The following is a 144,179-nucleotide window of genomic DNA, read 5'->3' on the forward strand; positions in this document are numbered from 1 at the left end:
TAGAAAATACCAAACTCTGGGATTTCTGGGAAAATCAGGAACTTTTCACTTGTGTTCATAGTCTCAGAAATGTTCTTACCCCAGTTTTTCTCACTACTGTCTCCCATATATTATTCAGTTTTCAGCTTGAATATCTTCTTCTCAGAGATGCTTTCCTTGGCATTTTTTCTGAGTAGTCATTTCCTTTTCTTCATCACTCTATTATTTTACTTTATAATTTTCTTCATAACATATCACAAAAAAATGATTTTAAAAATTTGTATATGTTTGTTTACTATTCTCTGTCTTCTTCCACTAGGAGATAGCTTTCCCAGTGCATAGACCTTTGTCGGGCACATATGAGACACTCAAATATTTGTTGCAGAAATGATTAATTATATAGACTATTTGTTTAAGTTGCAAATTCTGGCCTCACTCCACACTACTGAGTCAGAATTTTTAAGTGGAGAAGTGTCCCTGGAAATCTGCACAGTTAGTAAGAGTCTAAATAATTTTTTGTTCAGATGGAAGTTTGGAAATCACTGCTTTCTTCTTGATGAAGTCAGAACCTGGTCATGAAGAACTTCTAAAATGGACAAGCATATTATCTGTTTCCCCTGGAATTCTAATTTATTTCACTGAAGAGCTAGTATATGTGGTTAAGTGATGGATTTTTCTGGGATTAATTTTTCTGTGAGAGCATTAGAACTGATTTCCCCCGACTGCTGGGGAAGCTGGGCTCAAGCTGGACTCTTATTTGGAGTGACTGCAGCTGGATTTCAGTGTGGCCCTCTGGATTTTTTCATTCCAGTACCAAAGTCTTGGATTGTTGAGGGAAACTGGAGGCTTTCTTAAGCTATGGGAGGGAAGGGCACTTCAGTTGTCAATGCCTCACTTTCCACCTTGTTTTGATGCTGTTAACTGCCTTCAGCTACCGTGATTTGACGGAACTTTGGCAGGAAGTTTCAACTCTGCCTGGGTATTAATAAACTGACATAGAAATCTGGGAAAATACTACCTTTCAGATATCTTAGCTAATTGTATACAAAAATAACGCATCAGGTGATATTTGTTTTCTATATTTGTATAACAGAAATGTTATATACTAAACAAGAATATTACTAAGATATTTATTACCTTTCCTTTTCTTTCTCAGGTCAGAGTTTCTTTTTGTTTTTTTTTAATAACATGTTTATTGGAGTATAATTGCTTTACAATGGTATGTTAGTTTCTGCTTTATAACAAAGTGAATCAGCTATACATATACATATATCCCCATATCTCCTCCCTCTTGCGTCTCCCTCCCATCCTCCCTATCCCACTTAGGTGGTCACAAAGCACCGAGTTGATCTCCCTGTGCTCCGTGGCTGCTTCCCACTAGCTATCTATTTTACATTTGGGAGTACATATAAGTCCATGCCACTCTCTCACTTCGTCCCAGTTGACCTTTCCCCCTCCCCGTGTCCTCAAATCCATTCTCTACGTCTGGGTCTTTTTTCCTGTCCCGCTCCTACGTTCTTCAGAACCACTGTTTTCTTTTTCTTTTTAGATTCCATATATACGTGTTAGCATACGGTATTTGTTTTTCTCTTTGACTTACTTCACTCTGTATGACAAACTCTAGGTCCATCCACCTCACTACAAATAACTCAATTTCGTTTCTTTTTATGGCTGAGTAATATTCCATTGTATATATGTGCCACATCTTCTTTATCCATTCATCTGTCAATGGACACTTAGGTGGCTTCCATGTCCTGGCTTTTGGAAATAGAGCTGCAATGAACATTGTGGTACATGACTCTTTTTGAATTATGCTTCTCTCAGGGTATATGCCCAGTAGTGGGATTGCTGGGTCGTATGGTAGTTCTATTTTTAGTTTTTTAAGGAACCTACATACAGTTCTCCATAGTGGCTGTATCAATTTACATTGCCACCAACAGTGCAAGAGGGTTCCCTTTTCTCCACACCCTCTCCAGCGTTTATTCTTTGTAGTTTTTTTGATGATGGCCATTCTGAATGGTTTGAGATATCTCATTGTAGTTTTGATTTGCATTTCTCTAATGATTAATGATGTTGAGCATTCTTTCATGTGTTTGTTGGCAATCTGTATATCTTCTTTGGAGAAATGTCTATTTAGTTCTTCCGCCCATTTTTGCATTGGGTTGTTTGTTTTTTTGATAATGAGCTGCATGAGCTGCTTGTAAGCTTTGGAGATAAATCCTTTGTCAGTTGCTTCATTTGCAAATATTTTCTCCCATTCTGAGGGTTGTCTTTTCCTCCTGTTTATGCTTTCCTTTGCTGTGCAAAAGCTTTCAACTTTCATTAGGTCCCATTTGTTTATTTTTGTTTTTATTTCCATTTCTCTAGGAGGTGGGTCAAAAAAGATCTTGCTGTGATTTATGTGGAAATGTGTTCTGCCTGTGTTTTCCTCTAAGAGTTTTATATTGTCTGGCCTTACATTTAGGTCTTTAATCCATTTTGAGTTTATTTTTGTGTATAGAGTTAGGAAGTGTTCTAATTTCATTCTTTTACATGTAGCTGTCCAGTTTTCCCAGCACCACTTATTGAAGAGGCTGTCTTTTCTCCATTGTATATTCTTGCCTCCTTTATCAAAGATAAGGTGACCATATGTGCATGGGTTTATTGCTGGGCTTTCTATCCTATTCCATTGATCTGTATTTCTGTTTTTGTGCCAGTACCATACTGTCTTGATTACTGTAGTCTTGTAGTATAGTCTGAAATCAGGGAGCCTGATTTCTACAGCTCTGTTTTTCTTTCTCAATATTGTTTTTACTATTCGGGGTCTTTTGTGTTTCCATACAAATGGTGAATTTTTTTGTTCTAGTTCTGTGAAAAATGCCACTGGTAGTTTGATAGGGAATGCATCGAATCTGTAGATTGCTTTGGGTAGTAGAGTCATTTTCACAATGTTGATTCTTCCAATCCAAGAACATGGTATATCTCTCCATATGTTTGTATCATATTTAATTTCTTTCCTCAGTATCTTATAGTTTTCTGCATACAGGTGTTTTGTCTCCTTAGGTAGGTTTATTCCTAGGTATTTTATTCTTTTTGTTGCAATGGTAAATGGGAGTGTTTCCTTAATTTTTCTTTCAGATATTTCATCATTAGTGTATAGGAATGCAAGAGATTTCTGTGCATTAATTTTGTATCCTGCTACTTTAGCAAATTCATTGATTAGCTCTAGTAGTTTTCTGGTAGCATCTTTAGGATTCTCTATGTATAGTATCATGTTATCTGCAAACAGTGACAGCTTTACTTCTTTTCCAATTTGGATTCCTTTTATTTCTTTTTCTTCTCTGATTGCTGTGGTTAAAACTTCCAAAGCTTTGTTGAATAATAGTGGTGAGAGTGGGCAACCTTGTCTTGTTCCTGATCTTAGTGGAAATGGTTTCAGTTTTTCACCATTGGGGATGATGTTAGCTGTGGGCTTGTCACATATGGCCTTTATTATGTTGAGGTAAGTTCCCTCTATGCCTACTTTCTAGATAGTTTTTATCATAAATGGGTGTTGAATTTTGTCAAAAGCTTTTTCTGCAACTATTGAGATGATCATATGGTTTTTATTCTTCAATTTGTTAATGTTTTGTATCATATTGATTGATTTGCATATATTTAAGAATCCTTGCATTCCTGGGATAAATCCCACTTGATCATGGTGTATGATCATTTTAATGTGCTGTTGTATTCTGTTTGCTAGTATTTTGTTGAGGATTTTTGCACCTATGTTCATCAGTGATATTGGCCTGTAGTTTTCTTTCTTTGTGACATCTTTGTATGATTTTGGTATCAGAGTGATGGTGGCCTCGTAGAATGAGTGTGGGAGTGTTCCTCCCTCTGCTATATTTTGGAAGAGTTTGAGAAGGATAGGTGTGAGCTCTTCTCTAAATGTTTGATAGAATTCGCCTGTGAAGCCATCTGGTCCTGGGTTTTTGTTTGTTGGAAGATTTTAAATCACAGTTTCAATTTCAGTGCTTGTGATTGGTATGTTTATATTTTCTATGTCTTCCTGGTTCAGTCTTGGAAGGTTGTGCATTTCTAAGATTTTGTCCACTTCTTCCAGGTTGTCCATTTTACTGGCATATAGTTGCTTGTAGTAATCTCTCATGATCCTGTGTATTTCTGCAGTGTCAGTTGTTATTACTCCATTTTCATTTCTAATTCTATTGATTTGAGTCTTCTCCCTTTTTTTCTTGATGAGTCTGGCTAATGGTTTATCAATTTTGTTTATCTTCTCAAGGAACTAGCTTTTAGTTTTATTGATCTTTGCTATCGTTTCCTTCATTTCTTTTTCATTTATTTCTGATCTGATCTTTATGATTTCTTTCCTTCTGCTAACTTTGGGGTTTTTTCCCCTTCTTTCTCTAATTGCTGTAGGTGTAAAGTTAAGTTGTTTATTTGAGATGTTTCTTGTTTCTTAAGTTAGGATTGTATTGCTATAAACTTCCCTCTTAGAACTGCTTTTGCTGCATCCCATAGGTTTTTGGTCATCGTGTTTCCTTTGTCATTTTTTTGTAGGTATTTTTTGATTTCCTCTTTGATTTCTTCAGTGATCTCTTGGTTATTAAGTAGTATATTGCTTAGCCTCCATGTGTTTTTATTTTTTACAGATTTTTTCCTGTAATTGATATCTAGTCTCATAGCGTTGAGGTCAGAAAAGATACTTGATACGATTTCAATTAAATTTACCAAGGCTTGATTTGTGACCCAGGATATGATTTATCCTGGAGAATGTTCCATGAGCACTTGAGAAGAAAGTGTATTCTGTTGTTTTTGGATAGAATATTCTATAAATATCAATTAAGTCCAGCTTGTTTAGTGTATCTATTAAAGCTTGTCTTTCCTTACTTATTTTCACTTTGGATGATATGTCCATTGGTGAAAGCGGGGTGTTAAAGTCCCCTACTATGATTGTGTTACTGTCGATTTCCCCTTTTATGGCTGTTAGAATTTGCCTTATGTATTGAGGTACTCCAATTTTGGGTGCATAAATATTTACAATTGTTATGTCTTCTCCTCGGATTGATCCCTTGATCATTATATAGTGTCCTTCTTTGTCTCTTGTAATAGTCTTTGTTTTAAAGTCTATTTTGTCTGATATGAGAATTGCTATTCCAGCTTTCTTTTGATTTCCATTTTCCTGGAATTTGTTTTTTCATCCCCTCACTTTCAGTCTGTATGTGTCCCTAGGTCTGAAGTGGGTCTCTTGTAGACAGCATATATAGAGGTCTTGTTTTTGTATCCATTCAGCCAGTCTATGTCTTTTGTTTGGAGCATTTAATCCATTTATATTTAAGGTAATTATCAATATGTATGTTCCTATTACCATTTTCTTAATTGTTTTGGTTTTGTTATTGTAGGTCTTTTCCTTCTCTTGTGTTTCCTGCCTAGAGAAGTTCCTTTAGCATTTGTTGTAAAGTTGGTTTGGTGGTGCTCAATTTTCTTAGCTTCTGCTTGTCTGTAAAGGTTTTAATTTCTTCGTCGAATCTGAATGAGATCCTTGCTGGGTAGAGTAATCTTGGTTGTAGGTTTTTTCCTGTCATCACTTTAAATATGTCCTGCCACTCCTTTCTGGCTTGCAGAGTTTCTGCTGAAAGATCAGCTGTTAACCTTACGGGGATTCCCTTGTATGTTATTTGTTGTATTTCCCTTGTTGCTTTTAAAATTTTTTCTTCGTATTAAATTCTGATAGTTTGATTAATGTGTGTCTTGGTATGTTTCTCCTAGGATTTATCCTGTATGGGACTCTCTGTGCTTCCTGGACTTGATTAACTATTTCCTTTCCCATTTTAGGGAAATTTTCAACTATAATCTCTTCACATATTTTCTCAGTCCCTTTCTTTTTCTCTTCTTCTTCTGGGACTCCTATAATTCAAATGTTGGTGCATTTAATATTGTCCCAGAGGTCTCTGAGACTGTCCTCAATTCTTTTCATTCTTTTTTCTTTATTCTGCTCTGCAGTAGTTATTTCCACTCTTTTATCTTCCAGGTCACTTATCTGTTCTTCTGCCTCAGTTATACTACTATTGATTCCTTCTAGAGAATTTTTGATTTCATTTATTGTGTTGTTCATCATTTTCTGTTTGCTCTTTAGTTCTTCTAGGGCCTTGTTAAACGTTTTATATATTTTCTGCATTCCATTTCCAAGATTTTGAATCATCTTTACTATCATTACTCTGAATTCTTTTTCAGGTAGACTGCCTATTTCCTCTTCGTTATTTTGGTCTGGTGGGTTTTTGCCTTGCTCCTTCATCTGCTGTGTGTTTCTTTGTCTTCTCATTTTGCTTAACTTACTGTGTTTTGGGGTCTGCTTTTCACAGGCTGTAGGTTTGTAGTTCCTGTTGTTTTTGGTGTCTGCCCCTAGTGGCTAAGATTGGTTTAGAGGGTTGTGTAGGCTTCTTGGTGGAGGGGACTAGTGCCTGTGTTCTGTTGGATGAGGCTGGATCTTGTCTTTCTGGTGGGCAGGTCCGCATCTGGTGGTGTGTTTTGGGGTGTCTGTGACCTTATTATGATTTTAGGCAGCCTCTCTGCTAATGGATGGGGTTGTGTTCCTGTCTTGCTAGTTGTTTGGCAAAGGGTGTTCACCACTGTAACTTGCTGGTCGTTGAATGGAGCTGGGTCTTGGCGTTGAGATGGAGATCTCTGGGAGATTTTCGCCGTTTGATATTACGTGGAGTTGTGAGGTCTCTTGTGGACCAATGTCCTGAACTCAGCTCTCCCTCCTCATAGGCAGAGGCCTGACCCCCAGCCAGAGCACCAAGACCCCGTCATCCACACAGGTCAGAATAAAAGGGAGAAAAAAAGAAAGAAAGAAAGAAAAAAATAAAATAAATTTATTAAAATAAAAAATAATTATTAACAAAAAAAAGTTTGTTTAAAGTAATAAAAAAAAAAGAAAGAAAGAAAGAAGAGAGCAACCAAACCAAAAAACAAATCCACCAATGATAACAAGTGGTAAATACTATACTATACTAAAAAAAAAAAAAAAAAAAAAGGATAGAGAGAACCCAGGACAAATGGTAAAAGCCAAGGTATACAGAAAAAATCACACACAGAAGCATACACATACACTCTCACAAGAAGAGAAAAAGGGAAAAAAATATATATATCATTGCTCCCAAAGTCCACCATCTCAATTTGGGATGATTTGTTGTCTATTCAGTTATTCCACAGATGCAGCGTACATCAAGTTGATTGTGGAGATTTAATCCACTGCTCCTGAGGTTGCTGGGAGAGATTTCCCTTTCTCTTCTTTGTTCGCACAGCTCCTGGGTTTCAGCTTTGGATTTGGCCCCACCTCTGCATGTAGGTCATCTGAGGGCATCTGTTCCTTTTGGGAGGTCTGAGTTCTTCTTCCAGCATTCAGTAGGTGTTCTGTAGGAGTTGTTCCACATGTAGATGTATTTCTGATGTATTTGTGGGGGGGAAGGTGATCTCCATGTCTTACTCTTCCACCATCTTGAAGCCCCTCCAGAGTTTATTTCTAAGATTAAGAGAACGTTATATACTCATTTGTATATTTGTTAGAAATAGCTTCTAAATAATTTTATTTCTAATTTTTCCCTTTTTTACTTTGCTTGTTGAAGCTAAATGTTGTTAAAAATACCAATTTGAGTATTGAATTTGTCCATCTGTTAAGCATCTGTTGAGAATCTGATTTGTGCTTATCTAATTGTCAATAACCTATTTATCCATTAAGGTTCAGCTCAAAGTCACCAGTGGGACCTTTCCTAATTTTTGTAGGCAGAACTAATTTTCCCTTTGCTTAAAACAAGTGAACAAACAAACAAAACTCTATGAATACCTTATTGGAGCACTTATTACATTTATTGAAATTGTGTACATGTTTATTTTCCCCTCACTAGCCTGTAAGATCGTTAAAGGTGAAAAAAAATCCTTTGTACAAATCCCTAGCATTTAGCACAACAATTGATGTAAAAAAAATATTTAGTTTTTTAGTGAATGAATGAAATTTGAAAGATTAGATGGGGGACATGTGAGTCCTCTCCCCAAGGAAGTAACAGGATAGTGGAGTTGAATTTAGCTCTTTGTTTACTTTTGCAGGGAAGCCTCTTTCAATAATTAGTATGTTAACTCTACATGAATGTGGTACCAAGTGTCTCTATAGCTGATTACATTTTAAAATGGCATAGTGTATTCAGGGACACACTGAATTTGCCAACTGTTTTAGATGAGATGAGGATCATTCTATGGTCAATATAGTTTGGAAAATGTAGTTAAGCAAAATGATTGTTTAAACTGGCATTTTCAAGAATGTTACCGTGTGTATGTATACCATAAATTTGCAAGAGATATTTTGAGGATAAATATTTATTTGTGGGGCCATCTAGTGAGATTAATGCTTCAAGAAACACACTTCGGTAAACAGTGCTTTAGTGGATCCTATCTCCGTTAACCAACATTGGATTACAAAAGAAAATGGGGGTTTGATTGACAGGTTTACTGGGAAATTATCCCACCAAGTACAATAATCAAAAATGTCAGGACCAGGAATGATGTTGCCCAAATCCACTGGGAGAATAACTGATTCATTTTAATAGAATATATTTGCATCACAAACCTAGTAGATAAAAGTAGATGACAATGTTTTTTTCCCAGAAGGTTATAGTAATGTAATTTGAGCTGAATAAAGTAAAAATTCTATCCCAAGAGTTAAGGAATATATCAAAGACTTAAAAAAAGGAGGGAAGATAGTGAATTATTTGTAGAGCTGGCCCTCCTAACCTTCAGAGCAGCCAAGGTTTTCCTTTGGCCCCTCTTCAGGGCTCTGAATTCCTACCTTCTTTATGTCCCTCCATCTTTCTTTCCCATGACTGCCTTTCATCAGTCATTCAATGGCATACACTCTGTCAGCTGTAAGGTTTGGAAACAATTCCTATAAAATTAATTTACCCAATTATACTGAGGACTGTTTGGTCCTCTGTCACTCACATAGTTTTAACTGGGATCACTGACTTTAATCCCTGCTCAAGCCATGCCAAGAGGCTCATTAGGCTGACCTTGATCTGTAGCCAGCTTATGGGTCATAGCAGAATTTCTCACACTGATGCTAAGGGTCTCAGTGATGATTTAAACTTGGGGTGGAGAGTTGTAATCTTTGCTCAACGAGAATTCTTCTGATTTCCTGATAATTTACCTGTGGGACAAAGGCTGCCATTGTGACACAATGAAAGGCTTATTGTGCAAGTAGAATCTTGTTGGATGACTTCTGTCTTATACTGAAGGAAAGTTTCTATTTCCTTGCCACCTGCTACCTTTTTTTCCTTCAGGGGTTTGTTTCTAGAGTGTTCATCATGGGATTTATGGGAACTGGTAATTAGGACAAATTGTTCCTCAATAAAGGTCACAAACCTTTGCTATGTGCACTTACTTTGTATGGAAGAGAAAATGTATTTGAAAAACTGAAAGCCTCTGAGCTTGGTTTTCCCATAGTCGATGAAATGTTAAATGCTTTAAGACATTGTTTGTGTGTGTGTGTGTGTGTGTGTGTGTGTGTGTGTGATGCTTACATTTTCTTGCGACAGATATTTTTATTCATGATTTGACATTTTATGGGCCCTAAAAATCTCTATAGCAAAGTATTTGTAGGCACAATGTTACCCAATTTGTTGTGCTAATGTTGTAATTAAGAGAGAACTATTACCATTTAAATATTGATTTTAAGAAGTTTATTTTCCTCTCACAAGAAGGAATCTTTTGCTAACTTAGATGGTGATATAGGTCAGAGATATGAAAAATCTCTTTTTTTGAAAATTAGGAATTTTGAAACTTTTATTAATATATTCCATTTATCAAACATTCACTGAGTACTCTCTACTATGCTAAGTACTGGGGAATAGTTATATTATTGTGATACTCCAGGAATTTACAATCTCTTCAAGAAGGAAAAGAAGTGGAAATGATTTATTTTATTAGAGGGTAAAGTATAAGATTCATAAAAAAGTAGAAAAAATGCAGTGGGAGAGGGGTCAAAATGGTAAGTGATTCATTCTGTTTGGAGAGACAGGAGCAAGTTTTCAGGCAGGTCATAATATTGGATTTGGACCTTGAGAGATAAATTGGGTTTCAACAGTGACACAGAGGAATGGACATTCCATGAAGACAGAGCATAATAAACAAAGTCACAGTTGAGTGTGACATCCACTGGTGGGGAATGGCAGTGGCCTGGTGTGACAGTAGACGATGCAAGGGAGGCTGGGGGGGGGGGTGGCCTGGGAGATTTGTAAAGAAGCTGGAGGTTAGTATGTAGAGGCTTTGAATGCCATGTGGGGGAAGATGGACTTCTTATTGTAGGCAATAAGAAGCCTTACAGGCATTTGAGCAAAACAGAAATATAGGTCATTGTATGTTTTTTAAAGCGAACTCTAGTGGCAGTTTGGCAGCTAGATTAGCACAGGAGGGGCTGGGGTCACTTACCCTTATTAGCATGAATTTAATTTTTCTTCCTGAAACAAAGTGAAAAGAGATGGACTTAACTAGTCTTTGGTACTGTCATTGTGGAGTCCTGGACACAGAATTTATTTTACTAGATATACTGCTGAAACAAAGGCATAAGACTTGGATACTGGGTTTTACTTCTTTTCTGCCACGTACTAGGTCTATGACCACGTAGGACATAGGACTTTCATGATCTTCAATTTCCCCACATATAAAATGTGATTACTGTACGGAGATTATGTGGAGATTTGGTGATAGAATGATTTGAAAAAGAACTCTAACCTATAAGCATGATATAAATGCTTTTTTTAGGATCCCATCCATTATCCATTTTTTTTTTTTGAAGTTAGAGACTGTACTTGGTTGTTTTTGATATCCTTTACCAACACATCAAGCATAATATGCTACAGCATATAAATTTCAGACTCAAATGAGTAATTGAGTAATTCAGACTCAATTACTCAAACATGTTTTTGAATTAAATTAAGTCATCTTCTAGTCTCATTGATACAAGCAGTGGAACTACACAGCATAAGTTACTGAATAGACTTTCAGTCAAGGTAATTCCAGGGCTGGTGGATTTTGGTTACTTCCATTCCAGTACTTACCCTAGAATAGTTAGTCATCAGGAAGTATATATTAAAATCTGTTAAAATTTATATTGTATTCCTACTAGCAATGCAAATTTAGAAAATGGGAAACCCAGATCTTCTCTTTCATGTTTACTAAAGAGGATGGCGAAAGATATTAACCAGAAAACACTGAATGCTACTTCAATCACATTTATTTTTCTTTGCTTAACAGGAATATTGATTCTTCAAAGAAGTGGCTCACATTCAATTTTACAGTGACCTGAAATAAATCACAGGCATAAAGTTATTAATCTCAATGGGTCATTTGCTTGTGAACATGTAAGCTTTTTGTTTTTAATTATAAATATTGCCTGAAAAGTATATCTAGTTCAAAGACTGGGAAACTCTCTGCTCTAGAAGACTGAGTAGATGCAGGAAAGAAAGCAGAGGCTTTTAGTGGCTGGTATTAGATGAAAGTTTTTGTCCTCTGGGTCCTAATATAGGCTTTAGTATAGTCTACATTTCCTCAATTCATTGGTAATTGACAGACTATCAATTTGTTTTTGAGATGATGAGATGATAGGGACCTCTATTTTAGACGGAGCATTCAGCCTTTAGGATTTTATTTCAATGTGATAATTAGAAGTTAAGTTTGGGGTTTTAATACTAATTAGAAAAATGGATGATTTTCTAAGGAATAGGTTGAAGTCTACCTTAGACACTAGATCCACAAGTTCATCAATTATGTTCTTTACTTTGGTTAAAGTTTTGTCTTCTTTAGTGCTCTGATTCAGTCCTTAAATGCACCATTGTTTTTATTTTATTTTATTTTTTTAACATCTTTATTGGAGTATAATTGCTTTACAATGGTGTGTTAGTTTCTGCTTTATAGCAAAGTGAATCAGCTATACATATACATAAGTACCATTGTTGATGATAGTAGAAATGTTAAAAATTTTTTGCAAAAATGTTTTAATAAGAAAGAGTTTATTTCTATTACATCAAGGCAAGTGAGGGATTTAAACTGCTGTGTTGGTTGGATCATGGAAATACACACATTTGTACCTCTGAGTAGAGACCCTAACAGTTTCTACCAGAGAAAAAGATTGAAATAAACTGTAACTTAATGGGGCTAAGTGAAAACCCTGCAACATTTTTTTCATGGAATGATGTATTCCGATCCACAGACAACAAAGTTAAAAAGCACATGCTGGGGACTTGCCTAGCAGTCCAGTGGTTAAGACTCTGTGCTCCCAGCGCAGGGTGGTAACTAGGATCCTGCAGGCCAAAAACCCAAAAAACAAAAACAAAAACAAACAAAAAAAACACATGCTTTGTACTCTGTATACTTACCACCTATTTCATCTTAAATTGCACTGGGACTTCTCTTTCTTGTTTAATGCTCATTAAGAGGGGTAGTTGTAGAGACAGATGCAGGTACTGGAATGGGAGGATAAAAATAGGCCCACCATGGATATAGGAATGGTGGATATGGGTGAAATGGATACTGGTAAGGGGGCAAAAAAAACTGTGAAGGTAGTTCATCACTCCCACTGACCTGTTGAGAGAAAGAAATTAAATGAACATGTAGGTCTTAACTTTTAAGTAGATGTTATAGAATCTGTGAAATCATTTACCATTTCTGTGTAAACTATGAAGAGGGATTTGATTAATTTGCATAATTTTAGAAAATTTTAGGAAATTACTTAGAGATAACAATGTTCTTTTACCTTTCTACTCATAGCCAAATTTTCCTGATAATTGCTTCTGTAAATATAAGGTCAAGGGGAGGGTTTTGATGAGGAGACATCAGATTTCTCTCTTTGCATTTATACAAGGTCTTTACCCAAAGACTTTAGACATAATCTCTCCTATTTCTTTTCTTCCTTCCCTCTTTCCCTCTCTACCTTCCATCCATATTCCTATCAATTACTGTATCCTTAATACTCTAGAGTTTTAGCCTCAAAATCATGCTTCTTTTCAGATAATAAGATTTATCTGAGTATAAACAAGTTCCTAAACAAGACATTCCCATTTCAAATTTTATTTTCTTAAACATTTTAAAATTAACTGTTTAGACCAAAATAAGCCTTTAGTGAATTGCCACTGGTGGAGTCACCAAGCAGGCCCATATTTCGTAATTCTCAAGTTTTTGTTATTATTATTATTGTTATTATTGCCTTCTCTGGACTGGGTTTTGTAGAGTTAAAGCAGAGTGGAGGCATGAGTGATTATGCACCTTTATTAGGCTAGATAATTTTAGTAAAAAATATTATAATCCAATTCATCATAAAGTGATTCAAGTTTCAATTTGGTCCCACTTTTTAAGATGCTAAGATAATTCTCTTTCTAACAAGCATGGGTCAAATCCCCGAAGGCTTAACCTCTGTTGAGTCTAATACCCAAACTCTTTAAGGATTTCTCTAGAGTTTGAGAAGCTTGGATAAAGGAATATCTTTAACCACAGTTATGGATATTTCACATGGAAATCTTACATGTTAAAAAGAGAAAGTGTAACTTACACTTCGTTAACTTACACTTCGTTCTGCTCTTTCCTTGTCTTGAGAGACCTAAAGATCAAATAGTGAAGTTAATTCATCTCATGCTAATAAAACACACAAACTGAAAAACATATACGTATGCACGAAAGAAAGAATTTGACTATCCACTACCTAATGTTGTTTCATAGTATCCTTTTTTTTTAATCTAGGATTTGAGCTTCCAGAAAATATTGTAGAAATTATTTTTCTGCAAAGTGTTAATATTTATTCTAAATGCCTCAAATTCACCACTGCACCAAGGCTATGTGGAATTAATCTACACACTGAACAGTATATGATTTATAAATTGTATAGAATACAATGTTAAAAAGCCAAATATTAGACATGCTTAAAATAGAAAAACTTTCTAGGATTCATGAATCAACATGAACCAAAAAAGACACCCCCTCCAAAAAAAACCCCAGTAAATACTCTGGAATGTAGAACTACTCACCGGGAAACCAATGGTTACTGCCAAGATGGCTGTGAGTAGAAGGAGAACTTTCATTGTATTCAGAAGTATTCTAGGAGTAATAGAAAGACCAAATGCTAACACAAATTCAGAAGATCTAGTTGTAGTACAAATTATGTTCCTAATAGCTCTTTGACCTTGGACCAGTTACTTAACAATCTTAGGGCATCAACTTATTTGGAGAACATGATTTTTTAGGTAGAATCAAATGTATTTTGCAATTTTGATGTTGCATCAATTCTTTTAAAAACAAATATTCACATATTATTTAAGAATAATACTTCTCTGTACATGGTAATAAGAGTAGCTTCTGGAAAGAAATACGGCCTTGGTTTATACAGAGACTATTAGTGTGGGGATAAGCAGTTACTTAGTGATCTCAATAAGTTCAAAACAACATTCCATATAATAATGACCATGAAATTAATTTAGGTGACAGATTATTTGCATTGGTTCCCAGGCAGCCCCCCAAAATTCCATGCTGTTTGAAGGGATCTATTTTTGACATTTGGTAAAGGACATTTCCAAAGCATTTTGTTCTACTTTAATTTCTATTGTAGACTCCTTATCTTTTGATACACATTGTTATAGTATGTCAGTTATAATTGCTAATAAATGTTTGAGAAATCTGAGCTAAATTAAATATTTAACTAATGATCATATTATATAATAGAGAAGTAGACAATAAAACATAGAAACTTACATTTAAAAATATTTTGTCATGAATACAATACACATGTGTATAATATTTGACTTCAAACACGAATGGGCAATTTTCCCTATGGGATGGTATCATTAGTTGTTAGTTCTCTTCTTTGTCATGGTGTAGATGCAGGCAACACTAGAGAACATAGGAGGGGTCTGGGAAAGGCAATCAGATTGGAAAGTGGGGTTGGCTAGGGGACTTTTCTTCATGTTGCCCTCATATTTATTCAGTTATTTATTCATAAAGTATTTCTTGATGACTGATTGTCAAACACCATTCTAGGTATTGGGTATAGATGGCAGTTGAGAAAGTCCCTGCTTTCATGGACCTTACTAAGCACACTGTTATAGGTCAATACATTACAAAGATTATTAATTTTACATTGAGGAAAATGCCAATTGCCCATATCATTATTATTATTTGAGGGTGGCTTTGAGGTGATTAATGGAGATTCTAGGAGGATTTCACCACCTCTTGATGTTTTCTAAATATCTATGAGACAGAAAAATAGAGTGTAAAAGAAACAATATACTCAAGTTTTGAACTTTGTCTTTACTTTTTGTCATATTAATCAAAATTCAAAATGGGTTTAAAAAAATACCAGATGACGTTACTATTGTGACAAGACAGGAATTTAAAATTCCAGTCAAGTTCAGAATTCTATAGGAAGATGGGCAGTATAGGTAACAGTAAAAGTTTTACACACACACTCACACATACTTCTCACAAACACACATACACACATATAGTATAACTTCTAAGTGCAAAGCATTGTGCTAAGTGCTTGTCAGGGACATAATTTCTGCCCTCTGGCAGCTAGTAAGGAAAGACAGATACTTTTATAATGTAAGGCAAGTTGTGATAAATAATATACCTAGAAATTACAAAATACTGAGAACATATAGAATAAAACAGAGACAAATCAAGGAAATAGTTTTGGAGAGGATAGAATTCAAGCTGAACATATACAATAGGGAGACTACAAACTGATTTCAAGGATTATTTAAAACCACCTTAAGCAAAGAGGTAAATAAACCATATCACAGACTCTTCCAGACCATATCCTGTAGTCAGGACCTAGCATAATTGCCAACTACCGCCTTTTATTTTTCTACTTCTCAAGCTGCGGTACCCATAGCAGTATATTGCCATATGCTGGGGAATACATACTATGTCTCCGAATAAATTAGATGCATCTTCCTGGAGCATCAGTTTCATTCAAGGATTTATAGGAAAACCCAAGTAATTTTTATGTTAAAGTCAACATGATATATTATAGAATGGAATGTAACTATAGTGAATTTTAAAGATAAAACAGGAGGCTACAAATAAATTGGCACATGTTCATACTTTAGAGAATATCTGGTAGTGCATGTTCCCTTTATTTGCTGACTTAGACCCATAAAATTAAAACTGATGAGCCTGAGACTCTTGTTAAGTCTCAGTGTGCCACCAGCACTCCAGCCCTGCAAAGATTTATTTATGGTCCTTCTAAAATATGCACTTACTATAGCTGGGTGGTGATTTTAAGAAAAGTCAAATATGTATACCCCAAATGATTGTTTAATTACTTAAAGTTTACAAATTCAAGCAACCTTTACATGACAGTCTCAATAATTTTAATTTTGACAGTTTCCTGGATACATGTATATATCTCTATGTATCTAGATAATATATATTATATAAAGGTATATAATTTATCTTGATATATTAAGATGAATGATACTTAAGATCTCTCTTACCTCAAACTTCCCAGTCAGTTCCTTCTCTTGGATGCTGTTATAAGAAATGGAAAGTGACTGGCCCTGGAATATCACAGCTATTTTATGTACTCAGAAGTGAATGGAATGAAGAAGTCTGTGGTTTGAGGGCCTCTCCCTGGGATCAGTTATTTGTTGAATCATCAACTATCACAATGTGTTGAAATTGGGGAATAATTGACATTTACCATTTCATTGAAACTTTGGCTGAGTGACTACCAAATGCAACTATTTGTGGTTTCTTTTCAAATTTGTATGATTTGTGTATTCAAAGCTTGTCACTTCACATAATGTTGCTCTGTGCTCTTATTTAAATTTTTTTCTTTAATTTCTATGATTAAAAAATTATTTTCTCAGCATCCTATTGGTATTGGTTATAATCTATTGGGAAGTTTTTTGGTAGTGTTGTAATTTTAAGAAAAGAAATAATCTTAAAAATGTTAAGTATGGGTTTGAAACCTTTTGCATGATTCTGCTTTCAGCTCTTTGATTTTATTGAGCAGGGTTAGAGTTTCATGGACCATATTTGGAAGCATCAAAGCATCTCAGTTACCTTATGAAACACAATACTCTGTTTTTCAATTAAAGGTGCACTTACAACAGAAGGTGTATAACCATCAAATGTAGGACTAAAAACTAGAGCCCTCAAAAAATTCAAGAATCACTTTAAATGTGTATGCATAAAACTTAGGCTTTTTATCACATTTATTTAAGAGCCCTCAAAAATATTGCATCCTTGCATTCAGTTTCTATTTCAGCAGAGTTTTATATGAACTAAATTGTAGCAATGCATCAATGTCCCTTCTTTTCCTTTTATTCTTTCTAGAATTAGTTCTCAAGAGAATTCAGAAAAATAGTAACAGCTAACATTTCTTGAGGACTTTAAGTGCTCAAGCACAAATCTAAGCACTTTGTATGTATTATAACATTTAATCCTCAAAACAACCAACTCCAAAAGCAAAGTACTATTATCAACATCATCCCCATTTTACAGATAAAGAGACTGAGCAGTAATAACTGGTCTAAGGTATCATAACTAGTACTCTGGCAGAGATGGTATTGAATACCAGCAATTTGGTTCTAAAACCCACACTCTTAACTAGTGCTTTGTACTGTCACTGTTAGAAAAATCAGTGCAAAACCAGAGAAACATTAAACTTTTTTTGCCTATAATTGAACGTTCAATCTCATCTCACTGATTTAAAGAAAACTGCTGTGGTTAGAAACCTAATTTATTAAAACTAGTATGTTGTTGGATATCATTTTTCATTTTAACCAAGCTGGGGTTAGAGTCAGTTTCCCCAGGACTAGGATAACAGGTTGTGTGTGTGTGCGTGTGTGTGTGCACATGCAAGTGTACGTATGTATTTGTATGCATGTGTGTATAACATACTATTCACTTCCTTATCTTACGACTGTGTTTCAATTTCTTATACTTACCTGAAATTGTTCTGACCAAAGCTGCCAGCTGCCTCTTAATTGTGAAAATAATAAATGCTTTTCTGACCTCACGTTATGGACATTTTTTTGGTATTTAATAGTGACGAATATTCCCTCTCAGAAAACTAGTTTCCTCTCCCTGGGTTTCTTAAAACCACTTCTCTTGTTCCTTTTCAGCTTTTTTGATAGCACCCTTAAGACTTTGCTGACTCTTTTTCCTCAATTCATTGTACATGACCACTTATTTATTTAGTCTACATGTGCTCTGCATAATGTAATCTACTTCTGACTCCCTAACCTATGTCTTTAGCTTGAAGTCTTTATCTAACTGCATATTCCATTTAGATGTCTGATGGGTATAATTCAAACTGAACCTATTATTTTTCCCTCCAAATCTCTCCTCACTTTTATTTAATTCCTCAGCTGATGGTCATTAGTCAATCATTCATCCATGCCAGAAATCTAAGACTCACTCTATCCTTTCCTTTCCTTGTTCCTTCCCTTTGGCATAAAGGTAATTAAGTTTTTCCTTTTTGTGTATTCCAAGACTCAGTCTCTTCCATTCTATTGCCATTTCCTTATTTTAGTCCTTCATTCTCTTTTGGATTGTTACTATAGCCTCTTAATTAGATTCTCTGTCTCCAATATTCTCCTCTCTCCAACCCATCTTCATCATATTCTTCCAAAGTGGCTTTTAAACCTTTTAAAATGCAACTCATAGGGAAAAAATGCATGATATGTCATAACTGAGTATACACACTCACACACACAACTGAAAAAGTGTTTTACAAAAATAATAATTTCATAAATATTTTTAAATACATAATATTTTTTCCAGGTTTGTTGAGACATAGTGACATTGGGTAAGTTTAAGGTGTACAATGTAATGGTTTGATATATGTATATGTTATGAAATGATTACCATAATATGGTTAGTTAACACATGCATCACCTCACATGGTTAGCTTTGTGTGTTTGTGTTGTGAGAACATTTAAGATATAACTCTCTCACCAACTTTCAAGTATACAAGAGAGTATTGTTAACCGTAGTCACCATGGTGTACGTTAGATCCCCAGAACTTATTCATCCTACGAATGAAAGTTAGTACCCTTTGACCACCATTGCCCATTTCCTCTACTCCCCAACCCCTGATAGTCCTGTTTCTGTGAGTTTTTGTTGTTGTTGTTGTTTAGCTTTCACATATAAGCAAGATAATGAAGTATTTGCCTTTCTAATGGGCACTTTTTGCTTTCCTAATCTTTGATTTCCATTTGTGTAGGCCCACAAGTAGTCCTGATTAAGCTAGCAAGTTGCATAAAGCCATGGTTATCCTGTTCTTGAAATTCTAGCTACTACTATGTGGCAGGAATAATGAAGATGTCAGCCATGGATACCCCCAAGCTTCATGAGGTAGGAAGAGCTCTAGATTTGAGACTCGTGTTTATATTTTTAGATCTTCCTTATTGGCTATGAGTGGGAAAGCCATACTCTCTGTGTCTCAGTTTTCTTATCTTTAAAGTGAAGATAAAGATGATTATCTCTGGAATTGGGAATTAAGTGAAATGAAATGTATAAAAGCACTCACCATGCAGTCTGACTTCATAAATGATGACTCATCAGCATCAGAGCTGAAGCTTTGAGTAAATCAGACTCCTGCCACACATCCTAGGGTTCCTCAGATGATTAGGTTTTTTGGCTAATATCAAGGTATATGGAAGCACCTTAGGTAGTAATCAGAACCAGATAGGGGCTTGATACGTTAGTTAAATCTGAAAATAAGTAGGGAATTTTGAAGTCAAGAAGTATCAGGAGGGAATTTTATTCTTTCTGGTTGGTGCTCTAACTACTCTCCACACAGCAACCCACCACGTATCAACAAGCTGTAACGCTGGCTGAATTCAGGCAGTCGAAGCTGCTGTTAGTTTCTTGTGTTAATCTAAACTCAAATGCCTAGAATCTAATAAACAGAAATCACCCTTGCCTAACAGAACAAAAATTATAGATACAAGAATCTCCTCTGCAAAGTCTTCAGCACCTGGCTGTCCTTCAAAGGGCAAGGATAACCCAAGGAAGAGCAACCTGAATGTTTGTCCATTGAGTGGTCTTCAGAAGCCGAACAGTCTATCGTAGGAAAGAGACTTTAGGTTCATTTTGGGGAACTCAGAGGGCAGAAGTGAAACATTAATATATCAAGATATTAAAAATAACCTATAAGAAAAAATTTTAAAGTTAAAACCACCTGTCTCTGCAGATATTCAAGGAAACACTGAGTGACCACAAGCTGAGGTGTAGCAGAGGGGATTTTTGCGTAGCCAATGGAATTGGTTAGATGACCTCTCTGTACCCTTTCAGTTATAATACTCTCAGACTGGGTGTTAAACAGAGATGAAAATTCCTGCTAGAAAAAATTTAGCAATTAATAAAATAAAAAATCCCATAGGTGTATTCTCATCAAAGGATTAGAATTAGTGGTAAGGAAATGCACATTGTAAGCCACACTATGGGAAGGCTTAGCAGTGGATTAACTCACTATTACTTCAATAAGAGAGCAAAAATATCTTGTTCCACATCTTATTTTCCACATTTTGTAATATATACAAATTTGATATATATTAGAAATAGTTTGTAGAAATTTAGTACATATACTTTCTTTAGGCATTCTCTCTCTTTTTTTGTGACTTGAAAACCATGAGAAATGAACTAACTATTAATAGGCTTGCATACATATCAATGCTCAGGAGGAATTTTATTTTAAAAAGACTGGGATGTCTTCCCTCTAAGAGAATGGATGCAGACAAATCTGAATTCTCTTCAAAGCCTCTGTAAATGTTATACATCTAACTAAAAGTGACTTTAGTGACTGCGGATTCCTGCAATAGAATCAGAATCTATGTGTCAATGTTGTAGAATTGAGTGGTTGTCAATTCCCCAGTCTTTATGGCACATCTGATCCCCAGCTGTTAAAAAGGAAAGTGGTCCTAGAGTTCTCATGCCTGGAGTCAGCACCGGCAAGTGGCACAGTCATGGCCGGACAGCCCCATGTCCACCGTGCTGTTCCCTGGAATGGGCCTGGCTTACACTAGCACCCAGTATGTGCTTAATAAATACTTACTGAGAGAACAAGTTAGGTTTTTCAGAAATTGCTTTGGCTATTTCCTGGTGTTCTTTATCAATTACACCATAGCTTGAAGCCCAAAGGCTGACTGCTGGAAATCTCTGTTTATTTACTTTGCCCTATATTCATGAGACATAATTTTATCAGGATAATTTGAATTTTATACCAAGTTCTATTAGTAATTTGTTATTTTTATGTGGATCAAATGATGGAAATCCTCATATTTGATATATGTAATAAACGGCTGACAAAGCCCACATTGCTGTATTTGACCTATATTACAAACAGCTTATGTAGCCCATTCCAAAATTTCCCTTTCCCTCTGTAAAATAAATAATTTCTTTTCTCAAATTCAACCTAGTAATGGTTAAATAAGAAACCTTAAAAAATCAATGACTTCCTTCTATGAACTATTACATTTTTTTCTAAACCGTTTAAGCAGAACCTAAATATTTTGATATAAAACATGGTTTACAGTACTGCTACCCTGTCTGTGTTACACAGAGCTCTGTAGACACTTCCTGTGGTTCCTCTTGAGTAGACATTTTCTGCCGATGGTGCTTCTCATGTAGAGGTTAAGAAAGTGGCCTACAAAGTCTTGCATCCAGGATCTGAATCATGCTCCTCCACTTAACTTGGACAAGTCTCTTAATCTTTTATAACCACACATTTATTCAGCATTAAAATAACAATGGCAAAATTTGTTTCCCATTTGCCTCATAGCTTTAACAATTTAAATAAAAATGATGTTTTCTATATGGCAGTGTGTTACAATCAAAAGTCTTGAACTGTGGGTCTCCTTCAGATACATATCTGATCTTTTCCATGTTCATGGTCCAGAATTTCAAGTTTCCCCCCCTTATTTTTATTCTTGAATTATCAAAATATAAAAAGTTTTCTGTATTTAATAAAGATTTTAATTATACTAAATCCTAAAGGATCCACATAATTAGAAAATATTCTGTTAGCTTTACATTATTCACTATTACCATTGTCAAAAAGATTATGTGCTAGAAGCTGACAAATGCTTTACATAAAATACATTGTATATATTTACCATAGCCTTATGGGATAAGCTATGCAATTATTCTTATTTTGCAGAGGAGGAAAAGGGGGCTTAGAAGTTAAATATCTAAGATCATAAATCTAATAAACTGTGTAACTGGAATACAGAATTAGTCAGTTCCTAACCACAAGTAATAGGAAATGAATTAGGGAAAAATCTACTTAGTGAATCATAAGGAAGCTGTAGAGATTTAAAATAGTTACATAATCTGTTATTTTAAAATTTGTTTTTATATCAAAAGGGGTTACATTCCAACCTGTTTGGACGAAAGGCTACAATATATAAAAAAGATAGTCTTTTAGTTTTATATACTTTAAACAACTATATATTAAAAAAGATAATACATTTTTATTTGGGTAAGAGAAGATTTAGACTAGCCACAAAGTATCCTTCTTCTGCCTTTTGTTCTATTCAGGGTGTCAGCATATTGGATGCTGCCCACCCATTTTGGACAGGGCAATCTACTCTACTGAGTCCACTGAGTTGAATGCTAATATCATTCAGAAAAAGTTTCACAGATACACTCAGAAACAATATTTAATCTAGATAATCTGCTGCAAGTCAAGCTGACAGATAAAACTAGCCATCATACAAGGAAATGTTACCCATACTCAAAAGTAAAATCAGTCAATAGAAACAGACCCACAATCTATTGAAATCAACAGATAAGAACTTTAAAGTAAATAGGATTAAACATGTTGAAGGATTTATAGAAATATGATTAATATATTGAGTGAAATGTTAGAAATTTTCTGAAAAGATAAGAAAATTGTTGAAAAATCAAAAGAAAATCCCAGAACTTAAATTTTAAAATCCTGAAATGAAAAATTCATTGGAAGAGATTAATAGTAGAAGCAGATTGGATATAATAGATGAAAAAAGCAGTGAATTCGAAGAAGGTCAATAGAAATTTTCAAAACTGAACCACTCAGAAAAAAACAAAAACAAAGGCTCAATGATCTGAGGGATAATATCAAGTAATCTAACGTACACATTATTGAAGTTCTAGAATGAGAGAAGAGAGAAAATGGAACAGAAAAATAGTCAAAATGGAACTGAGAAAATTTTTTCCAGATCTGGTCAAAAACCAATGCCAAATCCAGGAAAGTCAGTACACAGCAAGTTGGATTAATATAAAGATAACCACACTTTTGCCTATTATAGTCAACCAGCTAATACCAAAGATATAGAGAAAGTCTCAAAAGCAGCTCAAGAAAAAAGGCAATTTCATATGGGAAAACATCAGTATGACTGATGGTTGACTTTTTATCTGAACCAGTGGAGGCCAGAAGATAATGTAACGACATCTTCAAAGTGCAAAAAGAAATAAATCTGTAAGTTTAGAATTCTACATTCAGAAAAGATAATCTATGAAAATGTGGGCTTAATAAAAGAATTTTAAGAGAAATAAAAGTGGAGGAAATTAACAGTCATCAGACACAAATTAAGTAAACTTTAAAGAAAGTTCTTAAGGTTAAAGTGAAATTATACCAATAAAAATTCATACCTATAGAAGTAAGGAATAGCACTAAAGTTGGTAAATATGTCAGTAAACGTAAGCATATTTTTTCTTTTTTCTAAAATCTTTAAAAATTGATGGAGGTGAAGTGAAATATGTGAAAACATTAGCAAAAGGACAATAGAGATGTAAATGGTATTATATTATTGTAAAATAATTTTGTTACCTGTAAAGAGGTAGGATATTAATTCCAGATGGACCATGATAAGTTAAGGATATGTAGTAAGTATAATTTTCATAGAAACACTAAATGATACATATCTATTAACTAAGTGGCCTATAAAGGAGATAGATAGATAGATAGATAGGAAAAATAATAATACATGTTTAACTCAAAAAAGAAACAGGGAAACAAAAACACAGGTAACAAATAGAGAACAAAAAGCAAATGGGTGTACTTAAACCCAATCATACCAATAATTACACCAAATTTATATAGACTAAACATTTCAATTAAAAGACAAATGTTGAGGCTGGATAAAAAAACAAGAACCAACTATATGCTGTTTATAAGACACACACTTTAAATATAAAGACAAACTGAAAGAAAAGGATAGTAAATATATATTATGTAAACACTAATCAGAAGAAGCTTGCATGTCACCATTAATATTAGACAAAATAAGGTTCAAAACGAATTATATTATTGGAGATAAGTTAGGGTCATGTCATAATGATTAAAAGATCAGTTCCTCAAGAACATATTAGTCCCAGATGTGTACATAAAATCAGAGCTTCAAAATATATGAAGCAAAAATTGACAGACGCAGGCACAATAAATGAATCAACAATTTCAGTTTCAGATTTTCACTTTTATTTTTAACTGACAAAATAGGGGAAATTTGAATGACACAATTAATCAAGTTGATCTAATCAATATTTCTAGAACATGGGGACCAGCAATTTCAGAATATACATTGTTTTTAAAGTGCACAGGAAATAGTCACCAAGACAGACCAAAGTCTGAGCCATTGACTAGGATCAATAACTTTCAAAGGAATAAAATGGTATAAAATATGTTCTCATATGATACAGAATATGATTTAAATGGGTTTAATTACAAATCATTAACAATAACATATGTTGAAAATCCCCAAACATTTAGAGGTTTATCAACATATTTCTTTCTAACTCATGAGTTAAAAAGGAGGGCAGTAATAAGAAAGAATTTTTTGGCTTTACAATGCTTATATAAAAAGAGAAGAAATGTTTAGAATCAATGATCTAAGCCAGGGGTTGGCAAATTACAGGCTGAGGGTCAAATCTGGCCCATGTCTGTTTTTTTGTAAATAAAGTTTTATTGGAAGACAGCCATATCCATTCTTTGACATATTATCTATGGCTGCTTTCACCCTACAATGTATGAGTTGGGTAGTTGCAACAGACTGTTTGGACCACAAAGCCAAAAATATTTACTATCTGGCCCTTTCAAAAAAAAGTTCACTGACACCTGTTACAAGCGTTTGTCTTAAGAAGCAAATAGAATAAAGAAAATAAGAAGAAACAAAAATCAATTAAAATAAAAACTGAGCAAACAAAAAATTCAATGAAGTCAAAACTTTTTTTTTTTTAATTTAATACAGACTGATGAACTCCTAACTAGATCGATAATTAAAAAAGGAGAGGAAGTAGAGATTACGGAAAGAGACCATAACTACAGATTTGACAGACATTCAAAGGAAAATAAAGTTGCCTGATTAACATCTATATGCCTATTAATTTGACAACTTAGAGAAATAGACAAGTTGTTTGAAAGACATACTTGCTAAAACCCCGTAAGAAATTAAGCATTGAGGCAATCCTATATTATTTAATAAAATAATTGAATTATAATGAAAAGTATTCCCCCAAAGAATGCTCTAGTTTCAAATGGTTTCACCAGTGAGGTCTGTCAAACATTTAAAGAAGAAATAATACCAGTAATACACAAACTCTCTTAAAATATAGATAAATAGAACATTTCCCAACTCATTTTATGAAACCAAACCCCCATATAAAACTGTCAGGGACATTATAAGAAAAGAAAATTGTCGACTAATAGTGTTCACAAACACAGATGCAAAAATCATTCATGAATATTAGTGAATAAAATACAGCAATATTTTTAAAAGATACCACATTATAACAAATAAGCATTTTTTCCCCAGGAGTGAAAGGTTGATTGAACATTGAAAAGTGAAACAATGTAATTTACTACATTAACCAAACCAAAGGGAAAATTCATATTTTTATTTCAGTAAATGCAGAGAAATCATTTAACAAATGTCAACACTCATTCATAATAAAAATTCTCACCAAACTAGGAATTCTCACCAAAAGGGAATTTCCACAATCCTTAAAGGTAATTTATGGGAAATGTACAGCTGACATCATACTTAATTGTGAAATAATGAATGCTTTCCTCCTAATACCAGGAACAATGCAAGTATATCCACTTTTATTCTTTCTAATCACCATTACACTGGATACCCTAGTCAGTCTAACAAAGTGAGAAGAAGAATTAAAAACGTACAGAGTAATAGAAACAAGTGAAATTATTTTTATTTCCAGAAAACCTGTTTTTTTAAATTTTTGGTGGAAAATAATATGGAACCTATAAAGCAACTGTGGAAACTGATAAATGTATTTAGCAAGATCACTGCATACAAGCTCAATGTACAAAAATCAACTGCAACTCTTAGAGGAAAACATAGGAAGAACACTCTTTGACATAAATCACAGCAAGATCTTTTTTGATCCACCTCCTAGAGCAATGGAAATAAAAACAAAAATAAACAAATAGGACCTAAAAAACTTAAAAGCTTTTGCAAAGCGAAGGAAACTACAAACAAGATGAAAAGACAACCCTCAGAATGGGAAAAAATATTTGCAAACAAATCAACAGACAAAGGATTAATCTCCAAACTATATAAGCAGCTCATGCTGCTCAATATTAAAAAAACAAACAACCCATTCAAAAAATGGGCAGAAGACCTAAATAGACATTTCTCCAAAGAAGACATACAGATGGCCAAGAAGCACATGAAAAGCTGCTCAACATCACTAATTATTAGAGAAATGCAAATCAAAACTACAATGAGGTATCACCTCACACCAGTTAGAATGGGCATCATCAGAAAATCTACAAACAACAAATGCTGGAGAGGGTGTGGAGAAAAGGGAACCCTCTTGCACTGTTGGTGGGAATGTAAATTGATACAGCCACTATGGAGAACAGTATGGAGGTTCCTTAAAAAACTAAAAATAGAATTACCAAATGACCCAGAAATCCCACGACTGGGCATATACCCAGAGAAAACCATAATTCAAAACGACACATGCACCCCAATGTTCACTGCAGCACTATTTACAATAGCCAGGTCATGGAAGCAACCTAAATGCCCATCGACAGACGAATGGATAAAGAAGAAGTGGTACATATATACAATGGAATATTACTCAGCCATAAAAAGGAACGAAATTAGGTCATTTGTTGAGACGTGGATGAATCTAGAGACTCTCATACAGAGTGAAGTAAGTCAGAAAGAGAAAAACAAATATAGCATATTAACACATATATGTGGAACCTAGAAAAATGGTACAGATGAACCAGTTTGCAGGGCAGAAATTGAGACACAGATGTAGAGAAGAAATGTATGGACACCAAGGGGGGAAAGCAGCGGTGGGTGGGGGTGGTGGTGTGATGAATTGGGAGATTGGAATTGACATGTGTACACTGATGTGTATAAAATGGATGACTAATAAGAACCTGCTGTATAAAAAAAAAAATCAACTGCATTTCTATATGCTAAAAATAGAAAATAAAATTTAAAAACATAAAAATATTTAGAAAAATAATTAACAAATATTGCAAGACCTCTATACTGAGAACCACAGAATGTTTCAGAGATAAATATAAATATTTATATAAAATATAAATTTACTATCTGGCCTTTTTTTTTGAAAGGGCCAGATAGTAAATATTTTTGGCTTTGTGATCCATACAGTCTCTTGCAACTACCCAACTCATACATTGTAGGGTGAAAGCAGCCATAGATAATATGTCAAAGAATGGATATGGCTGTTTTCTAATACCACTTTATTTACAAAAAAAACAGACATGGGCCAGATTTGACCCTCAGCCTGTAATTTGCCAACCCCTGGCTTAGATCATTGATTCTAAACATTTCTTCTCTTTTTATATAAGCATTGTAAAGCCAAAAAATTCTTTCTTATTATTGCCTGAATAAGTATATGCCATGTTCATGAACTGGAATACTCAATATGGTTAAGATGCCAAGTATTTCCTGTTTGATCTTGAGATTCAACACTATCCATTAAAACTTAGCAGGGTAGAAATTGACAATCCACCTCTAAATTTATTTGGAAATGTGAAAGACATAAAGTTATAGTAATCAAGACTGTTTAGTATTGATGCAAAGACAGAAAAGCAGTTAAATGGAATAAAATTGTCAAAAATAGATGCAGATACATAAAGTCCATTGATTTTCAATAAAGATACAAAGGCAAGTCAGTAAGGAAAGTATAACCTTTTAAACAAATTATCCTGGAATGATTAGGTATCTTTATGGAAAGAATTATCCTTGACCCCTATCTTCACACTCTATACAAAAATCAATGGCTACAGATTTAAATGTAAAAGCTAAACCATTAAAAATTCTGTAAGAAAACATAGGATAATATATTCATTACTTTGGGGTAGGTGAAGACTTCTTTATTAGGACACGAGACACTAACCTTCAAAAAACTGACAAATGTAACTGCACCAAAAAAAAAAAAAAAAATTCCAATCCTCAAAAACCATGCTAAGAAATGAATGAAAAGACAAGCTACAGACTGGAAAAAGTATTCACAATAACATTTATTGGGCCAAGTATGTGATCCAGAATACATAAAAAGCTCTTACAAATCAATCATAAGAATATGATTGAAAAATTGATTCAAAAATAAAGATATACTAATTGTCAGTAAGCATAGAAAAACAACATATTATTAGTCATCAGGCAAATGCAAATTAAAGCTACAAAATATGTAATATATTAGAGTAGATATAGACTGAACTATTTAATATATTAGGTTGAGGAACAGATTTAGGAGTCAGGGATAAATTATATATGTTTATGAAAGTCACAACAATAGAAATGTTCATGCAGTGGTTTCTGAGAGAGAGAAGAGAGGGTAGAGGTCAAACTTTGTGAAGGTTAATTTTGAAGGGATGTTTGATAGAAGAGGAACACATGGAAATGATTTAAAAATACAATTCTAAATGTTGGCCAGAAGGTGCAGGAACTAGAATTGTGACACATTGCTGACCAGAGTATAAAATGTTACAGCCACACTGGAAACTACTTAGCAGTTACTTATAATAAACTTACCCTATGATTTATATCCACTTTGTGGTATTTGCTCAAGAGAAATGAAAACATATGTTTACAAAAGGACTTGTCCAAGAATGTTCATAGCATCGTTATTCCTAATGGTAAATAAGGACAACCCAACCCAAATGTTCTTCAATAGGAGAATAAATAAACTGGAGTATATTCATATAATGTAACATACAATTTAAGCAGTAACGTGAATGAATCACAAAAGCATTATACTGAGTGAAAGAAGCTGCCACAAAAGAATACAAAGTGTATAAAGTAATAAAAAAATTTTTTTAAATTAAAAAAAAAGAAAGAAAGGAGAGAGAAACCAAACCAAAAAAACAAATCCACCAATGATAACAAGTGCTAAAAACTATACTAAAAAAAAAAACCAATTTGAACATACAAAACAAAACAAACAAAAGAATACATAGTGTATGATTTAATTTATATAAAGTTCCAGAACAAGCAAAATTAATACATGGTGATATAAATTTTATTTTTGAAAGTGGTAGCTTGGCATGAGAATGGGGAGACTAGATTGACCAGAAAAGAGAAGGAAGGTGGAGTGGTGGAAATGTTCTGCATCTTGATAGGGGTGATGGTTACAAAGTATACACATATATATGCATATGTATGCACATATGTATATGTAAATCAAACTCATCAAACTTAAACTATACATTTAAAAGTATGACGAGACTATGATGATGGATTGGTTGTGTAGGCAGTATTGGAGGTGAGAACACGTATGGGTTCTGTACGTCAGTCTTGAACTAATGCTGTTATAATATATTTAGATAGGAAGCAGCCAGTGGAGAAGGTTGGTAGGGAAAGTTTTGAGGCTAAAGTGTGGATTATCAACTATAAGAAATGCTGATTCTAGAGAAATTATTCTACATAAAGCTTTTCTGGTTAGATCTGTTCAAAATTGAACTGCTTTTTCTGCTTTGCCTTTCTTACACTGGCCTGGGTTGGAGAGATTTGGATACCAGGGTTAAAACAAACAGACACATAAAACATAGTTCTTTGCATGTGTCCTGGCGATGTTTCCATTAACTGTACACTCTTGTCTTCCTAACCTTAGTAACAAAAATGATAGAGTTTAAAGCTCCTCTATAAAGTAGTTTGAAAATATAGAATATTTCGTTGATAGTGATTATAGTATTCATGTTTTCAAACATAGTTGTTGCTCAAGAATACCTTACCAAGACTTAACATCTTCCTGAAACAGATTGGATCCTGAACAGTCTGAGATGCAGAAATTTTTTAAGCTGAGTCACTAAACTGGATTTTTGAAAACCATCCAGAGTAATAAGGTCCTTTTAATATTGTCTAGAATAAAAAAATAAATTTGGCATGCTTAGCTTAATATTAATGTTTTTATCAAAATATTTATTCTTGAAAGAACTTCTCAGTGTTTATCTTTGCATTATTTTATTTATGTAGAACTTATCTATTTTATGCTTTTATATGTTAATATTGTGTTTATATAACTTGTGTAATTTTCAAAGCATTTATTATTGTAACCCCTAATACTGCCAAGTTCTTGACGATTATAGCATGATGCTTTGAGCTTTGTGGTTTTCCCCGAGTTCTGCTTCTCTTCACTGTACCTTCAAATAGAAGAGCTATGTTGTGCTCATTTCTCTTCTTTAGTCTCTGACCATCCCCTTTCTCCTCCTCCTTAAAAAGAGAAGTGGAATACTTGCTATGTTCCAGAATGTTTTCTAAACATTCAGCATGAATTACCATGTTCCAAAGTGCCGAACGTGCGTTTTAACAGATATCCCGTTGTTTGACTCCCCATGTCATGTCCAACATTAAGAGGTCTGTCAATTACTCAGAATTACTTTCAACTCACCAATTTAGGGGAAAAAAGGAAAATGTATAAGATGAAGGTAGAATAGGTGATTATTGGGTTACTATTCTATAGGGTAAGTAACATATTCCAGAGTCATAACATTACTAAGTGCTGGAAAAAGATATGATTCTAGGAATTGTGATCAACTTTAAAGTAAAATATTAACCAAATTTGCTTGAAACCACCTAATACATGTTCATTCATTTATTTACTCATCCATTCACTCATTCATTCATTTTCCTTTTCATACACATAGTTTCACACACATCAATACACATATACATACAAATACGTATACAAATATGTACAAATACAAATACGTCAAATACGTCAAAAATCTTTGCCTTTTACTTTTCCATTTCAGGCCAAATTGTTTGCTTTTTTTTTTTTTTTTAATTTTTTTTTTTTGGTTTGCTTTTTAGTGTGTATTTTTTACTTCTTGGAGTCATCCCAACCTGCCCTTCTATCAAACACCCACTACCCTCATAGCCAAACAAGCCCATTAGGACCGGTAATTAATTAAAGTTATATTTAATATAAAAATCATGGAATTTTAAATTTCCATGTGATTGTACAAATTTTTTATCACTTTGAGACTTTATTTCATTCCAAACGAATACAGATGTATTGGCATTATTACAACTTTTAGCTTGCAAAGTGAAGTGGTGATTTGGGAGAACTGACTTTGTATATAGTATCTGTACAATGTCTTTTACATGGACCTAGTATATTTACTATTTGTGTTTTCAGAGTTTATGCCAAGTTTATGGCATAGGCAGACATGATCCTCAAAAATTTATTTTGATTTTTAAAAAATTGCTAAAGTCTCTTAATTATTATTAGCTTTGTAGGAATGTATAAGCACTAACTTGTTTTTTTAAATTTTGTTGTACACCTTTTCATTAGTTCTCCTTACAATTTTTTTCTTTTAATTTACAACATGTTATGGTACTTAAGGCATGCCTCTTGGCAAATACCTACCCCAAACTCTGAATGATTAGGACAACATCTTATGGTTCCTTTAGGCTACTGGTCTTGGCCTAGTGAAAAAAGGATATGCATAAGAAGCTGTTATTAAATCAAAATTAAATTATATTCTGATTAATTGATTATCCGTAAGCAATTATTGGTCTTCCTATTCAAGGTTAAGACCATATATTCTACTATATCTTAACCGTCATTATTTCCATGACTAAGTCCTATAAATTAAGCACTAACTTTATACTTTCTATTAGACATCAATTTCTTACATAAAATGAATCTTTGATTACTCTACCTTCTTCTCCATGAGTTCTGGGGTAATAGTTGGGTCCATAGGAGAAGTAAAAAAATTTGTTGTGCTGGGTTTTTGTGAAGTTGAAGGAATGAAAATTCCTGCATTGGCGTGCTTAAAATTTATCATTTCTTTTTGTAAATATGGTGACACTCCTCCTGCTGGCTATAAGGGTGACAAAAAAAAAGGGGTTACAGGTTCAAGGGCAAGGTCAAAATTGGGAAGAATATAAAGTAATAGTATTGAGATGCAAAGCAAGGATTTTATTTGAGAAGTAAATACCTTTATTAATTTTCTAGATTATAATCTATCCTTTAGAAAGACTGAATATATGCTAGCAAACATGGATGTGTCGTAATACCTGACTTTAAATGAGTGTACCCAAGGAGAGTATCTGGCATATAGTAACCCTCAATAAATATTTGATGAACTGAGTGAATTGAATCTTGCTTGGAAAAAGATTACAGGGGGAAGGAGTAATAATTGTGTGGAATAATAACATTTTCATTAAAATGAACAGTACTGCAGGGACCTGTAGGTTGTCAGTTGCTGATTTACAGTAGCTAGCAGAGTGTGGTAAGGAAACTTACCATCACAGCAATTTCAGGAGCTGTGCCTAGGAAGGGATCAAAGGCTGGCTGCTGCTGGCCTCTCGGCATAACCTGAAAAATTGCCAAGTTTAAAAAAGTCTAAATTATTAATCGATAAAATATGTTGTTTTGCACCCAAGGCAGTTAAACCCTTCCCAACTTCTTCAATTAGTTTCTTAAAGACGAACAAAATAATTTAGATTTGAGAAAGAGAAAAGCAGCTCCTGACGCTGAGAAAATGGACTGACACAATAGCTCTGCTGCAGTGTTTTCAGGAGCTGTCCTGACATTCTATTATGGACCTTCGTGTTCTCCTGTTGTACATTAACAATCCTACAGAACACCAACATCAGACAAGGTCGCCTCTGAACATGATGAAGTACAATCAAAACAACACCACTTTGTAATCTTGTCCAAAGCAAGGTCCCTGTGCAAGGCATGAAATACCAGGCATCCTTAGGTCCTGGCTAATCTGAATAATTCCTGTTTCTTTACCAGTCACAGCCTTTGCCTCTCTCCATTGTTCTTACCTTCTAGGTAAGAATTGGAAAGTTACCCAATCACAGAACTACCCCCACTACTTGAGAACACCCAATCCAAGGTGAACCATCATTCCTTTAACTCTCCCCAAACTCACCTGACACAAGGCCAGACCCTGTAAGAAGGCATTCCAATACCTTCCTGTTAAGACACCCCACAGTTCTCCATGGTGTGTTCTCCCCTGTTACAATGAGTGGATAAATCCAATTTTGTCCAACTAAGGGTGTGTTCCTGGTGGTTTTTGGCTAAAGGGCTCTGATAGATTTAATAGTTTGTGAAGCAAGTAGTTTCAAAAGTTAGTTCTTTTTTTTTTTTTTTTTTTTTTTTTTAGTGAAAGGTATACATTTACTTACAGGTTCTGCTTGTTGTGGAATATATCCAAATTCAGTATAGAATGGCATCTGTCAGAATTTAGAAAAATGCATTAGGTTTGCTCTGATGATTTTTGTCATAATGTAGTGGTAAATGATTACTGAAATATATATATATGTATATCTATCTTATACTATAGTAAAGAATTTTTTGAAAGTTTATATGTTCTAGGTGGTAAAAATTATTGTTAAATTACCAAGCATCCTTTTACCACCATATGATTTCTAGGTTAAAACTCTCCCTTTCTCTTTAAATTAATGTGACTTCGTTGGAAGTACTACTACCAGTTATTTAAAGCATAATTTTCAGTTTTCTGTAATTGGTTAGGCAAGTTTTAAGTGATGATAAATTAAAAAAAAACTAATTTCCATTCTAATTAAAATCTAGTTATATATGAGACACCTGAATTTATATTAGAATTCTACCAATTTATTGCAGGTCCACAAAACTCAAAATAATGTTACCTAATTTTACCTCAAGATCTGGTGATCATAAGTGCCTTTTATCATGGTAGCTATCTAAAAAAATAATAACCACATGTATATGAGAAAAGGGATGCTGGTAGATTTTTAAAAGTTAGAAAACTTCATTTTCCAATATGATTCAGATTTTGGCCTCTGATTCGACTGAAGTCCATTCACTGACTTTATTCTTTCAAAATTCAGCCTTGGAGTATATTTCCAAATTAGTGACATGTTAAAAGAAAGCACTGTATCCTTTTATGACCACCAGTTCAAGCTGTTGAGTTTTTGCACTAAGTGTAATCAGATATTCTCTTCTCTGAAAATTTACCTTATCTTCTTTATTCTCAGGTGGAACTAGTCAAACTAAAATCAAACACTTGTGGTACCTGCTCCTCAAACAGCAGCTGTCCGGTTTGCGGAGGTGACTGTGCGACTGTTTGCTGAGGCTGTTCCCAGGGTAGGAGCACGTAAACTGGGTAGTACAGAGGCATCTATTTGTAAACAGAAAAGTACAGAAGAACTTCCTTTAGTGCAAGACTTAAAAAAAAAACAACCCTCTAATATCAATATTATATTAAAGCTGATTTGTATTTAGCAATTTTATGAACGAAAGAACACATAAAGCAGTCCTTCCCAAACTTTAGAGTAAACTTGTATTGCAAGTGACACTGGACTTTGTTTCAAGGTTGCTTGGTCAGACACATTAGGAAGTAGTGACTTCAACTAATAACAGGCTTTTTAAAAAGGGCACCTTGGACTTTATGTATAAATTACTTTGCAAATATCTAAGAAGACAGCCTGTGCAGCATTTTCCATACAGTTTTTTGAGACTGTATATTCTGCAGAACATGGTATTAGAAATTCTACCATCATGAATGAATTCTCAGGAACGTATTTCCTTTAATAATTACCATTTTATTAAAACAGTCCATAAGTATTGTAGAATACTTAAAAAATCCAGAAATAGACAAGGAACAAATAAAATCACCTGCAATTTCACCACCCACATTATCATGTATTGGCTTGCACTTATGTCTGTATATGCATATGTGTTTATCGAAAATGAGGATCATTGTACATACATGGGGTTTTGTGTGCTATTTTCTTTCCTTGTATAATTAAATGAGACCTTATTGGATATAAGAGCTAAAAAAAGTGATAACTGTGGTTTGAGAAGAGGTATATTTTGTACAGTGGTTCTTCACCCTGGCTAAGAATCAAAAACACTAACTGAACATTTTAACAGATAATCAGTTTTGATCTACTCATGGGGTTTTGATTCATTAGGTGTGGGGCAGGGTCGGGGCATTTGTAATTTTCAAAATCATCACCAGAGATTCTAATGCAAAGCCAGGTTGGAGAGCCACTGGTTAGGTGGTTAAAGGAAGGGTGAAGAATTATATTCTAACTCAGCTATTTATTTTCATTAGGATTGGGAACTTAATCTCATAGACTTAGTTTCTTGATCCTTAAAATGAAGTAATTCCACTTGTCAGGTATCTAACTCTCTAAATGCTGTGGCATAGAATGAGATAATGTCTAGAGGTAACTTTTGTTTAGGGGTGGACAAAATTACATAATTATGATTACACTAAAGCCAAGTGGTGTAATGTTTTACAAAATGGTCAATATTCTGCTGGTGAATAATATAATTTATCCATATCCCTGTTTCTTTGAGCCCAGGATATTATAAAATTAACTAGCCAAACATTAAGAGGGTTTTCTATATTACTTTAACGATTCTACTAGTTTGCGTTCATTTTTTAAAGATTCTGTTATTTAATGGAAATCACCACCATTTGACTGTAATATTGGAGTTAAACTGAAAATATACAACAACCTGGAAATATTTTGAGCATAACTCAGAAAAACTCTCTCTATATCATATGGTATTTTATCAGATTAATGCATCTTTCTCTGAACCAAAATTTAGGGTTGGACAAAGTCAGCCCATGGTATCTCTCCAGAGTTGTTACCAAATGCCAGCATTCTAGGTGCAGAGAGGACACAACCTAAGGCTTAGTGAGCTCTTTAATTCCCAACACAGTAATGTCCTGGAAACTCAGGGGTCCTGAAGAGTCTCAGCTGGTCTTTCTTTTGGAGCTCTTAAGTGAGCCTAATATTAACAAACTGTTACCAGCCCAGCAGTGGTGGTATCTAGATTGTGATAGCACTGTGTGTATTTGTAGCCCTGCTATAGGAATCAGAGCTACAAATATAGAAGAAAGCATTCAATGGACAGGGTATACAGCCATCTCTATATAGGAGTGATGGTATTCCTTTCATTTACCTGTCCTTGCTAGTGAGGCATTTTGAAGGAGAACACAGAGGGCATAACCTGTCAAAAAAGGAATTATAAAAAAGTTACACTTGACTTTTTAATTTAAAATTCCAGAGCTGTTTTCTTTAGACCTAACCATATAAATGTATAATTTGTATTAGCAGACTTCTATGACAACAAAAGGTCATCTATTGTGTGTACCATCATTAATGCAAATTGCCCTTTTTTTAAAGATGAAATTTCCCTAGTTATCCTTTCCAAGACATGTTTTAACACTTTTGATTTGTGACCGTGATCCTAGACTGCTGACTTAAATAGCATTTTTTATGTCAGAAATCAGAAAGATAAGGAATTACTTCCAGTGATGGTAAAAACATATTATGAGAAAGAATTCTTGCTCAATAACTCCTGTCTTATTTCAAAGCTGGTTCATATTCTTTTTCACATTCCATGTGCATTATCTCTTTTCTGAGTAACAAGATGGAAGAGGCCCGACTTACGTTATTAGGGCCCTGTTGGGTCTGCGGTGGTGTTTGAGGCTGTGAGGGGTCCCGCTGTCCTGCCTGGGTTTCTTGGGCAAAACTGACCCGTCCTGGGAAGGGTATCTGATTTGGGACCAGTCCAGCAAACCGGTCGAGAGTTGATAAGAGAATCAGGAGAGTCCTGGAATTTGAGCCTGCTGCTGCTGTTGTAGAATCCCAGGGAAAGGAGGAATCCATGAATTAAATGGACCCTGGGAAGACACAAAAGAAACGAAGCATTTCTCTTTCATTTCAAAAAGAATTTAAAATCAGTCCTGAGCAAGAAGGAGACAAAATGTAAACAATTTCTATATTTCCATTGCTCCATTATAAGAAAGGGCAGATCCTGGCACATTGTGAGCCATGCAAGCAGCAGGAACAATGCTAAATCCCCAGTGTTCATAATATGACATATGGGGCAGAATGGGGTGGATAAAGGCTACAGTTTTTGCAGTTGCCAGACTGGTTTCAAATTTTGTTTTGTTTTGTTTTGTTTTTTTACCACTTAGCTGAGTATGACTTTGTGTAAAATGGTTAATTTAAATATCTCATAGTTATGAGAGTTTGTGCCTGGCATATAACAAGTTCTCAATAAATAAATGTTCACCCGATTATAGTTTTTACTTTAGTCTTCAAACAAATGGTATTTAGCATACAAAGGACAAATTCATAACTTTAAAAATTAAGATTTTAGAAATGGAATCAGAAAACATTTTGTTCTCGTACCAAGTACCACAAGAAATGAGTGGTAGAAATGTATTCTTGAAATAATTATTGAGGTAGGGGTACCTGAAGCTGTAGTGGCTGAAGCTGAGCATTATTAAGATTCAGAAGTAGCTAGAGAAGGAAAGATAATATGAAAACAAGATTACTACACATGCTAAAACTATTAAGAACGTTTACTACAAATATAGCACAAGTCAGAGCTAGCTGATCATAATTTCCTGTTAAAGGTGAGATGTTTTCTTACTAAGCTTATAATAAATGACAGTGATTAGAGTTTAGGATTTAACTACCTCTTCCTTGCTGTATATGAGATTGCACAACTTTAGCCCATTCCAGTGGTTTAGTTAGTCATTTTATGCTCTTAAATACCTATTTACACCATATCAGGTGTTATTAGAACAAAAAGGTATACAAGAATCTGTCTCTGCTTTTAAAGAATTTGCAAGCAAACAAGGGAGGCAAAGTAATATTCTAGAAATAACTTGGTATACAAAACAAACATAAACATTGGAAATGCATTTGGATATAAAGAGCTAGTGGGTAGAATTGCAAGATAAATCAACAGAAAGCTTTTTATCTCTTCCCCACTGGGTTTCTATAAAACAAAGAAATAAAAAAACTGGGGGACATTGTTTTAAGTATTTAAACTAATCTCATTGCTGTTGCTTGCAGACATAACGCGCTGTGGAATAAGCTAAACAAAAACCCAAAAAACAGAAATGGTAAAAGAAGACTTGTTATGGGTTTCACACAATGATTTCAATTGTACCATGACATCACTTACTGGGGCTGACATTGTAGCTCCCAGTATCCCAAGAAGAATTATAGTTTTCATTTTCAGATGAAATATCTAGAAAATACGTTGTGAAACTTAGCTTTAAAAAAGATTTTCTATGTAAAAATCATGATGACAATAAATTAGCTGGTATTGTTCAATCAGAAGGGTAGTTGGCTGAATTTTACAGTATTTACTTATATATTAGGATTTAAAATAAAAAAGGGACATTTATAAATATCTGTAACAGAACTCATTCTTTTTCTCAGAGCAGCATTTTATAAAAACCAAAATTGTTTGCTTTTCCTTTTAGCTTGCGCCAAATAACTCATTTGGTGGCATGTGATGTAGTTGAATGAATTTATGAACAAGATGGCCTCATTCCCTGTGCTGTTCTACATTGTAGGTAGTGGGTCCTTTGGACCATGGGAGGCCCATGACTGAGGTCAATGAACTAGGTCTTTATTATGCAAACAATTTTATTGTCTATTTAATGTAGTGATAAGAATACCACAATAAAGGTCTGACAATAACAGTTCAGTACCAGGTAGTGTCGATTTAAAAGCCTAATAACATTAAAATATATTAAAACTAGGCGACAGAGTCAAAATTTTTCTAATTCAAGGAAATAGTTTATAAAATTAAACTGTAATACTGATTTATAGTCTAACCCGTGGAAATATATTATTTCTTGTCCTCCAGATTTGAAAACTCCTGCCCTAGTTCAAACCATTGACCTACACAAGCATTTAGGGTGACTTTGGTAGTTTATCCTGCAGAGTTGACTGATTTGTGTTCTTAAAATTATGAAAGCAAAGATTTGATATCTTACCTCACTCTTTTACCTATGAAGAGAAATCTAGACTCATTCAAGGTCTGTGTCCTTTTTATCTTTTGGCTCTGCTGCTTGGAGCTTCTCTTAAATTTTAAAACCCCATCTTTAGAAGAGGAGGACCAATCATTTTTCAAAGGGACCAGTGATTGAGTGGGCTTCAGACAATGGCTTAGTTAATAACTCCTTTCCTAATCATCTAGGTGGTATATGGAGTCCCACAGTTTTAGTAATGTCATTAAATTATCCTCAGAAATGTTTCCCTGTGATCATTCCTGGCTTCTGCTTTGGTTACGACTAATTCTTCTAGAATAGTAATTTTTCTCTCCTCCTTCTTTTACCCTCCTTAAAATGGATACCTTAATAGAGCAACTTTAAAAGACTTTATTCAAGGATTAATGGGTGATTATTTTTATTTTAAGAGTAAAATACAAAATTATTAGACATAAGGCGAGGGCCTAAAAGACAAAAATTCAAAACCTCTTTAGGGGCAGTGAAGATTCTTTGGTTCTTCAGTGCTGGACTGAGTAAATATGAGCTAATTTAATTTAGGTTCAACCTTAAAAACACCAGTATATCTCCTTTTACCTAGGAATTAAATCCTTAAAATATAGCTAAATCTCTATGTGTCTATGACATGTGTTTCCAGGTGATCATGTTGCTTGGAATAAATAATTTAATAAATATGAAGCATGATGGCGTACATTTTAAAAACAATAGAGAGTGAATGCTTTGTGTTTTAAAAAATTCTATTTTGCTAAATATGATTTTAGCATTCAAAATACAACTTAAGTATTACTATTTGCCCGTTATTGTTATTTAAATTTTCTTCATAAAGTGAGTTTTGCATTTGTCTTGTTTTCCTTTATTGTTAATACTCACCCCACTCTGATAAATAGTCAAAGATCACAAATTTTGTGATAATGTATTAACAGTGAATTTCCATTGTGCAAGAGTTCTTTGGTTAATTTAATCTTGGACAACTAACGGTAGCCTTATCATGCAGGGAAACAAAGTTATAATAAATTTGTCTTTCTTAGTAGAATGAGACCCTTAGAACTTGAATAACTCATTAATAATAAAATGATTATACCATTTACTATCTAGCCAAAACAAAAACTACAGGGACAAAAAAATACTTAAGATAACAAGACTCTTTTCTTTACTAAAGCAGAGAAGCTACTACAAGGATTGAAGAAAGGAACCATCCCAAGATTTAGAAGAGTTGTCTTTTTAGATTAGTTAAATAGTTAGAACACTATTTATCTATAAATTATATATTTATCTATAACTATTTATCTGTTAGGCCAGATATTAATGCAGATTTTACTAGAACCAGGTTGTTGGTTAATCTAACCAATTGTTACCTGGAAAATCCAGTAGGTCTGTTGAATGGGTGATGGCTCTAAATTGCCTGATGATATGTTTTTAGTGATTGACCTTAGTTTATCCTGAATAGTGTCAAATTAAATTTAGTAAACCATAAGCTCTCAGTCTCCTGAGATTTGCTACTGCACTGTGCAGGGTCTTAGGCAGCTAACCCCACGACTGAGCCAGAAAGTTGTCAGGGCCAAGCACTGAAAAAGTTAGCACCTCTATTACACAGCCAAAATAGAGTCAATGTGAACATTATTACCTTGATGATGAACAGTTTCACCTAGCTGCATTCCTCAAATCTGAAGGTAGTTGGGAGGAGATTTCTGTCATTGTTTTCATTTTGTTTTTATTTTCCATTACTTGAATATTCTAAAGAAAAGCAGTTGAAACTCTCTAGTTATGCAACAAGTTGAAGTGGAAAAAAGGTAGGCTATGCTTTCCTATGTGATTGCTTTCAATTTCCTAAGTCACCGGAGGCAAAGTTCTGGAGGCAAAGTTTCCTTCCTCTGAGTAGGAAGGAAAATAGCAAGGGGCTCTAGTTTAATTCTTATCACACTGTAGTGTGAATAGTGTCTGTGTCTGTTTCTCCCACTCAACTGTGTTGAACTTACTAATTTTTCTATCCCATGTCAGTCACCCAGTAGGTATTCCATTGGCTTTTGTTAAATAAATGGGTTCTTTCATTCAAGGGAGAGGAAGGTCATCCAGGCGCAGAGCAATGTCAGTCTGTATGGATTAAGGGGCAGGGACATTAAGCAGAGGAACCTGAAGATGAGGAAATCCTGAACCAGGTATTGTCACCGTGACTTCATTATTTTATTTTAGCTCAATTACCAGAACACCAGACATCTCTTTATTCAAATAGAAGTACAAAAACACATAACAATGCCAAGTATTGTACATCTGACTGTTGGATTATGTACCCTTGAAATTATCTGTATCTTTTCTCTGTTCCAATAACATAAATGATGAAGCAGAAACAACAATGGGTTATAAGTTAGTCCTTTCAAAATGTTATCTCTGCTTTTTATGTTGTTGTTCATCTAACCTGAAAATCAATTAAAAGGTTTACAGAGAACCGTTGTCAAGTAGATTCTTTGGATTAAGAGAATCGAATTTGAATTTTAGCACTGCTTATAATAAAAAATAAATTTCTTGCTTATGAGTTATACTTTTCCAGGAACTTCTAATTACGCACCAAGTTAGGCAGGACAGATATATCACTGCCACGTTTCAATGAGAAATCTGAGGTACAGAAGGTTCAGTGACTTCCTCCTTTCATTTATTCATACGACAAATACTTATTGTGCAGCTTCTATAGTTCATGTCCTTTCTGGGCACTGAGAAATTAGTGTTAATAAAACAGACATTGTTTCTGCCTTCACGGAAATTGCTGTTTCTTCCACTGTCAAAAAAGTACCACAAACGTGCACAGTATGCAGGTCTTTTGATTCTTAACCAAGTAGCCTTTCTAAGGCACCAAGCTACCTAACCAGAGAGGAGAGATGCATAGCACAATTCCAAAGATAATTAGCAGATAAAAATAATAAATGGTAAAAGTGGGTATTTTCATATATTGCCAGAGTTGAACAATAAATCTCATCTCAATGAAGGCAATAGGTTTTGTGATGCTAACAATTATTTCAACAGTAGCCTGTGTAGTAAATACAGAGAATAAGCAAGCTCTTAATCAAATCTCTTCTGTTACATAGTGTTCACTTTTAATTTACTAAAGTGATCCCTCTGTTTAATAGTGTACATTACTGGATATTAATGATCACATGTCCACTATGGCTCTGACTTGATAATATGAGTCTAATTTTATTATATTTAAGATTGGTAGTTATGTGCATGTAAATTATGACTATAAAGTATAATTTCTAGGAGTAGTCTGTTCAGGAATAGAGGTAGTAAGAAAAATAATCTACACCTCTTCCTTTCACAAAAAGACCCATGAGTTGCAGAGTAACTGAGAAGCCAGCCCACAACGAAGCTTGGGCTATAGGATGGCGACTGCCTGGGATGCCGTGAAGTGCAGCCTGTGGAGTGTGCAGTGGAAGCACACCCCCCCAACATAGCCCATCTTGGTCTGGGAATAATCATCATCCGCCTTCTCAGAAAATCACTTCTTTTGTCCCCTGACCTGAACTGGTTTCTTTTTCTACTGGACCTCTATCTAGAGTATTTATTTGTGTCCCTTGCTCTTTATGAATACAGAACCCTGTATCTATTTCTTCTTTTTGGACCTGTCATCAGAGTTTGACCCCAACCTCTTTTCTGTACTATAACCTCCCAGAAACAAATACATCCATTTTAATCAAAATCTTGTAGTTCTAGTAACTTGATTTAAGATTAGTGTTTTTGGCTGATTTCTTGCTTTCTCCCTTTCAGACATCTAGACGAGCCCATGCTGTGGTCATTCACTCTCCTATGAACGTCCTGTCAAGGGAGCCTAGTAGCCCAGGTCAGTATGCTTTAGCCTCTCTCAAAATTCTGTGGATTGTCTTGTTTTTCATTTTGTTACATTAAAAGTTTACCGCATCAAGATTTTATGCCTTCTGACAGCAGCAATATTTTATTGCTCAGAATATTTGCTAGCCTGTCTTCCTTTTTTCTTCTCTTTTCCCCTTGCCTTCTTCCATCTATTTAGTCCTTTTCTTCCTTTATCTCCTACTCTATTTCTTTTTTCTTCTTCCACCTAACCTGGTTTATAAAGCCCTCAATTATCGGATCCTTGTTTTATTCTCTTACTTTGTTGCTTCTCACTCGGGTCCTTGTTCGCTAAGCTCCAACCATGCCAGCTTTCTTTCCGAATATTGAACACGTTAAATTTATTCCCGCCTTGAGGACTTTGTATTTGTTCTCTAAGCCTGGGATGCCCTTTCTCTGACCACTGATGGGCTGATGCCTGCTTGTCATTCAATTTAGGAATCACCCCACAAAAGGATGTTCCCAGACTCTTACCCAATCTAGAGTAGTCACCTCTGTCATATCACCCTACTTAAATTCCCTGCAAAGCATGTGCCAGTGTCTCATAACTGATATATTTATTTACTTATTTGATTATTTATTCTTTTTAGTGTTACTCATAAACATTTGTTTTTATTTTTTACCTTCCATCACTAGAGTATAACTTCATTAGAGCAGAATCTTTGTTTTGTTCACTTCTTTATCCTCAGTGCCTAGAATGGTGCCTGGCCCATATCAGGTATTCAAATATTTGTTGAACAATTGCATGATGATTGTTCTGAAGAAATTCCAAAGACACACTTGAACATAAAGAGATTAAATGCTTCTTAGAGCACTAACAAATATTAAAAGTCATTGAAAGAGGGAAGAGATATGGGAACATATGTATATGTATAACTGATTCACTTTGTTATAAAGCAGAAACTAACACACCATTGTAAAGCAATTATACTCAATAAAGATGTTAAAAAAAAGTCATTGACATGTTTGATGATAAGATATTATATTGTTTAATATAACAAACTTTCTAGAAACTCATTCTGTAGTATAGGAGTATTATGATACAACAAAGTTGTTAATGCAATGTCTTTTATAGTCCAAACAAAAAGTATACATCTAGCTTGGTTTAAATACTTCTGTACGATAGAATCTGTTACCTCATTTCTGGTGAACTTACATATATATATGAAGAATTTAGTAGAAAGGAGTAGTCATTTGTAATTATGTGTTTCTCTATTTGTAATATCTTAATCCACACCTTAGCGATCTTAGAAATATCTATTTTTTTTTGCTTGCTATTTGAACAATGAAAGGGGAACTTATATTTGTTGCTTGGAAAATAAGACTGACTGTCAAATCTGATTATGGAGTCAAGGCCAGAAATGGGAGCTAAATTGGCAGAAAGAATGATCAGAAATAGGAAAAAAAATCAGTATGAAGTTTATGAAAAACAATGCTGTGAATGGCAACTGTATGCTGGAGGTCACACAATATTACAAGCTTAGGTTATGGAGCCAAATATGAGTAAAAGTGCTACAGACTCTAGTTTGTCTCCTGCTTCACCTTGGGAATAATTCTGTCCAAATTACCAGTGTCGGTCAGTTGGTCACCCATATTCACATTAGCCTGTCTTCTGGAGTTAGTGATGGAAAAAAAGTCATCTTTGGTTTCAAACTCTTCTTTTTCAGAATTCTGTATTAGTCTCTGTAAGGGATGCTGCAATGCCCCAACCAGAGTCCCACTCAGGATGATAAGACATTATATTGTTTAATGTAACAATTAAAATGAAGGACTTTTTATCCCAGTTGCTGGCAGTGCTGCCAGACAACAACCTCTTCAGGGTTTGCCTCACCTCCCTCCCTCAAGGGTATTCTCCCTTCCCTGGCCAACAAACACCATCTAACTAATCCACTAGTGTCCAGGCCTCTCGCCATCCTAGCTCCAGAATTCCTTATGGGATTGACTGAAGCATTTGTTGACTGCACAGCAGCTCGACCTCTCCCTTTGCCTGTTCACCAAGTGTTATTTCTCATTAGTTAGCCAGCTCTGAATCACTACAGAGAATAGATTACTTCTGAGAAATAACCTCTAACACACTAGTCTCATTTATCGTGTGCGTTAAATTGTAAATGCTCTTTCTATGCCTTAGGCCATAGTCTAATACCCAGAACTAGACTTCTCATTAGACTTGCTACTATTATATATGTTAGCAATTAGATGTATATTGAATAAGAACCAATATTATCTGATATAATGGGTCATAAAATGACTAAACAAGAAAACCCTAAGGCCCTACATATAGAGTCCATGCTGGAAAATTATTGCTGGTTATTCTTTTCACAGAATGGTTGATAAAACTTGCCACCCACTACATCATTGCAATGAGCTTCTGACCAAGTTTCAGAGAGAGAGAGAGAACAAAGATCTCACTAGGGTAAAAAGCACCTGGAAGTTTTGCTGAGCATACACCAGAAAGGTTAGCATTGTGAAGTACCGGAATAATCCAGGGCTATAGAAATTTAATTTCCAAAATCCCTTACAAAACCTCCCAGTTTATTGCATTCATTTGTTACCAATTTTTAACTTGTCTCCATCTCAAAGAGGAGCTATATAAGGATTGAGATTAAGAACATGGACTTGAGTTATTTTGCCTGGCTCTAACTCTGTCAGCTACATGCCTTTGAATTATGGTCAGTTTACCTTTCTGTAAAATGGGGATAACCTCATAGGGTTGTTGAGATAATTAATACTCTATTCATATAAAAAACACCCAATGTTAGATTCTTCATTAGACAATAGGGACCTTGAACATCCCCAGGGCCTGGCACAAAACTGACACAGAATTTTTGTTGAATGAATGAAAGAATGAAGCATAATACACAGAAATATATTTTATTACAAAGACCAGCTTGGTAAATTGAATGGAACTTGGTGCAGGAGAAAAAAAGTGAACAGCAAATAGCCAGTGTGATGTTAGAAATAGAAGATCCACAGAGCACTTGGATAGAGGGAAGTCACTGAACCAAAACTAAGGATATATATTATTGATCAGTTTGTTAATTAAAAATATTTTTGAAAAATTTTTGAAATATTGATTTCAACATTTTATTAAGAAAACTTCACTTGGTTCTACCAATTCCTCTTTCTCTCAAATTCTAACCTTTCTTTTAGACAGTGGTGTGCTAAAACTCAGTTAACCAGATCTCTGACAACAAAACAAAACAAAACCAAAACCTCATTTTTAGTATCTCCCAATTTCCATAGTGTAAAACTCCCACCAGGCCCATTTCATGTTACCAACTGTTTAACAGCTGGCTTTTAAAATTCCTAAATATTAAAGATTGAATCTCAAGAGGCAGTAAGAGTCAGCTCCAGCAAAATAATGCCTTCGCATAATGGATAGTGCTTGAATCGCCCAAATAATCTAGCTTCGTTGCCCTGGTAGTAGTATTTTACGTGATGTATCCCACATAACTGTCAATTTATGCTGAGGATACAGGTATTTAGAGATATGTGAAACTAACATTTGTTTGGTACCATGCATCAGGTTCTCAGCTGTGTTTTCTGAATACATTTCTTCAACTGACCCTCATAAGAATCTACAAAGTATCATTATCATCATTATACTTACAAGGAAACTGACACTCAGAGATATTAAGTAATTTGCCCAAGGTAGCATAGTTTGTTAGTGATAGAGTTAAATTTGAACCCAGGTCTCTTTCTAAAGTAAATACTTATTTCTAAACCATTCTTTATGTGTTTGCCCAGGATGAAGACATTGGATAGCTTTTTTCCCATGTACTTTTGAGATACATTCAATAAATGTCATGGTTTTCTTGATTAAAATTTCCTTCTCATTATTTGTTGAAGATGCCTCAGATGTCTTGAATAATATAATCCCTGACATATATCCTGTTATAATTAATATGTCTCGATTTCTGAATTTTCAGAGGCTTGCCTTAGATCATTTGGGAGTTTTCTAAGAAAGAGATACTAAGTCAGAAAACTTATTTCTGCTTCTTCAATAGTCTTAAGAAACTCATTCTGACATGAGGAAATATATCCAAGATTATTGTTCCAGTATACAGCTTCAGTGCTCTCAGCTTAGATTACGAACCAGGAAGGTCACCTAATAACATTGCTTATTGTTCTGGTCACATTTCAGTGAAGGAAGTGTGATTTTCCCTATTCTCTTTCCAAGAAGATCTTCCACCTGAAAAAAACAATTATTTAAGGCAGCATAAGCCAAGAACAAATAAACCAGTGCCACAGACAACTTTCCTCATCAGGACTGCTTTCAGAAATATAGAAACTCTGTGGAAACACCAATATTGTGTTTTCATAAGGTATCTGCTTAACTGGATGTTTTAGTAATATTATTTACATAGAGTTCTACTTTCTTTCTGAAATTAAATCTATTACTATGTTGGATATCTCATCAAATTTCTGAACGTATGTGCTATAACCTTCCAGAGCATATTCTTCCTCTTTTATTCTCTCTTTTCCCATATATAAATATGTATACCATACATGCAAACATTTACTTGCAAACTCCTGTAAAGCATTGCATTCAGCCCCTATTTCTGAATGATGATGTTAATTAGAACAAAAAAATTGCTTGCTAACATGTATATTGTGCAAGGTATTAAACTGTTTTATTTACATACATCAAAATTGTATTAATCATCCCACAATCTTGAGCTGTAGATATTGATACTGTCATTTAAAGTTGGATAAAATATTGATCACTGAGATTCTGAAATCTTCCCAAGGGTATGTGACTGATGAGTTCCAGGGTCAAGATCTGAACTAAGACCTATGAAACTCCAAAATGTTCTTAACAACCATACTACACTAAGGCAGGAAATTTATTAAAGACTTATTCCATAACCTTAATGTTTACAGTTTCATATATGTACACATTTAAAAAAATCTCACTTAGTGAATTGAATAGTGTTTTGTCATGGGTCTGATGGTTATGAATCTACATTTCCACAAATGTATTTGTCTTCTTTTGTATCCTATTATAACATCCATGCATACATAAGAGTTGAAGAAATTTAACCTTCATTGATAATTTATTATTAATATGTTCTTTTCTGTTGTGATGCCTATTTTACATTATTGTGGAAAGTATCATTTTCTTAGGCTGTCACTTACCAGGCAAAGGTTAAAAAATAGCATCTTTAAGACACGTAATTACAATAAAAATGCTGCAAAATAAGTTCTAACCCTGAAGGTATGAATGGATGAAAAAGTATTACCAAGAAGCATTCACGAAACAGGCAGCTAATCTCTATAAAGAAGACTAAAGTAGTCCATGAATAAACATTATGTAATGATTTGCAAAACGTCTGAGGATGGGTTATCTGTCTAAGCCTGGGCTTTGAATAAGTGTTAGGTTGGGTTGAAATGATTCTCCTAAAAACCAGTGTGAATGAAACGACTTGTGGGAAATAATTTTGAGGTGGCATGGCCTGTTGGTTGAAAGGACAGCAGGAATTGGACACTCCTTCTTCAGTAATTGCTCATCCTGATTTCTCTGTAAGGTAAAATTCACTGAGCAGTCATGTTAATTATTTGCCCCAGTGAAGAAGACTTGTTGAAATAAGCAATTTGCATTTGCCTGGGGCCTTCACGCCAATTCTAAGCCTAGGAAATCACTGAAAGCTAGAATAAACAAGTGCAATCTCTAAGTAGAATTTTGAAAAAATTATCTGTAAAGGAATATAGAATTTCTTTATGTTGGATGGTAGAAAAAAGTTCCTAGTTCTATATTTCATAGGTACTTCAGAGAACTGATTTAGATTCAAAGATCAGATGTGCCTTCAGATAGAAATTTTTTTGTTCACAGATGGATACAGTTCAAGTCCAGAAATGAATAACTGTGGAAATCTGGCCTGGGGCTAATTGTGTGCATTTAGGAGAATGTGTTTTAGAAACCTTGGCAGTCACATTGTGCTATTAGGAATTCTTGGTAGGAGAAGTTCCTGGAAAACAAATGCATTGCTTTTTTCCTTTAAATGTCAAAAGTACCAAAGATTTCAAGGGCATAGTCTACCCAATGACATGTGACAGCTGGGGTAGGTAGGATGGTCATAAGATTTCTAGATGTGTAATCACCATGCAGCACCAGACCCAAAAGAGGCCCTAGAATTTGGCAAAAACCGCAGCTGTTACAATTCCAGAAAAATTTGTAAGTCCCAAACTATCACCTATATAAGTGATAAAACCTGAAGTTTGTACCTTATCAGTGCTCTTTGGATAAAAACATTGTGAAAGGAAGACCCTCTGATAAAACACAGCATAGGGTGATTTATTAGAACATCATAAATGCATGAGTATGATAAATTTATTCACTACATCTACTGCATTTATTGTACTAATGGAATTATTAATAACATGGCTTCATCATCAAAAAGTCTTGAGTTTGAACCCCATTTCAGGCATTTACCAGCCATGTAATTTGGGCAAGTTAACTAACTTCTCTGAACCTGTTCCCTTTTCTGTAAAATGGGACAAATTATATACTTATCTCCAGCATATCTACAGAAAATAAATGTTACTAGATGAGAAAATTCATTGCTCACCATGGTAATAATTCTCAATAAATCATTTTAGGGGAAACTTGAAACACCTGATTTTCCAGGGAGAAATCTCTAAGAGATAACAATCATTTGAAAAAGCCTCACAAACTATTCATATATATGTGACATTCCACTCCAGTTTGAAATCACCAGGTTGCATTACAAAAAATGGTTACTTAGAAAAAATTGTTAGTTTTAACAGTAAAGGATAAAAAGCTACTGCTGATATGCCTGTCTCCTACCATCCTATATTTTTTTCAAACCTTCCCTGGTTTATTAATGACAGTTTAATACTTATGATATATATTTTTTGCTAAATCTTGGTATCCCCTATTAAAATACAGATGACTTTATTCCTTCATCCAGACATTATTTATTGAGTACTAGCAATGATCCAGAGATATTGCACTCAGAACACTTACAGTCTAATAGATGAGAAGAACATGTAAACAAATGAGTGTGATACTGTTTGATGAGGATAGAATAGAGGTACGGCCCTGGCACGTGTGGGTCAGGGATGGAGTGTGCTGATAAACCTTCATGGTGCAGGAAAACCCTGAGGTGGGTCCTGAAAGAAGAGGAGAAATTCATCAGGCAGATATAAGCGGATTGAAAATCCCGAAGTGTACCTTATGTGCAAGTGCATGGGGCACGACATAACTTGATAGTTTGGAGGCATAATTACTGGTTTGAGATCACTGGAATATAGGATTCCTGTGGGAAATTGATGGGATGATGTATGGCAGATAATCAGAGGCCACATCATACTGGGTTTTCTAAGACAAATAAACATGCTTGGATTTCATCCTGTTGGCATCTGGCATCTATCCATTAAGCAAAGTGTACATGTGTTAGACATTAGTAGTGTCTACCAAATATTTCCATTCCTCCTCCTGGTCATATGTAAAGTTCTACTTTCCAGCCCTTAAATTTAGTGACTTGCTTTGGCCAATTAAATATGAGCAAGAAATAGCATGTGTCACTTCTGGCTGGAAGCTTTTAGATAATTCACCACTCTCTCTTTCTGCTGTGGCCACTGGCAATATCTTGGATGGTAACTTTTCCGTTAATATGTGTTTCTTCAACCTGACTCCCCCAGTGAGAACAATATGTAGCAGAACTTAAACTGATCCACAGTAAATATGTAGTGTAAGGGAGAAATAAATCTTAGAGTTTCAAGCCACCGAGTTTTGGGGTTTGTTTGTTACTTCAGCATAAGTTAGCTTGTCTTTATTATTTCACTGCCATGTGAACTGCATTGGCAATAGACCATCCTAGCTCTGTGATATGTTACCTAAGTGACTTCAAGTGAGCTATGTAATCTTTCCAGACCTTAGTTTGATGATCTGTAAAATAAGGCTAATAATATTTGCCTTGTGGAGCTATTGTGTTGGAGGAAGTCATCAAAAGGATGCGATGACTGACCAGCAAGCTGGGCCCAGGCAATCAGAGGCTTCTCGTCCCCTCCCCTGTCCTGGGAATGTACCTTTTACTCACTGTCCCCACAACCAGAACTGTTTTCAAAGATGCAACCTTGAGAGAGAAATGTGTTGTCAAGACAATCTGAACAGTATACGTGACTGAACCCAATTAAAGACCTTTATATAGACTTTTAAGATTCTGGTGGGCAGGTGCAGAGATTACTGGTTTTGTGGCACCCAAGACAAGCCTTGTATGTAAGTACTCTCTCTTGTTAAAACTGCCATCTACCAATCTGGAGTGCTCTGCCTCTTTCATCGGTCCTTCTTGCCCTTCATCAACAGGAAGTACTTTATCATTGTCTGATGCCCATGTAACGGTTACTCATTAAATAGATGCTGTAGCCACCATTATTAATGTTGCTAATATTTCCACTTCACTCATCTCAACCTCTCAACTCCTGGTGCTCAATTTCTGTAACAGGCAATCAATTCAGTGACCATTCACAGTCTCCCATTGAACTTTAAGTTCTATAATTCTGTTATTGATGTCTCAGCAATTTTTGAGTTCCACCGATCTAATGATGGTCTTGACGCTCTCAGTTCTCTAAGATTTCTAGTTACAACTTCACTCTTGAAATACTAACAGCTAGTTAAGTGTTCCCATTCATGAATGTATACTTTTATATTTTTTGTCAATAATTTTACTTTAGGATGCGAGTCCTCAGTATCTATGAACTATGCATAGAACTAGCAATGCTACAAATTGTATGACTCTATTTGTATATAGATGGGTGATGATAGGTTAAAAATCATTAGATTGTCTTGTTAAGAATTAACTACAGCTATTAGGCTAAGAGATCCCTAAATGAAATGATGCTGAAACATGGTGTGTGTGTGTGTGTGTGCGTGTGTGTGTGCGCACGTGTGTGTGTGTGATACAGAGAGAGAGAGGAGAGAGAAAATACACGATGGTGATGTGGTTTAGTTGCAGAATTAAGTTTTTCTTCCTATCTGTTTGTTTTCAGACATTCAAATCGTTAACATAGAATTATTAAAATTAAAGAAAATTACGGAATGAAATATAAAATCAGAAACCTGAACACATTAGTCTTACTAGTAAGTTCCTGGTGAATCTGATTACCTTTGGGTATTTTATCTAAATAACTCTGTGGCTAATTAAAGGAACAAAAATTAGATCTTAAGTGCCAGTCACAACTGACTGCATATAGCTACTTAACAAGTTGTACTGAGATAGATTTTTAAGGCTAACTCAACTAGTAATGGCTGCAGTTGGCACAGGATGGACCCATGACTTGATAAAGCTGTCAGCTATAAAGCAGGTTAGGTCGTTACCAATGCCTGCAGTATCCGAGTGTCACCACGTGAGGGCGCTCTCTTCATTAGCTATACATAACAGATTTTTGTCCTTCAGTATGATTCATTCTTTCTTAACAGAAAATATAATTAATCATGCTACATCCTATATTTTTGAGTCATGCAAGATCCATACCATATAAAATGAATTCCAAATAACTATAGGTAACTCAAATTTAATTTTAGCCAGCCACATATATTGATGAATATGAGGTTATGGAGGCTAAGGTTATGGGCCAAATTATGCTGGATGGATTTGTGGTTATGCAGCTCACTGGTAATCATAAATGTAGCTGTATATTTGGTATTTTTCTGTATGTAAAGTATGGAGGTGTAAAAATCAGAAAAAAAAAATCAGACTGCTTCTGTCAGAAGAGCTCTGTATCTGTTGAAATCCAATACGTGATGGACAGGTGCCATTTGTTTGACTTTTACTGTTTATTAAGTCATGCCAATATATTGGACCATTCGAAAGATAAGGCAACCTAGTGGTATCCCTTGCAGTGAGACTCAGTTAAAATCTAGACATATATATATATATTTTTTAATGGGACAGGCTTTTAGAATGTTAAATGCTAGAGGAGATTCAATGCCAACTCAGAAGCTTACAAAATGATTCCTCAATGCCTGTGACAACATTAGGAGGTGTATCCAACTTCCGTAAGAATTCCACTAAGAAGGGCATAGACTAAGGTCATTTATGGCAACAAAGGACAAATTTACTCAAGGCATATACCAGGGACTAAAGTTTAGTACAAGGAAAATAAATGTGACCACAGAATCAATAATGACATTCACAAACAAGAAGAGAGACAGGTTGTTTGTCAACCGGTGAAAAGCCAAGGGAAACAAAGTCATGCGGAAAAGTCAGGAGAGCTGAATTCACCTCAGATAAACTTAGAGGCTTACTCAAAGTGTCCTGTGGACAGTGCTGATATTGATTTCACTAAAGCTTAAAAGGACAGACCAGAGGCCAGTCACCTGTGTACATACCCAAAGGCATAGTTGTCACTTGGGTTTTTGTCACTTGTTTATGTGGCTTGGCAATTTCAAGAGCCAGATTTTTTTTTTTTTTTCATCCATGAGCTTATCAGCTGCTCACTGATGCCAGAATTTTCTCCAAGAGTATGATTTCATTTTTATTAGAACTTTTGAACTCTTCAAATGCAGCCTTTTTATATCAAAGTTTCGAGCTCTTTTAAATGCTGCCTTTTGACAAAGAATGCTTAATCATTTACCTAAATGAGTACGTGCTAAGGACCTAGAATCTCAGAAGGTTAGAGATGGAAGTGCAGGTCGCCCCCAGAGAGAAGTGGTTGGAAAAGGTCACTCATATTTGTTAAGGTGTCTTCAAAAGACCAGGTTTAGATAGGCATAGATTAGGATGAGCATGAACATTTATTAGGGTAGAAGGGAATAGGTTTTTGAGCCTGGGGACACTAAAGACATTTGACTATCTTATAATTATTCCCAAAGATGACATCAGTAAAAATTGTCCTTTGTGTATTGTAATTTTCTTGACCCTTAGGATTGGTGGAGTTATAGAACAACTATCCTGAAATAAGCATCATTTCATTCTAAATTAGGCAAATAAATGCCAACTATTTATATTACTGTGTCTAGATGTGTAATTTGAGGTGTTTGGAGGATTTATAGGGCATTACGGAGAAACAATTGAAATAATTAAATGTCTGGGAAATTGATTTTTGCATGTAAGGTAAAGCACTGAGATCTTTGGGTTCGTGTAAAATAGGACCACTGATTACCGTAAGTATTTGAAATTATATTGCACAAAGTTAAATTGGTGGCTTGTACCTCTTCCCCATAACACCCTACTTAAAGTATGAAATTTGCTTTTGAGATTTTTCTAGAGCCACCATTGGGGGCTTTGTTTTCTTTCTTCAGTAAGAATTTGTGATAGAAACAGAGCTTACAGTGAGGTGGCAGGGATTGAAATTAGACAATACAAAGAAGTACATTTCATTTTTTTTTTTAATTAAAAAAATTTTTTTAACATCTTTATTGGAGTATAATTGCTTTACAATGGTGTGTTAGTTTCCGCTTTATACCAAAGTGAATCAGCTATACATATACATATATCCCCGTATCCCCTCCCTCTTGCGTCTCCCTCCCACCCTCCCTATCCCACCCCTCTAGATGGTCACAAAGCACGGAGCTGATGTCCCTGTGCTAAGAGGCTGCTTCCCACTAGCATTTCATATTTTTTAATGTGAAAATTCATTTGTACCTATGAACATTTAATAATATGATTGGAGGGAAATGAAAGGATTTGCAGACATCATACTTGAATCCCCTTTTCATGTGCATTGTCCTGATTTTCTATTGCATTTATTAGAGTGAATCCACTCCTTTCCATAATTATTTGATGATTTTAGCCACAATTACAACCGACTAATCACAATTTCTCCTCCTTTACTATCAGGCATGACGTTTACTTGCAGAAAGACTTTTACTTAATTTCACTGCAACTTTTTCCCCTAGCTCTATTGAGGTAAGATTGACAAATAAAAATTACATATATTTAAGGTGTATAATGTGATAATATTATATACATATACATGGTGAAATGATTACCACAATGTAACTAATTAACATTTCCATCCTCTCATTTATTTACCATTTGTGTGTATGTAGTGAGAAAACTTGATATGTACTCTCTTAGCAATAAGATATGGTTCCTATTCTGAAAGAATTACTGTTGCAACTGTGTTGAGAATAGATTCTAAAAGGGTAGGAGAAGCAAGCAGTTCAGTTGGGGGCTACTGTGAAACTCAGGTGAGAAATGATAGTGATTGTAACCAAGGTACTTGCAGTGTAGACCATGACAAGTGACTGGATTCTAGATATATTTTGAAGGTAGTGGTATTATGAGTTACTGATGATCTCATATGTGGCATGTGACAAACAGAGGAGTAAAGGATGATTGGAATAATGTTTATCCTCTGTTTATTGTTTTAAAAAAATAGATCTTATGTGAAAGCATCAAAGATAATGCCTGGAAACAGTGGGCAAGCCAATGTTTGTTTTTAAAGGCCTATTCCTCTGGAAGAGCAGAAGTAATTTGATGTTAAACTGTTTCTGAAAATGCTTTGTTTTATATTGTAGACAAGTCAGAGGGTTAAGCCACAAATGAATATTTTTCCATATGCAACTGTTTGATTTTATTTACACAGCAAAGACATTTTTTGGAGGGAAAATCCTGTTGATTTGTAAAATGTTACAACATTTACAATTTAGTGGATACGTAATACTTTGCAGATATGCAACCTAATCTCACATGGTACTTACAACTCCATTAGGCAATAGTATTGCTACAGTACTAGTTGAGAAAATCATCATTAGAGAAATTAAATAATTTGCCTTGAGCTACATTGCTTTTTTTTTTTTTTAAACAGGCTTCAGACCTAGAGGGAAAGGGAAGTTCTTTTTTTTTTTTTTTATAAATTTATTTATTTTATTTATTTATTTTTGGCTGCTTTGGGTCTTCATCGCTGTGCACGGGCTTTCTCTAATTGCGGTGAACGGGGGCTACTCTTCGTTGTGGCAGGCAGGCTTCTCATTGCGGTGGCTTCTCTTGTTGCGGAGCACGGGCTCTAGGCGCGCTGGCTTCAGTAGTTGTGGCACGTAAGCTCAGTAGTTGTGGCTCGCGGGCTCTAGAGCGCAGGCTGAGTAGTTGTGGCACACGGGCTTAGTTGCTCCGCGGCATGTGGGATCTTCCCAGACCAGGGCATGAACCTGTGTCCCCTGCATTGGCAGGCGGATTCTTAGCCACTGCACCACCAGGGAAGTCCTGAGCTACATTGTTTTTAATTACTGAATCTGGGATTTGAACCTATTTTATCTGATTCCAGCATCCATATTATGTAACTGCTAAACCAATTTACTATGCTACTTATTACACATATTTAATCTGAGTTTATTAAAAACTTAAAAACAAAGAAATTTAGAGTTGATTTGTTACATTCGTGGGTAAATCATAAGTTACCCTGCATCTGCTAATAGTGTGCTCAAAACTGAGGTATACTGATCACCAGGGAATCAGGGAGAGTCCGTTCTATGGTCAGGTGGTCAATATGATTATCATTTTGATCATGCCCATGATCATTTAAATACTAAGGAAAAATAGAAACATAATGTTTATGCTAATGAATAGAATAACATTCTTCCTTATGGTTTGCTGATTTTAATTCTGGGTCCTCAAATACATTCTGTCTTTGCTCACTCTGTAGTGTTGGTGTCAGTCTTCTCTGCTATGAAGGCTGAAGTTTACCTTTTAAACCTCTGCTTTAGGCTCAGAAACCTTTACACAATTGTCATGCATAATGAGCAGGCAGGCTAAAACTCCCACCTCAAACTTTCCTTGAAGTAGACTATTAATGAAGTTTGTGGGTGCAGAAGAAGTTTTTGATAGAGAGAAGAAGCTTCCTGGGAAATCTTCTGACACCTCAGACACATCTCCAGTAACTTTCAGGGTATTGGGTAAGTCACTTGATGTCACACTGGTATGTTTACAGGTGGGTCAGATAATATCAAACTGGTAATTTTCTTTTTGAGATGAAGACATTTATTAATCGTCCTTGAAAACAAAATGCAGAGTTTCCAAGGGTACGCTTTGAAAAGACGTCAGACTCTATTGCATCTCTTTTGTGTTATTAAATGACTCTATATTCTTATCTAAGCCTCTTATTTTAGACAAAATATTAATCATTATTTTTGGTGTGTGTGTAGAATTGTATTTCCTTGTCTGGGTTGCAAAGTGAAGAAGTTCAGCATGAAAACCTCACATATTTCCAAGCAGGATGGGCTATTGGGCGGTATTCTGCTGAAAACACTCTGATGTCTTCTAGTTGTAAGTCAAAGCACAAAAGTCCTTATCAATGTACAGGGCCTGCATATCTCTTTGGTGGGTCATCTTCTACTTCTCTTTCCCTTGTTCACCCACTCTAGCCACACTAGTGTTCTGGCTTTTTCTCTGAGCTTGGCAGGTTCTTTTCTACTTCACAGCTTTTGCAATTTCAGCCACTCCTCCGGGAGTATTCTTCTCCTGGAGCTTTGTATGCCTTACTCCTTCCCATCATTCAGCTCTCTGACCAACCCTCACCTGCTCAAAGAAGACTTCTTGACCCCCTAAATTATGTATCTTCTCTCCCTCTGTCACTCTCTGCCAGCTTAACTTACTTTGTGTTTTTTCTTTATAAGTTTCTTTAATATCTATATTTTACTGCATATTACTTGTTAACTGCCTGAGTGCATCTCTAGAATATATGTGCACGAGGAGAGGAACTTGGTCTTATTGTCATAGATGCTTATCCCCAGCACCTCTATTATATGCATGACTTGTAATAGATAATCAAAAATATTCATTGAATAAAAGGAATGAAGTGAAGGTAATTTCTTGGCCAATGGATAAAAATCATTGAGATTTACTGCATTTTGCATACTGAATGACCCACATGACTTTAATAATTTTTTTAATATACATCATATATAAGAAAGAGAATCTGAAGAGGTATCCAATTAAAGCCTCCTCTCTGATTCATTGAGAAGAGTCAGAAAATGTGCTCCTACACTCAAGTATATTATCAACAGGTGCTTAATTTTTGTGTCAAATTATTTAGAAATCCCTCAAAACTCTCTCTCACAACACCATGTTTTATTTTTCTAGCACCTGTTTTACCCTCATTTCCTCAAATGAAGTTTATTTATTATTTATTTATTTTCTGCCTAGCTTCACTGTAATGTAATTTCAATGAGAGTAGGCCTCTTGCTATTTTTATTTTTGTTCACACCTATGTTCCTAGTACCTAGAACAGTTCCTGGCACAAAGGAGATTAAAAAGCTATTCTTTGAATGAATATCTTTGGAGCAGAGTTCAGGGAATAGCAAGGTATGGTCTTTTACTTTAGCTATGTTACTTAGTCTATGATTTGCTGTTCTTGGGTCTTTCACAGAAAGAATTAGGTATGTTTAGATGAGTGGTAAAGGGTGTGATACCATATGTGATACTAGTAAAAACAGAGACATAAAAGTTAGGAAAGGCAAGCAAAAAATAATGGCCTTTACTGCCTCAGGAAATGAAATAAAATACAACAATAAATTATATGCCTGCAAAAGAGATTTAATAGGAAAAGTAAAGAAATTCAAATTCCAAAGGTATTACTGTTGCTATCTATTTTCTTTAGTGTACATGACATAATCCACAGATGCCATCATAGTAGAACCAAACACTTGAGTAAAAGAACACAGAATAAAATTTTGATTCATTTGAAGACGTATACAAATCAATGTTCTAGGAGGAAGATGTTTCAGAGGTTCATATCGGAATATAAAAAATTTGAATTTAGTCACTCAAAATTTAAACCAAAAGGTGCATTAATTCCACTTGACTGTTCTCCAAATTCTCCTTCTGCCTCCCAAACACACATACCAATGCTACTACATCACAGTTAGACATAGTGTTATGGTTCCTGAGAGAGTAAAGTCTCTGTTCTCTCCTTTATGTGAAGGTAGGATGGAGCCACATGTCTAATTCTGACAAATGGACAGTGAGAAGTTTCATGTGTGCCATTATCTGGTTATGGCAATTAACCACAAGAAGTTTCATGTGTCCCCTTATTCTCTCTTATCTTGATGCTGGGACTTTGGATGCCTTGAGTTCCAGAGGTAGCACATGAAAGTCATATATCACAGCTGCATCAGAATGTAATGCCATGTAAGAAATAATCTTCTATTACATAAGACACTAATATTTTTGGGACTATTTGTTACCACAGGATGCTGAGCCTATTACAAGTAATACCGTGACTATTGATTAATATCTAAATAATTGTACATTCAATACACACACACAGGCACACACAAACACATATAATTATTAAAATATAGCAAGAAGATTAATAATCGTGGTATCCCTTTTTTTAAAAAAAAAATAGCTTTATTGGAGTAAAATTGCTTTACAATGGTGTGTTAGTTTCTGCTTTATAACAAAGTGAATCAGCAATACGTATACATATATCCCCAAATCTCCTTCCTCTTGTATCTCCCTCCCACCCTCCCTATCCCACCCCTCTAGGTGGTCACAAAGCACCCAGCTGATCTCCCTGTGCTATGCGGCTGCTTCCCACTAGCTATCTATTTTACATTTGGTAGTGTATATATGTCCATGCCACTCTCTCACTTTGTCCTAGCTTACACTTCCCCCTCCCCGTGTCCTCAAGTCCATTCTCTATGCCTGTGTCTTTATTCCTGTCCTGCCCATGGGTTCTTCAGAACCTTTTTTTTTTTAGATTCCATATACATGTGTTAGCATATGGTATTTGTTTTTCTCTTTCTGACTTACTTCACTCTGGATGACAGACTCTAGGCACGTCCACTTCACTACAAATACCTCCATTTCATTTCTTTTTATGGCTGAGTAATATTCCTTTGTATATATGTGCCACATCTTCTTTATCCATTCATCTGTCGATGGATATTTAGTTTGCTTCCATGTCCTGGCTATTGTAAATAGTACTGCAATAAACATTGTGGTACATGTCTCTTTTTGAATTATGGTTTTCTCAGGGTATATGCCCAGTAGTGGGATTGCTGGGTCATATGGTAGTTCTATTTTTAGTTATTTAAGGAACTTCCATACTGTTCTCCATCGTGGCTGTATCAATTTACATTCCCACCAACAGAGCAAGAGGGTTCCCTTTCTCCACACCCTCTCCAGAATTTATTGTTCGTAGATTTTTTGATGATGGCCATTCTGACCGGTGAGAAGTGACACATTGTAGTTTTGATTTACATTTCTCTAATGATTAGTGATGTTGAGTATCCTTTCATGTGTTTGTTGCCAATCTGTATACATTCTTTTGAGAAATGTCTATTTAGGACTTCTGCCCATTTCTGGATTGGGTTGGATTTTTTTTGGTATTGAGCTACATGAGCTGCTTGTAAATTTTGGAGATTTGTCAGTTGCTTCATTTGCAAGTATTTTCTCCCATTCTGAGGGTTGTCTTTTAGTCTTGTTTATGCTTTCCTTTGGTGTGCAAAAGCTTTTATGTTTTATTTGGTCCCATTTGTTTATTTTTGTTTTTATTTCCATTTCTCTAGGAGGTGGATCAAAAAGGATCTTGCTGTGATTTATGCCATAAAGTGTTCTGCCTATGTTTTCCTCTAAGAGTTTTATAGTATCTGGCCTTACATTTAGGTTTTAATCCATTTTGAGTTTATTTTTGTGTATGGTGTTAGACAGTGTTCTAATTTCATTCTTTTACATGTAGCTGTCAAGTTTTCCCAGCACCACTTATTGAAGAGGATTTTTTTTCTCCATTGTATATTCTTGCCTCCTTTATAAAAAATAAGGTGACCATATGTGTGTGGGTTTATCTCTGAGCTTTCTATCCTGCTCCATTGATCTCTATTTCTGTTTTTGTGCCAGTACCATACTGTCTTGATTACTGTAGCTTTGTAATATAGTCTGAAGTCAGGGAGCCTGATTCCTCCAGCTCCATTTTTCTTTCTCAGGATTGCTTTTGCTATTTGGGGCCTTTTGTGTTTTCATACAAATTGTGAAATTTTTTGTCCTAGTTCTGTGAAAAATGTCATTGGGAGTTTGACAGGGATTGCACTGAATCTGTAGATTGCTTTAGGTACTATAGTCATTTTCACAATGTTGATTCTTCCAATCCAAGAACATGGTATATCTCTCCATCTGTTTGTATCATCTTTAATTTCTTTCATCAGTGTCTTATAGTTTTCTGCATACAGGTTTTTTGTCTCCTTAGGTAGGTTTATTCCTAGGTATTTTATTCTTTTTGGTTGTAGTGGTAAATGGGAGTGTTTCCCTAATTTCTCTTTCAGATTTTACATCATTAGTGTATAGGAATACAAGAGATTTCTGTGCATTAATTTTGTATCCTACTACTTTACCAAATTCATTGATTAGCTCTAGTAGTTTTCTGGTAGCATCTTTAGGATTCTCTATGTATAGTATCATGTCATCTGCAAACAGTGACAGATTTTCTTCTTTTCTGGTTTGGATTCCTTTTATTTCTTTTTCTTCTCTGATTGCTGTGGCTAAAACTTCCAAAACTATGTTGAATAATAGTGGTGCAAGTGGACAGACTTGTATTCTTCCTGATCTTAGAGGAAATGGTTTCAGTTTTTCGCCATTGAGAAGAGTTTGAGAAGGATAAGTGTTAGCTCTTCTCTAAATGTTTGATAGAATTCACCTGTTTGTTGGAAGATTTTTAAGTTCAGTTTCAAGTTCAGTGCTTGTGGTTGGTCTGTTTATATTTTCTATTTCTTCCTGGTTCAGCATCGGAAGATGTGTTTTTCTAAGAATTTGTCCATTTCTTCCAGGTTGTCCATTTTATTGGCATATAGTTGCTTGTAGTAATCTCTCATGATCCTTTGTATTTCTGCAGTGTCACTTGGTACTTTTCCTTTTTCATTTCTAATTCTGCTGATTTTAATCTTCTCTCTTTTTTTCTTGATGAGCCTGGCTAATGGTTTATCAATTTAGTTTATCTTCTCAAAGAACCAGCTTTTAGTTTTATTGATCTTTACTATCATTTCCTTCATTTCTTTTTCATTTATTTCTGATCTGATCTTTATGATTTCTTTCTTTCTGCTAACTTTGGAGTTTTTTTGTTCTTCTTTCTCTACTTGCTTTAGATGTAAGGTTAGGTGGTTTATTTGAGATGTTTCTTGTTTCTTGAGGTAAGATTGTATTGCTATAAACTTCCCTCTTAGAACTGCTTTTGCTGCATCCCATAGGTTTTGGGTCTTTGTGTTTTCATTGTCATTTGTTTCTAGGTATTTTTTGATTTCCTCTTTGATTTCTTCAGTGATCTCTTGGTTATTAGGTAGTGTATTGTTTAGCCTCCATGTGTTTGTATTTCTTACAAATTTTTTCCTGTAATTGATATCTAGTCTCATAACATTGTTGTTGGAAAAGATACTTTATACGATTTCAATTTACTTAAATTTATCAAGGCTTGATTTGTGACCCAAGATATGGTCTATCCTGGAGAATGTTCCATGAACACTTCAGAAGAATGTATATTCTGTTGTTTTTGGATGGAATGTCCTATAAATATCAATGAATTCCATCTTGTTTAATGTACCATTTAAAGCTTGTGTTTCCTTATTTATTTTCATTTTGGATGATCTGTCCATTGGTGAAAGTGGGGTGTTAAAGTACCCTACTATGATTGTGTTACTGTCAATTTCCCCTTTTATGGCTGTTAGTATTTGCCTTATGTATTGAGGTGCTGCTATGTTGGGCACATGAATATTTACAATTGTTATATCTTCTTCTTGGATTGATCCCTTGATCATTATGTAGTGTCCTTCCTTGTCTCTTGTAATAGTCTTTGTTTTAAAGTCTATTTTGTCTGATAAGAGAATTGCTACTTCAGCTTTCTTTTGATTTCCATTTGCATGGAATATCTTTTTCCATCCTTTCACTTTCAGTCTGTATGTGTCCCTACGTCTGAAGTGGGTCTCTTGTAGACAGCATATATATGGGTCTTGTTTTTGTATCCATTCAGCCACTCTATGTCTTTTGTTGGGAGCATTTAATCCATTTACATTTAAGGTAATTATTGATATGTATGTTCCTATTACCTTTCTCTTAATTTTGTGGGGTTTATTATTGTAGGTCTTTTCCTTTTCTTGTGTTTCCTGCCTAGAGAAGTTCCTTTAGCATTTGTTGTAAAGCTGGTTTGGTGGTGCTGAATTCTCTTAGCTTTTGCCTGTCTGTAAAGCTTTTAATTTCTCCGTCAAATCTGAATGAGATCCTTGCTGTGTAGAGTAATCTTGGTTGTAGGTTTTTCTCCTTCATTACTTTAAATATGTCCTGCCACTCCCTTCTGGCTTGCAGAGTTTCTGCTGAAAGATCAGCTGTTAACCTTATGGGGATTCCCTTATGTGTTACTTGTTGTTTTTCCCTTGCTGCTTTTAATATTTGTTCTTTGTATTTAATTTTTGATAGTTTGATTGATTTGTGTCTTGGTGTGTTTCTCCTTGAATTTATCCTGTATGGGACTCTCTGTGCTTCCTGGACTTGATTAACTATTTCCTTTCCCATATTAAGGAAGTTTTCAACTATAATCTCTTCAAATATTTTCTCAGTCCCTTTCTTTTTCTCTTCTTCTTCTGGTACCCCTATAATTCGAATGTTGGTGTGTTGAATGTTGTCCCAGAGGTCTCTGAGACTGTCCTCAATCCTTTTCATTCTTTTTTCTTTATTCTGTTCTGCAGTAGTTATTTCCACTCTTTTATCTTCCAGGTCACTTATCCGTTTTTCTGTCTCAGTTATTCTGCTATTGATCCCTTCTAGAGAATTTTTAATTTCATTTATTGTGTTGTTCATCACTGTTTGTTTGCTCTTTAGTTCTTCTAGGTCCTTGTTAAACTTTTCATGTATTTTCTCCATTCTATTTCCAAGATTTTGGATCATCTTTATTATCATTATTCTGAATTCTTTTTCAGGTAGACTGCCTATTTCCTCTTCATTTGTTAGGTCTGGTGGGTTTTTACCTTGCTCCTTCATCTGCTGTGTGTTTCTCTGTCTTCTCATTTTGCTTCACTTACTGTGTTTGGGGTCTCCTTTTCTCATGCTGCAGGTTCGTAGTTTCTGTTGTTTTAGGTGTCTGTCCCCAGTGGCTAAGGTTGGTTCAGTGGGTTGTGTAGGCTTCCTGGTGGAGGGGACTGGTGCTTGTGTTCTGGTGGATGAGGCTGGATCTTGTCTTTCTGGTGGGCTGGTCCATGTCTGGTGGTGTGTTTTGGGGCGTCTGTGGCCTTATTATGATTTTACGTAGCCTCTGTGCTAATGGATGGTGTTGTGTTCCTGTCTTGCTAGTTGTTTGGCATAGGGTGTCCAGTACTGTAGCTTGCTGGTTGTTGAGTGGAGCTGGGTCTTGGCATTGAGATGGAGATCTCTGGGAGATTTTTGCCATTTGATATTACTTGGAGCTGGGAGGTCTCTTGTGGACCAGTGTCCTGAACTTGGCTCTCCTACCTCAGAGGCACAGCCCTGACGCCTGGCTGGAGCACCAAGAGCCTGTCCTCCACATGGCTCAGAATAAAAGGGAGAAAAAAAAAAGAAAGAAGGAAAGAAGAAGATAAAATAAAATAAAGTAAAATAAAATAAAGTTATTAAAATAAAAAATAAAAAATAATTCTTAAGAAAAAAAAATTTTTTTAAGTAATTAAAAAAAACCCAAAAAAACGGACAGACAGAACCCTAGGACAAATGGTAAAAGCGAAGCTATACAGACAAAATCACACACAGAAGCATACACATACACACTCACAAAAAGAGAAAAAGGGAAAAAAATATATATATCGTTGCTCCCAATATCTACCTCCTTAATTTGGGATGATTCATTGTCTATTAAGGTATTCCACAGATGCAGGTACATCAAGTTGTTTGTGGAGATTTAATCCGCTGCTCCTGAGGCTGCTGGGAGAGATTTCCCTTTCTCTTCTTTGCTCGCACAGCTCCTGGGGTTCAGCTTTGGATTTGGCCCTGCCTCTGCGTGTAGGTCGCCAGAGGGCATCTATTCTTCGCTCAGACAGGACGGGGTTAAAGGAGCAGCTGCTTCAGGGGCTCTAGCTCACTCAGGCTGGGGGGAGGGAGGGGTACAGATGCGGGGCGACCCTGCGGCGGCAGAGGCTGGCGTGACGTTGCACCAGCCTGAGGCGCGCCGTATGTTCTCCCGGGGAAATTGTCCCTGGATCACAGCACCCTGGCAGTGGCGGGCTGCACAGGCTCCCGGGAGGGGAGGTGTGGAGAGTGACCTGTGCTCGCACACAGGCTTCTTGGTGGCGGCAGCAGCAGCCTTAGCGTCTCATGCCTGTCTCTGGGGTCCACGCTGATAGCCGCGGCTCACGCCCGTCTCTGGAGCTCCTTTAAGCGGCGCTCTGAATCCCCTCTCCTCGCGCACCAGGAAACAAAGAGGCAAGAAAAAGTCTCTTGCCTCTTCGGCAGCTCCAGACTTTTTCCCGGACTCCCTCCCGGCTAGCTGTGGCGCACTAGCCCCCTTCAGGCTGTGTTCATGCCGCCAACCCCAGTCCTCTCCCTGCGATCTGACAGAAGCCCGAGCCTCAGCTCCCAGCCCCGCCCGCCCCGGCGGGGGAGCAGACAAGCCTCTCGGGCTGGTGAATGCCGGTCGGCGCCGAGCCTCCGTGCAGGAATCTCTCCGCTTTGCCCTCCGCACCCCTCTGGCTGCGCTCTCCTCCGCGGCTCTGAAGCTTCCCCCCTCCGCCACCCGCAGTCTCCGCCCACGAAGGGGCTTCCTAGTGTGTGGAAACCTTTCCTCCTTCACAGCTCCCTCCCACTGGTGCAGGTCCCATCCCTATTCTTTTGTCTCTTTTTTCTTTTTTCTTTTGCCCTACCCAGGTACGTGGGGGAGTTTCTTGCCTTTTGGGAGGTCTGAGGTCTTCTGGCAGCGTTCAGTAGGTGTTCTGTAGGAGTTGTTCCACATGTAGATGTATTTCTGATGTATTTGTGGGGAGGAAGGTGATCTCGTCTTACTCTTCTGCCATCTTGAAGCTCCTCTGTGTTGTATTTTTTAGACGGGGTTTGTTCAAAAGAAAGGTGCATATTGCCATCACATGTTTAAATCTCTGACAATTATTATGTACATATTTAGGAAGTAACCTTTTAAAATCGTGAATTGGAAAAATAATACACCATAAACATCATTTCTATATGAATTCAGTCCAATGAAAAAATATCACAAACCAACCAATATGGTCAGACTGATTTTTTTAAATTTTATTTTTTTATTGAAGTATATTTTTAATATAACAGAATGGTAGTCTTTGGAAAGGAAAATAAAATTTTCTAGCTTTCACTGATTTCTGCACCAGTTATTCCTGAAAAAGGAAAAAAACATATTAGTTTTGTGTAAAACATACCAAATGACTTGTATTATAGAAAATTGCTTTTGCTGCTTTATGATTTTAATGTTAAGGGACTATATTGAATGGTCATCTACAAATCCATGCTACTATTCAACGACACATTTAAGAGAATCAAGCTTGTTTTCCTCTATCTTCTTGTAGATATTATGCATTCTTGTAACAATTTAAAAATGCAATGTTAATTCAATGTTATGATTTATTTGCACGTATGTATGTATTATACAGAACTTTTTTGTGTGTGAGTGTTGGGTTCAGATCAACAGTCTCCTAATACTGAATGACTTGAAGTAGAATTCCTTCTCTGCCTTAAGAGACTTTTCCAGAAAAGTACTCTTTCCATTATCTGTTATGAATTAAGTAATTAATATAATAAGGAATGGAATGCAAATGCTTATTGAAAATATGAAATTGTTAAATTTACATAATATCTTGAACTAATTCCCTAATCAATATCCTTTTATCTTATATAAGAGTAAAACAAATAAAAGCCCCAAAGAATATAGCAGTAGACAAGGTTTAACTCAACATTTAAGCCTTTTAATTTCCTTGGCAAAGCTGCTGTTAAGAGGCATCATCAACAATACTAAAAGCTATCAAGTTTGGTCTTCAATTCTACTTTAAGTACTGATGTCACCTCAGTAGAAATTCTGATTTGGCTGACAGTCAAATAAATCCTTGCCATTTTCCTGTCCAGTGAATATTTATAACAGTAAAATTGGAACAGCTTTACAAAGGGATAAAGGAATAAGAGCTTGGAATGAGTGTAACCAATGAGCTAGTTGACCAGTGCCTTTCTTTCCAGGACAGTGTGTAATGACAAGTGGGAGGCAAGGCTGGGGCAGGGGAGGAGGTGGGGACAGGAGATTTGAGATCTAAATTGTCTCTTTGTATATTTGTTTTCTAAAGCAGTGGTTCTCAGTGTGGGGTAAGAATGGCAGTTGAATAAATAACATACAAAATGATCTGTGAGAACTTTAAAAATGGTTTCTTTCACCCATAACTCAACCCCCTTCCCCCTATGGAAGTTTCTTCCCTATATTGACCTCTATTATTTTAGGATTTTCAAGTCATAATCCATTTGGATCAATGTCAGGAAGAACTGTCCAAAAGTTGCCTGAGTTTCTTACACAGGGTATGAGTTCCTAATTTCAGAGATCTTAGGCACAGATTAGCAGTATCTCTTCATACCCCACTTTCTGAATTTCATAGAGTAAAAATATATCCAAAAGTGGGTTCAGAAGATGACATCTATATAATTCATGATTTTAAAATCTCATGATCACGTATGACTTACAGAAACAAATGCATGGTACTCTCTTCTCTTGAAAATTTCATTTCTTTACCTAATAAACAAAACAAAACAAACAAACAACAACAACAACAGCAAAATGATAAAATGTACTTCATTTCCTAGTATTGGACCTATGTTTTCTGGGTAATCTTTATTCCTTAAGAAGTTGTGCCCTGGTGATTTCTTCAAACTCATATTTAGAATCCTCTAAGCCATCAGACTTAGCTTTTGGAAACAAAGAACTGGTCAAATTACTCAATGAAGGTCCTTTATAAATTCCTTTGGCTACAGGAAACAGTCTAAGATATTTAGCAGTGTTTTCAAGGCCCTCTTTTATCAATTTCTTTTTATCCATACTTTCTTAAATTTCTCTCTACCTTCGTGTGAGTCATGAACTACAGGTATGTATATACTGGTAGAAGGAGAGTGCTTTGTGTCAAAGAAACCTACTGAAGAAACATGTTAATGTGTGGAGTATTGGAAAATAAGGATGGCTCTTCAGACTTCTCTGGAGTCGTTCCAAGCAACCATTTAACTTGGTCCTGATCCCTATCAGAAAAAGGGAACAAGAAGGAAAGTTGGTACCCCCTTCTAGGAAACAACTACTAGGAGTATTCAATTAGTGACAATATACTTTAGAAATTATTCACTGTTGGATTTAAGCTCTCATTTGTTTTCAGCCTGTGCCCAGGGTTCAGAGTATCTTCGAAGTACTTTGGAATCCCACTTTCCCTTTTATAAAACAGGCACATTTACTAACACTTGGGGACAAAGTGCTTCTACATATTTTTCAAAAAATCATTGTTTTTAAAAAGTTTAGAGAACTATTCTTTAGGTCAATATGAGTAACAGAAACTGGATATACCCCCTTGCCTGAAACAAATTTTAAAAATAACAGAAATATCAGAAGCAACAGTTCCTCAAGATCTAAACATCAAGTTATGAAGAACAGCAATCCCTAAGAGACAGGAAGCAAAGGAGATGAACCCTATGATTGTCCTATCTTACTGCCTGGATTGTTTCCAGGACTTAGTGAAGGGAGATGGACCTGGGTGCCCAGGAAGACCAAGATAGCTGAAATTCACAGGGCAGAGAATCTGAAGGAAAAAGGGGAACAAAGACATAGATACAAAGATCTAAAAAGGTTAGCCTATGTTCATAGCAGCATTATTTACAATAGCCAAGATATGGAAACAATGCACGTGTCCATCAATAGATGAATGGATAAAGATGTGATATATATATATATATATATATATATATATATATATATATATATATGTATGTATATACACACACACACACACAATTGAATATTACTTAGCCATAATCAAGAGTGAAATTCTCCCATCTGCAACAACGTGAATGGACGTAGGAGTATTATGCTTAGTGAAATAAGTCAGACAGAGAAAGACAAATACTCTATGTTATCACTTATATATGGGATCTAAAAATTAAAACAAATGAATGTATATAACAAAACAGAAAAAGACTTACAATTATAGAGAACAAACTAGTGGTTATCAATGGGGAGAAGGAAGGGAGGAGGGGCAAGATAGGGGTATGGGATTAGGAGATACAAACTACTATGTATAAAATAGATAAGCAACAAAAATATATTGTACAGCACAGGGAAATATAGCCACTGTTTTGTAATAACTTTTTTTTCTTTCAACTTTTTTTTTATTAGTTATCTATTTTATACATATTAGTGTATATGGAGTATAATCTATAAAAATATCAAATCACTATGATGGATACCTAAAACTAATATATCATAAATCAACTATACTTTAATATAAATAAATAAATAAATAATAAATAAATAAATAAATAAATAAATAAATAAATAAATAAAAAAAAAATAGGTTATCCTAAGGTTTTCAACCAAGTATATATTATTCATATGAAGATACTACCTCAGGTCAGGTAAAGAACCACCTGAAAGGACAAAATGGAACAATATCTAGTGCTCACACAGGGCAGGAAAAAGTTTTTGATCACATAAGCCAGAGTAAAAAAAGCTCAGAATTCACAGGGCACTCAGAATAGTTTGATTTCTGCAATGGGAAAAATTAGCCTTAGATCAAAATGTTTCTCTGTTCCTGTTTACTAAAGGTGAAAATCACAGTAACCTAATGGTATCCTAGAATAAAAGCTTTCCCCTAATGTCAGAAACAAGGCAGGGCTGTCCATCTAATCACTTTAATATTGAACTGTGCAATTTAAGCCAGTACAGTATGCAATATATAATTGGATATAAATAAATGGCATCAAGTTTGGAAATTAAAATGTTCATCAGCAAATGAATGGGTAAAAAATTATGATACATCCATATAATCTAATACTACTTTCCAAAAAAAATAAAAAGACTGAACTATTGATATGCATAACTACATGGATAAATCTCAAAATAATTGTGCTGAGTGAAAGAAACCAGACACGAAAAAGTATATACAGTATGATTCCACCTATATCAAATTCTGGAAAATGCAAACCAATCTGTAATGACAGAAAATAGATCAAGGACAGGAAAAAAGGGGAGGGTGGGAATATTAAAAAAAACAGGGGGAAACTTCTGGCTGTGGTGGATATATTCATTATCCTGGTGATTTTTTTCATGGGTGTATATATATGTCAAAAACTTACCAAAGTATACACTTTCAGTATTTGTAGTTTGCTGTATGTCATTGTATCTCAGTAAAGCTGTTCAGAATATTTCAGCTGATACAGTATATGTCTGCTTGTGGAGAGACTGTGTTTCTTTCCTGCTCCTACATCTCTCACGATCACAGGAGTAAGACTGAGGCAACCCACCTGGTCAAGAGAAGTAGAGGGCTGAGGTACTGGGGCAGCTGCTGCAGGCTCTGCTTCATCAGGCTCTGTCACAGCAGGTGGCTCAATCTCTGGGATAGTAGGTGGGTTTGTAGTAAGTGGGGCAAGAGGCTTAGGTACATGTGGATCGGCTGCAGTAGGTGCAGCTGTATCAGGTGGGAAATAAGGCCCCATAGGTCTTTTTGAGGGAGGAACAAGGCGGAAAGCCCAAGGAAGGAGAGGATGACGGGACAACCAAGAAGGTATGGGAAAACTAGGAATGTGGTAGAGGGGAGCTCCAGGAGCAGTGAGAACCCAGGGATAAGAGGGTACCCCGGCATCACGGTCAGGATTCCCAGGGTAATTGGGGAACTTATTCCTTGTAGGATAGACAGGAAGAGCGAAATCACTGTCTGGCATGGGATAAGGAATATTCAGAGCTGGATTAACTGGGTAACGACTGCCAGGATTGCCTCTGTAATCCTAAACGAGAGCAAAGAAGTCAAAGTTGATTACCTCTATCTTATCTCTACATTACTTATGTTATGACTGTGATGATGTACAATGAGTGAAGGTTATTTTTTAAAGAATTCCAATTTAGTCTCATTCTCAAGGCTAATGTGCTTGCAACACTTACAAAATAAGAACTAATCATTTCTGAAGAAAATGGAATAAACCTCAATGTAGAAGGAAATATTTTGTGTGTCGGTGAATTGGAGTGTTATAAACTGCACAATATGCCAGCTAGGCCAGGACAACAATAGAAGAAAAGAAGATGCACAGTATAGGATCAGTCCTTCCAAGCCTCCTTATCTGCACAGCACGCCTAGCTGGATGCCCTCAGGACCCGCTGAGTCTCTAAAGTGCCCCAGGGGTGCATTCACTTCGTTATACCTTTTCTAGGTGTCCTTCTGAATTCCTCCCACCCTTCCTCAACGCTTCTACTCCTTCAAGGCTAGGCATCTTAAATCGTTATTAAGAAGGAAAGCAGACTGGATGTGGATGATGACTGCTGGCTTTTTTTTTTTCCCAATTGAGATATAATTGGCTATGGTGAACAATACTGTATTGTGTGTTTAACAGTTGCTAAGAGAGCAGATCTTAAACGTTTTCATCACGAGAAAAAAGTGTAACTATACGTGGTGATGGATGTTAACTAATTGTGATGATCATTTCACAATATATACTATGGGCTTTTCATATTTAATTTTCCTGATAGTGTTTGTGTTTTTTTTTTTTTTTTAGTGTTTGTGTTTTAAATGAGAAAATTCTAAATATTACTAATGCATTTACTATTACATTTCACATGATTATTTTTGGTAGAAGGACCTCCTCATTTTCCTTTAATTTCTCTAGGTTTGTCTATTACATGTATGTAAAACTGTCAGGGAGCTCCAAGGTCACAACCTTATGTAAGAATTTATAGAAAATTAAGACATTTCTTAGTCTCACACACATGAAATTTTATTTCCTATTATAACTTTATCAGTTTTCTGAGCAAATTTGGTATGTATTTGTTTATATATTAAGACTCTAGATTATTTGATTCATTGCCTAGCCCAATTATAATTCAAGAAAGTAAACATTTATATAACATAAATATCATTTAAAATATAATAAGCCATATTTAATATTTCTTATCATATGTTTACTTTAATGGTAACTGGTGGATGGAGCTATTTTCTTTTCATGTATTCCAAGTTAACCTGCCAGTAACATGCACTATTGATAAACATAGACACAATTTTCATATTTGTTGGAAAATACTGCCTTTTTAGAATCAGCAATACATTTCTATGATATAAAACTTTATTTATATAATTTTCATTTAAAAGTATTTACCTAATGAATTGGCAGTGAAATTGGGCAGGATATCAATATGAATAAAAAATTACAGTATGTGTAAATATAAATATGCTCATCCTTATAGATGCATTTTTAAATGAGACCATCACAGCAAGAAAAGATAACATGTTCTGAAATTACTTAGCTTTTCAGGGAAAAACTTAATAATACTGAATTATTTAATGTTATTAGGCAGAAAATGCTATTTTAAAAAGAAAATAATATAAAATATATTTCTTAAAATATATGTATATTTCTTAAAATATAAACAAATATAGATATATTTTACCTCTTCACTGGATGAGACAAAATTCTAAAACAACAAAGAAAACAAAGTTGGTTTTAAGTTTCAGGCCCCTGAAAAAAAGCTTTCTTTAGATCTCTACTGGCATTCAGAGTGACTATAAGTGCCAAAACTCTCTGAGTAACCTGGAATTTTCTTTCTTAAGCGATATAGTTGTTTGCCTTGTTTTCCTATGACTGTGTAGACCCAGTCCTGTTATTCTAAATACCTTATTACAAAGTAGATCGGCAATGACCGATTTTAATGTCCTACTGGTCCCAGTGTTTCTACACTCTCTTTAAATTTTCTTGTTCATAACTATTTATAAATACTTATGTACAGGGAACCAAATGTTTTGATTAATTCTGTGGCTAGTGACTTATTTACACCAGATATTTATATTAGATCATCATTTAGGTTTATCACAGAATCCCTAGGGACTAAACAAGGCTTTGCAATATAACTTCTCAATGAATGTAGATTTTTCCTCAGTAGCTTTGGGATATTTTGTTTTTCTTGATAGATTTTCAAGAATTTTTTTTTAAAAAGGATAAAATGAGTGCCTCCTCTGTGCTGTCCACATGCTCGATCTTAGGTATTGGAAAGAACAGACAAGGTTTCTTTGCTTGTGTCTGGGTTACTGTTTCCCAGCTATCAAGCTTCTTCATTAAAATTTAATATTGTGTACCATATTCTTTCCAATATTAGGTTGGTTTCCTGAATTACTGAGATAAAATATTTGCTCCTGGATCATATTGTCACCTGAAGGTATGATGCATAATACACAAGTGATAGATGTTCCAGAGTGTTCACAGAGACAAATGTCAATGATTCATGCTGTGACCAGAGAGCCCTAGATTCTTATGATTAAAATCTTAACTCTTATAAGAAATTCAAAGTAGTATCTCATATTGTTTTCATTTGTAAAATTATTTTCACAACCTTTCTACTTCTTCTCCATATATCTAATGGTATTTGGTTCAAACTGTGCACATCCAGATCATATCCCTTGGCCTTTCCTTGATAGATTGTCATGTTTATCTACTGCATGCTTGTGGATAGATACCAGTATCATTTTATTAGCATGCTCCTGTCATCAGAATTGAGGCAAAAATGACAAAGAACTAAAAAAATTCTAATATCAGTCAAGTGATGAATGTTTTGGTGTCCTGCATAGAGATAATTTATGAGTATTTGCTGCACAGAAGTCATCTAACATTTTGGGACATACTTCTCCTGCTGGTGGTTCCTAGGTCATGCTTTCTTCTGCTCTAATCTTTCATACAGGCAAAGCCTTCCCAGATTCATCACTTAGTTTGCTGAAGTAAACTTAGTACAATACTGTCATAAAATTTTATAGAGGCATGAGGAGGAAACCTGGGTATAGCAAAAATTTTATCACACTCTAAAGGGAGTACACTTACTTAGTGCTTCTGCTCATTTAAAAGAAATAAAGACCTTACAGTAAATATGTTTAAATATATTTATACTCCACAAATATTTTTCTATCAAATAAGAAGAGATTAATAGCATTAATATTTTAACAGCAATAGTTGTCACAAAATTGCCTTGTAAAAAATCAGAGAGTTTTAAAACGTAAAATATACTTTAAGGTAAAAACAAATACATTTATACACAGATGAAAAAAAAGTTTTACCTCATCAATGAAGTAGAAACACTTCTAAAACAAAAGGAAAAAAATTAATTCACTATGGTTATTCATTTGAAAACATCTGTACCCAGATTTTATTACTGAAGAATTTGTACAACTGTATTATTAATATAGTTAATTTCTTCTTGAAATATAAATCACTAGTATAAATTATTTGTTTATTATTGTTATCATCATTATATGTTTTTAACATAGACCATTGTCTCAGGAAATTTCACATTGGCTGATAGATTTCGGTTTGTAATTTTCTACATGTACATAAATCTTACCATCTGAAAAATCATTCAGTCTTTTTCATGTATCTTGTTTTGCTGTTCTCTTTCACCTCTCAGGTTTTGTTTGCATTTGTGTGTGTGTTTGTGTGTATATATGTGGTTTGTAGCCACCTCTTAACAGTTGCAGAAGGACCATATGTCCACTTGTTTTCCAGTTAAGCTTCAATATCTTTTATGAATTTCTCACAGATTATACAACAGAGCATGAGATAAGAATGACAAGATAGTGTAGGAAACTCATCATTTACTATTTTAGCAATTAGAATTTAATTCAGGTGAATTTAGGAGATTGGAAAATATCTTGAAGTTTGCACAGGGTGATAATTAGTAGTATCAGTCAATAATCAGATAATAATAGTTAATAATAACATGTAGCATTTGAGCTCCTACTATATCCTAGGTGCTCTGTTAAGTACTTTATATAATTATCATATTTAATCTTCAAAGCCATCCTATGGAGTAGATGTCATAATTTTCTCTTTTTCCAAAAGAGGATATTTAGCTCACTTGTTGGCTAGGATTAAGAATTTTCCATCAGCTATTTCTTACATTAGAGGCTCATCTATTTAGAATACACTGGTAGTCATTATGTCCATTTACTTTAACTCCATCAAGTATTCCTTGTGACTCTACATAAATACCTCCAGCAGTGCGACTTCACTGCCAGAGGAAGCCTAATCCAGTTTTCTATAATTTGAAGACATAACCAGTGAAGATCATCTACATGGAATTCTGGTTCCCTTTAATTTTATCTTTCTCCAGCCCACTGCATTTCTGAATTCACTTCTTCTCCTTGCTGTTTATTCATTTTCAGATTACACAACTTTTTTAATTCAGATTTTTAAAAATTTCTTTTGAAAAGTTTGGCACAGCAAACCACATGCCCATTAACATATCTCTCTGCTGCATCATTATCAACACTATAATAATTTATAGCATTAACACGAATCCCTGTCTATAATTACTTGATGGGTATATTATTGCTGTAATTTAAAAAGTCCACTTACTCACCCTTGCAGAAGCGACACACACAATGCAGGCCCAAAATAAAAGCTTCATTTTGATTGACCCTATGAACATTAATATTATGAATTGGTTGTTTCAGAAAATATACAATATATTTTGTACTTCTCTTCTAGAGAGTGACAAAAGAATGTATGGCTTTATTAGTCTGACTAGGAAGACCCTTCACATAAAATCTGGTCCCGCTATTTAACTACTGTCAGCATTACCTAACATAAATGACATCAAAGCCAAAACTATGTCTTTTGGCAGATGTCTTTCAACAACTAATTGGCTTCTGGCTAAACTTCCTTAAGTGGAAGTCACCTCATTTACTTACCTAGGGCTACACTTTGCAATTAATTTGTCTTGGAGGGCTTACCAGGAAATAAAATTGCTTAAAAGTAGCCATTCTATGGGTGCTTTATTGAGATTTTCTTTTTATAGATTCACCGGGAGATTGGTATCACCTACTGGGAAACATTTCAGGTCCTAAAGGTGTTTTCACCATGTGCTATGGCATAAAATTTTAGGAGCTATGATAAATGCTATGCTCCAGTTTAATTTACTGTAATAAAATATTAGGTCTGAAATATATGGAATTCATCCAAATACCAGATAATGTTTTAACACTGGGGACTCAAGTGAAGTTCTGCTTACACGTTACCCCTAATATTGCTTACAATTTAATTTGGGAAGCTAACCATATATAGAGAGTTTCAGAAGTCAATTGGGTATGTCTGTCTAATATTGGGGGACAGCAATTTAGAGCTGAAGTTATCTAGATAATTAGGAGTTGATTTTAATCAGCTGATTGTATGTGGCAATTAAAATGTTTAAAGTGGATAAGATCATTTAGGAAAAAATATGTTGAATTTGAAAAGAAGTGGCTGAGGTCAGAGCCCTAGAGAACATCAATGTTTGTGCAGGAGAAAGAAAAGAAGTCCTGCAAAATACCTATAAAAAGTAGCTAGATAAAGACCATTATAAGAATTACCAGGAAGTAAATATCAACAGGTCCAAATAGAATGATGCCCCGGGGACAACTTATTCTTTTTCTACTAAAATTTCCTCATCTGCAAGGTATAATATTAATAGCTATTAGAAATATAAGAGTAATATTAATAATTGTAAGGATAATTGAGACAAATATATAAATTACCCTGCACATAGCTGTTCAATTGGTTTTAGATATGATAGTCATCATTATTACTTTGCCCCACTGAACATTATTGAAAAGGATAGATTACAGAGGAAAATTTAAAAAGCACCAAAAAAGCTGTTAGCTTTGAACTAGAGGAAGATCACCACATCCCTTGAGACTTGAAGGAGACAGTTAAAGTTACATTCAGAGTTAGATCAAGTTATTGAAGTGTCATACTAGGGAGGTGGATAGTGTTTAGACTTGATGGACACAATATTTGTCAATAAAGTAGAAAGGCAAATTTTTTTCCAGTGAGATAATTGGAAGTTTAGGGAGTGTTGAAGAAGGCAGCTAACTCTAATGCCAACAAGACAAAGTCTGACAAGTAGTCTTTGGTGACCAACAATGTTAAAAAACAAACTTACTTTAATGCTCAGCTCCTTGCATGGAGTGGCAATAGAAATTTAGTTCCTGGTTGGATTTTTTCCAGTAGGATTAAGTGCAGAGGTGCAAAGACTTACATGAGTTATCAAGATGATATTTTAAAAAATCAAGGGTGAATTCTGAGCTGTGCAAGAAAGGAAGTGAGGCGAATAAGAAATAGAGAGAATGGAATGTAATCAGAGTGTTAAGGGATGGAGTGTTCTACGAAGACAAAGAAAAATTCTCTTAGTTTCTACCTCTTACCCTTTCAAAATATATGGCATATGTTACCTCATTCTGAAAACCCCTTCAGTGTTCAGCTTGAATAAGAAGAAGTGAGCCTAAAGAGGGCTTGGATAGAATGGAATACAATGAGAGGGTTAAAGGATTGGAGTATTCTACCGTGTCAAAGAAAAAGTCTCCAATTTTCAAATCTTTTCACCAAAGGTACATATCATATAATGTCACTCCCCTGTGAAAACTCCTCCAATGTCTTCCCATCATAAGCAGATGCTTAACACAAATTTCTAAGCTCAAATAATTTTCGTCTTTATCCCTTCCTCCTAAATCCACTTTCCTTTATCTTTCCCTATCCCTTTGTCTTCTTGGACATGTCACCCCCTTAGAGTTTTCCCTTACATTCCATGCATGAATCCACTTATTTGCTTTTCCTGTTTCTCCACTTGTTGATACCATTAATGGGGGGCCTTGGAAGGTTTATGTTCTCAATGCCTGACTCCCTACTTTAGTGTGACAATGTGACCTGGGAGAGGAGGATTGAGGGCTCTGGTGAAGGTTTGGGATTAATGCTGTGGCAGATTAAATAAATAAATCAAATAAATCAAAAGTTGGTAAAACAATGGTTGAATAGTACTGTAAACCTAGCTGTGTTTGGAGAATATAATTTATAGTGTTCAAGGTTATCCATTACGAGAAGTAAAATTGCATTACCCAGAAAGTGTACAGTTATTTTGGTGGTAGCCAAGCTGGTTTAAAGTGATTGTTAAAGGACTGCTAATATTATCATCCATAGCCTAGTGGGCCAGTATGAACAATGGAAATGATGATTACACACCAAAGAGTGCACTTGAAATTTTATTTTCAGAGGAAAAGAAATGTAGTTCTGCAACCCAGAAAGAGTAGGGAAAGCATTTTAAATAATCATCAGCTAAGTTTTATGAAACCACCATACAAACCCAGTATATTCAACATGAACTAACAGGGAGAATATAAATAATTCAGGAAATATTCTGCACAGTCTTCGTTTCCCTCAACACTTCTGTCTTATTAGTGGGCCTCTCCAAACATGTTGGCAGTATGAAGTAAAGTGGTAGATAAGAAAATGTAGAACATAGATTTTCCAGTCAAGCCTAAAAAGAAAAGATAATACTATATTATCTATTAGATTTATATTCAAGAAATAATGTATGCTTGTATACAGAACCCTCACATACCCATCCATCCTATTCTAGCAGAATGTTGTTATTTATAATGATTATTAGTTAATATTTTTTAGTGCCCAACATGACACCTAGCACATAGTAAGGTTTTAATAACTATTTGTGGAACAATTTAATGAATGAGTGAAAATTGATAGCCAGGTTCTTCAATCCAGCATATAAAAGTAATATTTATATTTATTCATTAAGTGGTAAATATTTACATTTTCAGCCAGTTTTGAAGGAAAATTTATTCTTGTTTTCTAAATAGTTTATTAGACATCAAATGCTTTCTACATTTAAAACCCTTTTATCTAATTGAAATCTAGGTTTTAGGAAAAAAAATTCATTATGCATAATGACCTTGGGTTGATACTTTAAGAAATTGCTTAAAATTATTAAATTCTTTAAAATCTACTGTGCATATTTTGGTTTCTCTATTTCTTTTGTAATTTTTCTGCCAATTCAATACCTTTTGACTTTTTTTTTCTCTGCCATTGCTTTGCTTAGTCTAGTTCTAATTATCCGAAAGACTTAGTTTATGACTTAAGTCTGATGCATCACTTGACCTTTTTGTACTACCAGATACTTCTCATGCCTCTAATTTAGCATCTGGCACCTCATATTGCCATTCCTGTGTCTTTGTCTAGAATAGAGCTTAATGAGGATAAGTTTGTTACCTTATTTCTGTCTCCCTCATGTCTCTCACAGTATAGAACACATGATCAGCTTTTTAAAAGTGTAAAATAAATGTATAAATAACTATAGCAATGGAAATATTGCTATTTATAAAATACAGCTTAATGTCAGCTCTTATTCATAATAGTTATTATTTTTCTCACATAAAATCATTTTGTGAAGTTTTCTGACCCCTTTTCATCGTTTGGAGAGCCAAAATGACATGACAAAGCAAATCATGTTTGTGACAATGTACTTAAAGCCAAAAAATCCCCTAGCTGGACTTTAGGTGTAGTTTGGCATCAGTAGTGGTGTGTTGGAGTCCTAGAGCTGGAAATCTGTGTTAGAGTCTTGGCTCTTCCACTTTTGCAGGGTGATTATGAACAATTTTTTTAACTTCCATGGGCCTCAGTTTCCTTATCTCAAATTGGCTGATAATATTAACCACCTCCTCGGTTTTTTGTGAATATGAAATTTGTTAATATAGGCAAAGGGCTTAGAATTATGACTAGCATTGTAAGGCCTCAGTAAATTACTACCACTGTTATTACTCATTTCTCTGAAACCTACTTTGTCTCACTGCAGGACATATAAAAGGAACAAGAAGATAACTTGAGTGAGACAGAATTCCAAGATTGGAGATGACCTATATACTGCAAGGACAACGTAAGAAAAAGAAAAGGTGACTGCACAAAAAAGCAACATTGTTGTATATTCATTTCCTTGGCCCTTCATCATGGCTTTAAGGCAATGGTTAAAATGTCAAAGAGAGCCACTAAGAAAAGTAGGTTTTGTGTATTTAAAACAGTGGTGATTTTTCCAGAGAAAATAATGCAGAGAATTTGTTTTAAACTAGCTTGTGTAGGAAAACTCTCTTCCACCAAACTGAAATTCTGAGTCTGAACTCGAAGGTGATAATTTAACATCCCTGTGACCATTACGCTTGTGACAATTTCCACTCAGAGCTGTTGCTTCTGGCTGAATGTGTGATCAGCTATAGAGAATCTTTCCTATAATTTATTTTCAAAATATTTATAAGATGCATGCAAATACACAGATCACTTACATTTGTGAATCAAAAAGGTGTAAGCAAAATTTAAAATATTTCATAAACCAAGTATGATTTAATTAAAGTTGAAACTCTATCAACAACATTATGCATTCTTCATACAAAACTCCTATTTATTGTTTAAATTATAAGCCTAAAGATACTTACCATAATCAAGTGGAAGCAGTTAATTCAAGAATCTTAAAGGTATCTCTTTAAAAGAGAAAGGAATAATATATTTTAGCTATGTGCTTATAATAAAAAACAAAAAGAATATTTACCACTCCATGGAAATATTTAGAGCATCATTTTGGCATTTCATATTCAAACTACAGATGCTAAATTCTTATTTTCTCTTATCATGGGGCAGATATCTTTAAATGCTATATTTATATCTAATAAATTAAATCATATTTAAAAAATCCTGATAAATGAAGTGACTTGACCAAAGTCAAAAGCTTATTTATGTCAGGGCTTCTGATTCCAATCCTATATTTTTATGTTAAACTGTCAGTTCTCTGGGTGCAATTTCTTGCTCTCCCACTTATTCCTAATGTTAAAAAAGTTTCTTAAGTCACATTTTAAAAAAAATGAAATAAAGGAGAAATGTTAATTAGAGCTTTGTCAGGCTACTTTTTGGAATTTCAGATACTTTTGTGAAATGGAAGTCATATTCTCTATGCTGACCCACCTTGAAGAATTGCTATAGGAATAAACTGAAATATTATAAGCAAACACTTAAGAAATTTAAATCTAATGTAAACACAACTTATCATTATAATTATTTCTGCTTATTGTAACTATATTTGTACTATATGATTAATTTAATTTAATTTAATTTCCAGCCTAGAATTTTTACTTAATTTTGTTTCAGCTTCTACTTGAGAGCTTGTTGGAATTTAATTTCCCTATCTTATTTTTACTATAAAAGATAACCCGGCTTTTAAAATTGAAAATAAAAGGGAGAACTCACCAGATAGGGGATAACATTTGTCTTAACGTGATTCCACGGCTTCATAGTTTTCTGATACTGAGAAATAGTCTTGAGATACTGGGGCCAGGTTAATTTCTGATAATATTGGTTGATTTTGTTCTAGAAAAAATTATAATTTTCCCATTATGTGATGTGTCAGAGCACACTTGGACATAACCAAATAAACTAAAGCTTTATTTATTTGGATAAATTCTAAATGATACCAAACAGAGTTAAGCAAAGGAGAGGTTATTCATATAAAATTAACTCTATGTTTACAGTCATAAAATAAACTGTAGAATTAAGAATATTCTTTGGTTATTTCAGACCCCAATGCCAAAATACTTAAGCAGAAAAAAAAAAAAAGAGAAAAGAAAAAAAGGTGTGTGTAAGAAGGCAAGGGGATAATTTCTTAATTTACTAAATAAGTGTCTCAGATTGTGGCTTCTTTTCCATGTCTGGTGGAAACACTCTTGTCCTTAGAGTCATATAGAATGTGTGATTTATCTTAGAAGAATCTGTGACACTGAGTCAATTGTTAATCTCTGAGTGTCACTTACCTTGTAGAAGTAAATGAATTAACATAGAGAGAGCACTTGGTATAGTGCCTGTCACCTATTAATAAATATCCCTTTCCTCTGTGTTGTATTTTGAACCATCTGTATGGGTCCAACTATAGATTATTATAGAGATTAAAATTGGAATTAAACACAGTGGCATCTGCCTTCAGGATAATTTCCTGTTTTTACAAAATGAAAAATCAATGGGTTTTTAGAATAACTGGGGAATAATGGTTGGGTGGATACATGGCAATGATCCAATTAGTACAATGTTTTTGTAATAGTTTTGACAAAGTATAGGGAAAACTTTTATAGAAATTAGACTTTATTAAAAATAGCGGTTTTCTGGTTTTTCTGTTTTTTGGTTTTTTTTGTTTTTTGAGAGGATCACAGTTCAGCAGTGTCCAAGCTGAGACTGGTTGCGCTACAAAGGCTTGCATGGAAAATTTACCAGAAATTTTAGGTGATTCTTTTCTTCTTCAGTCAATGTAGTTTTCTGTTAATAATAAAAATAAACTGAGATAAATACAAAAGAAAATATGGGATAATATGTAATTAATTTTGTTTGAATGGAAATTACTTACCTTAGTGAGTACTTCCGTTGATTCCTTAGGGAAAGAAAATGAGAATCAGCTTGACTTAGATAGCCCACGAGTAATATTGTCTATATCATTATAGTAGAGAACTAGAGCTAATTATTTTAATAATTCAAGGCCAAACCACTGTTACCAAAAAACAAAGTACTACTTTATAGGAATTTATTATGGATTTAATGAGTTTAAATATTCATTATCAGAGCATTCTCTGTGTCCATATGATATTTGACTGAAAATATGTTTTGCATTTTCCATTTACCTATATTGTTCATATAATGTCAAATTCTCATGGAGTATATGCAGATGCAAAGGTGGGGGAGAGAGAGAGAGAGAAAGGAGAAAAACTAAAACTAATCAGGCTGTTGAGGTATGTGGCAGAGCCTGCATGCCCTTTCTGGGAAGACCATTGTTTTCTTTTTTTTAGTGCCCGGGTACCCCCAATTTGAGAGAAAGGGTAAAGCATGCTTCTTCCTTGAGGAGGAAGATGTTGGGCTGTGCCTCAGGCCACAAGACTGTGGGCCACAATCCATGCTTCATCCTCTCCCAGGAAGTTTTCCTATTGTGCTTACGCACTTGGCTCATTGTAACACAGCAAGTGTTCTTGTACCTGTGATTTACACAACTCATAACCCAATCCAGTATTCAACCCCTTAAACAGCAAGAGAGACTCAGGGTAGAACTATGGTGAAGGCAATTGACAGGATGTTGATTTGGCTTTGGCTTATTTTAAAAATGCCTATTACCAATGAACCAGAGTCCAGCTGAACATTATCAAAAGCATGGGATAAAACAGCTACTCTTGGCTATGTATCTACTTCATTTCACACCTCTAAAATGACTCTGTGTATATTTCTTACATGTGTTTTTCATGTCTACTGGCTATTTTGATGTGGCTCTGTTAAAAAATTATCAATACCAAATTTACTTAAAATAATTAACAGCAGAAAAGTACAGTATTTCTCAATAAACTAGTTGTTTTCTATTAAAAGTACCATTCTCCTCACTATATGAGCTACTAGAAGATTCCTTGAAAAATAAAAAAAAGTAGTCAAAATCTGGAGACCAGGATAATTGAATCCTTAGCAGTATATTTTTGATATTTGTGGAATTAAAGATCTTTCTCATATTACAAAAAGGATATTAGTATGACAGGTAAAAAAGAAAAAGTAAAATTTCCAGTTCAAAAAATAGTAAAAGTTTTATTAAAAAAAAGAAAGAGGCAGTGGAAACTATATAAAAATTATGTGGAAAGTCTGGCTTACATGGAAGGATTAATTGAAAGAATTCAGGGCAATTGAGAGAAACAAATTAAAAGGTGGAGAGAAATTATATTTTTAAGTAACTTACAAATATAACTCTATTTTATTAAAAGCAGAACATTTCAGATAGACCTAACTATTCATATTAATTTTTGAAAATATGAACTAAACAGAGCTTCATATAGAAATAATACCTTACCATATCAACAGTCTTCTTTGGATTTTCCTTAAAAAAATTTAATAAAGAATTAGATATTTTATTCTCACTGTATTGGTTATACATAATTTCATCTTGAATATATGCAGAAAACCCCTCTTTTATAAAGAAGAATAATTAATTTTATTTTTATTGTGTTTTAAATCGCTGTTGTATCCCAAAGATCTAAGATCATGTAAGGACATAATACTTGCTAAATACATATTTCTTAAGTGAGTGATGAATGACATATCAATGAACCAATAAAAATATAAATACATTTTATCTGACTGGATGCATAGCCACATTGTTTCCTGCTTATATTTATGCAAAATAAGTAATATTTACTTTATAACCATAACAAACTAAAAAGTAATTTCTTAACTATATTTAATATAAGTGGTTTTGACTTACTTCCTGAGAGGAGCTGGCAGATTCCTTAAAAAAAATTGAAATGATGCATTTAATCTTACTTGTAAAATTGTTATTTCTCTTTTCTGAACTTTTTTAGTCATTATTAAGTAGGAGTAAAACTAGGCAATTTCTTGTGTGATGTGAAAATGTATTTAATCATGTGTGATATGCCGGAAGACGTTTGGATAACGGCAGTTTGTATGGATCTGGATGAAGTAGAGTTCTTATTTCAGAATGATACATTGGATTCCTCCCACTCTGTTTATAAAATGTAAGATCTACACCATGTCTTCTGGTGTGATAGCAATATTAATGGTGATCTTTAAAAAAGAAGTAGTATTAACATTTTTGGCAAGGTCTACTAGCACAGATCTAATCTTTGTATCCTTGGATGTGTACATTTTTGTTCTGCCTTCCCCAGATTTTTCTTAGAGATCTGAAGATCCGATTTTCCTATATTATGTAAATCTAGATTTATTGCTTAAAAACTACATCAAAGACTGTCTAGTACAGTGTATAATAAGTGTATAATATCTTGCTAGTTACCAGGGTATTGCCTTTATAGTAAAATGCCTTACCTCACTGGTAGAGAGATGCTGTCTGATCTGTAACCAAAAAAAGGGTCAAGAAAACTTTTGTTATTTATTCCTCATATGAGAAAAAGTTCCTTAAGACAGACTGTTTTATGAAACAAAATGGTAGAGAATACTTGGAACATGGGCAAGTCACTTCACTTCCTTGTATTTTCTTAACAATACAATATTTTTGTTACATGAAATTAATGATTACTATCCCCTCCTATATTAGAGACTTGTATGAGGAGCCAAGCAAAATGATGTAGAAACATACACTTAGGACAATTCAAATTAAATTACTTATTTGTCACTATGGTTACTATTGTTATTTGTTACTACATTTGGGCTATTTTTTTCTTTGCTATTTAATCTCTGGACTACAAGATTTTATTCTCATTTGTTCTGCTTTCTCAGTTAAAACTTGTTGGGGACATTTTGTCTCTAGCTATTTTACATATATTTATCCTGAACTCATCCCTCACCAAAAACAAAAAGAAAAACAAACAAACAAACAACAAATAAAAAAGCAGCACTCACCGCAGTGGGAATAAAGGGCACGGCACTTCTCTTAACTTGACCCCATGGGTCCATAACAGTTGGACCTTGATATAGAGCCTGGATATATTGGGGGAACTTCTGATAAAACTGACTGATTTTGCTCTAGAGAGAAAGAAAATTATCAATATTTACTCCAATGCTGAATTTCCTCCTTGTGTCAAAAGCAGATTTTGGAAGAACCGAGTTGCTTAGAACTTTATTGAATTAGATAATTTATAAATGGTGGCAAATTTACCTAACAAGAATAGTTTAGTAACATAACATTTACTGTAACTGTTCCTACATTTATAATAAATTGCAAAATTAAAGAAATTGTCTGATTATTAAGGCCTCCAGAACAATATCTATGTGGAAAAAACAAAAATATGTATAAGAAAGGAAAGGAACATTTCTTGAATTAGAAGGTAAGTGTCTGTCATTTTCTTTTCCATGTGTGTAAGAAGTCTGGTCTTTGGAGTCAGATAGAACTGAACTTTAATTCCCTTAATCCTGGGTATTGGAATCCATGACCCTGCTCAAACTGCTTAATTTATCTAAGCATTATTTACCATGTAGGATTATATCTGTTAAAATATATAGCAGTTTTCATAGTGCCTGCTATGTCTGTCTGTCTATCTATCTATCTATCTATCTATCTATCTATCTATCTATCTATCATCTATCTATCTACTATCTATCTATCTATCTATCTATCTATCTATCTATCTATCTATCTATCTATCTGGCTCAGTAAATTTTCTAGTAAATTCCAGAGCCTTTGATCTGACTCTGATGATTTTTTTAGAGATTAAATATAAAGCCACAGTGGCATCTTCACTCAGGAGAATTTTAATTTCATAGAGATTTGAAAATAAATGGGCATGTAGAATGTCGACTGATCTTTAGAATTGCCTGGGAATAATTATTGGATGAATTCAGAATTACCTTAAAAGAGTGGTACAAAAGGAAAATGCTACTAGAAGCATTTTGACAAAGTTAAGAATGGCCTTTCTAGCAGTCAGAATTTCCTAAAAAGAGAGGTCTTATCTGGGGAGTCCCAATTTTTAAGTATTCAAAGAAAGACTGTTTCTGTTCTAAAGGTTTTAGCAGGTATGTCTGCTCTGTGTAGGGATATGATAACAATAATTGTTACCTTCTTTTTACATGCACCTAACTACTGTGCTCCAAGCATTTTTTGCATAATTGAAATACATATCATCTAATGTAATTCCTCAGGGTCAATATAACTATCCTCATTTTTAGTTGAGGAAACTGTAGCTTGGAGAGGTTAAGTAATGATTTGTGACGTTGTGGTTGGAATACAAGTTGCTAACTCCAAAGCAGGTGCTCTTTCCTTGTGCACACAGCAAGCTTCTCTAGTCCACAGAGGATGGGTTACATGACCTCCCATATATGGCTTGGAAACCTTTACACTTGTGATATCTTTCTATGACACTGTTGTCAAAGAGAAGTTGAGAGGACAAAAATGTGATACCTCAACTACACTGGTATCTCACTCACACCATTTAAACTTGAAACACATTTTCTAAAGTTCATAATTCCTTCAAAATCAGTTGGATAATTGCTCAACACTCATTTTTCTTAAACTATAAATCCACAAGTTTGATAAGATAATAGCTGGAAATTAAAGTAACAAAAAATATATTACTTACTATAAATTGGGGGTAAATAACTCACTGGGATGGAATGAGTTGTGTGAACATTTGGGAGAAGAAACAGCAATACTATCATGGTTTACATGAAATTATAATTTGTACGAGAAATTTACCAGTTGTTTCAGGTGTTGCTTATCTTCCACAGTAAACTTAACTTTCTGTTAAGAAAACAAAAGCACTTGCTATAAAAATACACAAAAAGAAAACAGGGCTGGGTGATATGAATTTCATTTTATTTGAATGAAAATTACTTACCTCCCTGGGAACTTCAGCAGTTTCCTTAGGGGAAGAAAAGAAGAATTAACTTAACTTGCATGATTTAGCCTTAGAGTTGTACTAGAGTAGAAGGGGCAGTTAATTAAATATATTTATGGCCCAAGCTACTACTACTGAGAAATTATGTTATTTATTACAGATTAAATAAATTATTGAGAGCCCTCACTCTATGTCAAATTAATAACATGTGACTGAAAATAGGTTTCATTTTAAAGTTTTCATCAATTCTATATTATTCATACAATATCAGATGCCTAGGGAGTGTAGACAGGTGACAAAAATATTACAAAGTAGGACTAGTGAGGTGTGTGGCAAACTAAATCCTGCAAACCCTTTCTACAGGGCACAATTGTTATTTATGAGAGGCCGCCATTGGCTCTCCATTTGAGACAGACCTGAAGCTTAGAGAAACGGTAAAGCAGGCTTCCTGGACACTAAGTAGGAAGTCTTCAGGCTATGCCTCAGGACACAAGGCTCCGGGCCATGGCTATGCTTCTTCCTTTCCAGACACTTTTTCCCATTGTGCTCATTGCTTGGCTATTTCTACCACAGCATGTCTTTATTATACTAGTGACTATTCCCTCTTTCACCCCCCTTAAACAAGAGGTTCTCACATTTTAAAGTGCATAAGCATGCCCAGGTGATGCTGATACTGCTAGCTGAAGGGTAGCACTTTGAGAAACACTGCCCTAAGCAATATTGAGAGGTTTTTCAGGCTAAAACTACATTGAAGGTGAATGGTAGGTTCTTGATTTGACACTGGCTTGATTTAAAATATACTTTCCTCTGGAGTCAGATACCTGATATCTCTGTCAAAGAGCACCAATGTACATTGTAAGAGTTTTGTATGAATTATAATAGAATTTTCTATTTGGTGATAAACATACAACCAGTGGTATTTATTGTTGTTTATTCTATTTATTGTTGTATCCCCAGAGACTATCATATTTATTATTGTATTCCTAGAGGCTAAGGTAGTGTTGGGGACATAGTTCTTGTTGAATAAATGCTTTGTCAAGGGAATGAATGAATGCACAAGATAATTTTAGGCAAGGCATGGATAAGTTTTCTTTCTCATTTTAATAGTCCTTACTTATTTTATTATGTATTAGGAAAAATAAATCACTAGCCCAGCTAACATGCTTTTGGAAGTAAATATATATTGTTTCTGTGATAAACAAATTGATTGAGTCAATTTTAAGAAAATATTGCAATAGAAAAATAATTTTATAAAGAAGAAAATAAGTTTGAGACTTCAAGAATGAAAACCATTAAAAGACAAGTTCTTCATTCCTCATAGAATCTGGGAATCAAATGTATTAGTTGATTCATGCGAAGATATATTTTCTTCATTTGAATTAGTCATAGAATTAAGAGAAGACGGTATACTTTTGGTCTCATTCTTTAAAGATAATCTTGGTTTTCAAATTTGATTGACTTGAAATATTTTTTCCAAATCCAGGTTAATTTCAATGTGGTTCTAATACTATATTTTACTTCACATTGTACTACCGATGTGAAATCAATATATACCTCACAGAATGTGGAACAAATGTTCTCCTAAAAGAAAACAAAACCAAAAGGATATAGCATTTACTGAAATCCAGGGTAATATTCTTGAGCATAAAGTGATAGCAAAGAAAATATAATTTTTTGAACAAAAGGGTACAGAATTAAGGAAGAAAAGTAAAGGTGATGAACCTTTAACAAGAAATTCTTTCTAAGATATTCTGCTTTAACATTGTGGCTCAAAAATGGCTCACAAGTCTTTTCCTGGAATTCCTTTCATGTTAGTCCATAGCATTTTGGCAAAACAATGAAAACATCACCATTTTCACAATCATAATTAAAAATAATACTCTTTTTGGCTGAATGAGAAAGTGACCCATGTTTGATAGAAAAAGCAATCTCATCAGTCGAAGATTAACAGACTAAAGTAATCAGGATTTACCTTGCTGGGATGAAGGACCACATTCTTTCCCTGCTTATGTTTCTACGAAGTAAATAAATTCATTTTATAACTTTGATTAAAAAAAGAAAGTTAAAATATATTTAATTTAAGAATTTAGGACTTACTTCCTGGGACATGCTGATAGATTCCTTAGAAAGAGAAAGACAATATTACTTATTTACCTAAACTGAATTCATTCTAACGTAATAAAATATCAATCTACAACCATTATCCATTGGGTAGATAACGTATTAGTTTTTACCTGAATTACACAACAAAGTTAGCCTAAGTTTCACTCCCTGTACATAATTATTATATTTCAGATAACTAACTAATTTCACATTGTGCTTTGGTTTATGAATAACTGAATCAAAAGCTCTCCCAAATATCATCCACAGAGAAGAAAGAAAATATTTCCTATTTCCTCTGTACAATTTCCAATGTTCTTTTTAAAATTATCGTGTTTTTTCTTTTGTCTTTTTAAAAGAGATTAAATACATCACAGGAAAACAAGAAAATGCTTAGGTGACCTTGGAGTTGTCTGTGGGCATCTGTTATGGCCAGGAAGTCATTTGGAAAGTAACATTTAACATAGTTCCAGAAAAGCTTGAGTCCTCATTGCAGAAACATAGAATGGCTTCCTGTCATTGTACTCACAAAATGTTCATCACGACTTGTGAACAAACATCATTAATATTGAGAGGTCTTTAGAAAAAAATGCACAAATCTAATCTTGGTGATTTGAATGTGTAGATTTTTTGGTCTTTACTCCTCCATATCTACTTTTGTTTTATGGCTTCACTTCTAATTGTCTCTGACTGTAGTTCTAGACTCACTGGTGAAAAACTATTTTAAGGACAAGAGTTTAGGGCATATTATGTTTTTACTAAGTGAAAGGATTTTATGTTGACACCAAAGTGTCTTACCTCACTGGAGGAGACATGTTCCATCTCCTATAAAAGAAACAAAAACAAATACAAGTTTCAGTTTTATGGTAGATTTAAATTGCCAAGCTATCTCACTATTTTTGTTTTGTTTTGTTTTGTTTTTATTGTTCTTGTTTTGATGGCAAGAGACTTTTAGAAATTTGTTTCTGGAAATGTGTAGTGTTTAGTTGAATTTTTTCATTATTATTGTAATATTATATGCTATAATATTAATAAGCAAATCATTCTGTACTTCAAATGAATCCTTTTTATAGCTTAATGTATTTATTGCTTTTAGGAAGTGTTGGGTTCTTAGTTTTTAAGTATTTGATATTAATCCTGTCACAGTTTAAAATATAATACGATGTATGTGCAGATGTGCTACAGAATCTTAAAATATTATAATACCATCACATTTTGTTTTATTTCATTTATGTTAATTGCTAGATTTAATTAATCTTAAGGGAAAGACTGACAATTACTGATTTAGAGAGAAAAGGAGAAGAGTAGTTAAGACTAGGAGATTGTAAACAGAAGAAAGAAACAATGAAGCTTGGTGTAAGACTTATCACTGAAGCATTATTACTATATTTTTCTGTTTGCCTAACTAGAATTCTTACTCTGGCTATGCTCTTGGATTGGCTCTAAACTTAATAACAAAAACTTTCAAGATGGATGTGTGAGATGTGGAAATGCAAAGGAGGCAAAGAACTCTGGTTACCCTGATGATATAGTGCACTTGTAGGGAGTGAGACCCTCGGTATGGGAGAGGGATTCGCAGCTCAGGCTGCAGGGTAAGGGAAAAACTGAGTTACTCCTGAGGAAGTTAATAGATTATGTGCCTGTGTCTTCGAAGCACTTCACATGAAGAATCTAGTCCTTCTTTATCATCGTGTGATATGCATATTATTATTACATTCTTACTAGAAGAACACGATGCTTTGAGAAGTTAAGGGATGACTTTGCATTAGGTTATTTGGCAAGTAATTTTCAAAGTTAGCACTCTTCAACACATGCTTGTTTCCTGTCTAAACGTCATATTTGCTGAGATACTGTAGTCAAGGATGACGGAATTCTGACATGTGCTTGAGAGATGGTTTGGGAATCTACATTTTACCTGTCGCTCTCCTGAACTTTGAAAGATGTCCGTGTTATGGTTTAATATGTTTCTAACTTTTAGGAAGTGGTTCTTGGAGTGAAAATAGTTCCCCAGTAAATTCAAACAGATATGGAAGAAAGTGTATGCCTTTTAACCTAGGACTAAAACCTTTCCAACCCTACAAGGAGAACACTTTATAAAAAGTATTTTTGTCCACCTTGATATCTTGTGTAAGGTGAGGCCAACGCCATCTTTGATTATAGGTTTTAAAGGTCACACTTCCTTGCTGCCTACCCCTGCCGTTGTCTGCATAAAAGATTCACTATTCTTACATTCAGGTAATAATAGATACTCATAAATATCTTATTATACTTACATGCTTTGCAAGAGCAACAGCCAAAAGGCAGGTAAAAAGGAAGAACTTCATGTTTACTTGGTCCTGTGAAATAGATATGGAGCTAATCAATAATAGTTTTACTCTCCTTAAAATCACATATTTCCTCGTTAATTATGTGTTAATTTATCTTTGTACCAGATAATTAGGAAAGGGAAATGAAGACTGATAAAAGCAGATTCACTGAGAAACACATGGATATGAATATGGTGAGTTTTTTATAAGGAGAAATTAACACAACATAATGAAAAATCTTAGTTTCTAATTTGTGGAAGTTCTTTTTGGGATAGCAAGTTAGTAGAATAATTGACCCTATGTATAAATGGTTAATTTATTTATTAATTTACTCACTTATTCAATGAATACCTGCTACCCTGTGTCAGGTACCATTCTAGACATGAAGATACAGTGGTGAAAATAATAAATTATGCTTATACTAATAAGGCCATATTATTTACAATTCTTCTTTAATTTGTGGAGAATCACTATCAGAAATGCAAAATCATTTTGAAATCAGATTTCAGGTGAGGCAAAAAGAGCCTGGCTCCCTCATAAGGGGAAGAATTAGCAGGTGGAAATAACACTGTGATGGGTACAAGGAGGCCTGCTGATCCCAGCTCAGCCTGGGACAGGCTGCTGAACCTTGAGCAAGTCACTGAACATCACTGAACCTCACTTTGAATATCTAGCAAAAGAGAGGTTTAACTAAAAAGATTTGATTAATAAGATCCCCTCCAGCTCCATCTCTAATACTGTGACTACATATAAGTCCCCCAGGTTTGCTGACCACATGTCAATTCAACTTTTCCAGTGGATAAACAGAGAACTGAAAAGTGAAATAAAGTTATTCTAATGTCTTCTTGACATGTAACAGTGTTTTACTCTGTAGATCTACAAATATGAAATTAATTATTCTTAAAGGGCAAGATTTTATTTGACTCAAACTGTTAAATTTACTGGTGATCTTTACCTGTGCACATCAGAGAATGTGTATGCACAGGAATTATTCTCTATCTTAAGATTTGCATTGCCTGATTTTGTTATTAATTTCTCATTCCTACTAAAGAATCTCAGATATGTTTGTTTACTCTTACAGGATGAGGCATATGACACTCACTTTAGAAGCATTTCATAATGAGTATGTTTTAAAATAAGATTAGATATATATTAAATTTTATAATTTAAAATTTTGAAATAAGTTTATTATATATAGCCATTTACCTCAATTTTACTTAAGACATTTTATTTTCCATGGATGAAAGAAATTGGAACATGGGCAAATGTTAACTAAAAGTTAAAGAAATGCTTTTAGCATGTTGATAAATGAGAACCATAGAAATAGTTTTAGTTACTAAGCAACTGCTATTGCCAGACATTGTGCTAGGTATGTTGTAAATTCTTTCTCTAGTCTCTGGAACAATTTTGTTAGGTACATGAGTCTGATTAACAGATGAAGAAAATGATTCCGGAGGTCATACACCAAATACGCAGTGCCCTGGATTTCCCAAAGCCTCATTATGACGAGCTCATCCTTAAAGTAAGATTGTGGCATTTCATCATAAGACAGAGCACTATAATAGTTTCCAGTGTCTATATGCTGATTATATTCAGAAGCACTGAAAAGGAGATAAATCAGTAGCTATGTTCGTTACCAATGTCTCAAAGAATCTTAAGGTACACTGACATTAGTTTCTTTAAAAATACTTTTTAGAACAATGTTATTAGGTTTTACAATATTACAAGTTATATAGAATAACAAAGAAGATAAATGAAAGTATTACCTTGTTTCCTAAAAGGAAGACAAGTAGTCCAGACAGTGGGAGATCTATGATGGGTTATCACAGTGCTATTTAAACCTTGTTCCTCCATCACATGGTAATTCTGTGGTTTGAAATTCCTAAACAGAATTCAAATTCTAAGAAGTCATGAAGATTAGAATTGTTTTTCCATCCAATTTTTGTACCACATAGTCCAAGGAGTGCTTCCACTCAGGTTGATTTAGAACATGATAACAGGTAAGGAGGAGTTTACAATGTATAGTGATTATCTATACTTCATGTTTGTGTAGCTCACCTCTTCCATGTACTAGTTGGGTGGTTCAGGGTAAGTTCTTTTGTTTGTTTTCCTGGAAGTACCTCAGTGCTTCTTCTAATCTAAAACATTTTAAATAAATATCTCAAATGACATTTTGGATATGTTCACTAAAATTTCATTAATATGTGAAAAAATACATTTTCCATATTCATTGCTTATCATTTACCAACACTAAAAATATGGTTAGCCATATGCAAGTCTATGTGATATACTGGAAAACTCAGCTCTCCTACTAGTTAGCAGTAACTTTCATAAGCATTTACTTTCTTAACTTTTCTCAGTATTTTCTGAATCTTTAAAATAATAATATTCATATTGAATCCAATTTATAAAATTGTAATGATTAGAAATAATTTATGTAAAGTGAATTGGTATCTACATGGCACCTACTTTTTCAGAAATCACAGAATGAAATGGCTATAATAACCAGGCAGGTAACATAATTGCCTGAAGTAGGTCTAGGTTTAAGGAGAAGAATGTATCACAGGGACTGTAATGTGGTCTTCCTGCAAGTGCAAGCCTGGAAATGCTCAGCTCCAGTCAATTTTGACATGTAATATATATGCCCCATTGTTGCCAAATCTTCCACTTTTTAGGCTAGTCTAAGTGTCTTATTATTTATTCAGAACATTTTTGTATATTGATTGTCAATAAGTTAAAACTATTTAAAAATATTGTGTCTGAAGACAGAACCCATGTGCAGTTAGATTTTGCCCAAGTGCTGCCAATTTGAGATCTTTGGAGAGAATGTTAGTTTCTAGATGCATGTAATTATTGAAAAATGAATCATTTTGGAAAACCACACATTCTGGTTAACCAAAGCATTAATGTTTAGGCATCAAGTTATTAAAATTCCTAAGTTTCCATAGAAATCTTTGTGAAATTTACTACAGTGTGACTGCATTCTTAAAACTAAAGAAAACCAATTATTACACATGGTATTTAAGAGCTTAAAGCTGTTTCCCCCATAGGATTATGTTTCATGAAACTGCTCTTTTTAAATCTGTTTCTGATTTCTATGTCTCCTTTGCTGCTGCTTAGCAATCATCTTGTTTTTATGGAATTATTTAAATCACTTTGTCCTTCGGAGGAGAAGAAATCTGGCTTTTCATCTTTGCATATTTGCTGTTTAAGTTGGCCTGACACTTGGTGGATACTTAGTAAACACTTTAATTTCCCTTAACAATCAGGACTACTTGCCTTAAGAAGCCACAGTTTTCCATTGCTTTTAACTTTTGAGAGCGTGAAAATCAGACAACCATGCTTGTTCACTTCTGTGACTCTCCAGTAACTGTTTTATGAGTAGCTTCTCTATGAGATGTAGGTCCACCTGCTTCTCTCTCATCCTCTAAGCACTTACCTATATGTTTATCCCCTTTTCCTCTTACAGTTTTATTTGCTTCATTTGTACTTGCTCCTTTGCTTAGCTTACAATATCCTGAATTTGCCTTCATTTTCTAGATACCATTTCATCATTCTGTCACTAACTGGACACCGCACCCATTTTTTTCCTTTCACTCACCACCAAACTTCTTGCAAGTCTTCATACTTGTGACTTATTCCTCCTAACCTCTTCAATCTATTGTTTCTGTGCCAGTTTATCTTCCACTGCTTAGATAACTACAGTTTCTAATAGATCTTGTAACGTCTCATCTGTTATCTCCAAAATACATTTTCCATAAATTCCACAAATATTTTCTTTCTATAATCGATGTAATAAGTAATTTTACTGAATCAAAACATTTCTATGTTTTTTTATATTGTCGAGGGTAATGTTCAAGATATTTAACATAGAATTCAAGGTCATTCAAAATCTTCCCAGGAGATTTTTCTGGCCTCATTTCCTGACATGTTGTATTCCTCATTCACAATCTTTCCAGGGCACCATGAAATGTCCCATGATCCTTCTGATTGGGAATGCCCTTCTATCACATTATCTGCCTTGCAAATGCCCAAGTGTTCCTGAAGATACAGTTGAAATTTGAGCCATCTGTGAAAAGATTTCCCAAATCTTCGATGTACTTGAACTTGTTAATATATCCTATGAATGAAATATTTGGACAGTTGTTGAAGTTGGAAATGTAGTTAAGATATAATCAGTGAATAATTCTTGAGTGTTTGCCAGGAATTATTCTAAGCATCTAGGAGAAAGCCATAAACAAAAGAGAAATCTCTGCTTTCATCGGGCTTATATTTCAACTGGCTGAGAGAGATGGACCCATGATAAGTAAGACATTGTTGGTTTGATTATGATGCATGCTAAGGAGAAAACTGGAGAAAGAGGATAGGAAGTATTAGTAGGGATGGGGTGGTCACTGTGAGACAGTGTGGCCAGGAAATGTCTCCATGAGCAAAAGAGTAAAAACTTGAAGGAAGTAAACCTTGTACTGTAGATCGTTCAGGAAGAACTCATCTGCAAAGGCCCTGATTTATGAGTATTCCTGGCAAGTTTGAAAATTTTTGGATAAACCAGCATGGTTGAAAAATAGTGAATTTGGTGGAAACAAAGTCAAAGGGACAAATGGGACCAATAAGGGAAAGTTCTTAGGTATTGAAAAGACTTTAGGAAACAGTTACACTGACTGGAAAGTGATGTCAAGTAGAAGATAACTTGGGATTACCTACTAAAAAGTAGACTGAAAGGGTCAAGGGAAGAAATATGATCAATTTGGAGCCTATTGTAATCATCTAGACATGTGTTTATGCCAGCAGAGGGGATGGTGAGAAATTGTAATATTCTAGATATACTTTGAAACATAGAGAAGATAGAATTTAATAGATTAAAGGTGAGGTGTGAGAGAAAGGAAAAGGTCAACAATTACTCCAAATTTTTGGTCTGATCACCTGGAATAATGTAGTTACTACCTACTGATATGACAAATACTGAGAGAGGAGATAGTTTAGGGGAAAACTATTAGGAGCTTAGTTTTTTTTCCCCCTTATTTTTTAAATTTATTTAATTTTTAATTTTTAAATTTTTATTTTACATGGGAGTTACAATGTTGTGTTATTTTAGGTGTACAGCAAAGTGATTCAGTTATATATACATATATATCTATTCTTTTAGGAGCTTAGTTTTATAAAAGTTAAATTTGAAGTTCCAGTTAGAAATTTAATTGGAATTCTATAGAATAAACAGTGTACAACAGTACTAATCTACCTAATGGGATTGATGAAGATTATTAAAGAACAGACTACAGGCAAAGCCCTAATCAGTGTTACCTACCATCATGATTTCAGCCTTTTCGGATGCTACTGATGTACAACTAATATGAGAACATAAAAAAAAGGAAGATCTTACCACCAGTTAGAAATAAAAGGCCTGGAGTAGATAAGTTCTGTAGGATACAAGTAAATAAATAAAGAAAGGAAATCCTAAAATATAGGAAGTCCCATATTATTTCAATGGGTATATATCTGTTGTCATATGTTTAATACATTACAATGACTATATCGATAGTTCATCAAGACACTTACTTATATACAGAACTGTCCGTAAATATAAGAATCAGGTAGTCCAGAAAGAAAATAATGTATGGGGGGAGTTTGTGAAAAGTTGAGGGAATTGAGAGTTAGGTCATAAGCAAATAAAAAGGCCAACAGACCTCTGAGGATGGAAATGAAACTTGAACACAGGTTCATAAGAGCTAGAAATAATTCAAGAATTGTTAATTATCATTAAAAAATGTTACTAGTTGATTAGTGAATATTGGCTCATTGAAAATGTGGAATCTTTCATTAGTTTCTAAGTCTAAAATGAAGTGGTCTCTGGCAGAAAAAAACATTAGCTATGTAAGCTGTGAAGAATGACTTATGAGAAATGTATCTAACCATTTTTTCTAAAAAGAAGTTTAATTCAATATATTTTATACGCTTTGAGAAATCCATGAATGCAGTCTTATGAAAACTTAAAACATACACAGTTATTTCTATCTTTAATGTCAAAATGTTACTTTATTACACAGAAAAAAACCCTTTAAACTAAATGTCTGCTATCTATTGGAAGAGCTATATGCATGTGTAGTACAGGCATAATATAATGCCTGGGAAGCATACATACTAATTTCAAAATCCTGATTACCTCTGAGGAGCTAGGGACGGGAATGGAATTGAGTGGGGACAATGAAGCTTCAGTTGTAGTGACAAAATTTATTTTCTTTTCATTAACTAAAGTCTTTTAATAAATTAAAGTATTATTTATGAGTGATGAAATACACATATTTTAAGTGTATAGGTGGATCCGTTACCATGGTTGAAGTGTGTTACTTTCCTATTACCCCATGAAGTTTCCTCCTACCCTTTCCCACTTGATCACCCCTCTCAGAAACCATCACTCATCTGAATTGGTCAATAATTCGTTTTTTTTTGTTTTAGAGCATCTTTTGTATGTAATCATAGAGCATATGCTGTGTGGTGTCTAGCTTTTGTCTCATGGCATAATGTTTTTGAGATTTATCCAGGTTGTAATTATTGCTGAGTTGTCTATTGTAAGAATGTATACACTTTGTTTATGCCTCTCCTCTAGAAGGACACCATGGCTATTTCTAGTTTGGGACTATCATGAATAAAGATATTATAATATTATTTGTACAAGGATTTTTGAAGACTTTTTTTTTTTTTAATCTCTGATAAGGCAGAGGAATGGTATGGCTGTATCATATGGTAGATGCACATTGAATATTTACATAGACTGTCAAATAATTTCCTAAGGTAAAAATTAAAATGATCACGGTGTCACTATCATGATTAAACATAGAATTGATACAGATCATTGGATAATTTGTATATTAAACAAACGATTTCTATTTAAAGACGTCATAAAACTAGTGATGAACATATTAAAATAAAGATGTTTCCCAGTTTCAAAAAACAAGAATTTCTTAAATTCAGTATTTGCTTTGCTGATAAGCTTATTAAACTGCTTATTTTTCTTCTTTTCTGTTATCCCCCCCTTTCTTTTCCATGCCATATGAGGTGGTAAATGATAGTTTCATAACTCATTTGTAATTTTAAACTCAGAATAGAGCATGTGTTAGTATTTGGAGTGTTGCCACTAATTGTGTATGACTTTCCCAGTAACTAGATACAAGGAATACCTGAGGTAGAAGGTTCTCTAATTTTACCAGAAGTGGAAGGGAGGTCCAGGGAAGTCTTGTGATGAGTATAAAGACACAGTTGGACTCATGCCAGGAAACACTGACTTTTATTCCAGTGATTTTTATATTCAAGAGTACTCTGTAACCCCACTTCTTTACTGAGCAATCTTTTTCAATTTTGATTTTGAGCCAAGTACATCTCAGTGTGCATGTATGAGAGTATATTTGGTCACCTTTAGGAAATTTTGGAATCTAACTTGAGCAAAATATTCATGTGACAAAAATTTAATAGACAACTTATAGGTTAATACTAATGTAGTTTAGAACACAAATATATTATATATTGTTAATGTAATTAATAAGAATTAGAACTCATCAATGTAGTTAATAAGAATTTATCTTCTAAATTTTCTCATGTACTTATAGATCTATCAAGCACCAGGATAAGAATAAAGGTAGTGAATAGAAACTTGATTTAGAGTCCTGATAAAGTAGATATGGTAAAGTAGTAACCATTCATTCCTTGTTAAACTTGTACTGATCATTCTATGTGCTAATGCATTGGGATACTAATGATATACAGAAAATTAAGATTATATTCCTGGATTTCAGGAGCTTATTTTCTAATAAACTTATACAAGATACTTTAACCAAAAGGTTGTGATGAGAATATATTCAAACATCAAAATATTATGACAATATTGAATATATTCATATCACCCAAACTGGGTAAGGATCAGAGTAAATGTAGTATTAGGTCCTACAATATGAGGGGAGTTACAGAAGGAAGGAGGTGAAGAAGGCTGAACAGACAGGAAAATGAGAGAGAGGGTAGCAGGGTGAGGAGCAAAAAGTTTGAGTACAAGAGAAAGAGAGGCAAGAGTTGAGGGTGAAGGCCCCCACGGGGCTAAACATTTTATGTCTCCTTGTGGGGGCTAAGAGCGGCATGGAAGACTTTAAGCCAACATGTGACATGGGAAGAACTGCATTTTAGATTAATCACCATGGCATTAATACAGAGAACGATTAGCTGTGGAGCAAAACAGCAGACAAGATGACCATATATGAGGGTGTGCAGAAGAATGGAGTACAATTATAAGGGCTCATTTGTAGAAAATGGCACTAAGGATGATAATTAAGGAACAGATTGAAGAAATGTTTAAAAGAAGACGTGACAGACTATTAAACAACCAATCAAAAAATGCAGGATATTTTGTGTGTCTGCCATGAGAAATGGAATTGGAGAAAACGATTAAATTCTTCCTACCATTCTATTAAAAACAAAATAAGAGCTTAATCTGGCACCATTTGCTATAATGCCCTAGCTCAATTGTATGCAAGTGAATTCAGAGCCAGTGCAGTTAAATATAAACTATATTTGAATTATACATATCAAAACTAAAATATATTGTGAGGAATATTTAATAATTACAGAATTTATAAAACTCATATTTTACCAAATTGAAAAATGTAAGAGAAATGATATATTTCTCCTGAATTGTTTTCTGTCAATAACAGTAAAATAATGCAGAACCATATGGAACCCAAAAATGAAATAATACATTTCTGCTACAAAATTTTAATCATCAAACACATGAAGAAGTAATAGTGACTCCTATGTTGTTTTACTTGTCTTTTATCTGACAGTTTCCCTTATTTATTCATGTCAAGAACATTGGGTGTTATTCAGAATATGAAATATTTAAGGCCTCTTAATGAAGTTTTCCAACATGCAGGCAGTGTACAGAACTTTCAACCATGTCATGATACAAGCAAAGATGCACAGTGTTATTTTACACCAGAATTATATTAAAATTAGAATAAGAAAGAGGTGTAGAGAAAGTGATCTTTTCCAGACAAAAAATCAAATTTGCTGGCTTTGGAAAAACATATCCAAAGGATACAATTAAAAATTTTTGAAAAAATTAAAATTTCCTTCTTTTTAAACAACTGAGATGTTAAATGAAAAGACTGAATAGGATAGGGATGAATAATTGATGTGAGTATTACTTATGCAAAGTATTTTTACTGATAGAACTAAAAATGCAAAAAGGAGGCAAAACTTAGAATAAAATAACTTAGAAAAGTTCATGTCAACCTTAAAAACAATAAATAATTTTGCAAAAAGACCATTTTGTTAGCAAAGAGATAACATTTACATAAATTCTGAATTTACCTTGAAGTTAAAAATATAATTAATCAGAAAAAAAGAAGTAAAGCTGTCACTGCTTGCAGATGACATGATACTATATATAGAGAATCCTAAAGATGCTACCATAAATCTACTAATCAATGAATTTGGTAAAGTAACAGAATGCAAAATTAATGCACAGAAATCGCTTGCATTCCTATACACTAATGATGAAAAATCTGAAAGAGAAATTAAGGAAACACTCCCATTTACCACTGCAACAAAAAGAATAAAATACCTAGGAATAAACCTACCTAAGGAGACAAAAGACCTCTATGCAGAAAACTATAAGACAATGATGAAAGAAATTAAAGATGATACCAACAGATGGAGAGATATACCATGTTCTTGGATTGGAAGAATCAACACTCTGAAAATGACTATACTACCCAAAGCAATCTACAGATTCAATGCAATCCCTATCAAACTACCAATTGCACTTTTCACAGAACTAGAACAAAAAATTTCACAATTTGCATGGAAACACAAAAGACCCTGAATGGCCAAAGCAATCTTGAGAAAGAAAAACGGAGCTGGAAGAATCAGGCTCCCTGACTTCAGACTATACTACAAAGCTACAGTAATCAAGATAGTATGGTACTGGAACAAAAACAGAAATATAGATCAATGGTACAGGATAGAAAGCCCAGAGATAAACCCACACACATATGGTCACCTTATGTTTGATAAAAGAGGCAAGAATATACAGTGGAGAAAAGGCAACCTCTTCAATAAGTGGTGCTGGGAAAAATGGACAGCTACATGTAAAAGAATGAAATTAGAACACTTCTTAACACCATACACAAAAAATAAACTCAAAATGGATTAAAGACCTAAATGGAAGGCCAGACACTCTAAAACTCTTAGGGGAAAACATAGGCAGAACACTCTATGACATAAATCACAGCAAGATCCTTTTTGACCCTCCTCCTAGAAAAATGGAAATAAAAACAAAATAAAGAAATGGGACCTAATGAAACTTAAATGCTTTTGCACAGCAAAGAAAACCATAAACAAGATGAAAAGACAACCCTCAGAATGGGAGAAAATATTTGCAAACGAATCAACGGACAAAGGATTAATCTCCAAAATTTACAAGCAGCTCATGCAGCTCAATACCCAAAAAACAAACAACCCAATCCAAAAATGGGCAGAAGACCTACATAGACATTTCTCCAAAGAAGGTATACAGTTTGCCAACAAACACAGGAAAGGATGCTCAACATCACTAATCATTAGAAAAATGCAAATCAAAACTACAATGAGGTATCCCCTCTCACCAGTCAGAATGGCCATCATCAAAAAATCTACAAACAGGCCTTCCCTGGTGGTGCAGTGGTTGGGAGTCTGCCTGCCAGTGCGGGGGACACGGGTTCGAGCCCTGGTCTGGGAAGATCCCACATGCCGTGGAGCAACTAGGCCCATGAGCCACAATTACTGAGCCTGTGTGTCTAGAGCCTGTGCTCCACAATGGGAGAGGCCATGATAGTGAGAGGCCCATGTATCGCGATGAAGAGTGGCCCCCACTTGCCACAACTAGAGAGAGCCCTCGCACAGAAACGAAGACCCAACACAGCCATAAATAAATAAATAAATAAATAAATAAATAAATAAATAAATATTTTTTAAAAATTAAAAAAAAAAAATCTACAAACAATAAATGCCGGAGAGGGTGTGGAGAAAAGGGAACCCTCTTGCACTTTTGGTGGGAATGTAAATTGATACTGCCACTATGGAGAACAGTATGGAGGTTCCTTAAAAAACTAAAAATAGAACTACCATACGACCCAGCAATCCCACTACTGGGCATACACACTGAGGAAACCATAATTCAAAAAGAGTCATGCACCACAATGTTCATTGCAGCTCTATTTACAATAGTCAGGACATGGAAGCTACCTAAGTGTCCATCGACAGATGAATGGATAAAGAAGATGTGACACATATCTACAATGGAATATTACTCAGCCATAAAAAGAAATGAAATTGAGTTATTTGTAGTGAGGTGTATGGGCTTAGAGACTGTCATCCAGAGTGAAGTAAGTCAGAAAGAGAAAAACAAAAACACCGTATGCTAACACATATATATGGAATCTACAAAAAAAAAAAAAAAAAAAAGGTTCTCAAGAACCTCAGGGCAGGACATGAATAAAGACGCAGACGTAGAGAATGGACTTGAGGACACGGGAAGGGGAAAGGGGGAGCTGGGACACAGTGAGAGAGTGGCATGGACATATATATACTACAAAATGTAAAATAGATAGCTAGTGGGAAGCAGCCGCATAGCACAGGGAGATCAGCTCGGTGCTTTGTGTTCACCTAGAGGGGTGGGATAGGGAGGTTGGGAGGGAGATGCAAGAGGGAGGGGATATGGGGATATATGTATACCTATAGCTGACTCAGTTTGTTATACAGCAGAAACTAACACACCATTGTAAAGCAATTATACTCCAATAAAGATGTTAAAAAAATAATTTTAAAAACCCACAAAACAAACAAAGAAATGCAAACAAATATCCTCCATCTCTCCTTCGGCATCTTTTGATTTAGCTGTTTGAATTCATCTACTTACTATATTAGTAAGAATTTTGGAGATCTTATCACATTGATATGACATGTCAAAATAACATGAGATACCAGGGATACATTTTATTAAGAGAAATGTTAAATAAATGAAATTTTCTATCTTATTTTGTCAATATAACATACACTGTAACATATAACATATGGTCAATTCAACATACACTAAGGACTTCATTACCTTCCAAAAGGATCAGAAAATTGAAACTGACCACATTGTACGTGTGTTTCAGCAGCCTCTATGATCCTTTAGGCATATATTGTACTTAATATAATTAGAATTTCAATATTCTTTAGACCAAGGCAATTATTTACCAGACAAAGATATATGTTTTCTTAGAAGATAATTGTCTTTATAATGTTGGCATTATGAGTTTCCATCTAAACACTACTAGTACCCAAGACTTTTGGGTGTATCATAAATAAATAACTCAATGTGAACTTTAAGGAATCATTATATAAATATGTTTCAGAGATAAGTATGGATTCTCTTATCTAATAAATACTCAGAGAGGAAAATATTCTTACACTATACCACATTATCTGGGAAGTACATACATTATATTGTTTCCATTTCTGATGATATTTCTGTTAAAGAACAGATTAACATTTTAATACTTGTTTAATTTTCAAGTTTTCCCGTGAAGGAAATTGTCTTACCTCTTGAGATGATCAGCTCTCCGTGAAAAAAGAAAAGAGGAAAATAGTTAACATTTTATTTTTACAATTCTAGATTGAACGTTAATATGTATTTAGCTGCCACAATTTTGATTAAACAAAAAGGTAAAGTTTTAGGTAATTGATACACTAAACTAATTTTTTTGTTTGTTGAACAACATCTTTAATATGAGTGAAGAGAAGCCATTTACTATAATTAATTTGCTACATTCAAATATCAATTCACTCTGGAAAAAATTCTTTTTTGTGTGAAAGGAGACAAATCTATCTCTGTGAAAGGGAGAAGGAAATTCAAAACTTAAAGTTTGGATTTGCTCAAGTCAAATGTTTTTTACATGGATATGTTCAAGTAGTTCAAAATCTACTTACATTCACATATTAATTGCGTTGATAGGGTCTGGTATAATATTTTTCTATTTTCTTCTTATATTTTTATTTTTCCCACTTCTATTCTTTTATAAAAGACAATCTGTTACTGTGATGTCATAACCAATTTGTTTTTGAAACGTCCACTACAACTTGTTGGATTAGTAGAAGTATTATTAGCTCTTGAAGAATATCTCAGTAACTAGACACAAAGAATACCAAAGTGAAAGGTACCATTGTTTTTACAGAAGAAGAAACAAATTTAGAGGGAGGAGGAGGAAAGTAATTCAGAGTGGTCGGTTTTACCTAGTGACACCGAGCAATAAATGACAATACGGGGAACCCCTGACATTCGGTAGATATAGAGTTTTTAATATTTAATTGTCTTTATTAGCATCTCAGACTCACATCTTTATGAAGCTATTTAAAAAATTTAATTTTTACATTAAGATTATTACCCTTCCATGTCTCTGTGTGTTTAGTGTTTGTGTGTGTGTGTGTATTCAAGATTTATTTTAAGTCCTTAATGAATCTATGTAGCTTAATTCAAGGAAAGTGTTCATATAAATATATGAAAATTTCTAAAGCCATGTTCAGGTAAATGCACATATAGGCCAAAACACATAAATTATGAGAGACTCTTTGGCTAATTCCTGAGAATGTATTCTTCAAAATTCCAAATTGTAAGTATACTTACAATCATGGCAAGTATGAGAGCCATAATAAAGGCAAAGACAAAGGTCTTCATATTTAGTAGAGTCCTATGAAAGCATATGTGAAAAATCAGTAGCACATTCACTCCTGCATTTACAAACCAAACATTTATTGATCAAACTATGTTCCAAAGCCTTGTGAAACAGATTAGAAATACAAAGACAAGTGAAACACATTGCCTGACATCATGGAACTTAGAAACTAGTAGGGATCTTGATAAGTAAAGATAAGTGCTGCAATATGGAAATACTAAAGTGCTATAAACATGCAGAAAATGAACGTCTTAGACCAAGAGAATGGAGGTATTAAAGATAATAAAAAGATAAGACGTGTTATATTTTATAGGGTAAGTGGGTAAATAAAATGTTGGTGGCCTACAAAGAAACAAAAATGAGAGAACTTGAAATGAGTGAAAGTTCAGCCTGTAAGAAGGACTAAAAAAGGAGACAGGCTGACCACTTAGATTGTTGTGAAATTGTAGGGAACTTTTATAACAACATTTGGGAACATAATTAAGGCAGAGTTTAAGAGATGTTTAGAAGGTAGAATGACAAGAAACAGGGACTGATTTTATAATAGATTTAGTGAAAATGAGCCAGGTTTCTGGCTTGAGATGTATAGATGGTGCAACCCTGGTATTAGAAAATTAATGATACTATGTAGAGAAAAATCAAACTGAAAAAAAGTTTCAGGAAAAATGTTTGTAGTTATTCTGAAAATTGAATTGAAATAATTTTCAAATAATTTTATGAACAAAATTAACCTAATTTGGGACTCTGATATGTTTTTATAATTCAGTATATGCAAGTGAACTCAATTATGTTGCTGTTGAAAAAGAAGTAAAGCAGATTATTTATGAATTATAAATATCTAAATAAAAATCCTTCCCAAATATGAGGTAAATAATGGGTAAAGACTCTTTTTTATCATTTATAGTCATCAGGTTTTGCAGAACATTACAGCAACATCTTTTGCCTAATGATAAGATAAACTATTCTTCTGCTAAATAACACTAAATCTCTAACATGGGAATCAAAACTGGAGATTGATGGTATTTCTCTTTTTCCTTATCTGATGATTTCGTTTCATTGGTTTAATTCAGGACTGTGGTGTTAGACAAACTATGAAAATTATATATTTCTTGGTGAACTTTATCTATCATTTACTAGTTAAAACAACTGTTCATTCATGTTATGGTATAAAAACAATGCAACTATTAGTGTTGTTTATACAAACTAATTTTATTTAAAGTAGAGGATTGAGGGAAATTCACAGAAATTAATATTCTATAGGTAGATAGATAGACAATTTAAGGGTTGTGAGAAAATGCTTCTCAAATAACACAATAATAGAAGTTTGAAATAGTAAAAACTTTTTTTATCAGCCAAAACCAAATCACAGAGGAAATGAAAATATATTAAATAAAATGAATTATGAAAATTAAATAGTCTTTTATACAGTGTTAATTACACAGAAAAAGGGACTTATTTTGAATTATGAAAAGGATGACTAAAAAGTAATGAAAATGGATTAGTGATGGGAATAAAGTAACTTTGAAAAAGGTTACTGAAACCTTTGAAACAATGAACACATTTGCAAAAAGAGAGTTTATGTTACTCAAGAGATAATTTTCTTATAAAAATGTAAACTTCAACTCTAGGTCAAAGGTAAAAGTAATTATTAATAATGTGGATATCATATATTTAGTCAATAAAATAAAAAGGCTACTAGGATACCCCACCAACAGAGAAAATGGAGCACATCACCTCCATTTTCCACAACATTCCCCCCAAACAGAATAAAAATGTATTTGTGACACATTTTTGGACAAGCTAAAGGCTGTGAAAGTACAGGCACTCAATTGTCTTTTTTCTTTTTTGAAATCAGACTTTTATTCAAATCTTAATTTTACTACTTACCAGTGGTTGACTTTTTTTTTTTTTAACATCCTCATTGGAGTGTAAATGCTTTACAATGGTGTGTTAGTTTCTGCTTTATAACAAAGTGAATCAGTTATACATATACATATGTCCCCATATCTCTTCCCTCTTGCGTCTCCCTCCCTCCCACCCTCCCTATCTCACCCCTCTAGGTGGTCACAAAGCACCGAGCTGATCTCCCTGTACTATGCGGCTGCTTCCCACTAGCTAGCTATTTTACGTTTGGTAGTGTATATATGTCCATGCCACTCACTTTGTCCCAGCTTACCCTTCCCCCTCCCTGTATCCCAAGTCCTTTCTCTAGTAGGTCTGGGTCTTTATTCCCATCTTGCCCCAAGGTTCTTCATGAACTTTTTTTTTTTTAGATTCCATATATACGTGTTAGCATACGGTATTTGTTTATCTCTTTCTGACTTACTTCACTCTGTATGACAGACTCTATGTGCATCCACCTCACTACAAATAACGCAATTTCATTTCTTTTTATGGCTGAGTAATATTCCATTGTATATATGTACCACTTCTTCTTTATCCATTCATCTGTCAATGGACACTTCGGTTGTTTCCATGTCCTGGCTATTGTAAATAGAGCTGCAATGAACATTTTGGTACATGACTCTTTTTGAATTATGGTTTTCTCAGTGTGTATGCCCAGTAGTGGGATTGCTGAGTCGTATGGTAGTTCTATTTTTAGTTTTTTAAGGAACCTCCATATTGTTCACCATAGTGGCAGTATCAATTTACATTCCCACCAACAGTGCAAGAGGGTTGCCTTTTCTCCACACCCTCTCCAGCATTTATTGTTTGTAGATATTTTGATGATGGCCATTCTGACCGGTGTGAGATGATATCTCATTGTAGTTTTGATTTGCATTTCTCTAATGATTAATGATGTTGAGCATTCTTTCATGTGTTTGTTGGCAATCTGTATATCTTCTTTAGAAAAATGTCTATTTAGGTCTTCTGCCCATTTTTGCATTGGGTTTTTTTTTTTTTTTAAACATCTTTATTGAAGTATAATTGCTTCACAATGGTGTGTTAGTTTCCTCTTTATAACAAAGTGAATCAGCTACAGATATACACACGTTCCCATATCTCCTCCCTCCCGCATCTCCCTCCCTCCCTCCCTCCCCATACCACCCCCCAAGGCGGTCACAAAGCACCGTGCTGATCTCCCTGTGCTATGCGGCTGCTTCCCACTAGCTATCTATTTTACATTTGGTAGTGTATATATGTCCATGGCACTCTCTCATCCTGTCACATCTCACCCCTCCCCCTCCCCATATCCTCAAGTCCATTCTTTAGTAGGTCTGTGTCTTTATTCCCATCTTGCCACTAGGTTCTTCATGACCATTTTTTTTTTTCCCCTTAGATTCCATATATATGTGTTAGCATACTGTATTTGTTTTTCTCTTTCTGACTTACTTCACTCTGTATGACAGACTCCAACTCCATCCACCTCATTACAAATACCTCCATTTCATTTCTTTTTATGGCTGAGTAATATTCCATTGTATATATGTGCCACATCTTCTTTATCCATTCATCCAATGATGGACACTTAGGTTGCTTCCATGTCCTGGCTATTGTAAATAGAGCTGCAATGAACATTTTGGTACATGACTCTTTTTGAATTATGGTTTTCTCAGGGTATATGCCCAGTAGTGGGATTGCAGGGTCGTATGGTAGTTCTATTTTTAGTTTTTTAAGGAACCTCCATACTGTTCTCCATAGTGGCTGTATCAATTTACATTCCCACCGACAGTGCAAGAGTGTTCCCTTTTCTCCACACCCTCTCCAGCATTTATTGTTTCTAGATTTTTTGATGATGGCCATTCTGACCAGTGTGAGATGATACCTCATTGTAGTTTTGATTTGCATTTCTCTAATAATTAATGATGTTGAGCATTCTTTCATGTGTCTGTTGGCCATCTGTATATCTTCTTTGGAGAAATGTCTATTTAGGTCTTCTGCCCATTTTTGCATTGGGTTGTTTGTTTTTTTGTTATTGAGCTGCATGAGCTGCTTGTAAATCTTGGAGATTAATCCTTTGTCAGTTGCTTCATTTGCAAATATTTTCTCCCATTCGGAGGGTTGTCTTTTGGTCTTGTTTATGGTTTCCTTTGCTGTGCAAAAGCTTTTAAGTTTCATTAGGTCCCATTTGTTTATCTGTGTTCTTATTTCCATTTCTCTAGGAGCTGGGTCAAAAAGGATCTTGCTGTGATTTATGTCATAGAGTGTTCTGCCTATGTTTTCCTGTTTTTTTGATATTGAGCTGCATGAGCTGCTTGTAAGCTTTGGAGATTAATCCTTTGTCAGTTGCTTCATTTGCAAATATTTTATCCCAATCTGAAGGTTGTCTTTTCGTCTTGTTTATGGTTTCTTTTGCTGTGCAAAAGCATTTAAGTTTCATTAGGTCCCATTTGTTTATTTCTGTTTTTATTTCCATTTCTCTAGGAGGTGGGTCAAAAAGGATCTTGCTGTGATTTATGTCATAGAGTGTTCTGCCTATGTTTTCCTGTAAGAGTTTCATGGTGTCTGGCCTTACATTTAGGTCTTTAATCCATTTTGAGTTTATTTTTGTGTATGGTGTTAGGGAGTGTTCTAATTTCATTCTTTTACATGTAGCTGTCCAGTTTTTCCAGCACCACTTATTGAAGAGGCTGTCTTTTCTCCACTGTATAATCTTGCCTCCTTTATCAAAGATAAGGTGACCATATGTGCGTGGGTTTATCTCTGGGCTTTCTTTCCTGTTCCATTGATCTGTATTTCTGTTTTTGTTCCAGTACCATACTTTCTTGATTACTGTAGCTTTGTAGTATATTCTGAAGTCAGGCAGCCTGATTCCTCCAGCTCCATGTTAATTTCTCAATATTGCTTTGGCTCTTCAGGGTCTTTTGTGTTTCCATACAAATTGTGAAAATTTTTGTTCTAGTTCTGTGAAAAATGCCAATGTTAGTTTGATAGGGATTCCAATGAATCTACAGATTGCTTTGGGTAGTATAGTCATTTTCAGTGTTGATTCTTCCAATCCAAGAACATGGTATATCTCTCCATCTATTTGTATCATCTTTAATTTCTTTCATCAGTGTCTTGTAATTTTCTGCATACAGGGCTTTTGTCTCCTTAAGTAGGTTTATTCTTAGGTATTTTATTCTTTTTGTTGCAGTGGTAAATGGGAGTGTTTCCCTAATTTCTCTATCAGATTTTTCATCATTAGTGTATAGGAATGCAAGAGATTTCTGTGCATTGAATTTTTATCCTGCTACTTTGCCAAATTCATTGATTAGCTCTAGTAGTTTTTGGGTACATCTTTAGGATTCTCTGTGTATAGTATTATGTCATCTGCAAACAGCGATAGCTTGACTTTTTTTCCGATTTGGATTCCTTTTATTTCTTTTTCTTCTCTGATTGCTGTGGCTAAAACTTCCAAAGCTATATTGAATAACAGTGGTGAGAGTGGACATCCTTGTCTTGTTCCTGATCTTAATGGAAATGGTTTCAGTTTTTCACCATTGAGGACGATGGTGGCTGTGGGTTTGTCATATATGGCCTTTATTATGTGGAGGAATGTTCCCTCTATGCCTACTTTATGGAGAGTTTTTATCATAAATCAGTGTTGAATTTTGTCAAAAGTTTTCTCTGCATCTATTAAGATGATCATATGGTTTTCTCCTTCAATTTGTTAATATGGTGTATCACATTGATTGATTTGTGTATATTGAAGGATCCTTGCATTCCTGGGATAAACCCCACTTGATCATGGTGTATGATCCTTTTAATGTGCTGTTGGATTCTGTTTGCTAGTATTTTGTTGAGGATTTTTGTACCTATGTTCATCAATGATATTGGCCTGTAGTTTTCTTTCTTTGTGACTTTTTTGTCTGGTTTTGGTATCAGAGTGACGTTGGCCTCATAGAATGAGTTTGGGAGCATTCCTCCCTCTGCTCTATTTTGGAAGAGTTTGAGAATGATAGGTGTTAGCGCTTCTCTAAATGTTTGATAGAATTCACCTGTGAAGCCATCTGGTCCTGAGTTTTGTTTGTTGGAAGATTTTTAATCACAGTTTCAAGTTCAGTGCTTGTGATTGGTCTGTTCATATTTTCTATTTCTTCCTGGTTCAGTCTCAGAAGGTTGTGCATTTCTAAGAATTTTTCCATTTCTTCCAGGTTGTCTATTTTATTGGCATAGATTTGCTTGTAGTAATCTCTCATGATCGTTTGTATTTCTGCAGTGTCAGTTGTTACTTCTTTTTCATTTCTAATTCTATTGATTTGAATCTTCTCCCTTTTTTTCTTGATGAGTCTGGCTAATGGTTTATCAATTTTTTTCATCTTTTCAAACAACCAGCTTTTAGCATTATTGATCTTTGCTATCATTTCCTTCATTTCTTTTTCATTTTTTTCTGATCTGATCTTTATGATTTCTTTCCTTCTGCTAACTTTGGGGTTTTTTTGTTCTTCTTTCTCTAATTGCTTTAGGTGTAAGGTTAGGTGGTTTATTTGAGATGTTTCTTGTTTCTTGAGGTAAGATTGTAATGCTATAAACTTCCCTCTTAGAACTGTTTTTGCTGCATCCCATAGGTTTTGTGTCATTGCGTTTTCATTGTCATTTGTTTCTAGGTATTTTTTGATTTCCTCTTTGATTTCTTTAGTGATCTCTTGCTTATTAAGTAGTGTATTGTTTATCCTCCATGTGTTTGTATTTTTTACAGATTTTTTCCTGTAATTGATATCTAATCTCATAGTGTTGTGGTCAGAAAAGATACTTGATACGATTTCAATTTTCTCAAATTTACCAAGGCTTGATTTGTGACCCAAGATATGATCTATCCTGGAGAATGTTCCATGAGCACTTGAGAAGAAAGTGTATTCTGTTGTTTTTGGATGGAATGTCCTATAAATATCAATGAATTCCATCTTGTTTAGTGTATCATTTAAAGCTTGTGTTTCCTTATTTATTTTTATTTTGGATGATCTGTCCACTGGTGAAAGTGTGGTGTTAAAGTCCCCTACTATGATTGTGTTACTGTCGATTTCCCCTTTTACGGCTGTTAGTATTTGCCTTATGTATTGAGGTGCTGCTATGTTGGGTGCATAAATATTTACAATTGTTATATCTTCTTTGTGGATTGATCCCTTGATCATTATGTAGTGTCCTTCTTTGTCTCTTGTAATAGTCTTTGTTTTAAAGTCTATTTTGCCTGATAATAGAATTGCTACTCTAGCTTTCTTTTGATTTCCATTTGCATGGAATATCTTTTTCCTTCCCCTCACTTTCAGTCTGTATGTGTCCCTAGGTCTGAAGTGGGTCTCTTGTAGACAGCATATACATGGGTCTTGTTTCTGTATCCATTCAGCCAGTCTATGTCTTTTGGTTGGAGCAATTAATCCATTTACATTTAAGGTAATTATTGATATGTATGTTCCTATTACCATTTTCTTAATTGTTTTGGGTTTGTTATTGTAGGTCTTTTCCTTCTCTTGTGTTTCCTGCCTAGAGAAGTTTTTTGCACTTCTTGTAAAGATGGTTTGGTGGTGCTGAATTCTCTTAGGTTTTGCTTGTCTGTAAAGGTTTTAATTTCTCCATCAAGTCTGAATGAGATCCTTGCTGGGTAGAGTCATCTTGGTTGTAGGTTTTTCTCCTTCATCACATTAAATATTTCCTGCCACGCCCTTCTGGCTTGCAGAGTTTCTGCTGAAAGATCAGCTGTTAACCTTATGGGTATTCCCCTGTGTTTTATTTGTTGTTTTTCCCTTGGTGCTTTTAATAGTTTCTCTTTGTGTTTAATTTTTGATAGTTTGATTAATATGTGTCTTGGCATGTTTCTCCTTGAATTTATCCTGTATGGGACTCTCTGTGCTTCCTGGACTTGATTAACTATTTTCTTTCCCATATTAGGGAAGTTTTCAACTATAATCTCTTCAAATATTTTCTCAGTCCCTTTCTTTTCTCTTCATCTTCTGGGACCCATATCATTCGAATGTTGGTGTGTTGAATGTTGTCCCTGAAGTCTCTGAGACTGTCCTCAATTCTATTCGTTCTTTATTCTGCTCTGCAGTAGTTATTTCCACTATTTTATCTTCCAGGTCACTTATCTGTTCTTCTGCCTCAGTTATTCTGCTATTGATCCCTTCTAGAGAGTTTTTAATTTCATTTATTGTGCTGTTCATCACTGTTTGTTTGCTTTTTAGTTCTTCTAGGTTCTTGTTAAACGTTTCTTGTATTTTCTCCATTCTATTTCCAAGATTTTGGATCATCTTTACCATCATTATTCTGAATTCTTTTTCAGGTAGACTGCTTATTTCCTCTTCATTTTTCAGGTCTGGTGGGTTTTTGCCTTACTCCTTCTTCTGCTGCGTGTTTCTCTGTCTTCTCATTTTGCTTCACTTACTCTGTTTGGGATCTCCTTTTCACAAGCTGCAGGTTCATAGTTCCTGTTGTTTTTGGTGTCTGTCCCCAGTGTCTAAGGTTGGTTCAGTGGGTTGTGTAGGCTTCCTGGTGGAGGGGACTAGTGCCTGTGTTCTGTTGGATGAGGCTGGATCTTGTCTTTTTGGTGGGCAGGTCCACATCTGGTGGTGTGTTTTGGGGTGTCTGTGGCCTTATTATGATTTTAGGCAGCCTCTCTGCTAATGGATGGGGTTGTGTTCCTTTCTTACTGCTTGTTTGGCATAAGGTGTCCAGCACTGTAGCTTGCTGGTCATTGAGTGGAGCTGGGTCTTGGCATTGAGATGGAGATCTCTGGGAGATTTTCACCATTTGATATTACATGGAGCTGGGAGGTCTCTTGTGGACCAGTGACCTGAACATGGCTTTCCCACCTCAGAGGCACAGCCCTGATGCCTGGCTGGAGCTCCAGGAGCCTGTCATCCCCATGGCTCAGAATAAAAGGGAGGAAATAAAGAAGGAAAGAAAGAAGAAGATAAAATAAATAAAGTGATGTAAAATAAAATAAAATAAAGTCATTAAAATAAGAAGTAAAAAATAATTATTAAAAAAATTTTTTTAAAGTAATAAAAAAAAAGAAAGAAAGAAAGAAGAGAGTAACCAAACCAAAAAACAAATCCACCAATGATTACAAGTACTAAAAACTATTAAAAAAAAAAAAACCAACGGACAGACAGAACCCTAGGACAAATGGTAAAAGTAAAGTTATACAGACAAAATCACACACAGAAGCATACACATACACACTCACAAAAAGAGAAAAAGGAAAAAAAAAAATATATCGTTGCTCCCAAAGTCCACGTCCTCAATTTGGGATGATTCGTTGTCTATTCAGGTATTCCACAGATGCAGGTACATCAAGTTGATTGTGGAGATTTAATCCGCTGCTCCTGAGGCTGCTGGGAGAGATTTCCCTTTCTCTTCTTTGCTCGCACAGCTCCTGGGGTTCAGCTTTGGATTTGGCCCTGCCTCTGCGTGTAGGTCGCCAGAGGGCATCTATTCTTCGCTCAGACAGGACGGGGTTAAAGGAGCAGCTGCTTCGGGGGCTCTAGCTCACTCAGGCTGGGGGGAGGGAGGGGTACAGATGCGGGGCGACCCTGCGGCGGCAGAGGCTGGCGTGACGTTGCACCAGCCTGAGGCGCGCCGTATGTTCTCCCGGGGAAATTGTCCCTGGATCACAGCACCCTGGCAGTGGCGGGCTGCACAGGCTCCCGGGAGGGGAGGTGTGGAGAGTGACCTGTGCTCGCACACAGGCTTCTTGGTGGCAGCAGCAGCAGCCTTAGCGTCTCATGCCTGTCTCTGGGGTCCACGCTGATAGCCGCGGCTCACGCCCGTCTCTGGAGCTCCTTTAAGCGGCGCTCTGAATCCCCTCTCCTTGCGCACCAGGAAACAAAGGGGCAAGAAAAAGTCTCTTGCCTCTTCGGCAGCTCCAGACTTTTCCCCGGACTCCCTCCCGGCTAGCCGTGGCGCACTAGCCCCTTCAGACTGTGTTCACGCAGCCAACCCCAGTCCTCTCCCTGCGATCTGACAGAAGCCCGAGCCTCAGCTCCCAGCCCCGCCCGTCCCGGCGGGTGAGCAGACAAGCCTCTCAGGCTGGTGAGTGCTGCTCGGCGCCGAGCCTCTGTGCGGGAATCTCTCCCCTTTGCCCTCCGCACCCCTGTGGCTGTGCTCTCCTCAGTGGCTCCGAAGCTTCCCCCCTCCACCACCTGCAGTCTCCGCCCGCGAAGGGGCTTCCTAGTGTGTGGAAACCTTTCCTCCTTCACAGCTCCCTCCCGCTGGTGCAGGTCCTGTCTCTATTCTTTTGTCTCTGTTTTTTCTTTTTTCTTTTGCCCTACCCAGGTACGTGGGGGAGTTTCTTGCCTTTTGGGAGGTCTGAGGTCTTCTGGCAGCGTTCAGTAGGCGTTCTGTAGGAGTTGGTCCTCATGTAGCTGTATTTCTGATGTACTTGTGGGGAGGAAGGTGATCTCCGCGTCTTACTCTTCCGCCATCTTGCAGCTCTTCCCCTCAATTTTCTATCTTAAGATTTGCATTAATAAATAATTTCCAAGTAGTAAGCTGCATAATTTCTCTTTTTCATATAGTATATTTGTTGCATAGTTTTGATATAAATAAATAAGTTTACTTATATTTAAGTAGACAGATTAAAATGGTATTTTTCCTAACATTGCACATTAAAGTTAAATTTCATATAACAAAGGACACTTTTATTAAAACATCTTTAATATTGTGTGACATTTAATGATGTGAAACAAGCTTATTCACCACAGCTGTTCCCAATATGTTATAATTAGGAATTTTCTTTAGATTAATGAAATAAATTGTATCATAAAAAATTAAACGAGAAACAAATTTTCTTAAAATGTAGGTTTAAAAAATAAAACAAAAGATCTACTAATCACTCAGCATCTGCTATTTTCACTCTGCTAGGCATGTTATGTGTATTTTCTGCACCAGAGTAATGTAAGGTGAATAATTTTTTTTCTATTTTACAGATGAAGATTTTCCTGAGTTTCTATAATCTTCATTTTGAATGCCCTGATCAAAAGGCAAGGTCTGAGCACATAATAATAAAGTAAAACCAATACAATAAACTGTTTCTAGTGTCTAAATGTCAGTTTCATCAAGAAAAACCTGGTAAAAAATGGTAAATAAGAGTCTAGGGCTAATTAGAAGAAACCTTCTTTAAAACATTTTATTATCTTTTAAAATACTGTTTGTATTTTTTTCTGAATAATATTATTTGTTGTACAGTTATTCTTCATAGGTAAGAAGTATGAGAGAAAGGATATATATGAAAATATTACCTTGTTTTGTAAAACAAAGAAAAGTCCAGACAGTGAATGTGCTGAGATAGTTTATCTTAATACTATTTAAACCTTGTTTTTTCCATCATGTGGTAATTCTGTGGTTTAAGATACAAGTAACCTATGTGAATTCTAAGAAGAACTCACTATGATCACATGTTGTTTTTCTGACCAATTTTTGTACCCACATATTCTAAGGAGTATTTCATACAGGATGATTTAGAACATGATTAGAGGAAATGAAGCTGTTATTACGTGTATTGATTATTAACATTCTGTTTTTACGTAGCCTCACCTCTGCCATGGTCTAGTTTTGTGGTTCAAGGAAGTTCTTGTCTTTCCTAGTCTCATTTTCTCATTTGCATAAATTTAGTTGGCTACAGGCAAAAAGAATTTCGCAGATCTGTTTTCTATTTTCTTTGAACACGTATCTGAAAAACATTTGGATATGTAATAAAATTGCATTATTATAAAAATAAATGTGCTTCATTATTTGAATGAATGAAGAACTGAAGCTTGGTAGCCATCTATCAAATATAAAAACTTGGTCTACCTGAATGACAAGCCACACAATGTAATGACTCGTATCCACTACTTATTAGCACTATAAACTGAGTAGATAAGTTTTCTCTTCAGGTTTTTCATCTGTAAGATGGTGTCAATTAAATATACGCGTGTGTGTATATTTTTGCAAATTTTAGCAATAGTGTATGTAATAGAAAATATTATTTTTTAGGTGGAAGATGCTAAATCAGAAAATATTTACTCATTCAAATAACCGTAGAGACCAACCAAGTGATTTAAATGAATAAAACAGCGCTAGACATAAAAAAGGTAAGATAAAATATGGATTATAGCCTCCTAGAAAGTTCGAGCCTGGGTCGAAGGAAGCAGTCAATATTCAGCTCCAGCCAGTTTTTGACACAGAAAAATTAATACTCTGTATTACCAGATTCTTCAAATTATTTTAGGAGATAAATCAGAAGTCTGGATTTTTTAAAATGTGAATTCTTTTGATATTTACAGGCTATCAACAAAATTGAAACATGCCTTAAAATATCTTATTCACCAAAAAAACACATTGAAGGGCTGGGTTTGCTAAAATAAAGAGATCACAAATGTGATTCTGTGTTACTGGAGAATGAATCATTCTGGCAAGCTAAGTGGAATCAACTTAAAAATTAACTTTTAAGCATAATGATATTTTTAAAATTTCCTAATTATTTTATGTAGAAGAATTTTAAAAATTTACCACACCTTACTACATTCTGAAACACTAAATATAATCAATTTATATATATATGTTATTTACAGTCATTGACTAATTTAAAGTAGTTCAGCACCATAAAATTATTTTCTTGAAATTGCTATTTTTTCCTGTTTCTGATTTTTATGTCTCCTATTAACCATATTGTTTTGCTTATGCATTTTTATGACTGCTTATCAGTCATAATGTTTTGTGTGGATCTATTTTAAAAAGTTTTGTTTCCTGAGGGCAAGATATCTGATCTGTTTTAATCATTTTTGCATCTCCATCCATTAGCGTGGGGGGCTTCACAACCATGCTTGTTCATTTTTCTAACTCTCCAGAGAAGCTCTGAATCAGTCATTTGTCTTGGGTAGATCTGCTCTTAATGCCTCCTGCATGATCATCACCATTCTATTTTATCCCTTTTCTCTCTTACATCTTTGCTTCATTTCCAGTGGTCTTTCTTTAGCCTAGACAAATCATCAGTTTTGCCCCATCCGATATTCTACAAATCCTATCTCATAATTTCCTGTCTCTTCAGCTACATCACCAGTTTTCTCCTACCAGTTACCATCAAATGCTTAGATGAACAACCGAAAAGATTTACATTTGTGGATTTTGCTCCATAACTTGTTCATTCAACTTTCACCTCATTCACGTCTTTTGTTCTTTCTTAGGTAATTGTAATTTGTTTCCTAATTGGTCTTTCCACTTCTAACCTGACATTTTTCTAGGTCATTATCCACATTATTCTCAGAATTATTTTGCAAAAACTGTTGTGACAAGCCATTTTGCTGCAAAAACTATTTTAATGGTTTCATATTACATATGGAATAATATCCAAGGTCTTAACACAGAATTCAAGACCATTTCACAGCTTTCTGGGGAGATATTTCTGGCCTTACTTCTTGCCTCTCCTTATGTCTCATATATAACTTTTCCATTCCATAATTCCATGTCTTCACGTCTTTCCTATGTATAATACCTTCTGACAGAGAATGCTCTCTCTTCACATTCTCTGACTAACAAACTCCTATGTATTTTCCAAGACAAAGTTGAAATTTGAACATTTCTGTGACAATATCCTCCAAGCCTCAGGTAGGTCTAAGTGCTTGCTTATTTGGTGTGTTCTTTAAGAGAGTATTTACACTGATGCTGTATTTTAGTCAGTCACATCTTAATTAATTCATTTACTCAGTCAACAGTTATTTAAACTATGTAAATAAATGAATTTAATTTTATTACATAAACTACTTAAACTTATTTAAAAGTAACTAGATGTATTATTCTAGGCTCCTGGGATATAGCCCTCATGAAACTTACATTCTTTTAAGGGAAACAGATTTATAAGTGTACAGGGCTACAGAAACACAAACAATTGGAGACAAGTAGCAAAAAAAAAAAAAAAAAAAAAATCACGATAAAAAGTAAAATGTATAGTATTTACATTATATTATATGAAAAGAAGAAAAATAGGTAAAGGAAGTGGGGTAGGAAATGTCAGGAGGAGTACTGGGGAAGATGGCCAAGAAAAGCCTCACAGAAAAATTAAGTAGAGACATAAGAGAAGAGTGGGGAGTGGTGCATGCATTTATCTGGGGAAAGAATTCTGGACTGAGGAAATGACTAATGGAAAGCTATCAGGTGGCAGCTCACCTACTGTGCTCAAGGAATAGCAAAGGGGCCAGCAGGACAGAGCAGGAACTAGACGGAGAATACACAGAACATGAGGTCAAAGAGGCAACAGGGGGCCTGATGATGTAAGGTATTTTAGGTCATTGTAATGACTTTTGGATTTTAATCTGGGAGTGACAGGAAACCAATGAAAGGCAGTATGTAGAGGTGTTGTTGCTTTGAATGTTAAATAGTCTAAGAAAGTCGGGAAGAATATGTGACTGCTGCACTTCATTTTATAGTGAGAACAATTGTCATGGTTGAGTATTTTTTGTCAGCTACATTCACAGGTACAGAAGGTAGAATTCGGATTAACCTGGGATATGATTTAGGTAAGACAGTATAGTAAAATTGGAGACAAGTAGGGGTTTTGAATATCTGTATACAAGTGTGATAATAGCAATTTCCTTGAAATTCAAATTGGGAAAAGAGGGGCATATAGACATAAGGAATTCAAAGGCACTGAAGCACTGACAGGATGGTTGAAAGGTCCTAGATTCTGATGAAACCAAATAATGTTTGGCTTCAGATATAAAAAGGGGTTTATTCAGTAGGTAGGAAATGGTGTAGGAAAGTAGGCAGGATGAAATTATGGAGTGGTGAAATTACTTTCATGACAAAATGTAGTCATATGTCCTTCCACGTTTATGATCTGATAATGAGCAGGAACCACACCATCTTTGTCTTTTTTCTTTGAGTGACTTTTCAAGTCACCCAGTACAGTGCTTCTAAATGTGAGATGATTTTTCACCGCCCTGCCCCAGGAGACATTTGGAAATTTCTTGAGACATTTTGGGTTCTAATAGCTGTGTGGTTGGTGCTACTGGCATCTTATGGGTAGAGGCCAGGGAAGCTGCTAAACATCCTACAACACACAGGATAACCCCCACAACAAAGAATTCCCCTGCTCAAAATATCAATAGCATGAAGGTTGAAAAATACTGGTCTAGCATGTAGTATGTGCTCAATAAATGTGTCTTGAACTTGAGTGAAGTTTTATGATCATATGTAAAGGGAGAGTAATTAGGATTAAGAGTGTGTCCTATGAATCAGGGTTCTGGGTTTTATGCTTTCATGGTGTCTGCTTGCTCACAGAACATATTTCTTATTCCCCCTGATTCTTGATTAACTTTATAAATTAATCTTAATAGCTATATTTCACATAAATAAGATGTTATTTTATTGTATTTGGATAATCTCATGGAAAGAATTAAAATGCTCCATCTATATAAATAATGCTAAGCTAAACTATCTATCCCTACCTAATAATTTGTCAGAATTAATTCTGTGTTCTGTTGTTCCTAAGTCTGAATTATTATATAAATCCTATTTATTTTCCTTCTCCCTGCCCCCATGTTTTGGAAGTTATTAAACAGTACCTCAAATATTTTTTAGGAAACTGAAGTTTTTAGTTAACAGCTCTATCTCTAAATAGCTATAGTGTCCTGAAAAAAATAATACAAATTCCCAGGTCCTCAGTTTCCTCTTCTCTAAAATATATTTAAGACATCATATGGATGATATCTCTTAACTTTTTTTTTTTTTTTTTTGACTATGCCACACAGCTTGCGGGATCTTAGTTTCCTGACCAGGGATCGAACCTATGCCCGCCACAATGGGAGTGCAGAGTCCTAACCACTGGACCACTAGGGAATTCCCGATATCTCTTCTAGTTCTTATTTGCTGAACATTTTTTGGTCCCTTTATTGTACTCTTTATCCAGCTTTTCTATTGCTCTCTTTCTTGAGGGTATTACTTACATGGTTTCAGCTAGAATATAGCCAAAACGCATGACTGCATATTTCAGATCCATCATTCAATATGGGAAAAAGCTTTGGCTGAACAAATTCTGCTTATAGCAAATAGTACTAGAACATCTTGCTTAGATTATATCTTGCTCCTCACCCAGGATTATCTTATAAAATTTCCCTGTATGAAATTCTCATTTTGCCTTATAAAAATGGCAACTCTTAAGTTATACATTGCAAAAGCTTGAGTTGCCCACATGGCGCTTTGCTTCTTATTGGTCCTGTGTTCTGAAGCTTACATGGCCAGTGGCACCTGATATTATCTTAAATCTCAGGCTTTTTAATTTTCCCTTGGACAAGCTCCTTTCTCTAGTGTATTGTTAGTGCTTTCCTTGATCAAGGTTTTACCTACTTTTCTGGCCCAATTGAGTCCATAACTATATCAATTAATATAATTCAAACTTGGTGAGAGACAGTCATAAGGCAATGCTGTGTTTATTGCACAATATGTAAAATATCTTGCTGAGAAAATAAAAAGGAAGTGTTGAATGGGTAGAGCATGCTTGCTTTTGTATTCCTTTTCTCAGAAATCACACTTTTTTGGCTGTGGCCTTGGCAACCAAGAGCTAACACTAAAGGCACATGGAGCCGCCAAGGCCTTTTCTAGTTATACCTATGACACTGGAGTCATTTTATCATTTCTTTTCATGGCTTCCTCCTGGCTCCCTATGAACAGTCTTAGAATGAAGATTACCTGAATAATTCAAATACATAGCAGACATTGACTTGGGTTTTCTAAGCAATACAAAACTTGTATGACAGTCAGATGTGTTCCTCTCCCACACACATCTAGCATGATATGAATGCAAAGTATATTGTGAAGAAAAAATATTAATTATGTTAAAGTGCCTACTTTAGAAGGGCATCTATGTGTCCTGAAGCCCTGAATATATCTATTACAGGCAATGAATAGAAGAAACAAACCTTCTAAAAATGAGTAGTGTCAAATACAACTACATTTATGAACATCAATTGCTAAAGAGGCAAAGAAACTTGAAGACTGCTTTTGTAAATGGGCACCTAAAAAGTACTTTTGAGGTCTGGCTCAGACTCTATTGTAGTACTTTGAGTAAGACCCTCCTCCTGTCTGGGTTTTCATTTTCTTTCTTCCTTCCCTCATTTGTCCTTCCATGTATACTAGCTGATAAACATTGACTCACTGTAAAAGATATGAGGCCAAACCTGAGCTGCCCCGTTTTAATGAATTTGTACCACTATCATTCATTTTGTAGAAGTATTCTTTAAATGTTACTTTCTGTCTTAAAACCCTTCAACAAATCCCCACTATCTAGAGAATAAAATTCACGTTCCTTAGGATCATTTCATGCTTTGCCCATCATTATCTGACCCCTTTCTCTTTCTCTCTTCTCATCTCAGTCTGCTTGCAATCATCTCAATCCTTGCAATTCATGACCCAGATTCACTACTTGATTTAATTGTAGTGACTTCTTTCTCTTATTCAAGACCCTATTCTTCCTTTCCTTTTAGCCTATAACTCTCTTCCCTCTTCGGGTCTAAGCTACCATCATGGACTTGTTAGCTTGTCATTTTCTCCATTACAGCATAAAACACTAACAGCTATTCAGGTTAGCACGAAATTGTGTCTTTTGTGTGGCTTGTGTCTCTCTGGTGTCTATTAGAATTTCCCCACAATTAAGATCTTGAAGACCCACCAAGTACTAAAGAGACTTTATTGTGGTTACAATAACTTGGGGACTGGGCCAGAACATCACTGTCCCCCAGCCAATGTCTGTAGTTACTGGACAGTGTCATTTCCTTTATCAGATTGTGAATTATTCCCTTGTTAAAATGCTCCCCAGAATTTCTGGGGAGAGATAATAGGAAGAATTCATTTTCTAATCATGCAGACTTCTTGGAATTCAAACTCACTATTGATTTTATTTCAACCACAAAATTAGCATGGCATTAAATACTGTATATAAAGAGCGACAAAAGCAGACCATTATCCACTCAGCTCCTCCTTCACTTCTTTTCCTCTACTTCAGAAAAAAGGTAAGAATTTCAGATATAAATTCAATGTATCCTCTCCTCATCTTTATTTCAAACTAAGTTGAGATATAGAAAGAATATAATTGCTTAAAATATATCTTTAAACGTTAGAGTATTTAAGGTAGTGCTAACAATATGTTTAGCACTTAGGTTGAAAAAAAATAGAAGTATCTATAAAGATTTGATAAAAATTATAATGACAGCATATGTTTTCTGAGTCTAACAAAATGTAGTAACAGTGATTGCTATTTTCTTTAGTACACGACTAGTTAACAGGCTATATTAAAAGATCTATTTCTTGAAGTAAATATTTTTCAGTTTGATTAAACATACCACAACCATAAAGGCAAACACATTTAATTTATAGTATGGGGATTTGAATAATTATTATTGAGAAAGCATTAGCCAACAAATAGTTTATAGAAGTAGCATACTGAGTCAAGAAATGGACAATATTTTTAGAAGAGTGTATTTATCAAAATTGTTTAGAACATCCAAATTCCCAGTTTATCATTTAGTTTATACTATTTAAAAAATATTAAAATAGATACATGAAACACAGAATTAAGTTAAAGAGAAACAAAGTGTTTTACGTTGTACAAAAATTCTAGATCTGACAGAGATGACCAGGAAACAAAAATTAAGGAAAAATATGATCTGAAAGAAAGAATAGCTCAAAGTATATTAGTCAATTATAAAATTCTTGCTTGAAAATCTGTGTATAAAATGCTAATTATAAAATAAAGAAAATGTAATAATATTCTCCCTACTTGTAATGAATTCTAATATAGTACCATACTCTTTTTTTGAGTCATGACAAGAAAAAATTATTTAGAAATTTATAGAAGTGTTAGGTAAAGTAAAATTAATATAGAATTATCACCCATGAGAAAAATCTAGAAAAAAATTTCTTAATTTAGTTTAAAAATCTGGGATTGCAGATTGTGTGTCAAGGGATATTGGTGACACAAACATTATTTTTTACAAGAACTTATAGAAATACAACAAGACCAACCATTTAGTACATTTTGGTCAAAAGTGATAACATATTTTATGTTATGCTCCAAGGAGAAGTAGCCTAGAGTGGGGACTGGACAAAAGAACCTGACACCTTGGTAAATCATCAAGGAATAAGTACACATTTTCACGGAGAGACAATAAACGGAGTGTATGATCTCTAAAATTATATGCGACAAAGGAGAAGAGATGGCATTAGGCGTGTGGGGATGAAGACTGAGAGGTGGATATACATGGAGAAGAGACAATCCAATCAGTCCTAGAAAATGTCTGGATAAGTGGAGCAAATAAAAGAAATGCTAAAATGAAAATGGTGGTCTTATTGGAAATAAAGAGATATGAATAAGCCAAATACCCATGGAAATCATTTCGTTTAGTAGAGAAAAGATAAAAATAAAATATGATCTTCTTCTTTGTATATATTTTCTTTGATCAGTTGACTCTCAATAGAACTGAGGCTCCAACAGGACTGAGACCTTAATATTTTGTTCACTGCTAAAATCCCAGCACCTAAACAATGTCTGACAATAAAAGGTGCTAAATAAATATATATTTTTTTAAATTTTATTTTTATTTATTTTTGGCTGCAACGGGTCTTCGTTGCTGTGAGCAGGCTTTCTCTAGTTGCAGTGAGCGGGGGCTACTCTTCATTGCAGTGCGCAGGCTTCTCGTTGTGGTGGCCTCTCTTGTGGAGCATAGGCCCTAAGAGCACGGGCTTCAGTAGTTGTGGCACGTGGGCTCAGTAGTTGTGGCTCGCAGCTCTAGAGGGCAGGCTCAGTAGTTGTGGTGCACGGGCTTAGTTGCTCCTTGGCATGTGGGATCTTCCTGGACCAGGGCTCGAACCTGTCTCCCCTGCATTGGCAGGCGAATTCTTAACCACTGCACCACCAGGGAAGCCCCTAAATAAATATTTTTGAATAAATGAATCAACTAATTAATCTTTCTGTAAATATTTGTAACTTTTTTTTCTGTCTTTCAAAAAAGCCCTCATAAGTACTGTGAATGAGACGAAAACGAGTAAAGTAGGATAGGGCTGTTAGCTGAAAATATCTGAATGGCTGGCAATGAAATATAAACTTGGTATGTAAGATTAAGGAGCCATAGTAGATTTTGACCTTGGTCATATGATAAAACTTCTATTAGTATTTTTTCTAAAATACAGTCATTTTCTTCTTCTTTTTTTTTTTTTTTTTCTTTTTTTGGCCGCACCATGTGGCATGCGGCATCCTAATTCCCCAACCAGGGATTGAACCGCCCCCCTGCAGTGGAAGCATGGAGTCTTAACCATGGGACCACCAGGGAAGTCCCCAGACATTTTTATTTTACATTATCTTTGGTTTCTTTTAAAGGAAAGTAATCCTACCTAAATAAGAAAATATATTAGATTGACAAGTAATATACCGTTTCCTCATTTCCCCATTCACAGGACTTGATAGCCATGAAGGTCCTCATCCTTGCCTACTTGGTGGCTCTTGCCCTTGCAGGAGAGGTAAGTACAGAAAATATCTTGAAATAACTAAGAAATAGTACTATCTGCCTATTTGCAGAATGTAGTATTACCAACATTTTAAATGTATAAATAATGCAGAATCTCAGATTTTTTTTTGACTTCTAAGAAAATCATTTACATTCACCCACTATCTCAACAGAATCCTATAGGACCACAAATCTGGGTCAAATGCTTCTACAGTATTGTGCCACCAGTCCCTAAAGGAAAAGCAAACAGACCAATAAGCAGCAGACAAACAAGAAGAAACACACATAAGAACAAAAAATTGAGTAATGTTGCACAAATACAATTGCATGCATGTGAAATCTTGATAAATATATCTTATTCCAGTGATGAAATATACATATCTCTTACTCTAGGGAACTGGGCTGATTCCTACCTGTACATATTCAACAGAGGATGCTACTTCGGAAGATGAATAGTCATAAACATATTCATAATCATAATAAAAAGTGTTCAATACAAATTAAAATAACTCCTTTTCTGTTACCCATAAAAAAGACTCTTCATTAAGGTAAAATTAAAATATACCAATAAAAAGGTACTAAATTTGAAAGCTGTAAAAGCAATTACAAGTCTCTCAAAAGACATATAACATTTTTTATTCCTCAAATTTGTGAAATAGCTCTCCATAAGGAAGGTAAAAATTAGGTAGGAAAAATGTTTAATAATGGGTTAGCTATGGGAACTAAAATGGTGTCTTTTTTTCTCTATAGAAAGAAGAACCCAAAGTATCCGGTGAGGTAAGATATTTTTATTCAGAGAAAAATTTCCAACCATAAAGTAATAACACTTCCTGATGATCTAGTAGAAGACTCAGCTGATTGTTGATTTCTTTTTTCCTTTACAGACTGTGCAAAGCCTTTCAAGCAGCGAGGTAAGACAACGATCATTCGGAGGCAATTTCCCAAATTTAGAACAAAAAACTACTGTACTTTCTTTTTGTGTTACATTAGGGCAGTTAAGCCAATGTAGCTATGTTCTGACAGGTAACTAATGTAAATTTCCACTGTATATGTTTAAAGACAGAATAAATGTCTAGAAGATTTAGTATTCTAGCAGTTTCTAAGTTTGCCTGCTACTTGAATTGTGTCACTGTGCCCTGCTTTTTTTTTTTTTTTTTTTTTTGATGAACTATACAGTCCTCTTTTCTATCTTGAACTCTCTCTATGTTAACCTCTTTCACTGTTTTGACATTTATTGAGCACTTTCTGTATCAGACTTTGACTGGGAGCTGTGGTACAAACTGGAAAGAGGGATGCGCTTAGTAAAGAGTGGGCAGACATGCAAATGGACATATTTTGTTATTATAATAGCAATCTAGTAAATAAGAGGCAGTGAGAATTAGTGTAGTCCTAAATCTGCCTGGGGGAGTCATGTAGATATTAATGCTTGCACCACTCTTTTTGGGTCTGTTATCACCTGTTAGTTAAATGGTACATCAATATACTTTGTCTTTTTGCAAAGATTATAAGATCCTTAGGGGAGGGTATGTATTTCTTACAATTCATTTGAAGCCTAAACATAACAAGGGAACTAAGAATGATTAACAAATGCATCAATGGTTATTATCATATATTTTCAATGGCTATTCTTCTAGATCTAGATGAGGGTATTAGAGATCATTTGTTGTCATAAGAAGGGAACAGGGTGATAGAGAGAAATTAGCTTCTGTTAAATGCCTCTTTTGGTATTATGCTCACTAATTTTCTTTTGTTTCTAGACTGCATCATCTGTTCTTTTATACAACAGATTTATTCAGAAGAGTGTAACATAAAGTTTCAGCAATTAAAATAATGATATTATCAAACAATATGTCTGCATTAGCCTATTAAATGTCTTCATTTTCTGATGTATGTTGACAACTAAGAATTGTTCATTAAAACTGAACCTGATTTTATTTTTTTTTCCCCGAAGGAATCTGTTACGCACATCAACAAGGTAAAACCGTTATATTTAAATGTACATATTTTCAAAATTTCCTGTTTGATTTTTACAAATAATAACATTTCTTTATGTGTAATTGTTTTTTAGCAGAAAGTTGAGAAGTTTAAACATGAGGAACAGCAGCAAACAGAGGTAATTTTTTCATGATTAGTATATTTTGAAAATTATAATGAAACATAATACATGCAAACATACTTATAATAATTATGTTCAGTCTAAAGAATGGTAATAATATAAACATCAGTGTGAGAAATTAAACTTTGAGAAGGTGAAAATATTTTTAAAGACTTAAACATTTTTTTTAAATTTTTTATTTTATTTTTAATTTATGGCTGTGTTGGGTTTTCGTTTCTGTGCGAGGGCTTTCTCTAGTTGCGGCAAGCGGGGGCCACTCTTCATCGCGGTGCGCGGGCCTCTCAGTATCGCGGCCTCTCTTGTTGCGGAGCACAGGCTCCAGACGCGCAGGCTCAGTAGTTGTGGCTCATGGGCCTAGTCGCTCCGCGGCATGTGGGATCTTCCCAGACCAGGACTCGAACCCGTGTCCCCTGCATTGGCAGGCAGATTCTCAACCACTGCGCCACCAGGGAAGCCCGACTTAAGCACATTTTTAAACACATAATCAGCTTCCAGAATTTAGTATAAATACCTAAGAATAACTATTGATTTATTCATTTTACTAATAGTATACCTGTTTTCAATAAGTGCACATTGGTAGGAACATTTCTGGATAGGGGTCTGTGATCCCCTTATTCTCAAGATGGATATGGTGAGGAAAGAGAGGAGGAAAGCAGTGTGGCAAAAATCCTAATTTGATCATTTATCAGCTGTATAACCTTGGCTCCAAGTTTATCTGTACCTCAATTTCTTCACCTGTAAATTGAGAATATTCATAAACCCCCAGGATGGATGAGCTGGCACACAGTGAATATTCAATGATTTTACATTAGCATTCTGTAGCTTTTATGTTCCCATTTACGAATGCGTGGAGTTCCTACAAGTATTTCCATTACGCAGATGAGAGAAGTGACGTACAGAACAATTGAGTACACAGTTGTGTGGCAATATCACATAGTTATTAAATAGCACAGCTTGCTTAAAAATAAGGATTGGGAACAACATAAAATTCTGTAATTAAATTACTTTTGTGGTAACATATTTATCTAATTGCAATATTTAAGCTTTCCTGTTTTACCAATGAAGTTAGATTGTCTGGAACTTACACCAAATATTTGCTAAATGGAAATGAATTTACAAATTGATGCCTCTTTAAAGACTCATGATTACCACCTTCTACCAAGGGAAGTAGTGCTAGAAGTTTGCTGTTGTTAAGTAACTCCTTGAATTAAAAAAACAAATTAAGACTTACTTTTCATTAAAACAAACAAAAATAAACCTTGGAGTTATCCCTTTAAGTCTTTTAAAAATAGATCTTCATTCATTATATGAAAACAATTTTGACTATTATCAACATTGTTGATAAGTCTGTACCCTCTGAAGACCAAAGTATATAGCTACAGCTCTACAGGCAACTCAGGAAAAGGTGAAACAAGTCTTGAAATCTCCAAACATTGATTTCTTTTGGCTCTGTGGATTCATCTATGAAGGAAGTGGGTTAATGAGAAATCCCTTAGTGAGCATTTTACTCATTAATCTTCACAGGACCCCAAATAATTTCTTAACCAAAGTAAGTGAAAGATTTTCTTTCTCTCTTTTCACTGAATTATTGTTCAAAAAAGAGGAGGCTAATTCATCATGAATGACAATTATAACTGAATTAAGGACGCAAAGATTATTTTTCCTTCTTTCCAGGATGAACGCCAGGATAAAATCCACCACTTTTCCCAGCCACAGCCTCTAGTCTATTCCTACACTGGGCCAATCCCTTCCCCTATCCTTCCACAAAACATCCTGACTCTTGCTCAGCCCCCTGTGGTGGTGCCTTTCCCTCAGCCTGAAATAATGGAAATCCCCAAAGCTAAGGAGACTATCCTTCCTAAGCATAAAGAAATGCCCTTCCCTATATCTCCAGTAGAGCCCTTTATTGAAAGCCAGAGCCTGACTCTCACTGATCTTGAAAATCTGCACCTTCCTCTGCCTCTGCTCCAGTCCTTGATGCACCAGCCTCCCCAGCCTCTTCCTCCTACCCCCATGTTTCCTCCTCAGCCCCTGCCGTCCCTTTCTCAGCCCAAAGTCCTGCCTATTCCCCAGCAAGTGGTGCCCCACATCCAGAGACATATGCCCATCCAGGCCCTTCTGCTGTACCAGGAGCCTGTACATGGTCCTATCCGGGGGCTCTACCCTGTTATTGTAAGTCCAAATTTACTAATTGTGCTGTTTCACTTATGATATTAGAGTAATTGAAAGCTCTAGAATAAAAGAAAAAATGAATAATGAATGGTTCCAAAATGCATATAGTTTAGATCAGTGGTTCTCAACACTAGCTACGAATAGAATAACCTGGAGAACTTCCCCCCCCCCCACACCAAATCTCAATGTCTAGGCTTACCCATGGAGATTCTGATATAATTGTTCTTTCTATGTAGAAGAAACTGAATATTGGGAAGAAATAATTTCAGGGACTATGATTTAATTGGTCTGTTGATAATTTAGATAAAGAGGATTAAGGTGTACTAAAGCCAGAATTAAATTTGATAATCTCATTTGGTTGGGAATAACAAACCTAAGAAAGTTTGTTATTTTCTACAGTTTTGAAGTTTTCCTTATGCACAATTATTTCCCCACATGCCTCATTTCACATCTTGTTTTTGATGTATGAGCATATGACGGCAAAATACTGAGGTTTTTATTTCAATACTCATGAAATTCTTAGGGAAAGTGTTCTTGCCAAAAGGTGAATTGTATATTTATTCATTTATTTTTTAATTTTTAAGGTCTAAGAGGATTTCAAAATTAATGCCCCCTCCTCACTTTTGGTAAGCTTTAGGAGTTTGGAGATAGAATGATCATTTTTATAGTTAATATCTTTTTACATTTCATTTTCCTGGATAAGCCCCAAATAGTGGCAACTTCCATCAATATACCAACTTAATTATTAATTATCAATTTATTCTCAATGACTGACTATTATTTATGCACCTGAAATTTTGTATCTTTTATATTTCAAATAATTCAAAATTGTATGTATATGCTGTTGACAGATTTGATTGTTTTTCTTTCAATTGCCTATATCCTTATGTTTGATTATCATCATTTTTAGGGAAAACTGAAAATAATTTCTTCTACTTTTATGTAAACATGTTAGAGCTTATTTTAAAGATCAACTGCATTCACATTTCCAACTTAGGCTTTATGAACTTCAATTAGTTATTAGTTAAAATTTATATATTGTCTTTTAATTCATGAGTAAAAATACAGTTTCTTAGTCCAGACATAAGGCTTAAAAAGGGAATAGAATATAGTTTTGAGATTCTTAAGATGCGAATCCTTTTGTGGTCATGACCTAGTAGACATAAAACAATTCCAAATGAGCTGATATTTGGTCCTAGAGGAACTTTTATATGCCTCCAAGATAGGGCACAACATGGTGCATTTGCAATAAAATTTCTCTTATGAATTAGTCCCACCAAAATTACAAATGGTGAGAGATAAGGAGTTATACCATATAACCAATTCTATATTTGTTCTCTATTCCACAGAATTGACTACGACTGGAAATGTGGCAACTTTTCAATCCTTGCATCATGCTACCAAAATAATTTTTAAATGAGTCGACATGGAAAAAATGAAACTTTATTCCTTTATTTATTTTATGCTTTATATGACATTCATCTTAATTTGAATTTGACTCATAAACTCTATATTTTGAAAGGTTTAATTAAACAAAATTTCAACTTTAAGTGGGAAATACCATAAACATATCAAAAAGATGTATAAAAATAGTTTCTGGAATTGTGTTTATTATTATTTCTTTAAGAATCTCTTTCCTAACCAGTCATTTCAATAAATTAATCCTTAGGCATATTTAAGCTTTCCTGTCTTTATTATAATTTTTCAGATGTAATTGGCCTCTTTATTTTTAACTTAAAGTTATCATTGGCATTAAAAATAGCCATGGAAAAATTGAAATTGAATAGAATGCTTTGAATTGAATACCAGAGGATATTAAAAGGTGGAGGAAAAGATAGGGTGATCATATGCTGCATATACTCTAGAAAGTCTTGGTTTATACCTATTATCTCAGTTGAACTATTACACTTGTGCCTTTCACTCTCAGAAGTATCCAGCATTAGATAAATTTTATGGTCATAAATTAGGAATTTATGACCTAATTTATTTATGACCTAATAAATAGGAAAAAAAAGCTTCAAATGTGATATCTGAATCACAGCTCTATAACGTGGTAGCTAAGTGGTGCTGCATAAGTTAGCCTCTAAGAGGTTCCATTTCTACATCTATAAAATAGTCAATTTAAGGGGTTTTATTGAAGTTTTAATGTGAATAGTGCACTGCACGGTACATGATAGGTGTTCCTGGTTGCCCCATGTTCCTGACTTCACTTACACCAGAGCAGCAAGAGCCAGTATCACAATCAGAATGAGCTGAGTTATGTGATTTTAGCCATTAATGCACAAGAGAGCAGACTTATGTGAAGCTCTGATATCCATTGTCTCTGTCTGTGGGGTAATTGTTTCATCATGATGAATTATCTGTCTACCAAATCCTACATTTTTATACACAATTCCATCCCCTTGAGTTTACACAGTGACTTGTCTAATTTCATCTTTCCTGCATCCTCAATGTTTTCCTCACCACAGGATCAAGTCCAAGCTGTACTTAAGCATAATATCTCCTATCTTTAAAGAAAAATTCCATCCTTGACAGTTCTTTAGGTTACTCTATGACAACTGTCATAAAAGAAGTATCCAAACTGCTGTATCCATTTTTTCACTTGTTATTCTCTCATTAGCTTGCTCCAATCAAGATTTTATTCCTATGGAAACGACTTTCTTGAAGATTACCAATAACTTTTGTCTTACTAATCTGTGTTCATTTTACCCAACCTCTCAGTGCTATTTCGTAGAGTTGATCATTCCTTCTTTTTTGAAATATCACACTTCTTTTCGTTTGAAATCCTAAACCTGTTAAGCCCTTGGTTTCTCTCTTAACTCACTAGCCACTTGTTTGCAGTCTCCCTTTTGGCATTTTCTCCTTTTTCAAAACTTTAAGGGTTGGAGTACCCTAGAGGTTAGCCTTACTTTGGTTGATGTTGTTCAGTTCCAAGGCTTTAAGTCCATTCATGAGCTCAGAGCTTCCACACGTATGTCTCCAAACTTACTTCTTTTCTGAACCCCAAACTCACATACTCAACTGCATTCTTTGCCTCCACATCTGAATACCTAATTAATATCCCAAACGTGATATGGCCAAACATAAATTTTTGTCTGAATCCAGTCCCCAACTTGCTCAAAATTTAATTGGGCGTATTTCAATAACAAAGGCAACTGATGTAATAGTATGTAGACAATAGACCTGAATAGGCACTTCATCAAAAGAGGTTATCTTAATGGTCAATTAATACATGAAAAAGTGCTCAACATCATTAGTCCTCAGAAAAAAATGCAAATTAAAGATACTGAATAATATCATGACATGACCACCAGAATGACTGAAATGAAAAGAATTGGTAATACCAAGTGTTTGCAAGAAAAGAGCAAACAAAAGGAATGAAAAGCAAAGCTAAAATAAATGTTAACTGGTACAAGCAACTTGGAAACCTGCATTAGTCTTTGTCGAAGATAAACATCTGCTTATCTTATGACTAGCAGTTTCACTCTTAGGTATATAACCAAAAGAAATATATATATATATTTAATATATATTTATATATGTTTGTTCTAAAGACATTTATACATATATATATAGACACATATATGCTCTAAAACATTTAACCAATATTTTTAGCAACGTTATTATTAATATCGCAAACTAAAATCAGCATAAGTGTGAATTAACAGTATTTTGTATAAATAAATTCTGGTATACAATGCAAAGGGATATTATACTGTAATTAACACGAATGAGTTACTGTCACACAGAACAACGTGGATGAATTTTATATAAATAACATTGAATGACAGTAACTAGACACAAAATATAGTGGAATGTACAACCCCATAAATAGAATCTATTAGAATCTATGAGCAATTAATATCTGATGAGATAAACTAGACTATTGGTTATCTGAGAGAAGGTAGAACTTGATAGGGAATGTGAGAAAGTGCTCTCAGGTATTAGTGATATTCTTTCCTTTAGCCTGGAAGATGAGTACTCTGTGGTAATTCATTTAGATGTGGGCACTCAGTGCATAGCCTACCTTCTTCCTTTTCCCTATGGTTGGGGCCTCACCAATGCAGAATCACTTCTTTGCTTTTGGACTTGAATGTAATTACATACTAGGGCATAAAACCTGGTTTTCTCAGAAGCTGTGGAATAGTTGGTTAATGCTACTGTGAAATGCATAGTTTTAGCCCCCACTGGGCTGAAATTTTTAAAATGAGAAGCAGGAGGTTAAGAGAGAACTTGCAGATTAATTCTCCCTTCTTTATTCTCTGTATATTATTCAGAGGTGGTCATTACACAATAATCACCTTCCATTTTTTTTTTAAAGGATTTTATGAGATAATCTATGTTTTGTTTTTTTTTTAATTTTTATTTATTTATTTATTTATTTATGGCTGTGTTGGGTCTTCGTTTCTGTGCGAGGGCTTTCTCTAGTTGCGGCAAGCGGGGGCCACTCTTCATCGCGGTGCGCGGGCCTCTCAGTATCGCGGCCTCTCTTGTTGCGGAGCACAGGCTCCAGACGCGCAGGCTCAGTAGTTGTGGCTCACGGGCCCAGTCGCTCCGCGGCATGTGAGATCTTCCCAGACCAGGGCTCGAACCCGTGTCCCCTGCATTGGCAGGCAGATTCTCAACCACTGCGCCACCAGGGAAGCCCTCACCTTCCATTTTTGATAGCTAAAACAATTCAGAGGACCCAAACAGTTTATATTAACAGAACAGCTTTATTACAGGCGGAAGATAGAGTACAACAGGAGAAGGGTATGCACTGAAATCTAAGGAGCAAACTTTATTTATCCTTCTACTGCTTGGTACCAAAAGATATGTTTCATATTCACATGTTAAACCATAATCGAGGGTGTGCAAAGCACCTCAATACCAGGAAGCTCAAAAATATTTGTTGTGAGGATCTCTTACAATAAGCTAGTCATGCAGGCATATTCTAGCTACATGACTAGTCTTAACCATTGAAAGCCAAACCCCAATTTGCTCCTCCACTCCTAGATTCCACTGAAATTTGGTTCAAACCATATTCAACTATTACTAAACAATGTTGACAGGCTGATATATCCTGCTGGAAGCAACTCACAGACATATGGTTACAGAATATCATTTACTTTCAGTTATTAAATAGCATAGTGTTGGCCAACGGTCAGTAACTGTGGAGACAAGCATACAGTCAATCCAGACCACCTGAGATTAACCCATGGTATGCACAGCCTTTCTGGAAAAATGTTGTGTGCTGATAAAGCACACCTGCTGATTATCCTTCAACTTGTAGTGAAGTTGTTCTTGCATTGCTTTCATCTTTCCTTACCTCCATTTACATAGGGTACAGGCATATACATAATTTATAATTGCTTCCAAACAAATTTCAGTAAACAATCAATCTAAATAGAGGCTGAAGTTGTAGACATTTATAAATATTTATTATATAAACACAAAATGAATAAACATAAAATATTGTAACAAAGTTGATATTGAATTTAAAGAAATACTTTAACATGACAGAATGTATTTTCTCTTTAATAATTACCAGTTAGATTGAAGAAATGCCTGAGTCTTTGAGAGGACCAATATGAAAACTGGTCTAACTATACTACAAAAATATTGAATTTTCTGTATCAGTGACTATAGTGCATGGAACTTTTCCCCCTCAAGAGTTGTGTTCAAGTCCTAAGCCCTGGTACCTGTGAATGTGACCTTATTTGGAAATAGGGTGTTTGTAGGTGTAATCAAGTTAAGATAAGGTCATACTGGATTAGAGTGGGACCTAAATCCAATGACTGTGGTTCTTATAAGAAAAGGGAAATTTGGACAGAAACATACACAGACATACACAGAGGAAAGTTAGCCATGTGAAGGCAGAAGCAGAAAATGGAGTGATATAATTATAAGATACAACCGCAAATTATGGATGCCAAGAATTCTTGGCAACCACCAGAAGCTCTGAAGAGGCAAGGAAGGATCTCTAGAGCCTTCAGAGGAAAGATGGCCCTAACCAATACATTGATTTCAGTCTTCCAGCCTCCAGACTTTGAGAAAATAAATTTCTGTTGTTTTAAGCTATCCAATTTATGTTTTTGAGTTATAGCAATCTTAGAAAACAAATACAATGAAATGTACAAAATTTGGTTACATTTTGTTCAAAAATCAGTTGAAAATCTTTGATCAAATTATTTAACAAGTAGAGAACCAAAAAAGTTCTGCCTTACTTAAATTATTAAGAGCAAAGCTTGCAAATGGGAAAACATTGAAATTTATTCCCCATGGAAGAAATTTTTAAAAAATAATGAAAACTCAAATAACATACAAAATTTAATTTTGAACTTCTACAATTGCAATTTCGTATATCTTAAAATGTAGCTAGAATATTTTAATTGCTTTTGGATGAAGAAGTGACTATATGTTCCAAGCCAAGAGTATCATGATACCACAATCCCTCATCTCCAGTGGGGGAAGTTCTCGAACCTAACAGAGGAAATTAACATTCCTCTATAGATGCATGGACACTCAGGGAAACTGCAGTATAATCACTTCCTCTAGGATTATAGGACCTGACTGCTCATAAACCCCTGAGATGTGAGCTACCCACATCTAAGTAAAGTAAAGTCAGTCCATGGAAGAATGATGGCAAAGTTTGAACAAAAGTGTTAATGACTACCTTCAAGTTCTTAAATCCCACTATACTCTACTCTTGCAATTTTTATTTGCATGAATTAATAAATTCCTTTCTTCTTTACATTATTTTGAGATAAGATTTATTTATGTCACTTGGAACCATAAGATTCCTGACAGAAGAGAACCAAGTTTCTGTACCTCATGGTTCTATGTAAGTGGATCTTTCACCACTTATGACCATAAAGCTTATATTTTTGAAAAGAAAAATCCAAGATGGAGTTTTTGAATTATAAATTTAATGTTTTAGTTCAGGATTTCATAACAAAACACCACAGACTGAATGGCTTAAACAACAAACATTTATTTTTCACAGTTCCAAAGGTTGGAAGTCCAAAATCAAGGTGCCAGCAGATCTTGTCTGATGAAGGCTCCCTTCCTGGCTTGCAGACGGCTGTATCCTCATACGAGAGAGTGAAAGATCGTCTCTCTCATATCTTTTCTTATAAGGGCACTAATCCCACTCATAGACATTCCACTTTCATGACCTAATTGCCTCCAAAGATGCCGCCTCCAAATGCCATCACATTGGGGATTAGGGCTTCAATATATGAATTTGGGGGAGCACAAACATTTAATCTATAGTGATTAAAATGACCTGAATTTTCAAACTGAGTAGGTCTTGTGAAATTTAGGACAGTAGGATCCCAACTACTGAAAGTGAAATATATTGGAAGATATGGAAAATTTAGAGAACCTCCAGATCCCAAATGCTCCTGAAAGTCTCACTGTGCCTCTTTTTCATGATGAAATCATGATTTCTTTGTTTACTGTAGCTAATCGTTACCTTAATTTCCCACTTCTCACTTTTGCTTCACTATAACCAGGATTCAACCTTGATATAAACTGGGAGTTCCCAATATTCGGTCACACTTGACCTGTGTACTCCTGCATGGCAACAATGTATTGGAAGGAGTAGCAGAAGAGGGATGCATACATTCTTCAGTTCACTGTCAGCACCATTTTTTCACAACCATTTCTTTTACTCGTGTTATTTGTCAAGCTCTAGAAGGCAGTTTGGTAACCATAATCAAAATGGAAACATTTAAACATCTGTAAATAGATATGCTTAGTTCAAATGGCCCATCACTTCCCTGTGTCTATAGACAAAGCATAAATGACTCTCCTTTAAATTTTCCATGAAGAATAAACTTTCATAAAAACATTTTCTGCCTAACGACAGTTGACCGAAAACTCGAGTGGGAGGTGCAAAGTAATTGAAATTGTATTTCCAACCTCAGGGGAAATGGAAGGAGACTAGTGTCACCAAACCAAGTGATAACTGGTAAACTCCGAAGCAAAGTGATAATTTAAAATTTCAGAGATATAGTGAATGGGGTAATGATTCCATGAGAAATGGTCAAACCAGAAGTGATCTCTGTGTGAGGCTCATTATTATATCCTTAGGAAAGTTAATGGCTGTCTTATCACATTGGTTTTTGATATATAAATACAAAAATATTCTGGTGAACAGAATTTGTCTGCTGAACAGAACTCTGGCTCAAACTACTATTAGAGAGAGTGATGACCACCTGCTATTTACAAATAAGAATCAGTTTACGGATCTATATCCTGGAATGAAGGGAACGTCAAAATTCTACAGGAAAGATCATACTATAACATCATATTTCCAACCCTGGTACTTACCTTCAGACTGTGAATTTTGGGCATTTACCTGGATAACAGGTACTATCTGATCTTCTTACGGACTCTGGGATCCATGCTCTGTCTTACCACTCATTACTTGGAATGGAGACTGTCCTGATAATCTTTGTTTCGTGTTGAGATTTCTTTGAGTCAAGCAATAATTTGTGTTGCCACTCAAGTTTGCCTCCTTTCAAGCCTAGTGATAGTCTAAACCATTTATAATAAGTCCTCAGTTCAGAGTGTACAATTTGACTGGATATACTTAGCAACTGGTCTAATCCCCATATTACCTCCCTGATATATGGAGTAAGGAGGTCAAAAAATACCAATAGAAACCATTGTTGTGTCTCTTTCTATAAGAAAATAATAATTTGGCATCTCTGTGAGAATTACAACTGTTAATCACTAAAAGATGCAAAGACTAAAAGACAGTGAATTACATCATTATTCTACTTCCTCACTTGGCCTTTGAAATAGCTTCTTGGAGAATAACAGATTATTTCAAATTTAATGAGGTTATGACACCTATTACAGGTGGTATTTTAATGTGGTACACATCAGATAAATTCCTGATACTTATTTTACAGCTAATAAATGCATTTTTCTCCATTCTGACTTAAACACTAAAGAAAAAGAAGAAAATACCAGTAACAGTTTGCTTTCATCTTAAAAACAGAACTTTCTTTTGCATAGGACAGTTTTTAAGGACAAGTCTACTCTAGTCTTGCATCACAGTTTAGACTACAGAAAACGTGACTGTTTTATTGCACTACAGTTCATCGTGCATTCATTAAATAGATGGCTTTATTCCTGCAGGATTCACAACACATGAAGCTGTGTTTTGTTGATTCCTTGGGAACTGACATGATGATAGAAGCTGGGAGATACATTTTATGAAGACATAGGGATCTGTATGTTCCATTAATTTCCTGCAGGTCCAGTAGTCTGAGTATGTTGACAAACCTTCTCTAGATTGAATAACAAGTTGTTTCACCTTGTACTTCTTAACACAGAGAAGGCAAGAGACCCAATGTTAAATGGCTTTTTAAAAAATTTTCAAGGCAAGAAATACATGTTTGGATGTTGTGTCTATGTATATACTTAATTAGTAAGAAACAGAACCACTGATAGCTATCTAGATTGTCTAAGCTGTGGTACAAGAGACCTTGTTACCTGTGTTTTGTGATCTGGGGGATACAAGGTTCTTAAAGAGTCATGACAGATTGGGTTGGTTGGGAAGCCTGGAATAAACCCTGGAAAGTAAATTTCACCTGGGTATTTGAAGATATCAGAGTAAGCAACCATTGTCATTTTGAGAAATAACTCCTCATTGGAGTTTTGGAGGACACTAAACAGCCCACCATGAATACTCTGTTACTGTGTGTCCTGTGCTAACTTTTTAAATCATTGTTATCTAATCTACCTAGTTATAAACCCAAGTATAATCAAATGAATTGGGCCCAAACAAGTTCTGATGGCATAAGTAAACAGCATAACTAGGTTGTTCAAATTCCTAATGCACCCACAACTGCCACACTGCTGTTCTTCTCTGTAGCCACACCTGTGTTCTCATAGAAAATATTCTATAAACAGCTGAGTTCAAATGAAAGATCTTAGACCCAGTTTATAATCTACCAGCATCAGCTAGAAGTGAACACTTAAATTTTTTTCATTAAAATGTGATTGAAAGTGTCATAAAAATGTAGTGGAAACAAAATGTTATATACATAAAGACTCACAGGATTGTGTAAATTCTGATGAATGGATTAATGACAAAAAATAGGAATGGTGCCTTAAAATGTAATTTATTGAAAAGAAGAAAGAAAAAATCTCAGTCACTGCACACAATTATTTGAAATGATGGCACTTACAGGAGAAGTGATTCAAAGGCTTTTTAAACAAATTTTCCATACAGAAATTTAGTAAAGACTTTAATTCCCTCTGACTCAGTGGCTTTCATACTGGCATGATACAGCTGGAATTTAGACAATAAACTGTTAGGACAATTTCACTTAAGGGTGATATGCTATCTAATATACAGTAGAGAACTCAAGAAGAGAATGCCTTCAATTTGGGACTGTCCTATTCTAAAATAGCAGTCAAAGCCTTTGGATAGAATGGTTTTACATGATAGATGAAAGAAATTTAGAGCATGGAATTTTCAGTCCCATCTGTAAATAGAAAAAGAAATATGTGGTTAGTTATGTTACATGTTTTGAAGGGAAGAGGCACTGTTATGATATGATACATTTTAATAGTTGTTTTTTCTTCATCTTAAGGTGAAGCTCACAAAGTTATCTGTGCTTTCCTGTTACTGACGTACATACCCATTGCTCCTGATTTTTAAGTTTTACAGACAATTTATTACTAGGTAGCATTTTCCTTTGCAGTAACAGAAAATATGGCAAGGTAATTCAAAGAAAAAGCTTCCACATATGTCAGACTTTTATCATTTTCCTTATTTTGATCTGTTGTAAGGGAAGTTTCCACCACTGGAAAGGGAAAACACACACACACACACACACACACACACGCACATGCACACACACACATACACACAATTAGAAACTCCAATATACTGGATTAAAGTAATTAAAACAAATTTGGAGACATTTAAGTCTGTTTTCTTTGACAGACAAACACTTGGTTTTACTATGTGACTTGCTAAGGATTTCTACTGCAGTGATCATAAAGAATAAGATTCCACTGTTGGGTTCACCAGAGTCTCAAATTCACATCTTGATGGAAAATTAGTAACATCAACACTCCTATACTTGTATAGGAGTTTCAATGTAATAAATTATATTAATTAACTTAGCTAATTTTTATTGTTATTTAAATTTATTATTCTTATGAAACAAAAATTTGCAAATGTCCAAGACAATTTAATTATTTTCTAAGTGCTAATGTGTCTGCATGCAGCTAGACTACAGGAAAAAAAACAACTTTGCAGAATACAGTCATATCTTTGTACTGAGTTCTCATATGAAAAGAGGATTAATGGTTAGACAAATAATTTCCAACTTACCAAAGACCATAATTGTGGAGCTCCTGAGAAATCACTTGATTCTTCTGAAGGAACAAAAATTGTTAAAATCATGTGATGCAGGTAGTTGGCAATAAAATTTTTCTAAATCAAAAAATGACCACTACTTATTTTCCCAGCAGTATGCTTAACAGATTATTATATTTACTCACCTTCAGAGTTATAAAAACAAGCATCGTTATATTATTTCAAGTAACCAGAAAAGATTACAATTTGAATTTAGGACTTCTGGATGCGAAAATCTGTGCTTTATTCCCCACACTGCTTTTTAATGTATATCATGGGTATAATCAAAAGAAAGGCGTTTAAAGATTAGTAAAAGTGCAAGGAGGATAAAGTTGAATTATTGTATTTTTATTTTGGAGAGAAGTTTTTTCCCATCTTCATCAGAATGAATTTCACTTATAGAATAGATAGCACTGTTCCACATATTCCTGAGTAATGGATTAACATTAGCCATATACCTAAAAGTATCGCCAATTTTCCATTTCAGAAATTTCTAGTATGGGGCACTAAGCATGATGTGTCATGTTTATTCTAAATCTGTTTTTATGGTGTGCTCTGTAAGCAATTTTCTTTTATTTCCTTTGATAGAACATCAGCATGCAGTAATTTAAATGAACTTACCACCACTGTGGCATAATTGTTTTTCCACCGTTCTCAGAGGCAATGGGTTTAGGGATGTCGGAGAATGATGGAGAAGCAGTATATTGTGTGACTTGTGGAGGATAATACCAGGCAGCATAGGGATGGGCATCAAGCTGATAGAATTGTTGGAAAGGCTAGAGAGAAAGACCATAGAAAAAGCAACAGTGTATGAGAATATTGCTGTTTTGAATCTCTGAAAATGAATCATTGTATTCATCTCAGACATGGCTATTAGCATCACAGGAGATGTTTACACTGTGAGAAAAGAGGAGAAATCACACTGCTCCCTATGGGGGACCATGGTAAAAGAACTTTTGGAAAGGGCTTTTTTAGGGTACCTGAGGGGCAATGAATAAATCACTTCTTCAAGGTCAATATTCAGTGTTGAACTCTAAGAACCTGCATTACTAACACAGGTCCATTTACCAGAGTCCAGAGGAAAGTAGTAGTATGAATTTAATTATTATATAATTTATAAACTTATGGGCATTTGGACTGGAAAGGATAATTTTTACCATTTAATTCTATAGTTTAATTTTCCATGAAGAACTGAGCTCAAAGAAAGGGAAGAGCCTCCCACCCAGGGTCAATACAGGTCTTTCAGAAATGCCAGGAATAAAGAGGAAAGAATTCTCCAATTCCTAGCTCAGTGCCCCTTCATAACCGTAAGGTTTTGGTGCCAAAACATTATTTTCCTTTCTGAAATTTTGGAATAGGTGCGTCTGTTAATCTGTCATGAGATTTTACTTTCTTCTATGTATTAATGTAATTCTCTATATATTCAGGTGGAAAATATGTGTTTTTCAATGGAATTAGAAAAACCAAAGAAAGTATTTCAAATTTTGCTGTGGTTACCGATGTAAAGATTATAATAAATAATAATATCTGATACTTTCTATTTATTAAATCATTTATATAAAAAAATAAAATAAAATATATTTACCTCAAGGTAGAAGTAGGCCGGTTCCTTAACAGAGAGAGAGGTAAAAATAATTTTGTGATTTAAATCCAGTTAAATACCATAATGGACTAAAATATTACTACCAAATACTTTCATAAAGATTATAATTATCACCCTCTTTTTTTTTTTTTAATTACATGGAAAGGTGAAGACAGTGTACTCCTTAGAGCTCAAATGAAGTGAGTAATTGCCTTTTCTTTCCTCTTACTTTGGCCCATGAGTGATGAGAGAATTTCGGAAGAAATTTGAGAGTAAAATCTGACACACAGTGGGGAATCATTATCATAAAATTGATTGATGACTACTATGTTTTGAATCTTGAGGAAAGTTTTTAATCCATAATCACATTCATATGGAGAAAACTCCGTGGTTTTCTTTGCATGCTTTATTTTTTTATTTAGCATGCCATATATATGTTGAACCACCAATGGACCAAAGCAACTGAACTGAATGCACAGTTACTACCTGTAAAAGTGAAGACACAAAAGAACACTGCAAAAATCAGGATATGGGAGTTTGGGGGGGAAATAAATTGATAGATCCATACTAATTTCACAAATAAAAAAGCAATGCTCCGAGAGAATAGCACAATTTACTCAAGGTCATATGATTAGAAGGTATCAGATCTAAGATTGAAAGCTCAAGTTATTTTCACTACACAGTACTATAGATTAATAAAAAGTCAAATTTTAACAACACGAAGAGTTGGTTGAGGTTGTTCTGACTTAAAAGTTGACTTATCTTCACTCAGGGATGGCCATAGAATCATTCTTTCATTTTCCTTTGGCAACTTAGATCCGGTCTTCCATAGCAATGTTAGAACCAGCACTGGAGTGTCCAACACTCATCAACAACTAAGCAATACTAGCATAGCACTAGTTCATGATGCAACTAGTACAATAATTTCCAAAAAAACAGACTGTCAATAGACAGTTTGGGGCAGTATTATAAAACACAGACACACACACACACACACACACACTTACCTGATTCACTACTCTCATA

At 34.8% G+C, this 144,179-nt stretch overlaps 4 protein-coding genes and 2 long non-coding RNA genes across 8 annotated transcripts in view; 1 reads left to right on the forward strand and 5 right to left on the reverse strand.

Moving 5' to 3' along the window:
- The window catches only part of CSN3 (casein kappa), an 18,151-nt gene extending 15,447 nt beyond the window's left edge, over positions 1 to 2,704 (reverse strand). The window contains exon 1 of the mRNA XM_082464016.1: positions 1 to 2,704. This exon is cut by the window's left edge and continues 6,496 nt beyond it. The gene's annotated coding sequence lies outside the window, so the exon portion shown is untranslated.
- Positions 2,705 to 6,676: 3,972 nt separating this feature from the next.
- Positions 6,677 to 27,430, reverse strand: LOC309661894. The gene is made up of 2 exons (XR_014264345.1): positions 16,491 to 27,430; positions 6,677 to 14,094 (listed from the first exon to the last, which is right to left on the reverse strand). It is a non-coding gene; the product is annotated as an uncharacterized lncRNA (long non-coding RNA).
- A 12-nt stretch (positions 27,431 to 27,442) lies between these two features.
- On the reverse strand, positions 27,443 to 38,318 carry ODAM (odontogenic, ameloblast associated). The gene is given in 8 exon segments (XM_082464017.1): positions 27,443 to 32,317; positions 32,743 to 32,814; positions 33,636 to 33,683; positions 34,505 to 34,609; positions 36,409 to 36,417; positions 36,421 to 36,456; positions 36,900 to 37,054; positions 37,057 to 38,318. Coding segments are annotated over 8 exon segments (711 nt in total). The 5' UTR covers positions 37,172 to 38,318; the 3' UTR covers positions 27,443 to 32,146.
- Positions 38,319 to 71,840: 33,522 nt separating this feature from the next.
- Positions 71,841 to 107,787, reverse strand: LOC309660867 (alpha-S2-casein-like). The gene is made up of 11 exons (XM_082461944.1): positions 91,754 to 107,787; positions 90,279 to 90,305; positions 89,478 to 89,501; positions 89,353 to 89,394; positions 87,381 to 87,404; positions 87,239 to 87,283; positions 85,389 to 85,572; positions 83,927 to 84,042; positions 82,457 to 82,480; positions 82,324 to 82,368; positions 71,841 to 81,432 (listed from the first exon to the last, which is right to left on the reverse strand). Exons 1-11 carry the CDS (start codon positions 91,802 to 91,804, stop codon positions 81,283 to 81,285), a joined length of 732 nt encoding a protein of 243 aa, XP_082318070.1. The 5' UTR covers positions 91,805 to 107,787; the 3' UTR covers positions 71,841 to 81,282.
- Positions 107,788 to 121,165: 13,378 nt separating this feature from the next.
- Positions 121,166 to 134,397, forward strand: CSN2 (casein beta). Of its 3 annotated transcripts, XM_082463953.1 has the most exons (8): positions 121,166 to 125,928; positions 126,666 to 126,692; positions 126,800 to 126,826; positions 127,867 to 127,890; positions 127,984 to 128,028; positions 129,706 to 130,203; positions 130,788 to 130,829; positions 131,553 to 134,397. In XM_082463953.1, the coding sequence occupies exons 1-7, from the start codon at positions 125,878 to 125,880 to the stop codon at positions 130,791 to 130,793; spliced, it is 678 nt and encodes a 225-aa protein (XP_082320079.1). In that variant the 5' UTR covers positions 121,166 to 125,877; the 3' UTR covers positions 130,794 to 130,829; positions 131,553 to 134,397. The 3 variants fall into 3 exon arrangements, with proteins under 3 accessions (XP_082320079.1, XP_082320080.1, XP_082320078.1); XM_082463954.1 differs by lacking the exon at positions 130,788 to 130,829; XM_082463952.1 differs by having other exon boundaries at positions 129,706 to 134,397.
- Positions 134,398 to 134,545: 148 nt separating this feature from the next.
- Positions 134,546 to 142,189, reverse strand: LOC309661920. The gene is made up of 2 exons (XR_014264371.1): positions 141,548 to 142,189; positions 134,546 to 140,690 (listed from the first exon to the last, which is right to left on the reverse strand). It is a non-coding gene; the product is annotated as an uncharacterized lncRNA (long non-coding RNA).
- Positions 142,190 to 144,179: the final 1,990 nt, after the last annotated feature.

The sequence above is a fragment of the Balaenoptera physalus genome (assembly GCF_965194825.1).
Source record: "Balaenoptera physalus genome assembly, chromosome: 5".
NCBI classification, from domain to species: Eukaryota; Metazoa; Chordata; class Mammalia; order Artiodactyla; family Balaenopteridae; genus Balaenoptera; species Balaenoptera physalus.

Coding starts and splice junctions, on each gene's coding strand:
- LOC309660867 (XM_082461944.1), bottom strand. CDS start 91,804: ATGAAGTTCTTCCTTTTTACCTGCCTTTTGGCTGTTGCTCTTGCAAAG. Junction 87,405..89,352: donor TGGTCCTTCATCCCAGCAAG/GTAAATCCTGAT, acceptor TCTTCCCCTAAG/GAAACTGCTGAAGTTCCCAG. Junction 87,284..87,380: donor CTGCTGAAGTTCCCAGGGAG/GTAAGTAATTTT, acceptor TTTTCTTAACAG/AAAGTTAAGTTTACTGTGGA.
- CSN2 (XM_082463952.1), top strand. CDS start 125,878: ATGAAGGTCCTCATCCTTGCCTACTTGGTGGCTCTTGCCCTTGCAGGA. Junction 125,929..126,665: donor CTCTTGCCCTTGCAGGAGAG/GTAAGTACAGAA, acceptor TTTTCTCTATAG/AAAGAAGAACCCAAAGTATC. Junction 127,891..127,983: donor CTGTTACGCACATCAACAAG/GTAAAACCGTTA, acceptor ATTGTTTTTTAG/CAGAAAGTTGAGAAGTTTAA.